Source organism: Oncorhynchus mykiss, chromosome 29, assembly GCF_057628025.1.
Source record: "Oncorhynchus mykiss isolate SJ-2025 chromosome 29, ASM5762802v1, whole genome shotgun sequence".
Taxonomy (NCBI): Eukaryota; Metazoa; Chordata; class Actinopteri; order Salmoniformes; family Salmonidae; genus Oncorhynchus; species Oncorhynchus mykiss.
The window spans coordinates 45,377,574-45,521,752 of record NC_143050.1 but is presented as its reverse complement, the minus strand read 5'-3'; the positions used below and the strand labels follow the sequence as shown (position 1 = coordinate 45,521,752).

Below are 144,179 nucleotides of genomic sequence, written 5' to 3'. Positions count from 1 at the left end.
CATGAGGTAGCCAAAAACGTCATTTTCATTGACAAAAATCCTTTGTGTCATGACAAATAGATCCTTCATTCCGTCCAGCAAACAGCAATCGATTTTGGAAAAGAGAAAAAGGGACATTGTTTTCTTGAGTAGCTGCTATTGAATACAGATCGCCCAGTGATCAATTTGATCGCTTATTAACGTTTACAAATACCTAAAGTTGGGTTACAAAAGTAGGTTGAAGTGTTTTGTCAAAGAATATAGGCAACTTATATAATTTTTAAAAATGACATTGCGTGTTGGAAGAGAGCTTTTTTCCTGAACCAGACAGGCTATACAAATGGATATTTTGGGCATACATGGACGGATTTAATCGGGAAAAAGACCCAATTGTGATGTTTATGGAACATATAGGAGTGCCAACAAAGAATATCATCAAAGGTAATGAATGTTTTATATTTTATTTCTGCGTTTTGTGTAGCGCCGGCTACGCTAATTCTTTTGTTTACGTCCCCTTCAGGTATATTGGGGTGTTGCATGCTATCAGATAATAGCTTCTCATGCTTTCGCCGAAAAGCATTTTAAAAATCTGACTTGTTGGCTAGATTCACAACGAGTGTAGCTTTAATTCAATACCCTGCATGTGTGTTTTAATGAACGTTTGAGTTTTAACGAGTACATTTAGCGTAGCGCATTTGCATTTCCAGGTGCCTAGTTGAGACGTCTGCGTCTCAAGTAGAATCAACAGGTTAATGCCATCTAAAACATCAAATGTTCATGTGTAAATGAGCCAGCAGTGCTAAGAGCTTCCAGCACCTGACGATTTCTGGGCCAATTAATCCCCCTGACTTTTTGTCTGGCTTTTCCAATCAATGAAAACGATGGACATTTTCACTGAACTGTGAAGCTCAAAAGCAGAGAGCGACAAGAATTTTGAATGACAACCTATGACCAATGTCATTATGCATCCCCTGAAACCTTTAACGTTCACACAAACTTACTCCGATATTGACCAATCGTCAGATATTGGCCAATGTACCCAGACTTTCCTTTGTCACCTCTATGTATGAAGCCTACTGAAATGACTTCATCAAATTCTCCCATACCCAGTCATCATAAGGCCCTAGACCCAGACCATAGCCCGTGGGTTGGTGGCCAACAATACTGGTGGTGTTCTGAAGAAGCGGGCTATTCCACACTGTTACAGTGGTTCCACCTTTAAAAGTTGCGAGCTTACACCGCAGGACTGAGAGGTACCCAGCGTCACAGCTTCATTGCTCCAGACCACCACAAGGGGGAGTTAGAGCACTCATTATGCATTTGATCCCAAGGTTTTTATATCACCAATCATATCGAACACTTTCCAGCTACAATAGTCTTGCAGGATTCAATAGTTGGAATTGTAAGAGTTCTTGCCCTGTCCAATTCTCTGCGATTCTGGATTCCATTAGAATGACAGAGAACAAAACCCTGTCCTCAAACGTTTACACCAAAAGCTGCAAAGTTATGGGCAAAGACAAAACCAGCCACGTCTTTTCACAAGTGAGTGGGGTTGCAAAGGGTCGGAAACTTATTTATCTGGAAAGTTAAGCCCAGGAATTCTGGGAATTTTGCTTAAATTCATCAAAAAAAGTTAGCTTATAACAGTGAACTTTTTTGTGGGATACACAAGGTCTTGTGGCATATTTTGGTTAAACTATCACCAATTCAATGGAATTGCAACCCTCTGCATGCACAGTGCATTCTTCCATCACATGTGCAGTGCACTCTTCCATCATATGTACAGCTGATAGGATGCTATTGAGCCCACATTACTACACTGAGCCAAGGACTACATGCTTTCTGGTATGTTTTGATTACAATACTGGGTGGGGGTGAATACATTTTATATGACATATATTTTTTTTGTTAACTAGTAAATAGTAGCCTACAGCAAAGTGTGATTAAATCATTTCTAACTTGTTAACAATTTCTGCTAGTTAGTTTTTGCTACCATGTGGGTTTTAGCTTGCTTGAGCCTACTAACTGAGTGTTGATTCACCTGTTTCCATACATGTTTCATTTTAAAACATGTATCTTATGAAGGAGTTGTTTAATCTAACTGCTTAACTATTTATCTGCACACATATTTGGAGTTTTCTTAACAATTTGTTTTCTAATCTTTACAGGAAAATGCCACAGGCACTATCTGATGTGTGGAGACATTTCACTGCAGCAAATGTAGAAGGAAAATCTGTGTACATTTGCAAATATTGTGCCAAATCATATGTGAAGAATGCAACAAAGATGCAGAATCATCTGGCCAAGTGCATAAAGTTCCCTCAGCGCTCACAACAAGCAACCTCTGACAAAAGCCCCTCTACTTCTATTCGAGGTGAAATTTATGAATCAGACACCTTATCGATAGCAACAGCTCATGGCCCTCCTGGAATCAGAAGTGTTTTTAACTCAATGGAGGAACGTAGTCAGAGAAATGCTGATGAAGGTCTTGCTCGAGCTGTGTATGCAACTGGTTCACCTCTGATGCTCACAGGCAACGTGTATTGGAAGATATTGCTGAATGTTCTTCCCCCAGCATACACCCCTCCAACCGAGTTCAAGTGAAGGTCAAGCAGAGAAAGAGAGAAAGCAATGACCTTGGACCACAGAAGGTATTTGCACTGGTGACAGACAATGATGTGAACATGAAGGCTGCTTGGTCTAAAGTAGAGGAGTCCTTCCCTCACATCACACCCATAGGCTGTGCTGCTCATGCATTGAATCTGCTCCTCAAGGACATAATGGCACTGAAAACAATGGATACACTCTACAAGAGAGCCAAGGAAATGGTTAGGTATGTGAAGGGTTATCAAGTTATATCAGCAATCTACCTCACCAAGCAAAGTGAGAAGAAAAAGAGCACCATATTGAAGCTGCCCAGCAACAAACGTTGGGGTGGTGTTGTCAACATTTTTGACAGTCTCCTGAAGGGGAAGGAATCTCTCCAAGAAATGGCCATATCACAGTCTGCTGATATGGACAGCCCCATCAAGAGGATCCTGTAATGCCCGGGGTGTTGTGGAGGAAGGAGTCAGACGCAGGAGACAGAGAGTTCAGAGTAGCGCTACTTCTTTAATCACCAACCAGGTGAAAACAGACGGCACTCAAAACAAATGCCCCAACAACATAGGGGAACTAAACAGTCCCAAAAACAACTCACGTACATGAACAACCGTGACTTACAGGCGTGTATAATGAGATGTATAATGAGATGGAGATGCAATATGGCAGTCGTGCCAACATATCTCATCAGCCACCTGGTGGAAGGGACTTTGTGGATCTGAGGCTCTTTCCCATGTTGCCTCCATCATACATACAGTACACACACACACACACACACACACACACACACACACACACACACACACACACACACACACACACACACACACACACACACACACACACACACACACACACACAATGCAAAAAACATCTACATTTAAATGTTATTAATATAAATGTTCATATATTTCCGTTAATTTCCATATATTCCCACGGAAAGTTTCCACCTCTGAATATGAACTAAAATGGCCAACCCTACGCGTGAGTTTCAAATATCTCTAACGGTCGTCCCCAGCGTGAGTTTTTTTTATGCGTGTGATGTCAGAAAGCACTCACTGTTCCAAAATGTGATTATTACACCACAGGACAGTTAACCCGCGGTGCCCTCAAACCAAAACATACTGCCTGCTAATTGTCTATAGGCTATATTTCAACTTTCGAACAAGTTGTATGTTTTAACAGTGTGAATTGAGGTGTGTTCCGCCTCCACATTAATTCACATAGAAGTAGCCTCTTCCCCTGTTGCGGACAATTTATGTTTGAGGCTTTACTGAGCCAGACAAACTTCTCTCTTCGAGGAGAGCCCAAGCACTTCCCCGGTGTTTCCGCAGATCAAGTATGCAGACATTGTGCAGTCTTGAACAAACTTTTCCCCCGGCACATTTTCTGGCTGGTGTTCGCATTGCCTTCATTGTTGTTTTCCTTACAAATAACTACTGTGGACATGTGTGCATTCTTATCAAAGTAAGTGCCTTATTTTCTGTATATCGTGTTGTTGTTTTTACTGTAGCACACAGTATGTATGCATGTATGGAGCATAAGGTATTTACTGTTTAATTCACGTTTTCAAGTACTGGTGACAAAACATGCATTCTGATTATTGCATAGATTTTAATGGTGTGTGTAAAATACTTTTTTGAAGGTTGTACTGATTATGATGCGCTTATACTAAGCTATTTGCCAGCTATGTGTGGCACCATGTTTGTTGACATTATACAATGCATTCTGGGTGTCACAAACATCTGTCAGACCAAAGATGTTATAACAAAATGAGGTGAAGGGGATGGTTCACTCTTCTTTCAATGAAAACTTCCAGAAGTGAATGAAGAGAAGTGAATGAGCGTAGACAACACACCCTCTTCAGCATGCAAACAGACCAAACTCATCTTGTCTCCTATTCTCATCTTTGGTTGACTCGAAAAAACAACAACATGGTGGCGTGCACAAGCTACCCATCGTCATTTTACTTTCTATTTTTAGGAAGTATTTACTCAATTATTTCGATCAATGGTGAGATCACCCGTGATGTGGTGAATTGAAAATAGTAATTGCTATTAGCTAATTCATATGTGGTTTCTGTCAGAGGAGAGTTCTTTAAATATGACCGCTTGTGTAATGTCAGTCTTTCTTCAGTTAGCGCTAGGACTAATGTAGCCTACATTTTCCAGTTTGGATGATTGTGTCATGCTTTCCCTACTTCTGTGAATGTCTGAACATTGCATCCAAAAATAAACTGGTCACATTCAGGATATAATGTTGTAAGGACTGTGTTTGTGCAAAATGTTTCTGTGAAAAAACAGTGTGGCCAGCTCAAACGCGGACTTTTGCGTCAATCTAAACTGGATGTTCTAAATAAGTGTTCTAATTTCTAATCACACTGGTTAGAGCGTACGCTGCAGGGACTACTGTAGAATGATCACACCCATTTGTTGGAAGGTGTCAAAGGGTTCAATATTTTTCTTGATCAAATAACATGGAAAACAACCACTTTTGTGCAGTATTAATTGACCATCCTTACAAATCACATAATGTAAATGTACATTACTGTACTGTACATAGGCTGGTCATCTAGGTTTGTACCTGTGGACTTTCCATCACCATGAAGACAAACAATGCACAATACAGTAATTGACTACATTGAAACATCAAGTGGTTTGTGATGATGTGGCTTAGTTGGGAGAGCATAACGCTTGCAATGCTGGAGTTGTGGGTTCGAATCCCATGGGAAAAATGTATGCACGTACAACTGTAAATTGTTCTGGATAAGAGTGCTAAATACATCTAGTAAAAGGAAAAAACTAGTGCACTGGGCCTTTACTAGTTCTGTATTAGAGGACCAATATGGACCTCTTCAGCATGGGCATTTTTTTATTTATTCAATACCCCCCCAATACCAATTAATTGTGTATTACAGCTTGATTAATCAGAGTAAGAGAGACTTACTTTGTTGCCTGTCAGTGGTGAGGATGGGTGGGGGCTGAGAGGTAGGCTTAGAATTTGTCTTTGTTTCAGAAGCCATCGATGTAGAAATTGTCAGAGCAGTTGGTGTTGAAGTTCAAATTATTCCAGTATACATTGTTGACGTTATGTCATTGCTTTATACTGAGGGTTTCTTGGATAGGGTCTCATTTATGGTGGTCTTTTCTGCTCAGCTCAATTTGTTTGTTTGGAAAGATTGAGTGGTTTTACCATTAATTCTGTTTGGTGTCGTGGTAGAAACTGGGTTGAGTGCAGAAATAGTGGACAACCTCACCTTGTCCTCAAGTAAATAGTTGCGCATTTGTAACCGATGTCAAATGGCTAGCTAGTTAGCGGTGGTGCACGCTAATAGCGTTTCAATCAGTGATGTCGCTGGCTCTGAGACCTTGAAGTAGTTGTTCCCCTTGCTCTGCAAGGGCCGTGGCTTTTATGGCGTAACGATGCTTCGTGGATGTCAGTTGTTGATGTGTGCAGAGGGTCCCTTGTTCAAGGCGAGGAGAGGGACGGAAGCAAAACTGTTGTATGTTTTACCAGTTTGAATTGAGGTGTGTTCCGCCTCCTCATTAATTCACATAGAAGTAGCCCCTTCCCTTGTTGCGGACAATTTATGTTTGAGGCTTTACTGAGCCAGACAAACTTCTCTCTTCGAGGAGAGCCCAAGCACTTCCCCGGTGTTTCCGCAGATCAAGTATGCAGACATTTGCACAGTCTTGAACAAACTTTTCCCCCGGCACATTTTCTGGCTGGGGTTCGCATTGCCTTCATTGTTGTTTTCCTTACATTAACAACTGTGGGCATGTGTGCTATGCAAGGGCCGTGGCTTTTATGGCACGATGGTAATGATGCTTCGTGGGTGTCAGTTGTGGATGTGTGCAGAGGGTCCCTGGTTCAAGGCGAGGAGAGGGACAGAAGCAAAACTGTTACATTTTATGCCGTGACCCGGATCACTGGTTGCTGCGGAAAAGGAGGAGGTCGAAAGGGCGTGAGTGTAACCGATGTGAAATGGCTAGCTAGTTAGCAGTGGTGCGCGCTAATAGTGTTTCAATCGGTGACATCACTCGCTCTGAGACCTTGAAGTAGTTGTTCCCCTTGCTCTGCAAGGGCCCCGGCTTTTGTGGAGCGATGGGTAACGATGCTTCGAAGGTGGCTGTTGTCGATGTGTGCACAGGGTCCCTGGTTCGGGGCAAGGAGAGGGACGGAAGCTATACTTTAACACATTGTAGTGATGAGCTGCCTGAGTGTGATTTCGGACACGATAGGTTGCCTTGAGTCAGACAGTTCATTGTTGTAGTAGGCGCACGGTGCAGCACGACATAACCCAGCTGTCAATGAAAACAAAAGTAATTCCAGCAATGTTGATGTTAACATAGTTCTGCCTTCACACTTCATCCTGTTCTTCCACCTCCCCATGTGAAAGTCCAATTTAATTCCAATTAAATAGCGGTTGAGATCAGAGTACATTCAGCACTAATTCAAGCTTCGTTACCAGCTCGGATTCTACTATCGGTTGCACCATGCTTTGGGTAATATAATTGACAAGTAATCCAACCAATGCGGAGAGCCCTATTAAGAGATACTTTTTTAGATTTGTATTTGTAGAGAAATTGCTCATTTATTGCGTACCTAAACAGTTTACACTTTGTGTTTTTTTACTGAGTGGCCTAGAGTAGGGTTTCTCCAACTCTTATCAGGGATCACTAGATATTTCACGTCTTTGTTGTAATCGAGCCCTAAATTGGCACACTTTATTCTACTCGTCACCAAACCCTTGATAGTCCAGCAAGCGGCTAAGCGATTTTTTGGGGGGCTTTTGTGATAGAGGCAACAAATATCACATACAGCTAGGGCATGTCTAAGTATTTTTGGTTATAGTGTCTTTGCAGATTTTGTCCATTACCCCCTTGGCGGCCATATCAATCAACTCCATGGGACAATATTGGTCAGAAGTCGCATGGCCGTATCTCCATAAAAAAAGTAGCCTACATACAGCCCAATGATGGAAAACACAATCAAATTGCCAAAATCTGACATATACTGTATGTATCCTTCAAAATGTTAGTAGTAAAGTGTGAAAAATTCGACCCAAATTACAGATTCTTGAATATGCTTTCATTCTCATTTTCAGTATTTTACTTTTAGACACAACACTGTCATATTGGTGTTCTATTAACTACTGATTGCAATGATATGATATGCTGTATCAGGGACATCACCAGAACCCGGCTTTCAGGGATTTAGCCCAGAATGATTTTGGCAGTGTTGTACGAGACCACATATTGAGTGTCCGGTAGTGATTTTAGCATGTAAATATTCGGGGATGCATGCCAGCAAAGCAACTACACAACACTAAACAATACATTAATTGCACTATAAACGGTGACAAACGGTGCCCACAAAATGTTACGGTCTACATAAAGCTGTCCCAACAGCAGAGCTTTCTTTTTAGCACCATGGAGTGAAATCTTAGCCAGGTGTAGCAGTGGTATCAGAGGAGCATTGTCTGGCAGCGAAAAAGGTAATTCAGCCTCATTTACTGCCTTTAAAAAAACATAGCTGATATGGCTGACTTGCTTAAACAAATGTGGTTTCTACTGATAATTGAGATGTACAAACTATGGCATAAGGGAACGATGAGAGGATGAGGCAATCTGTAATTTTGATGAAGACATTAATGAGCGAGCTAAGATGGACGTAGTTATTAAAACTTATTTTTCAACACTTTTTAAATGTACAGCGACATAATTCAGAACACGGGTTGTTCTAAAAGTATTCTCCCTGTACACTAAGTCAGAACCGTAGGATAAATACAGGGGCCATATAAGCAGACAATGAAAGCTCTTACAATATTTGATCATTACATTTCTTTAAAACAGGCTATAGGTCACATGTGCACCACCAATTCAGAACAGTAGGCTAAGTTATGAGAGGAAAGATACCAAATTATTAGGGTGAGGCACATAGTGGCTTGCGAAAATATTCACCCCCTTGGCATTTTTCCTATTTTTTTGCCTTACAACCTGGAATTAAAGTTTGTATCATTTGATTTACACAACATGCCTACCACTTTGAAGATGCAAAATATGTTTTATTGTGGAACAAACAAGAAATAAGACAAAAACACTAAAAACTTGAGCATGCATAACTATTCACATAGTGAGACCACTGTGTTTTGAGGGACCTTCAATGCTGCAGAAATGTTGTAGTACCCTTCCCCAGATCTGTGCCTTGACACAATCTTGTCTCTACACACAATTCCTTTGGCATCATGGCTTGGTTTTTGCTCTGACTTGCACTGTCTTTATTATCATTATTATTTTAACGTTATTTAACTAGGCAAATCGGTTAAGAGCAAATTGTTATTTACAATGACTGCCTACGAAAAGGCAAAGGGCCTCCTGCGGGGACGGGGGCTGGGATTAAAAATCAAAAATTAAATAAAAATATATTACAAAACACACATCACGACAAGAGAGACAACACCACATAAAGAGAGACATAGACAACATGACAACAAGCATGGCAGCAACACATGAAAACACAACATGGTAGCAACACAATATGGCAGCAAAACAACATGGTAGCAGGCCAAAGCATGGCGCAAAACATTATTGGGCAAAGACAAAAAAAAGGGCAAGAAGGTAGAGACAACAATACATCACGCAAAGCAGCCACAACTGTCAGTAAGAGTGTCCATGATTGAGCATTTGAATGAAGAGATGGAGATAAAACTGTCCAGTTTGAGTGGTTTTGCAGCTCGTTCCAGTTGCTAGCTGCAGCGAACTGAAAAGATGAGCGACCCAGAGATGTGTATGCTTTGGGGACCTTTAACAGAATGTGACTGGCAGAACGGGTGTTGTATGTGGAGGATGAGGGCTACAGTAGGTATCTCAGATAGGGGGAGTGAGGCCTAAGAGGGTTTTATAAATAAGCATCAACCGGGGGTATACAGAGATGACCTGTTTACAGAGTAGTATAGAGTGCAGTGATGTGTGCTATAAGGTGCATTGGTGGGAAATCAGATGGCCGAATGGTAAAGAACATTTAGCCCCTCGAGAGCACCCTTACCTGCCGATCTATAAATGATGTCTCCTTAGTCTAGCATGGGTAGGAAGGTCATCTGAATCAGGATTAGTTTGGCAGCTGGGGTCAAAGAGGAGCAATTACGATCAAGGAAACCAAGTCTAGATGTAACCTTAGTCTGCAGCTTTATATGTGCTGAGAGAAGGAAAATACACCATCTAGCCTCCTGAGGAATTGAATGAGGTGACTAACTCAAGCTCTAAACCCTCAGAGGTAGTAATCACACCGGGGGGAGAGGGGCATTCAGAGAAAGCTTGTTGGAGACTAAGAAAGCATTGTTGGAGACGTTTAACACAAAATCCAGGGAAGGGCCAGCTAAGTATGAGACTGTAACATCTGCATATAAATGGATGAGAGAGCTTCCTACTGCTCAAGCTATGTTGATGTAATTTGAGAAGAGCGTGGGACCTAGGATCGAGCCTTGGAGTACCCCCTTGATGACAGGCAGTGTCTGAGACAGCAGATGTTCTGACTTAATACACTGCACTCTTTGAGAGAGGTAGTTAGCAAACCAGGCCAAAGACCCCTTAGAGACACCAATAATCCTTAGCCGGCCAACAAGAATGAAACGGTCTACCATATCAAAAGCTTTGGCCAAGTCAATAAAAATAGCAGCACAACATTGCTTAGAATCAAGGGCAATGGTGACATCATTTCGGACCTTTTAAGTTTGCAGTGACACATCCATAACCTGAGCGGAAACCAGATTGCGTACCCGGGAGAATACTATAAAAGTCAAGAAAGCCAGTCAGTTCATTTATTGACAAGTTTTTCCAACACTTGATAAACAGGGCAAAATAGAAATAGGCCTATAACAGTTAGGATCATCTTGATCTCCCCCTTTAAAAAAAGCATCCCACCGTAGCTGCCTTCCAAGCAATGGGAACCTCCCCAGAGAGGAGAGACAGGTTAAAAAGGTCAGAGATAACATTGGCGATGATAGGGGCAGGTCTAAACCATCTGACCCAGATGTCGTTTTGGGGTCAAGTTTCAGGAGCTCCTTTAGCACCTCGGAGGGGCGGGGGAAAAAGAGGGAGGAGCATCGGGGATAGTTGCATTACACGGAACCCAAACCGGCTGCGCGAGTGCGCCATCGTGCACCATCGTACATACATTTATTTTGTCCCCCTACATTTTTATGCCAATTTAGATAGTTAGCTTGCACTTGCTAGCTAATTTGTCCTATTTAGCTAGCTTGCTGTTGCTAGCTAATTTGTCCCGGGATATAAACACTGAGTTGTTATTTTACCTGAAATGCACAAGGACCTCTACTCCTACAATTAATCCACACATAAAACGGTCAACCGAATAGATTCTAGTCATCTCTCCTCCTTCCAGGCTTTTTCATCTTTGAACTTATATGGTGATTGGCATCTAAACTTTCATAGTATTACTACACCGATCGGCAAAACAGTTCGTCTTTCAATCACCCACGTGGGTATAACCAATGAGGAGATGGCACGTGGGTACCTGCTTCTATAAACCAATGAGGAGATGGGAGATGCAGGACTTGCAGCGCGATCTGCATCAGAAATAGGATTGAGTTCTATTTTAGCCCTTGGCAACGCAGACGCTTATTGACGCGCGCGAGCAGTGTGGGTGCAATAATTGAATGACATAGATTTCTACATTTATTTTGCTACGCTCGTGCACACGACCCGAGCAGTGTGGTCAGCCTATTAGAAGGGGTGGGAGATGAGGAAATGTTGGAAGGGCAAGGAGGCATGGCAGTGTCAAATAGGAATCCTGACTTAATGAAGTGGTGATTAAAGAGCTCAGTCAGGTGCTTCTTGTCAGTAACAACCACATCATCAACATTAATAAGGGACATGGGGCAGCTGTGAGGAGGGTTTATTCTCCAGGTCTTTAACCGTTTTCCAGAACTTCTTGTGGTTAGACCCACAGAGAGAGAACTGCTCCTTAAAGTAACTAACTTTGGTCTTCCAGATAGCCTGAGTACACTTATTTCTCATTTGCCTGAACGATAGCCAGTCAGCCTTAGTATACGTGTGCCGAGCCTTTCGCCAAATGCAATTCTTGAGGTGGAGTAACTCTGCCAGATCACAGTCGAACCAGGGGCTCAACCTGTTTTTAATTCTCATTTTCTTTATGGGGGCGTGTTTGTTAACAATACCACTGAAAATAAAAATGAAGGTCCAAGCGTCTGACAGAGGGGATCAAGCTGATTCTATACCAATTGACAATTGACAGCAAACCAATTGATTGCTTTAGGTCAGGTATGTCCCAGTTTAGGTCACCTAGCAGGACAAATTCAGACTTGAATTTGTGTAAGGGGCCAGGAGAGTGCTTAGGGCATTTAGGGTACAGGCCGGTGCTGATGATGGCCGACAACACCCAGGAACAATCAAATCTAGACTGTGGGACCTTAAATAGACAGCTGTGTGCCTTTCCAAATCGTGTCCAAACAATTGAATTTACCAGAGGGGGACTCCAATCAAGTTGAAACATCTCAAGGATGATCAATGGAAACAGGATGCACCTGAGCTCAATTTTGAGTCTCATAGCAAAGGGTCTGAATACTTATGTAAAAAGGTATGTTTTTTATGTTTAACACATTTGAAAAAAAGTCTAAACAGTTTTTGTTTTATCATTATGGGCTATTGTTTGTAGATTTGGAAAAAAATATTGAATACATTTTAGAATAACCTAGCAAAATTTGAAAAACATACACAGCATGTTTGATGAAATTGGCCTGATCACGGTGCTGTGCCAAATCAAGGATATATGTAAATCATCTTTGTACCCAAACTCATTATGTGAACATTAGCACCTTGCTCAGGTGTATCCCCTCGAACATGAGGGTACATTTGGCTCCTTTAATATCGGTTCTTGAAGAAATCTTTAAAATGTTCATCCTATTAGTAACAACAACAAAAAATATAGGCTACGGTTGTTTTACTCCACTTCATGCTTTGGTTGTCACTTTAATCTTTCGACTGTCAGTCTGGGTTCTTGCATCCATAGGCATATAGTTCGGTCAATGAGTGCATTTAAGAGAATCCGTTTGGATTGCAAGATGATTTGTAGATCAGTAATTCTGCAGTCAGACTAAAATGGAGTATCAAAACGCAATATATGAATTTGAGTGGTAACTTATGCTACATTTTCCCAACAGCCCCATTACTCAACTTCACAGCCAACCAGAGGAAAAGCATAAATTGAACTAGGGAGGAATAGCGAAGGCCTATAGACAAACACAAAATCAGGGGTGTGTTCAGTTCAACGTTTGCTACGTTGCGTGACAGTTTTTACTGAATTACGTGTTTCCCCGTTTTGGATGCAACAGCTTTTGGGGTACATTTGCTCCCATTTGGTGGGTGTGGCGAGGTGTGACCTGATCAATTTGGATGTGACGATTTGAAATCGCAAAACTCTTGCAGTACTCCAAACACTTTCTCCCTCTGGGCCACCACTGTTTCTGTTAAATTCAACTTTGCACACCGTTCTGTCGTACTGAACACGCCTCAGGGTTGTGCCTTTCATTCCATTAGTTGGCCACAAAAATCGAAATGCATTAAGTTTGATGACTAGAATAATTTAGAATGACAATGGTGTACTACTGTATACTGCACTATCCAGGGTTGGGTAGGTTACTTTCTAAATGTAATCTGCTAAAGTTACTCGTTACCTATCCAAAATTGTAATCAGTAACGTAACTTTGGGAATACAACCTCAGTAACGTTATCTGATTACTTTCCATTACTTTTGGATGACTTTCCCCTTGAGGCATTAGAAGATTACAAAAAGGATCCATGAAACGCTTGTATCATCATAGTGGTCTCTGACTTGTAGTCAGACTTGCTCAGGTGCAACGAATTTAAACTTGTACCTTTTTTCAATGCTGCATTGAAGGTAGTTGAGAAAACAGAGTGGTGTCATTTTTTTTCTTCTCCTTTCTGAATTTAAAAGTAATCCAATAAATAATCCAGTTTGTAAAATAATCTAATCTGATTACAATTAGTTTTTTTGTGATTGGTTTGCATGTAACTGATTAAATGTAATCCGTTACTGTTACTCCCCAGTCATGACAGCAGTACTCTTATTGTGAAGGATTAAAAATATATATTGGACTCGGAAGTGACGACAGGCTTCACCTGAGTGAAAATAATTTAGGCAACACTATTGCGTGTCAAACGAGTTAGCTAGGTACATGGTGGTGAAATAATGTGTGTAACACTGGCAGATAATATTATCTAGACAAATTACAATCAGAACACCGTTAGCGAAGACGGTGGTTGCTAGATAGCAGGAGAACCGATCCAGAGCAAGTACCCTGTACTTGGCTCGCGTTGACGCAACAGCGCTGTGTGTAGGACTAGCTTTAGCTTGCTAGCTACTATTTCTGATGGCGAAAAACACTCTTTCGTCGCGATTCAGGAAACTCGACATAGATGAATTTGATGAGAACAAATTCGTTGATGACCACGATGAGGCTGTCGATAATCAGGGACCGGACGCCACGGAGATAGACAACCTCATCAGGATATATCCTTTACGTTCATGCCCCCATGTTCGTTAGCTAAATGTGCTAGCTAGCTTGCTAACAGCCGATGTGATTTGATAATGGATTTTGTTTTAAACTCAAATCAAAATGCTCATTTAATTTCTGCTCGTGTTGACATGTATCTTGCTAGGTAGTTAGCTGATGTTATGCAACTATATCGGTTTAGGTTGTTAGTTAGCCAATGCCTGGAGGATATCCCTGGCTGAACTATCCTAGCGCTGGTCCAGACCAGGGCGCCCTCCAGAGCTATCGGAACCCGAGTCTCTAGCTACTCGTTAGCTAGGTAACTTAGTTATGTCTAAACATAGTTGTCTATAGCTAGCATGCAAAGCACCAGCAGCTGCTGCACTGTTAATGAGGGAATCACTATGCCGTTTGATTTGGGTGAGACAGGAGTTGCAGGGTGTCAGGAGGTTCTTCATGGCCCTCTTATGAGGGATGTTTATTTCGAGTGAGCCACATTCAGGGCAATGACACCAGTAGAGGATTTGCTTGAGGCTATTGTTAGCTATTGTTCCTCACATTTGAGGTACCACTCTGGTCAGGTGAGCTGGAACCGGCTGTGTATGATCAGACACCTCAGGGAGCTCTTGAAATGGATCTCACATTAGATAGTGGCAATGGCATCAACACCCTCTGTGATGTCGGTCAGCTTCTCACTAGCCGGCTACCACCTGGCTACTCAACCCTGCACCTTTAGAGGCTGCTGCCCTATTTACATGGAATCACTGGCCACTGTTTACATACTGCTTTACTCATCCCATATGTATATACTGTATTCTATTCTACTGTATTTTAGTCAATCCCACTCCGACATTGCTCGTCCCAATATTTTTTTTTACTTTTAGATTTGTGAATTGTTAGATACTACTGCACTGTTGGAGCTAGGAACAGAACCACTTAGCTACTGCTAAAACTACTAAATATGTGTTTGATTAATACAATTTGATTTGGTGAAAAGAATCTCTGAGCATCGTAGCACCATTAGCTGCAAAAACTTGACGTACCCAGTTGCAGCCCACTTTTTAGAAGCAAACCACTCCATTTCGTCCCCTCGGTATATCGGCATTGAACACATAACCTTCCCTAGGAGAGGGGTTGACCTTGACAATTTATTAAAATGAGATGCCACCAGGATCTTTCATTTAAAGACCCTTGCTCCCTTTAGTCTCAATGTAGACTTTTAATCTGAAGCCATTCTTCTTATTATATTTTTGCTATCCATTGTAAATGTTTGTTTCTATGATTATATGGTGGGATGTTTGCTTTTTTTTTCTTCCATTTCAACCAATGAAATCAAGCCACACCCGGCTATGATTGCAGGCACCTGTGTGTCTTTTAAATGTATATCAATTAGTGACCAGCATTAGGTTGTCATTATACCCTGATGAAGACCGCTTGTCTGTCAAAACATTGGTTCTGAAATGATTGCATCTGAGCGCCCAGTGAGGCTCTCCTTTTCTTACTCCGTTAGCCAGCACCTCGCCTAAACAGGTGTGTGTTTCTTTTGCCTCTGGTGGCGGGGCGGGGCGGGGGGGTGTGGAGAAGTACAATGTTCCTGCCTTTCAAACCTATTTAGGATATGGCAATAGACGGTGTTAAGTTCCTTAACCGACTAATGCACAGGAGACACGATGACAGCTTTTCAGCTTGCTCTGCGGAACCCTCCTCTCAACACTAAGAATCCAGCAATAAAGGTGAGGGGCCAAGACTTTCATCTGAAATTCATGTAACTTTGTGGGAAGGTACACGATATATACAAAAGTATGTGGACATCCCTTCAAATGAGTTTATTCGGCTATTTCAGCCACACCCGTTGCTGACAGGTGTATGAAATTAAGCCCACAGCCATGCAATCGACCTTAGAAAACATTGGCATTGGAAAAGCATTACTGAAAAGCTCAATAACTTTCAATGTGGCACCGTCATAGGATGCCACCATTCCAACAAGTCAGTTCGTCAAACTTCTGCCCTGCTGGAGCTGCCCCGGTCAACTGTAAGTGCTGTTATTGTGAAGTGGAAACGTCTAGGAGCAACAACGGCTCAGCCGCGAAGTGGTAGGCCACACAAGCTCACAGAACGGAACTGCTGAGTGCTGTAGTGCGTAGAAATCATCTGACCTCCGTTTCAACACTCACTACAGAGTTCCAAACACAAATCAAATTTTATTAGTCACATGTGCCGAATACAACTGGTATGAAGAGTGAAATGTTTACTTACGAGCCCCCCAACCAACAATGCAGTTTCAATAAATACGGACAAGAGTAAGAGAAAAGTAACAAGTAATTAAAGAGCAGCAGTAAAACAACAATAGCGAGACTATTTACAGGGGGGGGTACCGGTACAGAGTCAATGTGCGGGGGCACCGGTTATTTGAGGTGGTATGTACATGTAGGCAGAGTTATTGAAGTGACTACGCATAGTTGACAATGAGTAGCAGTGGTGTAAAGAGGGGTGGTGGTGCATATAGTCTGGGTAGCCATTTGATTAGATGTTCAGGAGTCTTATGGCTTGGGGATAGAAGCTGTTTAGAAGCCTCTTAGACCTATACTTGGCGCTCCGGTAGCAGAGAGAACAGTCTATGATTAGGGTGGCTGGTGTCTTTGACAATTTTTAGGGCCTTCCTCTGACACAGCCTGGTATAGAGGTCCTGGATGGTAGGAAGCTTGGCCATTCGCACAACCCTCTGTAGTGCCTTGCGGTGGGAGGCCGCGCAGTTGCCATACCAGGCAGTGATGCTCTCGATGGTGCTTCTGGAAGCAACGTCAGCACAATAATTGTTTGTCTGGAGCTTCTTGAAATGGGTTTCCATGGCCGAGCAGCTAAGATCGCCAAGCGTCGGCTGGAGTGATGTAAAGCTCGATCGGACTATGGAGTATGTGGAAACTTTTTTTTCTTTTCCGAAGGACAAATCTGGGTTTGGTGGATGCCAGGAGAACGCTACCTGCCCAAATGCATAGTGCCAACTGTAAAGTTTGGTGGAGGAGGAATAATGGTCTGGGGCTGTTTACCATGGTTTGGCCTTGGCCCCTTGGTTACAGTGAATGCCAATCTTAACATTACAGCATATAATGACATTCTAGACAATTCTGTGCTTCCAACTTTGTGGAAACAGTTTGGGTAAGGTCCTTTCCTGTTTCATCATAATGCCCCAGTGCACAAGCGTAGGTCCATACAGAAATGGTTTGTCGAGTTTGGTGTGAAAGAACTTGACTGGCCTGCACAGAGCCCTGACCTCAACCCCATTGAACACCTTTGGGATGGTAACTGCGAGCCCAATCACATTAATGCTCGTGGCTGAATGGAAGCAAGTCCCTGCAGCAATGTTCCAACATCTCGTGGAGAGCCTTCCCAGAAGAGTGGAGGCTGTTACAGCAGCAAAAGGGGGGGGGGGCAGCTCCATATTAATGCCCATGAGTTTGGAATGAGATGTTTGACGAGCAGGTGTCCACATAGTGTTGGTCATAAAGTGTGCTTGTAGTCTATATTAACATTGGTTTAGAATGCTAGCTCATTGCTGGAGAGGCTTAGCAAGAATCCCAAACACGTTGCCTCTCTTGGGAATCTGCACTGGTGTAAATAACTTTTGTAAACATACTTTCTTGCTGTCTTGTTCTGTCTTTCAGGAAAGGGCTCTGGCAATAGTGCTGAGAGTGTTGACATCATTTAAGTCAAGTGATATTGAGCCAGCCGTCAAGTCTCTTGACAGAAGCGGGGTGGACCTGCTTATGAAGTACATATATAGAGGCTTCGAGAAGCCCTCCGACAATAGCAGTGCCATTCTCCTACAGTGGCACGAAAAGGTGTGAAAGCTATATCTGAACTTGTGCAATCTTTAAACTCTAGTTCATCTAATGTTCATGGAAATATGATGCACAGGAGGCTACTGAGGGGAGTTTGGCTCATAATGGTATCAAACCCAAAACCATGTTCAACCATTACTATGAGCCCGTCCTCCCCAATTAAGGTGCCACCTGTGTTTTATCATTTGTTTCTTCCCCTCTTTCTTCACTCAGGCTTTCGCAGTTGGGGGCTTAGGGTCAATCGTACGAGTTCTGACGGCCCGAAAGACCGTTTGAAGGGAGGGGCTTTATCACGTGGAGTGTCTCGGATGACCACTGGCAAGAGGAGTGACTGCCTTCTGTGGAAGGGAAAGTAGATTATCACAATTTCTTACTGAAAAAACCCTTACACTACATAAGTTAAAGACAAAACACAAAGGGAACATTTATTTTTAGTTTCAAAATGTATGGGATAGCTGTAATTTAGGAAAGGATATGTGTTCATGTATAGGATTATCATTTTTACCCTATCACGAGTTATTTGGTCGTTCTTTGTTGCATTTCTGTTCTAATACCATTGAGAAGCATCAGCATGTTTCTTTGAGGGTGGGGAAAGGAAGGAAAAGAGACATGAACATGGCCGGTCAAAGGAAGGGTGTACATTAAGTGGTACTGTACCTTTATACCAGTGTGTGTGTGTGTGACATTCAGTGTGCTTGCGAGTGTATGTCTGATATGTTAGTGTAGTATTTCATTTTTTTTCTCATTGTCATTTTTGTACAGACAGAAGTACATTTTAATATAAAGAGATTGAGATTCAATTAATTGGTATGCAGGGTGGGGTATATTGAACAATGGGGGATTTTGTTGTGAAGTGCCTGCTGCAATAAAACTGGAAACAAGTGTCCTTGTCATTTGCCCTCTCTATGGGAGCCAAATTTAGTTGTTTTGACCAATCACAATCGGATATTTTCAGAACTGATTAGTGGGGAAAAAACAGTTGGGCTGGCTGTAAAGTGCCGTGTTGTATATTTAGAATAGTGGTAGTGAATTTGGCTGTGGAACCTGTATTCCTGTTCAGATTGAACACAACCAATGCATGTGTGACGAACTGCTCTTTCCACACTAGGGCTAATATTCTTGTGAATCTACAAACTTTAGTTCCAGAGCAAAATCAGTCATCCAAAGAGTATAAATTATTTTTAGTTTGCATATTCTACGAGCAGAGTATTTTCAGGAACCCAGGCTGCCCTATGCACTTGTGGAGAGGTGTGAGGATTACAATATGGTGAAAATTCCATTTAGTCTACCGGAGGGTGAAGTGGAGCTAGATGATAACAAGTGCATAGGGGTCAATTTGGTATTGGGTGTTTGCGTGACAATAGCCCTTAAGTGCAAAATCATGTATATTTGTGAACTGTCAATTTCAGGGTAGGACATCAGGAGGCAAATTTGGTGTAAAAGGTTAAATTTGATTAAATGTGTGAAGTTGTGTTAGCGGTAAACAAGAGGAAACAAATTAATGAAAGCTGCCTCCTATGCTTAACCAGAAACATCAAGCTCCAAATTACATCTCACAGCCACCCAGGGGTGTCTAATTTTAACAGATACATAGACATAACTACCATTGTCACATCAACAACATGTCTACATAAACCCCTTCGAGAAATATATCAGCTAAACTGAATTATGCTGTCAGCATCAACTGGAGGACTTTTATATTTAGTTTTTCTTGAGCAAGAAGAAACTGGTATAAATCATCTCTGTGCCCATCGTTGACTAGTGGCATATAATAAATGCTATGGAACAAGATGTGGTTTACCATGTAGCTGTTTAGCACGAAATATCATGCTAAGTGGGGGACATTGACTTAGGGCTCCATTCAAGCCGTATTGCGTAAGTTCAGCGCTACAGCCTGATTTAAAAGCAATCTACGTTAGCGGAGAGCGCATTCACGGTAAACACTGCATACAGTATGTCGGCTCAATCAAAAATGACCTGTACGTTGCTATTGTGCAATCTAACACTTCAGTGATACAGATCAAATAGAGTTCTCACATTGGTTTTGGTTAGAAAACTTTAACCTTTACACTCCCGGGTTCTGGAACACATTGCAAATTAAAATCAGTTAACATTTCCGTGGTGTTTGTAAATGAATTCATTATCCGAAACAAAATTTCAGTCCAAAAGTATCTTGCCTATGCCTACTGTATTGTTGATTTGATGTATTAAATAAAATGTTTCATTGCTGCTTTGGGACATGTCTCATTTTTAGAAGAGAGTAGTCAAAGCAATAACATTTATTTAATAATCTGTCAGAAGATTATTAAATAAAGACAATACATTTCACACAAACTAAACAAAAGTCAAACTTTACATTTTCTTAAGGATTGGCCCCCTTTTTTAAATTTTTGCCTAAAGTGACATACCCAAATCTAACTGCCTCTTGCAAGGATATGCATATTCTTGGTACCATTTGAAAGGAAACACTTAGAAGTTTGTGGAAATGTGAAAGGAATGTAGGAGAATATAACACAATAGATCTGGTGAAAGATAATACAAAAAAAAAAAAACGTATTTTGTATTTTTTGGTACAATCATCTTTCAAATGCAAGAGAAAGGCCATCATGTATTATTCCAGCCCAGGTGCAATTTAGATTTTGGCCACTAGATCACAGCAGTGCATGTGCAACGTTTTAGACTGATCCAATTAACCATTTTATTTCTGTTCAAAATGTATCAAGACTGCCCAAATGTGAAAATTTGTTTATTAATAACTTTTCATGTTCAAAACTGTGCACTCCTCAGCCAATAGTATTATTTCACTGTAGTAGCTACTGTAAATTGGACAGTGCAGTTAGATTAACAAGAGTTTAAGCTTTCTGCCAATTTCAGATATGTCTATGTCCTGGGAAATGTTGTTGTTACTTACAACCTCATGCTAAATGCATTAGCCTACGTTAGCTCAACTGTCCCGCAGGGGAGCCACCAATCCTGAAGAAGTTTTAAAGAGCATTCAAAAAACCTTGCATGCTTTGGTATTTTAGTCACATAACTAATTTTTCCTTCATACTTAATGACATCAAATATAATTGGCAACAAATGGGACAGAACCATTTAAAGGATAAATACAGAATGTCAAACAATGTTTTAACAAGCATCCCTTGGATTTTTCCACATTTTGTTACGTTACAGACTTATTCTTTTTTTCCCCTCAATCTATGCACAATACCCTATAATGACAAAGCAAAAACAGATTTCTATACATTTTTGCAAATATATATATAAAAAAAAAAGGAAATATCACAATTCCATAAGTATTCAGACCCTTTGCTCAGTACTTTGTTGAAGCACCTTTGGCTGAGACTCACCGTTGGCTGAGACTACAAATTTGGCACACCTGTATTTGGGGAGTTCTCACATTCTTCTCTGCAAATCCTCTCTAGCTCTGTCAGGTTGGGTGGGGAGTGTCGCTGCACAGCTATTCTCAGGTCTTTCCAGAGATGTTCGATCAGGTTCAAGTCCGGGCTCTGGCTGGGCCACTCAAGGACATTCAGAGACTTGTCCCAAAGCCACTCCTACATTGTCTTGGCTGTGTGCTTAGGGTCGTTGTCCTGTTGGAAGGTGAACCGTCACCCCAGTCTGAGGTCCTGAGCGCTCTGGAGCCGGTTGTCATCAAGGATCTCTCTGTACTTTGCTCTGTTCATCTTTGCCTCGATCCTGACGAGTCTCCCAATCCCTGCCGCTGAAAAACATCCCCACAGCATGATACTGTCACTACCATGCTTCACCATAGGGATGATGCCAGGTTTCCTCCAGATGTGAAGCTTGGCATTCATGCAAAATAGTTTAATCTTGTTTTCCTCAGACCAGAGAATCTTGTTTGTCATGGTCTGAGCGTCCTTTAAGTGACTTTTGGCAAACTAAGCAGGCTGTCATGTGCCTTTTACTGAGGAGTGTCTTCCGTCTGGCCTCTCTACCATAAAGGCCTCATTGGTGGAGTGCTGCAGAGATGGTTGTCCTTCTGGAAAGTTCTCCCATGGTCACAGAAGAACTTCTAGAGCTTTGTCAGAGTGACCATCGGGTTCTTGGTCACCTCCCTGACCAATGCCCTTCTCCCCTGATTGCTCAGTTTGGCCGGGCAGCACGCTCTAGGAAGAGTCTTGGTGGTTACAAACTTCTCCCATTTAAGAATGATGGAGGCCACTGTGCTCTTAGGGACCTTCAATGTTGCAGACATTTCTTGGTATCCTTCCCCCAGATCTGTGCCTCGACACAATACTGTCTCGGAGCTCTACGGGCAATTAATTCGACCTCATGTCTTGGTTTTTGCTCTGACATGCACTGTCAACTATGGGACCTTATATAGACAGGTGTGTGCCTTTCGAAATCATGTCCAATAAATGTAATTTACCACAGGTGGAGTACAATCAAGTTGTAGAAACATCAAGGATGACCATTGGAAACAGGATGCACCTGAGCTCAATTTGGAGTCTCATAGCAAAGGGTCGGAATACTTATGTAAATAAGGTATTTCTTAATTTTAATACATTAGCAAACATTTCTAAAAACCTGTTTTCACTTTCTCATTATGGGGTATTGTTTGTAGATTGATAAGAATAAAAAAATGTTGAATAAGGCTGTAACGTACATTTTTTGGGAAAAAGTCTAGGGGTTTGAATGCTTTCCAAATGCACTGTATATCACTTTGAAATCGTTCCCTCCCACAACAGTAGGAACTATTAGAAAGAACACTTAAAGTAACAGGGAGGACAGTCACATCACACGATTTGCAAGTTTACCGGTATTATAACATAAATGGTGTCTAGGGCTTCATCATGATCCATAAATATCATATGTAATTTACATGTACTATCATCACTAGTAAGACCTATTTTGGGATGGAGATACACGGTGAAGGGGTTGCTTCACTTCAAGTTTGCACATGATGCTTTCTGTTCCTCTCTTACTCCTCGTTCCTAACTACAATGCAGAATTACACACTACACGGAGGAGAGGAAAGTCACCACAAGATTAAAACAGGGTGGAAACAAAGGCCGTAAGACGAAGCGGTTTGTCCTGAAACTGCATACAATTCAGTGTTATGCGATGACACAGTCACAATGCTTCAACTCTAATCCTCTTTGCATCAGGTTTAGTTAAGTAGGGATGTTTAGAAATGAGGATTTCGTCATGTTTGTAAATTCATGATTCAGGCATAGTCCAAGAAGACATGGGTAATATTCTCAACTGGACAGTAATTCTTCATGGTCTTCCCTTAGCAGCTTATCAGTCAACTTGTTTTGGCAGTGATAACTCTTATGGGAATTTGATTGTGATGACGCGGTCCATGATGTGCTTGAGGAAGAAAAAAAAAACATGAATAAAACCAAAAGGCAGTTTGAATGAGACAGTCCACAGAGGCTATGAAGATACAGTTGAAGTCAGAAGTTTACATACACTTAGGAGTCATTAAAACTTGTTTTTCAACCACTACACAAATTTCTTGTTAATAAACTATCGTTTTGGCAAGTCGGTTAGGACATCTACTTTGTGCATGACACAAGTCATTTTTCCAACAATTGTTTACAGACAAGATTATTTCACTTATAATTCACTGTATTACAATTCCAGTGTGTCAGAAGTTTACATGCACTAAGTTGACTGTGCCTTTAAACAGCTTGGAAAATTCCAGAAGATGACGTCATGGCTTTAGAAGCTTCTGATAGGCTAATTGACATCATTTGAGTCAATTGTAGGTGTACCTGTGGATGTATTTCAAGGCCTACCTTCAAACTTTGCTTGACATCATGGGAAAATCAAAAGAAACCAGCCAAGACTTCAGAAAAAACATTGTAGACCTCCACAAGTCTAGTTCATCCTTGCGAGCAATTTCCAAACGCCTGAAGATACCACGTTCATCTGTACAAACAATAGTACGCAAGTATAAACACCATGGGACCACACAGCCATCAAACCACTCAGGAAGGAGACGCGTTCTGTCTCGTAGAGATGAACGTACTTTGGTGCGAAAAGTGCAAATCAATCCCAGAACAACAGCAAAGGACCTTGTAAAGATGATGGAGGAAACAGGTACAAAAGTATCTATATCCACAGTAAAACGAGTCCAATATCAACATAATTTGAAAGGCCGCTCAGCAAGGAAGAAGCCACTGCTCCAAAACCACCATAAAAAAAGCCAGACTACGGTTTGCAACTGCACATGGGGACAAAGATCGTACTTTTTGGAGAAATGTCCTCTGGTCTGATGAAACAAAAATATAACCGTTTGGCCATAATGACCATTGTTATGTTTGGAGGAAAAAGGGGGAGGCTTGCAAGCTGAAGAACACCATCCCAACAGTGAAGCACGAGGATTGCAGCATCATGTTGTGGGGGTGCTTTGCTGCAGGAGGGACTGGTGCACTTCACAAAATAGATGGCATCATGAGGTAGGAAAATTATGTGAGTATATTGAAGCAACATCTCCAGACATCAGTCAGGAATTTAAAGCTTGGTCACAAATGGGTCTTCCAAATGGACAATGACCCCAAGCATACTTCCAAAGTTGTGGCAAAATGGCTTAAGGACAACAAAGTCAAGGTATTGGAGTGGCCATCACAAAGCCCTGACCTCAATCCTATAGAACATTTGTGGGCAGAACTGAAAAAGTGTTTACGAGCATGGAGGCCTACAAACCTGACTCAGTTACACCAGCTCTGTCAGAAGGAATGGGCCAAAATTCATCCAACTTATTGTGGGAAGCTTGTGGAAAGCTACCCGAAACGTTTGACCGAAGTTAAACAATTTAAAGGCAATGCTACCAAATACTATTTGAGTGTATGCAAACATCTGACCTGCTGGGAATGTGATGAAAGAAATAAAAGCTGAAATAAATCACTCTCTACTATTATTCTGACATTTCACATTCTTAAAATAAAGTGGTGATCCTAACTGACCTAAGACAGGGCATTTTTACTAGGATTAAATGTCAGAAATGGTGAAAAAAATTGTGAGTTTAAATGTATATGTAAACTTCTGACTTCAACTGTATATATTTATATGAACGTGGGACCTATTGGGGCGGTAAGCAAATTGAAGAGGGTCAAGGGTGACGGGTAAGGTGGAGGTGATATGATCCTTGACTATCCTCTCAAAGCACTTCATGATGACAGAAGTGAGTGCTAGTCATTTAGTTCAGTTACCTTTGCCTTCTTGGGTACAGGAACAATGGTGGCCCTCTTGAAGCATGTGGGGACAGTAGACTGGAATAGGGAGAGATTGAATATGTCCGTAAACACACCAGCCAACTGGTCTGTGCATGCTCTGAGGACACGGCTAGGGATGCCGTCTGGGTCGGCAGCCTTGCGAGGGTTAACACGTTTAAATGTCTTACGTCGGCCACGGAGAAGGAGAGCCCACAGTCTTTGGTAGCGGGCCACGTCGGGGGCACTGTATTATCCTCAAAGCGAGCAAAGAAGGTGTTAAGTTTGTCTGGAAGCAAGTGTCTGGTGTCTGTGACGTGGCTGGTTTTCTTTTTGTAGTCCGAGACCGTTAGACCCTGCCACATACATCTTGTGTCTGAGCTGTTGAATTGTGACTCCACTTTGTCTCTATACTGACATTTCACTTGTTTGATTGTCTTGCAGGGGGAATTATTACACTGTATTTGGCCATATTCTCAGTCACCTTTTCATAGTTAAATGCGGTGGTTCGTGCTTTCAGTTTTGCGCGAATGCCACCATCTATCCACGGTTTCTGGTTACAGTAGGTTTTAATAGTCACAGTGGGTACAACATCTCCTATGCACTTCCTTATAAACTCACTCACCGAATCAGAGTATACGTTGATATTATTCTCTGAGACTACCCGGAACATGTCCCAGTCCGCGTGATCAAATCAATCCTGAAGCGTGGATTCCGATTGGTCAGACCAGCGTTGAATAGTTATTTGCACAGTTACATCCTGTTTGAGTTTCTGCCTATAGGAAGGGAGGAGCAAAATGCAGTCGTGGTCAGATTTGCCAAAAGGAGGGCGGTGGAGGGCGTGATCCAGAGTTTTGCCAGCGCGAGTACTAGAGCGCGAGTACTACAGTCAATACAATGCCTTGCAAAAGTATTCATCCCCTTGCTGTTTTTCCTATTTTGTTGGATTACCCCTGGAGAACGGAACGGGCAACGAGAACAGATTGTGGACTGTGAACTGGTTGCTGAATTCCCCACTTTCCCACAGTGTGCAAATCTCCCTAATAAAATTCCCCATTTGTATTCTAGTTGTGCTTCATGTGCGTGTTTGGTTATTGAACTTGGTAACGTGGAAACCCCACCCCCGTGAGCCTGCTACATTTGTTATCTAGAGACTGGACATTAGCGAGTAATATACTCTGAAGCGGTGGGTGAGCCTCCTAAGTCTGACTAGGCCGCTCCAACACCCTCTTCTTCAGCGCCGTTGTTTTAGGTCTGCCTTTGGAATCAGTTCAAATGCCCTGGGTAGTTCGGACAAAGGATCCGCTTCGGGAAAGTCGTATTCCTGGTCATAGTGCTGGTAAGTTGACGGCGCTCTGATATCTAATAGTTCTTCCCGGCTGTGTGTAATAACGTTTAAGATTTTCTGGGCTAACAATGTAATAAATAATACAAAAAAACTAAGCGAGTCAGCCCTCTCTGTCGGCACCATTTTTATTATGAATCTTCTGCAATACGGATTGAATCTAGTCCTTAAATGCACAACAGGGCTCACAGGGATCCACAGTACTCCATTAATGATCTAGTTTTCAACTCTATGCTTCAAAATAAAATGTACGTATGCACTGTCATTAAGATTTAAAAGGTCAAAATGTGGACTCAAATGTAATTTCCCAGGGCCCGAGACTTGGTTAGTCCTGCCATCTGCTGCAGAAGTCATAGTAAAACTCCTTGTATGCCATTTTTAAATGCAGTCTAAAGTCGGAGTCATGTTCTGATTTTGAAGGGGTCCCTGATGAATTTGCTATCACAAGACCCGGACCAAACAAGTTTGGGAACCCCTGGCATAGGGAACAATGGAATGGATGGTCTGGCATGTATTTTTTACCGACAGCACGGCAAATGAGATTAGATCATCATTCAATACAGTAAAGTGCAAGGATACAATTGATATCATCATAAATGTCAACAAATAAACAAAAATATAATTTCCCATGTTGAAATGATCCACTTTTGCGGTCAATGCTACAATGGGAAGAAATGTCAGTTTTCCCCTGGCTCTCCCCATGTCCTTGGAATGTATGCTGGCTGAACTTGACCAAAACAACTAATGGGGGGCCCGGATTAGAGAATGTGCAGTTCATTCATTAAATTGCTATGCTAACAGGATATCTTTTTCACAGGTAATACAATACACTATATGACATATGTACAAAAGACAAACATCTCTCTATTACATACTGTTATTTTCAATTATACATAAATATACACAGAAATAAATAAAACATCTCAGTGAATACGAAAACAGAATCTGTTTGGCCATCTTTGTTCATCACACGTACTTAAAACTGATTGCCCTGGGGGTCTGTTTCAGCACTAGCCGTTTCCATTGCTTCAAGCCCCCATCAATATAAGGAAACAAGACTATGCTTGATGCCATGCAGGGCACAGACTGCACGGCTAATGCTGGAACTCATCTGCCATCAGGCTAACATGAACTCGACTGAGTAAACTCTATGGACAGTAATACTGAGAAGCCAAAGAGGGGGGAAAAAAGCAGCATGTCTCATCTCTCCAGTAAACCATCATGCTTCAGAAATCCACTTAAAGGAATAATCATTATGGGGGCTTAGGAATGAAGAATGACACAGGGCCTCTGAAAGTCGTACATTTCCCAGAAGCCAACAGATTTTGAATCAGGAGCGGTGAATCTCAATAGAATATCCCCACTTTACTTAATTTCCACTGGTCTGAAAGAACTGGTCAGGAGAGTGCAGTTAAAGGAAAGAATACGTATGACTATTGAGATGCATTTCCCAAAACATATAGGCTACAGCAAAGAGAAAGAGGCCGCTTCCAACCCTACAATGCTCGAGTCTCACAAGATATGCTGCCAACATCTTATGAAATCCAATCAAGGCCAAAGGAAAATCTTTGAAAAGAGCCACCCTGGTTCCTCAAGTGAATTCTTTGAAAAAGCAGATGATTGGGCAAGGTTTTTCTATTTAGCCTGTGTGAGGGTGGGTAGCTGTGTACCTGCAGGGTGCTTAAGCCTATACCCATGTTAAACCCAGTCCGAAAACTTCCTCTGATACAAGGAGTAACAGACAGTGAAAATAGATTAGTGACCACCCGCTTGCCCAGTCACTGCACTACAGGAGCTGACATGTTTGCAGACCCAGAGCCGCTGACTGCCCCACCACCCTATGTTAGTACCTAGAGAGTAAGAGCTAGTGCCTACGCAGTAGGGGCGGTTTCTAGAAAGGGCTAAACTGTTCATTAGGGTCTGCATAGACATCTGTTAGTTGACCCCTCCAGGCCTCAGTTTTACAGAAAGGACTACTGAAACAAAACAAAAAAAACAACTTACAGGCAATTACGTTTGAATTAGATGTTAAAAACAGCAAATCTAGTCCGGTAAAGAAAAACATGCCAGTGGTCTCTCTAAACCCTGCAGCCAGTAAACTTGGCCAACACATCTACCCACACATAGAAGAGGAGACTTCCCTACAGCTTGCATTGAAGTCCATTTGCAGTGAACCAATTGCAGGCAGTGCAGTCGTAAAACTACGTTAATCTATTTTACGTCTTTTTAAGTTTAAAATCCCTTTATATCTTCATGTGTCCTCCTGCTGCCCTCAGACCTCTAAAATAGCTACACCACGTGTTCATTTGAGTTGAGTTTGTTTTTATGAGTAACATGCTCATCTCATGTGTATTTAAGTAGATGGGTGACTTGTTCATGTTTTTTATTATGCATGGTGCACTGTTGACTTCCACAAGTAGCTGTATGACTATTCAAAATAAATATAGCTGATATGCTAAAAAATAGTTTTACATAAGGTGGGGGAAATAAGGGGGTCTTGGGTTCCAAAGAAACAGACACTATAGCAGTGTGTTCAACAAGTAACATGATTACCTCTGAAAGATGATGAGGACTCTCCCCTGTGAGAGTGTGTATAGTGGTGGTCTGTGTGTCTGTAGTTGGTCTGTGTTTGTAAAGTTGTGGTGGTCAGCTAAAAGTCAGTAGTTCACGTCCAGCGCTCTGTCCCAAAAGAGGCGCTGCACATCCAACATAGCGGCCAGCTCCAGGACGTGCTTCCGCAGGAAGCTGCTCTCCACCGTGTCCTGTTTAGGTAGCCGAGGGTACGATTCTGGGAAGCTCCTGGACTCCTGCAAAAGGCAGACAGAGAGAGACGGATATTACATTTACCCCCAAATGATCATAACTTCTGTGAATAACTATGGGAGATGTGAATAACTATGGGAGATGTAACTAAGTACCAAAGGCACAGTAAAACCGATTTACCTGGAAGAGCTTGTGCATTCTCAGTGTAGCCGAGCAGAACACAAAGCGGATCAGTAACAATCGAAGGAACTCGTCACCGTAGAACTGTAAAAATGCTTGGTCTGTGAAGGAGAAATTCCACCGTTATGGTTGTGACATTTGCACTTAAAATGACAAAACGTATCACAGAATTGACTAAACAAGAAGTACCTATAGCTCGTGAGCGTGTAATCATCTGGCCAATGTCACGGAACACCTTGCATAGATCTCCTCAGCCTTCTCCCACAATCCTTGGCGAAGGCTGCTCAGGCCACACACGGACAGGAAAGCCAGAAGGGGGCAGTACAGGAAGAGTGTGAAGAGGCTGCCGCGCTGGGACTGGTCTGCGAGAAGGAGACAGAGGGTGACAGAGATTAGGCATTTATCAGTCTTTCTCAGAACACCTGTCTCATCTCACATGGCTTATTCGGACCACACAGTTCTAAACTAATCAATACAATGTATTCAAATAATTGCAGAATCCAATGGAAAATAAGTAGGCCTAAACAAGGACCAGCCGTTTTAATAGGACAACGGCTGGTTTTAATAGGCCAACACATGGGAGAATCAACTGACGAGCTCTGAGAGCCATTTTCTAGGATAGTTTACACACTAATTGCAGACTTCAACAATGAAAGTAACTGACTGTTGCCTGTAACATGCTAATTAAGAGGAGTACTTGTCACTGTTCTATCCGGCTACCACCCGGTATTCTACCCTGCACCTATGTACATAGTCATTGAACATTGGTCACTTTAATAATGTTTACACACTGTTTTACCAACTTCATATGTACATACTGTATTCTAGTCAAGGCTCATCCTATACAACTACTGCTGTACACACCTTTTCTTTTCATATACTGTCCATTTAGACACCATTATACAATATGTATATACAGTGCCTTCAGAAAGTATTCATACCACTTGACTTATTCCACATTTTGTTGTGTTACAGCCGGAATTCAAAATTGATTAAACATAAAAATTGTTCTCACCCATCTACACACACACACACACACAATACCCCATAATGACAAAGTGAAAACACATTTTTAGACATTTATTGGAAATGAAATACAAAAATATCTCATAAGTATTCCCACCCCTGAGCCAATACATATTAGAATCACCTTTGGCAGCGATTACAGCTGTGAGTCTTTCTGGGTAAATCTAGGTGCTTTGGACAATATCCAAGCTCTGTCAAATATTTCCTTCTTTTTATTTAACCTTTATTTAACTAGGCGAGTCAGTAAAGAACAAATTCTCATTTACAAATCACGGCCTACCCCGGCCAAATCCTAACGACGCCGGGCCATTTGTGCGCCGCTCTATGGGACTCCCATTCACGGCCGGTTGTGATACAGCCTGGAATCGAATATGAAGTCGATCATTGCCAGACAACCATTTTCAAGTCTTGCAAAGATTTTCAAGCAGATTTAATTCAAAACTCTGCCACTCAAGTGTCACGTTCGTTGTATGGATGAGACCAAGGCGCAGCGTGAGATGAATACATCTTCTTATTTAATGAAACGAAGAACACTCAAACAAACTTACAAAACGAACGTGGAGCTATATATGAAAAGTACAGACACAGGCAACTAACACATAGACATAGATAATCACCCACGAAATACTCAAGGAATATGGCTGCCTAAATATGGTTCCCAATCAGAGTCAACGATAAACAGCTGCCTCTAATTGAGAACCAATCTAGGCAACCATAGACATACAAAACCCCTAGACTGGTGCAACCCCATAAACATACAAAACCCCTAGACAGGACAAAAACATATAATCACCCATATCACACCCTGACCTAACCAAAATAATAAAGAAAACAAAGATAACTAAGGTCAGGGCGTGACACTCAGGAACATTCACGGTCTTCTTGGTAGGCAACTCCAGTGTAGGTTTGCTCTTGTGTTTTAGGTTATTGTCCAGCTGAAAGGTGAATTCCTCTCCCAGTGTCTGGTGGAAAGCAGACTGAACCAGATTTTCCTCTAGGATTTTGCCTGTGATTTGCTCCATTCCGTGTATTTTTTATCCTGAAAAACTACCCAGTCCTTAACAATTACAAGCACACCCATAACATGATGCAGCTGCTACTATTCTTGAAATTGTGGAGAGTGGTACTCAGTAATGTGTTGTATTTTCCCCAAACATAACACTTTGTATTCAGGACAAAAAGTGAATTTGCTTTGACACATTTTTTGCAGTATTACTTTAGTGCCTTTAAGCAAACAGGATGCATGTTTTTGAATATTTGTATTCTGTACAGGCTTCCTTTTCACTCTGTCAATTAGGTTAGTATTATGGAGTAACTACAATGTTGTTGATCCATCCTCAGTTTTTTCCTATCACAGCCATTCAACTCTGTAATTGTTTTAAAGTCACCACTGGCCTCATGCTGAAATCGCTGAGTGGTTTCCTTCCTTTCTGGCAACTGAGTTAGGAAGGATGCTTATATCTTTGTAGTGACTGGGTGTACTGATACACCATCCAAAGTGTAATTAATAACTACACTATGCTCAAAGGGATATTTGATGTCTGCTTTACAAAAAAAAAAAGCAGTTATTTACCATTGGAAAACATCCCGGGTCTGTGGTTGTATCATTTTGAATTAATAAGTAAAACATTTGAACAGCATAATTCCACTTTGATATTATGCGGTATTCTGTGTAGGTCAGTGACCAAAAAAAATGATCTAAATTTAGTACATTTCAAATTCAGGCAACAAAATATGGAAAAAGTCAAGGGATGTGAATAGTTTCTGAAGACATTGTACAGTGCCTTGCGAAAGTATTCGGCCCCCTTGAACTTTGCGACCTTTTGCCACATTTCATTCTTCAAACATAAAGATATAAAACTGTATTTTTTTGTGAAGAATCAACAACAAGTGGGACACAATCATGAAGTGGAACGACATTTATTGGATATTTCAAACTTTTTTAACAAATCAAAAACTGAAAAATTGGGCGTGCAATATTATGTCTTTATTTATTTGAATTATTGATAGGTATTACTGCACTGTTGGAGCTAGAAACACAAGCATTTTACTGCACGTGAGACAAGATCTGCAAATTTGTGTATGCGACCAATAAACGTATATTTATTTTGAGTTTGAGTACAAAGCTAAAATAATAGTGACAAACAAACCCTGCATGCTCTGTGGATAGACTGTGGGAGATAGAAGACACACCAGCGGCTGACCAAAGAGATTGGAGAAATTCTACATGGAGATACAAAAAAAGCATTAAATATCAGCATTAGTAAGGATCACACCAAAGTGAATTCCCAAAAGGAATAGCCCACTTTTCCGTAAATGCATCTTAAAATGAGTCAAACAAGTTGTTAACAAAAGGTGATCCCCTAAGTAAGCTCTACATGCCTTGTTCTCCATCTTGACTCTATATCTTGAATACTGGTTGCTCCCCCAGCGTTGTGTTTTGGCACCTTGATTATTTTGTTTTTATACAACTAATAATAATGAGATGAAAATCCAGTGAACTACCATCAACCAATTTAAGTATGCTGATGAAAATCTTAATGAAAACAACTTGTAAAGTGTTTTGGCAACGTCTGAAAAGCGCCTCAAAGTTACCATTACCATCATCTTATCACATTTGTTTTTCATTGTGATGAATGTAATTCTCACCAACCTTATAGGCTGTGCTGTTGGAGGAGTCCACAATGACAAAGAGAGGCTTCCGGGTGAAAGGGAACAAGTCCCCAGGGTGAAGGCTAAGGCATACAGGAGTCAACAGTCATTGCATGTACACACGCACACATTGTACAAACAACAATATCTGGCAAATGTCATAGACTGTGTTTAGAAATAACATGGGCTGTGCGAAAAGTTCAATGTAACTTTTTAAAGGCCAATACTGTATATGCATCTCATGTCTGCCAAACGTTAGAAAACATTGAGGACAGTGGACTGTCAGCGCCTGATCTTTACCAGTGCATCTCTTTTTGGGCTTGGTTCCTTTTCTGCACCGTTTCCCCGTTTACCACATCACGGTTCGTGTTGGTGAGGACTCCTCCAAAGTCATATGGTCCTGATAGAAAGACTAAGTTAAATACAGTTTTGGGAAGAAATGATCAGATTAATTGTGTGTGTGTTTACAAAATGCTGTTGTACCCTCATAATCCAAGCATCCAGTAGGGAAGACTCCAGTAGCTGAAAGATAGACGAGCAGCACACTGTTCACTGGCAACTCCTACAAAACAACACCACCTCAAAATCAGCTTTACCATCCTAAATGTTTTGAGCTTGGTCAAACCTACATGAATGTATTTAAAATATAAGGTAAACTCACCCCATTCCGTACAAATGTGCGCAACTGCAACATTCAAACGAGGCTACATAGAAAACTAATGGGACTGTAGCGACTGTGTTGACTTCAAAACCTGGGGTGTGAACTAGGTTTCTATTCAAGCGTTGATCGACATGCTAATGGCCCGATACTATTGGAGAAAAGTTGAAAAAACTGACCCTTGTTGGGGATGAATCAGAATAGTTGGGTAACATAGATAAGATGTTTTATTTTCATTATATGCTTGTGAGTTACTTCTCATTTAGAATGTATCTTGTTGTACTATAGTGGTGGCCATTTGCAGTTATCCTTGCTCTGTCCTGGGTTCAGTTACTTGTGCCACAGAAAGGGGAGAGGTCAAGCTTGTCTTCATATGTAAACATATCTTTTAAACCATGTGAAGGGGTGATTGAGGGGGAACCAATTATCTCTTGGCTCCACAATGTCTGTGTGCCAGTCACTGTGTCTCTGTGATCTTGTCCAGGAGGGGTGTATTTGATATATGCTAGTGGATGAGGTAATGTCTTGGTACTATGTTGTACCAAGAATGAGAAGTAGAACTTCGTTTAGAAGACCAAACTGAACGATAATTTATAGCTAATGCTGTCTGGCTATGGGATACTCCTCTCTCAAGTAAAGTCTTCCTTTGTAATGTTCATAAGATCTGTTATTCATCATGTGAGTTGAGATGGGTGTGTCTTGGCTATAAATGATACTAAGAACTGTTTTGTAAGCACTCTCAGAGAATTCATTTATAGACACTGAATTAATTTGAGAGTCACAGGGTTGTGATGGAGCTCATATAATTAAAGATGGACTTCATGATAACTCTGACTTGTGTGTGGTTTGCTCTCATGATTTGGTAATACAGGACATTTCCACTACACCCTCCGCTACATCTTGACGTGTCATGTCGTAACGTACAGCACGCATAAAGCAACTATTTCTGTCTTACAATCTCTCTCCACCAGGTGTAGCACTTCTCTCATCGTTTAAAAACAAGACATGGACAGTGACGGGGGTAAGGGGGGATAACTAGTCATTATTTGCGTCATCATTGCATGCGATCATCATTCTCAAAGCCGCTCAAATTCGACACAATAGGTATGTAATGACACATTATATAAACTCTTTATAGTGTTTTATTTACATTTTAGAGGTGATAAGGGGATAAATTGGACAGATCGAGTGAAAAAAAGCAATTTTCCCACACAACATCTCTCCTTCTCAATATCACGCATTAGTTTCGCTTCTCCACCCGCCATTTTTAAAAAGACCCGACGGGGTTCATTGCCTGCTTGAATTATGCAGAAACGGGCAGCGTTTAGGTCATGTAATTGATTCTGTTGGAAAGGGGAGAAATTGTGCTTTACAATGGTATTGACATTACAGTTGATCTGGAAGTATTACGTTTTTGGGGTGCTAAAATAAGGGCAATTGTACGGACCAAGGCGATGTATGAGTTTACGTTACATTTAAAGAAAAAATATATATATTTACAGTGTTCAATAAACACATATGTGAGAACAATATTTTTGGAGAATTCTTTTTTCATTTTGGATTTATAATAAGGTTGGTTTGCAACATGGAAAATAGTTGTGGAAATCTGTTGCACCTTAAGTTGACTAAAAAAATCCACAATGCGATGCACTCTATGGGCTGACTGACTGGCTAGCTAGCTAGCAAACGTAGCTACACATAATAATACCAAAGACAATATTAGCATGTAAATTAGCTAGTTAGTGCAGCTTGTTTAGGTGATTTTACGGCTAACAATTTAGGAGTCTACAATATCACCATGTTCAACCTGCAGATCAATGTTCCTCACAGAGTGGAGTCTGACATTAGCAATGGCAGATATACTTTTGAGGAGATGGGAAATGTTGCCATTGCTACGGCAATGGGCTGTGCGGTGCAATCTGGGCGGTTCTGGGACAAGTACCACTCTTCTTCAAGGAGTGAATGGGAGTCTATTGGGTGCTAGCTCAAAACCCAACATTAGCACAAATTTAGTCAACAACAAGTACAACATTACAAATCTTTTCAGAGATGTGAGATAATTAACTTGCTATCTGTAATATAGTATAGCTTTCGAATCGTGACATTACGGAAAATAGACACGCTCCTCGACATAAACACTGACTTTGAGAAGGGATTGCATGGAGATTAGCTTAACAACCGCGTGACGCAGAATGACAAAATGAACGCGATTGGTCAACAGTCTGCTGGGTGGGGCGTTATACGTTCCTTCATTCATTGGATTCCTATCTCCTTTCTATAATATCTCTGGCAACGACACCATGCAATGCACCCTGGACTAAAGTGCTAGACCTTCTGTTAAATTACACATTTCTCGAGGTAGGAATATCACTCGAATGAGCCATTGCTCATATTTTAGAGAAGACTTATGACATCTGTCAGTATTGAAATCTGACATGTATGATATATGTTTTAGTGATCTAAAATTCATATCCCTGTTAACTTCCAGTGTAGTGAGTGCGAATTTATCACAATGCTACGTCACACCAGATGGATTTCTGCCTGCTTTAACGCCAATAACACATGAAAACATGAAATGGCCCAGGGAATTGATAGAACCTTCCATTTAAATTTGGTTGAATTCTGATAGGATTCCATTGGGTTGTACTCTAAAACAGGATATGTTGTTTCTTCCGTTCAGCGGTTACATTTCCATTGGGTAAGACTTGATTTGATGTAAAATTATCTGAGGTAATCTAGACTGATCATTTTTAGCACAGGACAGTACCACTAAAATGGACTACATAAAAGCTACTGGCAATTTCCAAAAACCACCAGAGCTTAAAAAAGGCAGATACAGGTGGGGGTGATGAAAAATAGATTAAAAGTAGCAACAACTTTGTTCAGACATTTTGGAACATGAAGGCAGAGCAGAGGGGACAACGGGGGAGACAGTCAGATGGAGACTGACCTTAAAGGAGGCAGACAAAAAGGTGAAGAGCTGGCTCAACGTTGGCTTGTACAGCAGGTACTTGTGAGGGTTCTCTCTCTTGGCTGGCTTCTCGCTGGGTTCCTGTGAAGGAAGACATGGGGTAAGGGCCTGTGAAGGAAGAAAGTGAGTAAGCAGCTGTTTAAAGGACAGGTTTCATGCCAGCGCTGCCTTTCACCCGAAATCGCATGAGACTTTTACATTTGCAATATTCTGGATGTGTCGTTGTCCACAAGACATTCATGTAATAAGCATTTTCAGTATTCCCCCTCACCAATGTTCCATATTTAGATGTCGTTGTAGCCAGATTGACTGGTTCCCGCTCCAAAGCTTGGAGAATGCGGAACATATCGATGGTTAGCTCACTGAACTTCACCTGACAAACACAAAATAATATAGTTTAGAATGTGGGTCTACAGTCTAGGGGTTGTTTTAGGGCTGGGCTTTAGACTAGAATGTATGCGTTCAAACACCTGGTTGTTGCAGTTGCCAATGATTAGTGCATCTGCCAGGGTGAGCTGACCAACCACCATGCCCTGTTCCAACGGAGACATGCCCCCCTCCTGCAGCCGATTGGATATGACGACCACAGTATTTTCATTGTTCAGCACCACAACTGGGTCTGCCTGCTCACAGAAACAAACACACTTTACAATTGTATCATGCACAGCTTCCCTTGTACTCCATTGTGCACACCATTCCAGTAGCACGTGTGTGGTACACATTATCTTTCACTCAAATGAAAGACTTACAGAAATGTACAATCATAATCCCCCCCCCCCCCCTCCCTGAATGAAATACAATACTTCATGTTGAATAGGTTAGTCACTGGTGTATGTTCTTTAGTAATGGTCGTTGGGCAACATCCTTCTTTTCAAATGTTTGCTGACCTGTGGAGGCCTCCTTTAAGTGCTGCTATATCCTTCATTCATAAGTTATGATGACATCTCCCCCTTTCATAGTAGGCAACAGGCAGTAGAAACAGAAGGTAAAAGGCATCAGGTGATTCATTATTCTTTGGGATCTGACCTCCACAAAAGCTGCCACTTCCTGTAAGACCAGATTCCACTCTAATTGATATTCTGTGTTGAATCGCTGCGTATAGTCCTCAATTTCCTCTGACAGCTCCTACAGGGGGGTAGACAGATATTATGTACACAAAGATACTAATGCATGTACAGTTTAAAAACTATTGCTGCTTGTAGGATCTTAAAGGAAATATACTTCAATTACAGTCAAAAGGTTTACCAGAATAAACATTTCAGGCTGAAACGTGTGTTCTTTGTTCCTGTGTTTTCTGCATTCCGCTTCATACTAAACCCCAATATAATAAAACAATACAAAAAAAGGCCTAAATAAATACAAATGAGATTGAAGGATTCAGAACTTCCTCTGGTTCTTGTTTGTTTTTCTCAGGTTTCTTACCTTGACCAGCACTTTCACCAGATCCATCTTGTTCAGAAGTAAACAAACTACAATGTAGCGGGCATAATACCGGAGTTTCTTCACTACCAACTCAGGCCTAACATGAGGGGCGGAGACAATAGAAGGAGAGTTGTGTTACAATCTAAGCAAAATACAGTGAGTCATCCCTGGTAAGCACAAAAACACACAAGTAAAATGTTTAATCTAGCTTTTGGAACATTCACACCGTCATCAACAATTTTGTCACTGCAGGAATTCTACCATTACAGTGCATTTGGAAAGTATTCAGATCCCTTCACTTTTTACGCATTTTGTTACAGCCTTATTCTTAAAAATGTTTAAGAATTTCCCCTACACACAGACACACACACACACACACACACACACACACACACACACACACACACACACAAAATCCCATAATGACAAAGTAAAAACAGGTTTTTAGAAATTCTCGCTAATATATTTTTTTGAAGGACTCTGACCATGAGAAACAAGATTCTCTGGTCTGTTGAAACTAAGATTGACCACTTTGCCACTGAATGCCAAGCGTCAAGTCTGGAGGAAACCTGGCATCATCCCCACGGTGAAGCATGGTGGTGGCAGCATCATGCTGTGGGGATGTTTTTCAACTGAAGGGATTGGGAGACTAGCCAGGATCGAGTCAAAGATGAACTGTGCAAAGTACAGAGCGATCCTGGATGAAAACCTGCTCCAGAGCGCTCAGGATCTCCAACTGGGGCGAAGGTTCACCTTCAACAGGACAACAACCCTAAGCACACAGCCAAGTCAACACAGGAGTGGCTTCGGGACAAGTCTCTGAATGTCCTTGAGTGGCCAAGCCAAAGCCCGGACATGAACCCGATCGAACATCTCTGGAGAGACCTGAAAATAGCTGTGCAGCGACGCTTTCCATTCAACATGACAGCGCTTGAGAGGATAGGATCTGCCAAGAAGAATTGGACACACTCCCCAAATACAGGTGTGCCAAGTTTGTAGCGTCATACCCAAGAAGACTCAAGGCTGTAATCGTTGCCAAAGGTGCTTCAACAAAGTACTGAGTAAAGGGTCTGAATACTTACGTAAATGTGAGATGTCCTTTAAGTGCGTTTTGGCAAACTCTAAGCGGGCTGTCATGTGCCTTTTACTGAGGAGTGGCTTCCATCTGGCCACTCTACCATAAAGGCCTGATTGGTGGAGTGCTACAGAGATCGAGTTCAGGGAAAAGGGAGAGAGAGATACAGCTGCATGTAAGCTCTCACATTTTCCAACATGTTTTTTACAAAAATATATATTTGGAGTTAGATAAACTTGAATTTTTTTGGAAGGGACATATACAAGATGTTACCCTCCACAGCATAACCTTCACTCCAGATCAAAACTCCAAACATACAACCTAATTTTGGACTAAATTACCTGGAAGGATTAATACTATCAAGGACACCATCAAACCTGGAACTGAGACAGACCAGACAGACCAGATACAACTTCAATTAGCACTGAGGTGTGAAGTGAGAGGTGTCGAAGCCTTTGAGCCCAACAAATGGCAGGCTACCCCACCCAAATCCGGAGTCCTTGAAACCACATCCCGCTCAGAGACCATCCACTGGCATTTGCTCCAAGAAATCTGCCTCCAGAAATAAAAGCTTCTCCCAAGTGGGTGTGACACCTACTCCTGTAGCCTGCTGCACTGCTGCTTGGATTCCACCTGGCGATCTGTTCACCGTCTGCCCTGTCTCCTCCTGTCTGGTACATGTACCGTCACCACACTCCCCCCTCTCCTCTCGCTCTCCTTCAGCACAAACTCACAGGTGGGGTGAGTGACTCTGAACTTACAATGACTAGCCCCCAAGTCGTTATATTGTATTTCTTGTGCATTTTGCTATTTGCCTCATGACTCCTGCATGCTTTGTTGACTATGAACTTTCTTGTTTATTGACTAGCCCTGATGCTTCTCCCTCTTTTCCCACTGCCCCACTACATAGGTTCTCCCTGCAGGAGGTCACTGAGTCCAAGGTGCTAAAGGAGCTTCTTAAACTTGACCCCAAAATGACATCTGGGTCAGATGGTTTAGACCCTTTATCACCAAGGTTATCTCTGACCTTTTTAACCAGGGGAGACAGCCTCCCATTGCTTGGAAGGCAGCCACAGTTCATCCATTATTTAAAAGGGGGAGATCAAGCTGATCCTAACTGGTATAGGCCTATTTCTATTTTGCTTTATTTATCAAAAGTGTTGAAAAAACTTGTCAATAATCAACTGACTGGCTTACTTGATGTCTGTAGTATTCTCTCTGGTATGCAATCTGGTTTCCGCTCAGGTTATGGATGCGTCACTGCAACCTTAAAGGTCCTCAATGATGTCACCATTGCCCTTGATTCTAAGCAATGTTGTGCTGCTATTTTTATTGACTTGGCCAAAGCTGTTGATACGGTAGACCATTCCAATCTTGTTGGCCGGCTAAGGAGTATTTGTGCCTCGGAGGGGTCTTTGGCCTGGTTTGCTAACTACCTCTCTCAAAGAGTGCAGTGTAAAAAGCAGGGATGCAAACTGGTGAGGGCCCAAAAAGGTGACATATTTTCATTGCATTGAAACACAAAACATCCCTGCTGAGGGGATTTTTTTATTTTAAATCAGCTTTAAAATTCTAATTTCTAGTGACTTTTAGGCTGAATCCCTTCTTGAAATGCAGGTTAACTGTGTACTAATTAAACAACAGAATATTATCTATATGATCAGTTTCTGTTTGTAAAGTGGTTAATGTGAACCTAACTCACAACTAAACATTTTAAGGAAAACAATTCAATGTTATTTCAAATCAAATGTTATTTGTCACATGCACCGAATACAACAGGTCGCGCCCTAACCAACAATGCAATTAAAAAATAAATAATAATAACAATATCAAATAAAAGTAACAAATAATTAAAGAGCAGCAGTAAAATAACAATAGCGAGGCTAGGCTATATACAGGGGGTACCGGTACAGAGTCAATGTAGGGGCATCAGTTAGTCAAGGTAATTGAGGTAATATGTACATGTAGGTAGAGTTAATAAAGTGACTACGCATAGATAATAACAGAGAGTAGCAGCAGTGTAAAGGGGGTGGGGGCAATGCAAATAGTCTGGTTAGTCATTTGATTAGATGTTCAGGCTTGAGGGTAGAAGCTGTTCAGAAGCCTCTTGGACCTAGACTTGGCACTCCGGTACCGCTTGCCATGCGGTAGCAGAGAGAACCGCCTAGGACTAGGGTGGCTAGAGTCTGACCATTTTCAGGGCATTCCTCTGACACCGCCTGGTAAATAGGTCCTGGATGGCAGGAAGCTTAACCCCAGTGATGTACTGGGCCGTATGGACTACCCTCTGTAGTGTCTTGCGGTCGGAGGCCGTAGAACCTTTTGAAGATCTGAGGACCAATGCCAAATATTTTTTGTCTCCTGAGGGGGAATAGGTTTTGTTGTGCCCTCTTCACAACTGTGCTTGGACCATGTTAGTTTGTTGTTGATGTGGACACCAAGGAACTTGAAGCTCTCAACCTGCTCCACTATAGCTCCGTCAATGAGAATGGGATGTGCTCGGTCCTCCTTTTCCTGTAGTCCACAATCATCTCCTTTGTCTTGATCACGTTGAGGTAGAGGTTGTTGTCCTTGCACCACATGGTCAGGTCTCTGACCTCCTCCCCATAGGCTGTTGTGTCATCGACAACCTTAATGATGGTGGTGAAGTTGTGCATGGTCGTGCAGTCACGAGTGAACAGGGAGAACAGGAGGGGAATGAGCATGCACCCCTGAGGGGCCCCCGTGTTGAGGATCAGTGTGGCCGACGTGTTGTTGCCTAACCTTACCACCTGGGGGCAGCCCATCAGGAAGTCCAGGATCCAGTTGCAGAGGGAGGTGTTGAGTCCCAGGGTCCTTAGCTTAGTGATGAGCTTTGAGGGCACTATGGTGTTGAACGCTGACCTGTAGTCAAAGAATAGCATTTTCACATAGGTGTTCCTTTTATCCAGGTGGGAAAAGGCAGTGTGGAGCGCAATAGAGATAGAGATTTCATAATCTGTGGATCTGTTAGGGCGGTATGCAAATTGGAGTGGGTCTAGGGTTTCTGGGATAATGGTGTTGATGTGAGCCATGACCAGTCTTTCAAAGTACTTCATGGCTACAGACTTGAGTGCTACGGGTCGGTAGACATTTAGGCAGGTTACCTTGGTGTTCTTGGGCACATGGACTATGGTGGTCTGCTTGAAAAATGATATTACAGACTCAGACAGGGAGAGGATGAAAATGTCAGTGAAGACATTTGTTAGAAGGTCAGCGCATGCTTGGAGTACACATCCCGGTAATCCGTCTGGCCCTGCGGGCCTATTTAAAGGTCTTACTCACATCGGATGCGGAGAGCGAGATAACACAATCGTCCGGAAACGCTGACGCTCTCATGCATGTTTCAGTGTTATTTGCCTCGAAGCGAGCATAGAAGTAATTTAGCTCATCTGGTAGGCTCATGTCACTGGGCAGCTCTCTGCTGTGCTTCCCTTTGTAATCTGTAATAGTTTGCAATCCCTGCCACATCTGACGAGCGTCGGAGCCAGTGTAGTAGGATTCCATCTTAGCCCTGTATTGATGCTTTGCTTGTTTGATGGTTCGTCGGAGGGCATAGTGGGATTTATTATACATTTCTGGGTTGGAGTCCCGCTCCTTGAAAGCGGCAGCTCTACCCTTTAGCTCAGTGCGGATGTTGCCTGTAATCCATGGCTTCTGGTTGGGGTATGTACGTACAGTCACTGTGGGCTATTGATGAAGCCAGTGACTGACGTGGTGTACTCCTCAATGCCATCGGAAGAATCCCAAAACATATTTCAGTCTGTGCTAGCAAAACAGTCCTGTAGCTTAGCATCTGCTTCATCTGATTACTTTTTTATTGACTGAGTCACTGGGGCTTCCTCCTTTAATTTTTGCTTGTAAGGAGGAATCAGGAGGATAGAATTATGGTCAGATTTGCCGAATGGAGGTCGAGGGAGAGCTTTGTCCGTCTCTGTGGAGTAAAGGCGGTCTAGAGTTTTTTTCCCTCTGGTTGCACATTTAACATGCTGGTGGAAATATGGTAAAAGGATTTAAAGTTTCCCTGCATTAAAGTCCCCGGCCACTAGGAGCGTTTTCCTGTTTGCTTATGACGGTATACAGCTCATTAAGTGTGGTCTTAGTGCCAGCATCGGTCTGTGGTGGTATGTAGACAGCTACGAAAAATACAGATAAAAACTCTAGGTAGATAGTGTGGTCTATAGCTTATCATGACCTCAGGCGATCAAAACCTCAAGACTTCCTTAGATATCGTGCACCAGCATGTTTGCCAATAGAACGTCATGGCAGTGGAGGTTTAGTCACTCGCCTACGAATTCTCAGAAGGCAGCCTGTTCCCGGGAAAGCAGTATATCCTTCACATCGGACTCGTCAAACTCATTAAAGGAAAAAGCTTCTACCAGTCCGTGGTGAGTAATCGCTGTTCTGATGTCCAGAAGTTATTTTCGGTCATAAGAGATGGTAGCAGCAACATTATGTACAAAATACGTTTTATTTTATTTTTTACAAACAGCGCAAAAAAACAAACACAATACACAGTTGGTTAGGAGCACGTAAAACGTCAGCCATCCTCTCCAGCTGTCACTTTCTGACCTTAGTTCCTTTGTTATGTCTTTGTTTTAGTATGGTCAGGGCGTGAGTTGGGTGGGTTGTCTGTGTTCCGTTTTCTATGTTGTGTTTTGCGTTTGGCCTGGTATGGTTCTCAATCAGAGGCAGGTGTCGTTAGTTGTCTCTGATGAGAATCATACTTAGGTAGCCTTTTCCCACTTGTGTTTCGTGGGTGTTTATTTTCTGTTTAGTGTTGTGTTGCACCTTACCTTCTTTTTCTTAGCCCGGACAAGTATTTCAAGTGCCCACTTGCGCTGTTTTGCAGCATGCTTGAGCCTTGACCTCTTCTCCTTTCAGCTGCCGCCCTCTTGCTCTCCTGAGCACTTCCAGATGGCTGACAGCCATACTCGAGATGTCGTCTTCAGTCTTCCAGCAGACTCTGCTGTCACTGTGTCTTGTCTACTGTTCCTGCTGACCTGATGTTTCTGCAGAGCCTTTTGTCCACCTCCCCAAACCTTGCATCCTCCCATTTAAACATCTCCACTGCAGTCTTCTGCTTGGAGTGCAGGGTGTACTTCAGTCTGTCTTGCATTGAATGTTGAGATGTTCATGTTGGGGCTTCGTGTATCAATGATGTCATTCATCCAGCTAAACAAAGACTCAACCCTGGTACCATGAAAGACGGAGAGGGCACCTTTCACCACATTACCCAGGGCTGGATACTTCAGTGTCTGGGCCAAGACATGAGCCCAGCACTCCACCATGTCATGTCACTTCACCATGTGAAGCTGGCCAGGCATGGATTGATGTTGTATCACATGATCAGTGCTGGCTGGTGAGAGGTGGCCCAACATTGCGCTCAGCTTCTTCAACTGGATCGCTGCCTGCGAGTGGCCTATCAAAATCATGTCCAGAGCAGACAGTGACCTGTGTGTGACTTTACAAGGGAAACTTCTTCTGCATGTAAAGTTCAGGGGTGGTGTAGACTTTGGTGACCTGTTCCATGAAAGACTTCAGCAGCTGAAATATAGACACACCACAAAACTGACAATTACTACATGTTTTGAAACAATGACAAAAAATGATATCAACGTATTAAATGCAATTTCAATTGCAGGGTACTAACAGCATGATTAGGATTCCTGGTTCTGAATCCATCTGCTTCCCAGACCACATACATCTCCCTGGCAGACAGCAGCATCTTCTCCTGAAGTACCATCAATCCCATAGCCTTGGGTGACACTTTAGTTATGTATTCAGCTTTGACGAAGCAAGAAAAAAGCTGAAAGCTGTTTGTCGTGGAGCTTATGTACCAACATCTGGCTACCCTGTGAATGTTAAACAAACTGTTGTGAACTACAATATTGTATATACAAGTATAGCCAACAGTCGCAGATAGAAAATACCCACCTGAAAAACCATTACGTACTCCAGTACACCCACGTAAATGCTGAGTTGTAGATCACTTGTAGTTCCCTCATGCCACACCTTCCTGTTCACCCTCTTCCTTCTGACTTTTACCTTCTTTGTTTAAAAACTTTTACTTTTACTTTCATGCCTGTGAAAACAGAATCAGTAAGTTAAGTGTCAATAAGGTACATTTTGCTAGACAACCAGCGATGGGACACAAACCTCTGAGGGTTGGAGGCAGGGATGTTCAGGTACCGGCATATCTCCTTGAGGTACATCACCTGACAAAAAGAGACTATGAAATTAGTTATTTCCATATACTGCCCCTTTATTGTTCTTTATCATTTAAGGTTGGATTGCACAGAAACAAGATAGATTTGGAATAAATTCAGTATTCAGATGAATTAATGAATCAAATGAATAAAGATTTCATTAATTTCAGTGGTAAGTAAATACCAAACATTCAAATATACTTGTTTTTACTTGATCTGGAGACCACTGATGATCAGTGTGCAGATCATTGAAGAGCTGCTGAAGGGATCTGCAAACTTCTTTGCCACATTGTGGATGTGATGACAGGAGTCTCCATCAATGTCGAGCAGGGTTGGACATTGCATCTGACGGACCTTTGTCTCGATGCAGGTCTTGCTACCTCTCAAGATGCTACAGGAATCCATCGTCATGCTCACCAGAATATTCCATGGGATGTTATGGTTGAAGAAGTTCCCTCTCCAAGCTGACAGCATTCACCTTGATGACCTCCAGGGACCCCAAGTGCTCCACCACCACCTTCCTCGTGTCATCATGGTAGTAGCTTACCAGCATGGAGAGGACCTTCAAATCAAACCAAATAAAATCAGGATTTGTCAAATGCACAGGAAAAATATGTTGACTGGACAATGAACTGCTTGTTCCTTGAGCTTTCTCTTCAACAATGTAAGACAAGAGAAGATTAAAACAAGATAAAAGTAGCGCAAATAGAGTAGAGACTATAGAATGGCAAATAGATATAAGAAAGCAATTATTAAATATGAGAACAACCTTCTTGTTGCTGTTAGATGTGCTCTCATCCAAGTTCAAAGAAAAGGGAAACCTGCTCAGGTTTGAGACGGTCCTTTTGGAGAAGGTCCGCACTAGGCCACGGACCATCTTGTAGGATGCCACGGTTGTTCATCCTCTCCAAAGCCACCTTGTCAATGGCAAGACTTTGCGCTAGCTCAACAATTACTGGAGAAAACGAAGGGGAGGGAATGCTCTGCTAGGACACCAAGGACCATAGCCTAGAAGACAAATTATGAAATTAACTAAAAGTAGGAAAACAACATATTTTTTTATCTTGTGTAAATTGCTCAACAGTGTTTATTTACCTATACTAACAGTTTGAGTGACATGTGCTATGCTGACTTCTCAAATAGTGATGCTGCTGACCTAACACACCTACCACTGCATTTGCTATGCGGTCTATAGTGGGCACGGGAAGCTGAGCCTGTTGATCCCTAATCTTCTCTGGCCCCTGGTGGAATGGTGCTGGTGGTGTGGCCCTGGGCAGTATCTGAGCTACACTGCATGTTGTTATTACATTGTACATGTTCTGCCTGTGTACATCTGTTCTACAATGTGCCAGCAGAGCATTAGACTGAGCATGTTGGCAGAATTTATCTCTTTCTGGCAGAGAGTACACCTGGCATACCTGGCCCTTTTTATCCACTGTATTTAAAAAGTGAGAAAGTTCCTTTCACCTCTACAGTTTAAACCAGGCCCAGCTCCAGCTACACTTGATCCCTGAATCCACTTGTTTAACAACGCCTCGTCTTCACCTAACTCTCATTCTGAAAATTAACCACAGAGGGAAAACATTAAGTCGTTAATTCATAGATAGCTAAGTACTAACTATCTAGAAAACATTTCTCACAGATTTCCATCAGGGTCCAGTGAGCAACTAACGTTATAGCTTGAGGAACGTTAAGGAGTCTATCAGTTAATACTTTGGCTTCAAGGAAACTATCGACAGCTTTGTTTGTTGGCCTCAATGGTGTGTGCTACGCTGCTCCTCTGAAAGTAAGTACTATCTTGCTTTTTCATCTGACATTTTGACATCAGTGTTACAGGAAAGTTGCTTGTCATTTTTACATGACAGTAGGTTGTCGTCAGACAAGGCTGCATGAAGTGTGAACTGCAGCTTTCTTGGATCCATAAAACAATGTGCTTTTGGAGAATGCAGGCATCGATCCCACTACCTCACGCATGCAAAGCATTTGAGCTAATTCCCCAGCCGTTTGGAATTTCCGCAAGAAGCAACCAAGAGGGTCCAGTCTTGTCAGGCTATGCTGAGTGTCAAAATTATGAGTCACATGCATGTGAATTGTCAAGGGTGCCACAGAATTAAGTTTAGTGAATTCCCGAAATAGCTCACTTGGGAGAGCGTTAGACTGAAGATCTAAAGGTCCCTGTTTTGATCCTGGGATTTGGCATTTGTATTTGTTCTTTCTTTATGCTCTGGCTTCAAGGAAACTTCACAGAACAGCGCAAACTGGCTCTAACCAGAATAGAAAGAGTGGGAGGCCCCAGTGCACAACTGAGCAAGAGGACAAGTACATTCGAATCAAAAGAGATCTCAGTTTCAAGGTCTCATGCAGGAACCAAATGTTAATGATGAATTAATGGTGAATAATGAAAAGCAAATGAAGATATAACTTGGAGTCCATGGTGGTGAATTTCCATTACAGCATGCCCTCTTCACCCGCTGTCTGGGCAACCTACCTGCTCCATGAGCACTTCAGTAAGGCCTCCACGACGCCAAGAGGGATGGCAAGGAGAGGACAAGGGCCTTAATGACATCCTCACATCCCTCGCCTTCGTCAACAACTTGGGAGAGTGATGTACAACGCTTTGGTGGAGTCGAGTGACCTCTCCCGCCAGTTCCAGCGGCAGGACAACTCTCCCTGTAGCTGACAAGTAGCAAAATCGAGCAATACAGGTGTTCGAGTCAATGGTGAACATTACGGGTCCACATGCTGAGCAGGTGGGCACAGCGATGGAGGGGACAGCCTACAAGGGTGTGGAGCTTCATGAGAACAAATGGGTGATGAGGATAAACGCATCCCAATTCTTCATGAGCAGGCTCATACCAACCACCTCCTCCTATGTCAGCGCAATGGACAATGAGAGCAGTCAAAAAGACAGAGATAATTGAAGATGTGAAGGTCCTCTATGCTTGGGCAGTAATTCCTTACACCAGGGTTTTTGGAATTTATATTTGTAGCTACTTTTTAATTAAATACCTGCAGTCAACTTGAGCAATATGTTAAGAGATAAAGAAAGAACATTGCATTCATATTTCACCTGTCACATTATTATGAAGCTTATGGTAGTCCTCAGTCACGTGGTGTTTGTTTACAAGCACACAACAACGAGAGACTGGAGCTACTGTTGGGCAGCATGGATGGAATTAACAGTATGGAATTAACAACTAGATGTTTGCAAGCTAGATATTTTTTATTTAATTTTTATTTCACCTTTATTTAACCAGGTAGGCCAGTTGAGAACAAGTTCTCATTTACAACTGCGACCTGGCCAAGACAAAGCAAAGCAGTGCGACAAAAACAACAACAGAGAGTTACACATAAACAAACGTACTGTCAATAACACAAAAGAAAAGAAAAATAGAAAACTCTATGTACGGTGTGTGCAAATGTAGAAGAGTAGGGAGGTAGGCAATAAATAGGTCCTAGAGGTGAAAATAATTAAAATGTAGCATTAATACTGGAGTGATAGATGTGCAGATGATGATGTGCAAGTCGAGATACTGGGGTGCAAAAGAGCAAGAGGGTAAGTAATAATACGGGGATGAGGTAGTCGGGTGGGCTATTTACAGATTGGCTGTGTACAGGTACAGTGACCGGGAAGCTGCTCAGACAGCAGATGCTTAAAGTTAGAGAGGGAGATACAAGACTCCAGCTTGTAGCAGAGAACTGTAAGGAAAGGCAGTCAAAGTAAGTGTTGGCTTTGTGGATGACCAGTGCAATATATCTGCTGGAGCATGTGCTACGGGTGGGAGTTGCTATGGTGACCAGTTAGCTGAGATAAGGCGGGGCTTTACCTAGCAAAGACTTATAGATGACCTGAAGCCAGTGGATTTGGCAACGGATATGTAGTGAGGGCCAGCCAACGAGAGCATACAGGTCGCAGTGGTGGGTAGTATACAGGTCGCAGTGGTGGGGCTTTGGCGACAAAACGGATGGCACTGTGAAAGACTGCATCCAATTTGCTGAGTAGAGTGTTGGGGGCTATTTTATAAATGACATTGCCGAAGTCAAGGATCGGTAGGATAGTCAGTTTTACGAGGGTATGTTTGGCGGCATGAGTGAAGGAGGCTTTGTTGCGAAATAGGAAGCCGATTACAGATTTGATTTTGGATTGGAGATGCTTAATGTGAGTCTGGAAGGAGAGTTTACAGTCTAACCAGACACCTAGGTATTTGTAGTTGTCCACATATTATAGGTCAGAACCGTCCAGAGTAGTGATGCTAGTCGGGCGGGAGGGTGCGGGCAGCAATCGGTAGGAATGTTGTATGGCGTTGAAGCTCGTTTGGAGGTTTGTTAGCACAGTGTCCAAAGAAGGGCCAGTATACAGAATGGTGTTGTATGCGTAGAGGTGGATCAGAGAATCACCAGCAGCAAGAGCGACATCTTTGATACAGGTATATACATAAAAAAGAGTCGGTCCGAGAATTGAACCCTGTGGCACGCCCATAGAGACTGCCAGAGGTCCGGACAACAGGCCCTCTGATTTGACACACTGAACTCTATCTGAGAAGTAGTTGGTGAAACAGGCGAGGCAGTCATTTGAGAAGCCAAGGCTATTGAGTCTGCCGATAAGAATGCAGTGATATCATATAACTATTAAGTTGACCGTTTAAAATGTGCTAAATGCTCTTCAGTTGTGTGTTTAGTTTGCTAATATAGTAGCCAGTTAGCTAACTAAGTGGTTAGCTTCTTCCAAAAACAAACATTCACCTATTAGAATTTGTTATTTAACCTTTATTTAACTAGGCAAATCAGTTAAGAACAAATTCTTATTTACAATGATGGCCTACATGGACCAAACCCGACGACGCTGGGCCAATTGTGCGCCACACTATGGGACTCCCAATCATGGCCAGTTGTGATACAGCTGGGATTTGAACCAGGGACTGTAGTGATGCCCCTTGCACTCAGATGCAGTGCCTTAGACCGCGTGGTAAAAGCAGAAAATCCCCTCCTAGATGAAGAGCAATGCTGGCTAATATTTGTTTTGTGTGAGTAGCATTTTTGAGTTACTTGAATACTTCTATAGTGTAGGTCAGAAACTGTACAAAATGTTAGCAATGCGCTTGTTAGCATTTAGTTAGCATTCTCTATGGGATTTTACATGTACTTGTTAGTATTGCTAACCTTCGGATTACAGCCCATCAGTGGGGTTTGTGTTCAGTGCCAGTATTACCGAATATCCCGGTATGGCACAAGGTCAGTATGACAATCTGGATACCGCCCAAGCCTAGAGCTGGACATTCTGTTAGGAGACAATGCAATGAGACACCTGTGCGAGGTGTTCAGAGTAGATGGTACGGAGAGTGTTCGGGGATTCCCTGAGTTCAAGGACTCCAAAGCTACAAAAAAAATGCCAGTCTCCTTGTCACCTCTGATGAAAGCAGTAGAAACCATCGCCATATCCACCAGTGAATGCGAGCGTGCATTCAAGCAGCATGAATGACATCGTGAAACGCGCTCGCAGTGAGCTACCTCTCCAATTTGCTTTTCCTCAAACGCAACGATCAACCACTGCTGCTGTTCCATATGTGAAGACATGGCTGAGTAAAGGAAGGAGACACGCCAACACAACCGACTGCCCTACCAAAGAACACACAGAGCAATGTGGAGCTTGTTTTGATATGATAAGGCGAAAGTGGGAAGATTGTTATTTTTATCTAAGTGATTTGAAAATTATATGCTAATAACAATTGTCTGTTCAACCTACTTTACACACCAGTCCTCCTCCCGCTCTTCACTGCATTTCAGCACCATGGCCAGCTCCTCCAAACAAGCAGTTAAAGTGCTTGGAGCTTCAGCACCTGGACAGTGACTTGTTTAACATCATTAATGTTATGTCAGTCCTGGCACGCAGGGTCCTTCTGTTAACTAGACCTAATCTGTTTATGAAACATGTTTGTAGGCGCTAGTGTACAGTGGTACTGATATGCTTGTGTTTGTAAGCCTATGAAAAAGTTCACAAAGCCTTAATAATAGCAATAAGGGACCTCAGGGGTTTGTGGTATATGGCCAATATACCATGTCTAAAGGCTGTTTCCAGGCACTCCCCGTTGTGTTGCGCTTGAGAACAGCCCTTAGCCGTGGAATAGTAACCCCCGCTGGGCCTTATTGCTTGATTATGTGAAGATGCGTGTATACTTGAATGCTGCCTTTATGAATTACCTCTGCTTATAATGTGCTGATCTGTTCTTGAACCAACTGAACCATTTAAAATCATTCCTTATGAAGACCAGATGTACTACTGTTAAAACTATTATTTGATACTATACCGTATATCTTCTTGATAGCACTGATGCCTTTGCTTTTTAGGAATTATAGCACTCAATACTTAAGTGGCATTTCATGGAGGTATTCCATATGTTTATCAGTGTTTTATTTTGTCCTGGTACAAAGGGTTTTGTTTATTAATGTTTATGAATTTGAGAGCTTATAAAAATGTAATATTGAATTACAATAACAAACTCTTGAAGTCAGTATTGTATAGTACATTTTAAGTGTATATTATTGTTGTCTGATAGGCTACTAGACCTCAATGGAATAAGACGTATTTACAGTGAATAATCAAAAGGTCTCTATAGCATAATGTCATTTGTGAACTTCGGTGAACAAGACAGCTCCTGCAACTCTTCCATCCCAAGTGAATAACTGTATTTGGTTCGATTGTCATCAGCAATGAATTAGGACATGTCAGGATCAAGGGGAAAGTTGATAACACTGACATTGCAATCAGGACACCAAAATGTGACAACTGTGCAAGGGGGTGTATGCCTTCTAGTCAACTAGGTTCCATTCAAATGAATAGCTCCCTCACCAGACTGGAGCTGGAAGTCGAGATTTTTGGGGGGGACAATTTGCTTCATTGTCATTTCTTTTCAGTGGACTTTTTTTTAAAGCACTTTCAACTCAAAATGCTGTAAGAAAGCATCTCAAATCCCCAGAGCAAGAGTGACCTAGGCTACAGAATATGACATGTACTCACCTTAAAGAACAGTCCGGCTTGTGTCAAGTCCGAGTCCACTTGAAAGCAGTTGCCTATATGTCTTAAAATTAGACAAATCGTTTTCACAAAAATGAAGGGGTATTGAGAAAAACGACAATCAGTGCAGTAATTTGTAACAGGACACACGCGAGTCTTTGCAGTGACACAAGCAGGGCACTGCTCGTTGCACTATTACATAACTTAACGATGAGCTAGTGTTACATTCAGCGTGCACGATGTTATGTTGGTGATTTAACGTCCATAGCTAGCCAGCGAAGGGTAATGTCTGGACTCATCACATCAATAATGCATTTAGTAACTAGCAAGCTAGCTAGTTCGCCTAACGTCGTTAGTTGTTAACGTTGTAACGTTAGATTTAGAATCGTTCATGCGAAAATAGCCTCAATCCAATCAATTAGCAGCAATGCATTTAGCTAGGTAGCTATTAACAGTGCATCCATTTAAGCAGCATGATTCAGGCAAAGGTTGAGATACTCTGTGATACAGCAGGTAGCTAACTAACAATATCCAGCTACTGTAGCTAGTATGATGTGCAAGTAATTTAATCTGGTTACTACCGCTAAGTAACGTTAGCTGCGAGAACAGCTGGGCAGTGGGAGACGTAGCAACTAACGGTAACGTTGGCAAGCTAATATACTACCTAGCTAACGTTAACGAACTGACTCGTTCCTACTGTTGTTGTCTCCATCAGTCGTCCTCTTGTCAACCGTATCCAGGTGTAAAATGTATGTAGCTAAATGTATAAACCGTTTTAAATCAGAGCATCCAATGCAGTGCCGCGCCGTCATATACAGCTGTTTCACAGTTAACGGACCGGTGTTGCACGGTTGCCAGCCTCAACTAGCTGGCAACCGAAGGTGAAGGTGTGTGCTCTGGCTGTGGTACAGGAGGGTGGGCCAGAGGAGAAAAACCCTAAACGTTCTGCACGAGGGGATGTATGATCAATCAAGTTCGCGTTTTCAGTCAGTCCTCTTTGCTAACTGGTTAAAGGCACAGTCTGTAAGACTTTCTGTCGTTTCAATAAATATAAACATCTTGATACTGAATAATTAACTTATACTTTCATTAGATACTTTCATTTGTAAAACTGCCTCAACTCATAATAACCCAAAACCTAAGTATATTCCTTTGACACTTGATGAAAGCTTTAAATCATGTAAGTATTAAAGTAAAGTAAAATATTGCTGTGAGCAGCAATTAACGGGGTTCAAAGGATGACAGAATGTACACAAGATCAGTTGGATAACAAACAGAGAATTCTATCAGGTAGGAATTATCCTCCTTCATATGCAATCAGTGAAAGCATTACCATGTTTATCAATACCACAAGGATGACGCAAGTAAAGTTTAGTCTAGCAGTGTAGGTTAGTTACCTTTGAATGCAGCAGGTAATCATTCTTAATGTCATTACTTAATATATTACATTTATACAGTGCATTCAGAAAGTATGCAGAACCCTTGTGTTTTTCCCTAATCAATCTACTCACAATACCCCTTATTACAAATCAAAAACAGGTCTTTAGAAATTGTGAAATATACATTCACATAATTATTCAGACCCTTTACTCAGTACTTTGTTGAAGCACCTTTGGCAACGATTACAGCCTCGAGGCTTCTTGAGTATGACGCTGCAAGCTTGGCATAACAGTATTTGGAGAGTTTCTCACATTATTCTCTGCTGATCCACGCAAGCTCTGTCAGGTTAGATGGGGAGTGTCACTGCACAGCAATTTACAGGTTTTCATCAAGGATCTCTCTGTACTTTGCTCCGTTCATCTTTCCCTCGATCCTGACGAGTCTCCCAGTCCCTGCAGGTGAAAAACATCCCCACAGCATAATGCTGCCACCACAATGCTTCACCTTAGGGATGGTGTCAGGTTTCCTCCAGACATGACGGTTGGCATTCAGGCCAAAGAGTTCAATTTTTGTTTCATCAGACCAGAAATTCTGAGAGTCCTTTAGGTGCCTTTTGGTAATTTGCCTTTTACAATTCAAATCAAATGTTACTAGTAACATGCACCGAATACAGTGAAAACAGTGAAATGCTTACTTACAAGCCCCAACCACCAATGCAGTTTTAAAAAATACAAATAAGGATAAGAAATTAAAGGAACAACTAATTAAAGAGCAGCAGTAAAATAACAATAGCAAGACTATATACAGGAGGTAACGATACAGAGTCAATGTGCGGGGGCACCGGTTAGTCGAAGTAATTGAGGTAATACGTACATGTAGGTAGAGTTACTGTTAAGGGAATTTTTATCTATAATGACTAATTATGTATACATTTCAATCAGGATGTACTAATCAGAATACTATTATGTTACTGTATATGTACTAATCAGAATACTATTATGTTACTGTATATGTACTAATCAGAATACTATTATGTTGCTGTATATGTATGCGTTTTCTTTCTTAATCCTAGTACTGAATATAATGTGTGTAAATGTGGTCAAGTGTTAGAACAATGACTGTCTGTTCCTTGGTAGAAATGAATGAACTAAATCTTCAGACTGGCTAGAATGCTTATCTACACCGGAAGACCTTGGCTCAGCCATAAATTAAATTAAATTGGTAGGGAGACAATGTGGGAAGGCTTGAGATACTGCCTTTGTACCAGGGTGGGAGAAGAGACGGGTTGGTACTGGAACTAATGACGTCATTTTCAGTTTATAACCTGTGGTAAACTGTATCGTGTTCAGTACTCTCGTGAATAAACTCTGCTGATTGACTTTAAGACTGGGCTCTGTCCATTATTATAGAATAAGGGTCTTACAAATCCTTATGAATTGACAGAGTGTTTAATTTTAATTGGGTATTAAAACATAGCGCAATTTAATTCCTGTAACAGTTACTAAAGTGACTATGCATAGATAATAACAGAGAGTAGCAGCGGCGTAAAATAGGGGGTGGGGGGGGGGGGGAAATACAAATTGTCTGGGTAGCCAATTGATTAGATGTTCAGGAGTCTTATGGCTTGGGGGTAGAAGCTGTTGGCCTCTTGGACCTAGACGTGGCACTCCGGTACCGCTTGCCGGAGTGCTATGACTAGTCTATGACTAGGGTGGCTGGAGTCTTTGACAAACTTTAAGGCCTTCCTCTGACACCACCTGGTATAGAGGTCCTGGATGGCAGGAAGCTTGGCCCCAGTGATGTAATGGGCCATACACACTACCCTTTGTCATGACTGTCTTGGTGTGTTTGGACCATGTTAGTTTGCTGGTGATGTGGACACCAAGGAACTTGAAGCTCTCAACCTGCTCCACTGCAGCCCTGTCAATGAGAATGGGGGCATGCTCGGTCCTCATTTTCCTGTAGTCCACAATCATCTCCTTTGCCTTGATCACGTTGAGGGAGAGGTTGTTGTCCTGGCACCACACGGCCAGGTCTCTGACATCCTCCCTATATGCTGTCTCATCGTTGTCGGTGATCAGGCCTACCACCGTTGTGTCATCGGCAAACTTAATGATGGTATTGGAGTCGTGCCTGGCCGTGAAATCATGAATTAACAGGGAGTACAGGACGGGACTGAGACCACGCAAGCTTTAGATTGCATTCTGTTAAGGCACTTGTCTCCCTCTACATCGGTCAGCTACATTGGGGAACGTGGTGGGATCCTTTCGATTCGTCAATGAGGCCTAGGAACACAAATGCTCCTAGTGCGGAGGGGGAATAATTAAGCATGCATTGTTGACAGCTATACAGTATCCATCAGAGGCCCAGGCTTTGGAAATAGATGGTAAAGCTTTCATTTCTAGACTGCAACATTATAAGATTGTGCCCTCGACAGCACTTGATATGCACTGATTGGTAGGTTGCACTATATCAAATCAAATTGTATTGGTCGCATACACATATTTAGCAGATGTTATTGCGGGTGTAGCAAAATGCTTGTGTTCCTAGATCCAACAGTGCAGTAGTATCTAACAATTCACAAAATACACACAAATCTAAAAGTAAAATAATGGAATATATAAATATATAAAAATTAGGACGAACAATGGCAGAGTCCGGAGAATATATATACACAGTACCAGTCAAAAGTTTGGACACATCTACTCATTCATGGGTTTTACAATTTTTTAAAACATTTTCTACATTGTAGAATAATAGTGAAGACATCAAAACTATGAAATAACACACATAATTTTGCACGCCCAATTTTTCAGTTTTTGATTTGTTAAAAAAGTTTGAAATATCCAATAAATGTCGTTCCACTTCATGATTGTGTCCCACTTGTTGTTGATTCTTCACAAAAAATACAGTTTTATATCTTTATGTTTGAAGCCTGAAATGTGGCAAAAGGTCGCAAAGTTCAAGGGGGCCGAATACTTTCGCAAGGCACTGTATATATGTAGTATATACCCACTACCGGCCAAACGCTTTAGAACACCTCATTCAAGGGTTGTTCTGTATTTTGACTATTTTCTACATTGTAGAATAATAGTGAATACATCAAAACTACGAAATAACACATATGGAATCATGTAGTAACCAAAAAAGTGTTAAACAATTCCAAATATATTTTAGATTCTTCAAAGTAGCCACCCTTTGCCTTGATGACAGCTTTGCACACTCTTGGCATTCTCTCAACCAGCTTCACTCTCCTTATTGGTCAAATAGCCCTTACACAGCCTGGAAGTGTGTTGGGTCATTGTCCTGTTGAAAAACAAATGATAGTCCCACTAAGCGCAAACCAGATGGGATGGCGTATCGCTTCAGAATGCTATGGTGGCCATGCTGGTTAAGTGTGCTTTGAATTGTAAATAAATCACTGACAGTGTCACCAGAAAAGCACCCCAACACCATCACACCTCCTCCTACATGCTTCACTGTGGGAACCACACATGCGGAGATCATCCGTTCACCTACTCTGCATCTCACAAAGACACAGTGGTTGGAAACAAAAATCTCTAATTTGGCCCAAAGGACAGATTTCCAACGGCCTAATGTCAATTGCTCGTGTTTCTTGGCCCAAGCAAGTCTTTTTCTTATTGGTATACTTTAGTAGTGGTTTCTTTGCAGCAATTCGATCATGAAGGCCTGATTCACGCAGTCTCCTCTGAACAGTTGATGTTGAGATGGGCCTGTTACTTGAACTCTGTGAAGCATTTATTTGGGCTGCATTTTCTGAGGCTGGTATGTATCCTCTGCAGCAGAGGTAATTCTGGGTCTTCCTTTCCTGTGGCGGTCCGCATGAGAGGCAGTTTCATCATAGCGCTTGATGGTTTTTGTGCAAATTCAAATGCACATTTTCCGCATTGACTGACCTTCATGACTTAAAGTAATGATGGACTGTCATTTCTCTTTGCTTATTTGAGCTGTTCTTGTCATAATATGGACTTGGTCTTTCACCAAATAGGGCTATCTTCTGTATACCACCCCTACCTTGTCACAACACAACTGATTCGCTCAAACGCATTAAGAAGGAAAGAAATTCCACAAATTAACTTTTAACAAGACACACCTGTTAATTGAAATGCATTCCAGGTGACTACCTCATGAAGCTGGTTGAGAGAATGCCAAGAGTGTGCAAAGCTGTCATCAACTCAAAGGGTGGCTACTTTGAAGAATCTCAAATCAAAATTTGTTTAAAACTTTTTTGGTTACTACATGATTCCATATGTGTTATTTCATAGTTTAGACGTCTTCACTATTATTGTATAAAATAGTAATAATAAAGAAAAACCCTTGAATGAGTAGGTGTCTTTTGACTGGTACTGTATACAAAAGTACGTGGGCCCCCATTCAAATTAGTGGATTCGGCTATTTCAGCCACACCCGTTGCTAATAGGTGTATAAAATCGAACACACTGCCATGCAATCTCCATAGACAAACATTGGCAGTAGAATGACCTTACTGAAGAGCTCAATGACTGTCAACGTGGCACCATCATAGGATGCCACGTTTCCAACAAGTCAGTTCGTCTAATTTCTGTTCTGCTAGAGCTGCCCCGGTTAACTGTAAGTTCTGTATTGTGAAGTGGATATGTCTAGGAGCAACAATGGCTCAGCTGCGAAGTGGTAGGCCACAAAAGCTCACAGAACGGGACTGCCGAGTGCTGAAGCGTGTAACACTTCTTTCCTCAGTTGCAACACTCACTACCGAGTTCCAAACTGTCTCTGGAAGCAACGTCAGCACAATAAATGTTTGTCGGGAGCTTCAAAATGGGTTTCCATGGCCGAGCAGCCACACACAAGCCTAAGATCACCATGCGCAATGTCAAGCGTCAGCTGGAGTGGTGTAAAGCTCGCCGCCATTTGACTCTGGAGCAGTGGAAAAGTTCTCTGGAGAGAGGAATCACGTTTCACCAACTGGCAGTCCGACGGACGAATCTGGGTTTGGCGGATGTCAGGAGAACGCTACCTGCCCGAATGCATAGTGTCAACTGTAAAGTTTGGAGAAGGAGGAATAATGGTCTGTGGCTATTTTTCATGGTTTGGGCTAGGACCCTTAATTCCAGTGAAGGGGAATCTTGACTCTACAGCATACAATATGATGTTAATAACATTGATGCGTTTGAAGATGAACTCTTTAGGGACTATTGTGATGAGTCCAAAGACCACATTTCGAATGAATATGACTTTTAGTCCTAATTATTTTAAGAATTAGCATTACATAGTCAAAAAAGTGAATTGTTAATAGTTTTAAAAAATAAGTAAAGATATCAAAGCCAAACAACCTGGTTCATCATGGTAATGTCTTTGATGATCATAAGTTTCAAGTTGGTAGGCCATTGTGGAGGGGATTTACAAAGGATTTAAATAGACACGTAAAATCAGATTTATCAATAACTGGGCCAGCTCTTAACCAATCACTTAGATTTTCACAAACTAGGTTAAGAGATGTACCATGAGCCTACGTACTGAATGGTGTCATTTGGATTTTATGGTTCATGAGAAGTTTTTCCAAAGGTTTTCCAAAATGTCCAAGATGGAGGAAAATCTATCCTGGCAGACCTTATGGGTCCTTGGGGCAAATTTGTTCAGCGTGAGGAAAGAAACCGATACAAAGTGTCAAGTCTCTAGGTCAAACAGGTGATGGATGAGGGTTCAAGTGAGACTGCATATAGGCACCACCTATAGGCCAATCAGTGCCATTCTTTTTGACAAAGTTACTTATGGGCTCTAGTTCAAGTGCGCCAAATTAGAAAGTTTGCTGTGAATCTCTAAATTATGCAACCACTGCAGGGCTGAAACCCTGACTTCAAGCCAAGGCAAGTTTAGAGTTTACACCCTTGCAGGGAGTTGCGCCACCCCACTTCTAACACCAATGCATCAACCACCATTAGAAGAGATTTCTCAGATCTTTTTCAACAAAATACAAACAGGTACTTAAGTTAGTAAAGGCCTTTTATTTTCAATTGGTATATGGGTTGCAATCTACAATAATAAAATACAACAAATCAGAGCAGAAAAAAATAGGAACAATAATCAATACAATTTGAATGTACAAAAGCATCATCACCCACTCAGTCCCCATCGACTGTGATCTGGTTTAAAAAACAACAACGAGATACTTAAATTGCTGTCTTTGGTGGAAATAAGTTTTCTATAGATTACATCTGAGAAAGACCATATTATCAGGTGACATGCTTTTAGCATAATTGCAATATCGACCCAGTTGGAACAATAACACTCAAAACACACCACTGAAACTCCATTCAATAGTTAACATGGAATTCTGTGACACAGTGCAATCAAAGGAATTCACTCCGAGACATCATATGATAACCCTATAAAGAAGCAGAGCAGATGAATGACTTAAATGTGCACAAAGCTGCAGAACATTGAGTATTCATACAATTCAATTTTATTGGAAATGCATGTCCCATTTACTACCATCGAATGGAATTTGAGGGAGTATAAATTAAAGCAGGTGCATTGGCACGTAGTAATGTATGAAGATGGGGCTTCAATTGAAATGAGGGGCCAACAGGACTTTTGACTCAATTCATACAATGCAGCAATGTTATCTGTAAAAAAAAAAAAAAAAAGCAAATAAAAACACATTAGGCAACATCAAATACTTTCAAGGGAAGGTCTGAGAATGTATATTTCAAGACAAAAATCGAGACAAACAGCTTCCCCTTGGGAGAAGCTGGGGGGGGGTCCCAAAACCGTTAACCTAAACCTCTTTGCAGATAACAAGGAACCAGATAGGTATAACAAAATATATAGATAGCTGCCCTAAACCCATTAGAAGATTCAGCCCAGAAGCATCTGCTGTTCCGCCAACTGACATGTACTCGAGGTGCTGACCTGTTGCACCTTCTATAGCCAGACTATTTTTTGACCCTGCGCTGGTCATCTATGACTGTTTAAACATCTTGAAGAACAATCTGGCCAAAATGGACATGTACTCTTATAATATCCACCTGGTACAGCCAGAAGAGGACAGGCCACCCCTCAGAGCCTGGTTCCTCTCTAGGTTCCTGCCTTTCTGGAGTTTTTCCTAGCCACTGTGCATCACGATCTGCATTGCTTGCTTTTTGGGGTTTTAGGCTGGATATCTGTTAAAGCACTTTGCGACAACTGCTGATGTGAATCAATTGACTGATTGAAGCATCTATCACTTTGGTGTTTGTAGATCTGAAAGGATCAGACAGGCGTAAAGTAAACAAACTAGTGACCGCTCCACCTAGCTTTCTAATTAGGTATAGGGGAGCTTCTATCATATTGAAAACACCCATCTCATTCCCTCAGATCTGTAAACATTGAAGGGACAAGAGCTATGGTCGTGGACCAGACCATTGTGAAGCCATTGTGATATTTCTTAGTTACACCAATCCCTTCCCTTAAGACTGCAAACACCAAAAGGGATAGGGGCAAGGGGAAGAGGCTGGGGGTTATTTTGGAACTGAACAAAATGGCTCTTGTAATTAGAGGAAGTAAGGTGTTGTTGTTCGGGGAGGGATGACCCGCTCAGAGTCGGGCACGGCACGGAACAGCTTGGGCTCCCGTGTGTTCACGTCCTTGAAGACCATGATGGAGGCAATGTTTCCACAGCGGTAACAGTAGTTGGGCGCAGACCACACCGTCACCAGCTTCTCATCGAACATGAACTTGTAGCCCTCGTGGACCAGCTGGTGTGCACGGCAGATCAGCTTCAGATTGTTGATGTGAACAAACTGAAATTGGGAAAGAAGGATCATGGATGTAACTCTGTATTCAACATAGGTGAGGTGCGGCCCCAAAGAGTCCGTTCCACTTGGACCTCCATCAAGGCTACAGATGAACTTTTCCCACATGTGCGATCAAAAGTTGCCCCCTTAACCCCCCTAGATCAGGGTTTCCCAAACACGGTCCTGGTGCCCACCCTGGGTGCACGTTGCTTTGCCCTAGCACTAGAGCGGATTCAAATAACCAACCCATCTTTAACCTTTGATTATTTGAATCGGCGGTGTTGTGCTAGGGCATAAACCCCAGGACAGTCACCCCCCTCAGTTTACAATTCAAGCACTGAAGGTGTCGATAGTTAGAATGACCATGTCACTTACTCTCTGCATAGGCAATGACGCCTTGTGATTGACAGGAGGCGAGACAATAAATGCAACCAAAACAGTCAGTCTGGAAGCCCGTCTAGGCCTGCATTTATCATAATCCCCTTTGGTAGTTACCCCTCTCCGCAGGAGAACAATTTGATGCATTTACCTCATTAGTGACCTTGGCGCCAAAGAGCCAGCCTGCACCTCGCGGACTGATGGCCCAGGTGTCCACATCCTCTGGGTCCGACCACACCAGGTCACAGAAGGCCCCCTTGTGGGGAATCTCTTGGTTGCGCTCGATTGTGCGGATCTGGTCCAGGGTCTTGATGTCAGGTGAAAGACCACCATGCACACAAAGGACCTGCTCGTCTATCAACTGTGGTCAGAAACTCCTATTAGTTATAGACTCATAAGTGTGGGAAAATGTAACATAACAAAAGCACCCATTTTTTTAAATAATTGAAATCAATGGCTGGACTTACAGCAGCTACTGTTAGCATGTCAAACACTTTAGTGCAGTATCGCCAGGCGTTTGCATTTCCGTATTTCGTTTGGCACTCATCTGCAAAAAAAAATATATATATTACACTTCACACACAATTCTGGTAGTGCTTCTTTTTATGGTACAACATTAATAGATAATGGAAAAAATAGATAATTACACAGTAATAACCTATAAATTGGTTCCCCAGGTTGGGGGTTGTGCGCAGGGCTAACAACCCTGTTGTGTAAAACAAAATGCTGTTACAGAAATGTAACAATGCAAATGCAAAAGCAGAAAAAAAATGGAGCCCACACCTTCCCGAGGGGACTAATGAAGTAGACTGGTGAAAGCCTTCGGGGAAACCAGCCTGTGGAAAAATCTTCTTACAACCAAGACCTCAATCCAACTTGGGACCTGGAATGTCTGTACAACGAACTAAGCAGGAAAAGCAGCACAAGAAGCCCAAGTTATAAAGGAATACAACAACTAGCTGAAGCTTGCTGGAATGGTGCAGGTTTGACCACACTATCAAAACGGGAAGTGATTGCCTATTCAGGACACAAGAATGAAGACCACACATAATGGGAGGCAGTTTCAACAAGGACCATCACACCAAGGTTTAACTACAAAGCCAGGAAAGTCCCCATTGTCCAATGCTACACACCTATAAACAATGCAGTGGAGGAATCAAAACAACTATAACGAGAATCTACAAGCAGTTTATGATGCAACACCCATAAGAGACATCAAGATCTAACAGGAGACCTAAACGCCAAGATAGGTTCAGACAACACAGGTAAAGACACCATAATGGGGGTTCATGGCCTTGGTCAGACAAAATGGTCCCCTGGTTTTGGAGAGCTATTCACTTCTGTGCCAAAAACAACCTAGTTGTAGGAGAGAGCATCTTTCCCACAAGAGAATCCATAAAGCAACCTGGGACTCGACAATATCACCAGAGGGCAAATGAAGGAGGAGCTTACTTGACATCAGGGTTAGGAGAGGCACTGACATTGCCTCCGACCACCACCTGGCCGTGGGAACCCTCAAAACCAAGCTGAGAGCCTTAAAAAGATGCCAAGCCTCAGAACACAACCGATGTAGGAGACATAAGCTGTCACGCTGCAGAACAGATTCAGCACCATCTCACACTTCACTGAGGAAAAACACACTAGACGAGCAGTGGACCATGTTAACAACACCTGGTCAGAAAGTTGGGCTGTACGTCCACGGGCTGTAAGGAAAACAATCGGAAAGAGTGGCTCTCAGATGCAACCTGGATTCTTATAGAGGAAAGCAGGTAGCTCAAACAGAACCTCTGCAGAGATATCCAAAACGTAATGTTCTAACTATAATTACTGTTCCCTGAAGGAGGGAAATTAGGTACAACATACTAAGAGGAGTCGCAATCTCACGACTTCGGTTGAAGGGTCTAAAAATCACGCTTCCCAAGGCCAATGAAATCCACGCCTCGCTGGAAGCCCAACCTTCCACAGGTGATAAGCATGAGGCTCGGATTTATTCCTTCAATTTAACACCACTCTTCACCAAGCACAGGAACAAGTGGCGCGGGGCCAAACAGGTGTTTCAGTGGTTCATAAATCACACCCCCATTTTAGAATAAGGCTACAACGTAATAAGTTGTGGAAGGAAGGGGTCTGAATCGTGTCCGAATGCACTGTATATAGACAAAAAACAGATTCCATATGGGATCGAATGTTGGGCTTTTGCACAGATGGGGCTCCATCTACCCCGGGACAGCAGCCAGACCTCTGCACTCTAGTTATGAATGAGTCTCTCTCTGCCATATGGACGCATTGTATGATACACCAAGAGCAACTGGTGGCAAATGAGCAGAGCACAGAACTCGGAGATACAGTATACAGCAGCAGGTAACTTCAATAGTGAACTACATCAAACCACAGCCACTTTGTGCACACCTGTTCGCAAAACTATGTGGAGATATAGGTGCAGAGCATGACAATATTCTATTTCGCACAGACACTTGGTGGTTATCGAGGGGGAGAGTTGGAAAGATTTTTCACATTGAGAGAGGAACTGTTGTCATTCACAATGGATGTAAAGAAAATAAATGAATGGAAAAAAGCATCAGTAAGTGTCCCACACGAGTGATGACTGCTCATCTCTAACGCTTGGAAGAGCAGTTTGGGTTGGACCTCTTTCCCAATCCATAAGCTGGAGTCAGTGCTCTCGTCTCCATTAAAACCAAATATCGATCCAGGTTGGCTGTGATAGCAGTGATGAGGTGCGCACTGTCGACCATGCCCACTCACTTTGAGAAGCTCTGACGTGACATGCATCAAAGCACACCCATCTCATTAGTGGTGGTGATATAAGAGACTTCATTTCAGACTAATTTGCAATTGACTGCCAAACATTAAAAAGTATGTGATGGTGAAGACAATCAGAAATACTGTTAGAATGCATTTTAATTGACTGCCATAGCGCCAAATAAAAAAGTTAACATTGGCTGTTAATTACATAATTGTTTTTACATAGGTGGGGCCGCAATAGAATTTTCAGATATGAAAATGGGGGTCGTGGGCCAAAAACATGAGGAACCCCTGGGCTAAGCAGAGCCGGGAACCAAATACCCTCTGCGTGGCTAGAAAAGTGTGATACGTGAGTGAGTCTTGCTCGAGACCCAGAAAAGGAATGCGCTGAGATGGAGTCAGACAGCTTTGAGACTGAATACGGGACAGTAGCATGGATGTGTTTTGCCCCCTCGACTCCGCTGCCACCAGCCAATCAGCTGTAATAGCCAGCAGCTCGTGATCATTCTTAGTTTGTAGACGGAGGTGCTTGTTGAGGGCACGTAGGTCTAAAATAGGGCGCAAAGTCCAGGCCGTTTTCGGAACCAGGAAATACCGGCAGTTCCAGCCGTCCTGGATCTTCGACATAGGAACCACTCGGATTGCCTGCTTCTGGAGACCGGAGAATTTTTCCTCCCTCAAAGGGCGCTGAGGCCTCAGGAACAGTCGATGTCATGATGCTGCAGAAGTGTGGGGGGATGCACAACAAAATTGTAGCCAGTACCCTGACGTCACTGTTCACATGATCTAGGGCGACACTGAGCATGCGGGCCAAATGAAGAGGAGACAAAGAAGGCAGGAACCACCTGGAATGAGGTCAAGAAAACCCCTCCGAACAGAGTCTGCTGGAGATGCACTCGAGGCCCTTCGTGCCACTAGGGGCTTAAAGGAATAAGCCAAGAAAGTCAACTTATAAATGACTTATTTGTTTGTTCATTTAGTCAGAACCAGTAAGTTAGCAGTCACAATAACTAGGGCACGAGACCCTAGAAGTATACATATGGTCTTATGTGTTGTTAGAGTTGATGTGCCCCCAGCAATTAGGCATGTTGCTCACCGTAAAAGCCGTACACCTGTGTGATCTGCCTGCTTTCGTGATTTCCTCGTAGAAGCGTGATGCGGTCCGGCCACTTGGCTTTTAAGGCTAGCAGGTACGTGAACGTCTCCAAGCTGTAGTATCCCCTGTCCACAAAGTCTCCCTGAGGAAACAGAGACCGTCACTGACCAGGGTTCAGATCAATCTCAAGTCATCCAGTTTCTAAACAGAAATCACTAACTCAAAAAGGCTGCTGTCTACATTGAGGCCCAATCACTGGCCACTTTAATAAATGGATCACTAGTCACTTCATACAATGCCACTTTAATAATGTTTACATATCTTACATTATTCATATCACATGTATATACTCTATTTTATTTATAATGTTTACATATCTTACATTTCTCATACACTTTATTTGCCACATGATATGACTACAAGTGTAGACTTTACCGTGAAATGCTTACTGAAAAGCCCTTAACCAACAGTGTAGACTTTACTGTGAAATGCTTACTGAAAAGCCCTTAACCAACAGTGTAGACTTTACCGTGAAATGCTTACTGAAAAGCCCTTAACCAACAGTGTAGACTTTACTGTGAAATGCTTACTGAAAAGCCCTTAACCAACAGTGTAGACTTTACTGTGAAATGCTTACTGAAAAGCCCTTAACCAACAGTGTAGACTTTACTGTGAAATGCTTACTGAAAAGCCCTTAACCAACAGTGTAAACTTTACTGTGAAATGCTTACTGAAAAGCCCTTAACCAACAGTGTAGACTTTACTGTGAAATGCTTACTGAAAAGCCCTTAACCAACAGTGTAGACTTTACCGTGAAATGCTTACTGAAAAGCCCTTAACCAACAGTGTAGACTTTACTGTGAAATGCTTACTGAAAAGCCCTTAACCAACAGTGTAGACTTTACCGTGAAATGCTTACTGAAAAGCCCTTAACCAACAGTGTAAACTTTACTGTGAAATGCTTACTGAAAAGCCCTTAACCAACAGTGTAGACTTTACTGTGAAATGCTTACTGAAAAGCCCTTAACCAACAGTGTAGACTTTACCGTGAAATGCTTACTTACAAGCCCTTAACCAACAGTGTAGACTTTACTGTGAAATGCTTACTGAAAAGCCCTTAACCAACAGTGTAGACTTTACTGTGAAATGCTTACTGAAAAGCCCTTAACCAACAGTGTAGACTTTACCGTGAAATGCTTACTGAAAAGCCCTTAACCAACAGTGTAGACTTTACTGTGAAATGCTTACTGAAAAGCCCTTAACCAACAGTGTAGACTTTACCGTGAAATGCTTACTGAAAAGCCCTTAACCAACAGTGTAGACTTTACTGTGAAATGCTTACTGAAAAGCCCTTAACCAACAGTGTAGACTTTACTGTGAAATGCTGACTGAAAAGCCCTTAACCAACAGTGTAGACTTTACTGTGAAATGCTTACTGAAAAGCCCTTAACCAACAGTGTAGACTTTACCGTGAAATGCTTACTGAAAAGCCCTTAACCAACAGTGTAGACTTTACTGTGAAATGCTTACTGAAAAGCCCTTAACCAACAGTGTAGACTTTACTGTGAAATGCTTACTGAAAAGCCCTTAACCAACAGTGCAGACTTTACCGTGAAATGCTTACTGAAAAGCCCTTAACCAACAGTGTAGACTTTACTGTGAAATGCTTACTGACAAGCCCTTAACCAACAGTGTAGACTTTACTGTGAAATGCTTACTGAAAAGCCCTTAACCAACAGTGTAGACTTTACCTTTACTGTGAAATGCTTACTGAAAAGCCCTTAACCAACAGTGTAGACTTTACTGTGAAATGCTTAATGAAAAGCCCTTAACCAACAGTGTAGACTTTACTGTGAAATGCTGACTGAAAAGCCCTTAACCAACAGTGTAGACTTTACTGTGAAATGCTTAATGAAAAGCCCTTAACCAACAGTGTAGACTTTACCGTGAAATGCTGACTGAAAAGCCCTTAACCAACAGTGTAGACTTTACTGTGAAATGCTGAGTGACAAGCCCTTAACCAACAGTGTAGACTTTACTGTGAAATGCTTACTTACAAGCCCTTAACCAACAGTGTAGACTTTACTGTGAAATGCTTACTGAAAAGCCCTTAACCAACAGTGTAGACTTTACTGTGAAATGCTGAGTGACAAGCCCTTAACCAACAGTGTAGACTTTACTGTGAAATGCTTACTGAAAAGCCCTTAACCAACAGTGTAGACTTTACTGTGAAATGCTTACTGAAAAGCCCTTAACCAACAGTGTAGACTTTACTGTGAAATGCTTTACTGAAAAGCCCTTAACCAACAGTGTAGACTTTACTGTGAAATGCTTACTGAAAAGCCCTTAACCAACAGTGTAGTTCACGAAGAAGAAAATATTTATCAAGTAGACCAAAATAAAAAGTAACAATAACGAGGCGATATACACAGGGGGCACCGGTACCGGGTCAGTGTGCAGGGATACAGGCTAGTTGAGGTAATCCGTACATTTAGGTGGGGGCAAAGTGACTATGCATAGGTATGCATCACATGTATACTGTACTGTATTTTATTTATAATGTTTACATATATTACATTACTCATATCACATGTATATACTGTATTTTATACCATCTATTGCACCTTGCCTATGTCGCTCGGCCATGTGTGTATTAGGTAGTTGTTGGGGATCGCTAGATTACCTGTTAGATATTACTGCACTGTCCAAACTAGAAGCACAAGCATTTCGCTACACTCGCATTAACATCTGCTAACCATGTGTACGTGACAAATAACATTTGATTTCTTACCATACTCAATATTATCCCTACTACAGAACAGTTAAAAAAATAACTTCTTACCATAAAAATGTAGTTTGTGTCTGGAACTTGTCCGCCAGTTCTGAAGAGTTCACATAGGTCATAAAACTGGAGACAGGGATCAGAAAGACAATTTCACATTCACGGCAAGTGGATCATACTACCATAAAAATGGAGATGTTTAAAATGAGCATAGTAAGAGAACAAAGGAATTTGGGAAAGGTATCAAAAAGAGAATGAGATAATACCTGGCCATGAATGTCTCCACAAACAGTGACGGGGGTGGATACTGGTTGAACATTTGATTCCTCGAGCAGCAAATCACATACGTAGTCACATAATCTCTGTAAGGGGTGAAACACATGTCAAAATATCAGTAGGCCCAACGTGCAAGTGTTATTTGGCTGCCTGATAATTTTGTCACAATCATATTTGAATTTGTTAACGTTAGAGGTATCAAAATTGAAATAATGTTGCAGGGCAACGGTATTTAACTCTTACGCCATGAGGCCCGAAGCCTGCTGGTTTTCTGTTCTACCTGGTCTAAAATCAGTCCCTGATTAGAGGGGAACAATAAAAAAAACACAGTGGAACTGGCTTCGAGGTCCAGAGTTGAGTTTGAGGGTTGTAGAGTGTGTTCCCCTCTGCCCAGAGTGGGTGAAAACCCATTTTGGTGATGACTTTTTACTTACTTGTGTCCTAATATACACCAAGACAAATATGATTGTTCATGTTCTGAATCATTCAGTGGGGTCTTTAACATATCGTTATAGCCCAATAGTCAGATTTCGTAGCCTACAACATCAGATAATAAACATTGAGCTCTGTTGTCAGAGCAGTGCAGCTTTCTTTGCGAAACTTTTGAGAAATTCGCATTTTGTGGTCGTCTCGTCTTCTAAGTTGTTTCCGCGGGTCACAAATAGCTACATTAGCATGACATGAGCAGAATTAAATGTAAAAGGCTTTGAAAAATAAAAAGCTTGCAGTACACGCTCACACGGAACCCAAACCGGCTTCGCGCGTGCGCCATCGTGCATAAATGTATTTTGTCCCCCCACACCAAACGCTATCACGACACGCAGGTTAAAATATCAAAACAGACTCTGAACCAATTACATTAATTAGGGGACAGGTCGAAAAGCATTAAACATTTATGGCAATTTAGCTAGCTTGCACTTGCTAGCTAATTTGTCCTGGGATATAAACATTGAGTTGTAATTGTACCTGAAATACACAAGGTCCTCTACGCCACCAATTAATTCACATATAAAAACGGTCAACCGAATAGTTTCTAGTCATCTCTTCTCCTTCCATACTTTTTCTTCTCTTGACTTTATATTGTGACTGGCAACTTTCATAAATTAGGTGCATTACCGCCACCGACCTCGTTCGTCTTTCAGTCACCCACGTGGGTATAACCAATGAGGAGATGGCACGTGGGTACCTGCTTCTATAAACCAATGAGGAGATGGGAGATGCAGGACTTGCAGCGCGATCTGCATCAGAAATAGAACGGGCTTCTATTTTAGCCCTTGGCAACACAGACGCTCGTTTGCATGCGCGAGCAATGTGGGTGCAATAATTGAATAATATAGGTTCCGGAATTTATTTTGCAATGCTCGCGCACGCAACACGAGCGGTGTAATCAGCCCGTCAGGGCGCCGTTGACATTTCACAGCGTTACGCTTGTTTTTGTGAGAAGTCTGAAAAAGAACAGGAACTTCAAATTAAAATTGCAGAATGCAGACATCGCTCCGCCATTTCCTGGTTACTAAAACGAATAGTTAGCCTAATTTTAGTGTTTGACAAAATAAGCTAGTATAGTGTGTAGAGATTCATTGTACCAGCTAAACAGCTGTGAAATATTTTTGATCAGGGGCACAACTTTCATTGGGGACAGGAGTCATGTACCTGAAACGCCACCAATCAATCTGAACAATCTGAAATTGCATTTTTGTCCACCCCCAGATTTATCATTCCAATGTGATACAAATAGCAGCTTTAGGACCATGCAGGCACATCAGAGTGTTCAGCCGGCTGGATTTAGGACAGCAAGGACACCACAGTGAGGGCTGACAGGCTGTGTGAATGCTGAACTGTGTGAACGCTGGCTAAACCAGTACAGGGAGAGTTGAGCATAGTTCAGTGTGTGTGCATGGATGTATGTATGTATGTATGTATGTATGTATGTGTGTATGTGTGTTGCGCTCCTTCGCTGAGTTGTAAAAGTAAGCAGAGCATTAACTGGCTACTCTTTAGTTGACTGATGTCGCTGGCAAGGTGAACTGCTGTTTAACTTCACAGGAAAAAACAAAACTAGTGTGTATTGGCTATTATTGATAGTACTACTAACAGCTGTTGTTTGTATGGAAATGTTTTGTAGCCTTTGTTTTGTTCCGTTTCAGAAGTAAATGAACTTGGCTGGCTTTCACAAGTTGATGTACTGTATGTATCATGACTGGCCTGTAAGGATCCAAATAGATTAGATCAGCTTTGCAATAAATGGATTTAAAAAAAGACCCTCTCACCCACAGAGGGGGGAGGAGGGAACTGGTGTGGGGGGGGGGGGCAGCTTACTCCTTAATGAAAATCAAGGACATAACATTCAGCTGCCACAGGAATGTGCCTTTGTCTACATAGACATTTTTCTGCCAAAACTAACACGTTCTAAAACAAATACTGGAACAGAACTTCAAACATAGAACGTGGGAATGGTCAGAGGCGATCTAAAGAATGTCATTCCGGCTGTTATTTTGTTTTGTCGTTAAAAAATGTTACAACTTCTGTAACTTGAAAAGTATACACACTATACAGTGGGACAAAAAAGTATTTAGTCAGCCACCAATTGTGCAAGTTCTCCCACTTAAAAAGATGAGGCCTGTAATTTTCATCATAGGTACACTTCAACTATGACAGACAATATGAGGAGAAAAAAATCCAAAAATCACATTGTAGGATTTTTTATGAATTTATTTGCAAATTATGGTGGAAAATAAGTATTTGGTCAAGCAAGCAAGCAAAATTTCTGGCACTCACAGACCTGTAACTTCTTCTTTGAGAGGCTCCTCTGTCCTCCACTCGTTACCTGTATTAATGGCACCTGTTTGAACTTGTTACCGCCACCTCAAACAGTCACACTCCAAAACTCCACTATGGCCAAGACCAAAGAGCTGTCAAAGGACACCAGAAACAAAATTGTAGACCTGCACCAGGCTGAGAAGACTGAATCTGCAATAGGTAAGCAGCTTGGTTTGAAGAAATCAACTGTGGGAGCAATTATTAGGAAATGGAAGACATACAAGACCACTGATAATCTCCCTCGATCTGGGGCTCCATGCAAGATCTCACCCCGTGGGGTCAAAATGATCACAAGAACGGTGAGCAAAAATCCCAGAACCACACGGGGGGACCTAGTAAATGACCTGCAGAGAGCTGGGACCAAAGTAACAAAGCCTACCATCAGCAAGGGCATTGAAGATGAAATGTGGCTGGGTCTTTCAGCATGACAACGATCCCAAACACACCGCCCGGGCAACGAAGGAGTGACTTCGTAAGAAGCATTTCAAGGTCCTGGAGTGGCCTAGCCAGTCTCCAGATCTCAACCCCATAGAAAATCTTTGGAGGGAGTTGAAAGTCCGTGTTGCCCAGCAACAGCCCCAAAACATCACTGCTCTAGAGGAGATCTGCATGGAGGAATGGGCCAAAATACCAGCAACAGTGTGTGAAAACCTTGTGAAGACTTACAGAAAACATTTGACCTCTGTCATTGCCAACAAAGGGTATATAACAAAGTATTAAGATAAACTTTTGTTATTGACCAAATACTTACTTTTTTGCACCATCATTTGCAAATAAATTCATTAAAAATCCTACAATGTGATTTTCTGTGAAAAAAAAGTTATCATTTTGTCTGTCATAGTTGAAGAGTACCTATGATGAAAATTATCTTAATAATCATCTTTTTAAGTGGGAGAACTTGCACAATTGGTGGCTGACTAAATACTTTTTTGCCCCACTGTATGTGTGAAGTGTCCATGCGTTGTGTATGGAATATGAAAAATGTGTGTTTTTGTTAATAGAGGGATGTGATTTTAGAAACTCAGAGGAAATGGTTTCTATAACCTTGTACAATTAAGTAGTCACCAACCCCTCCACTGAGGTCAGAGAGCGTTTCAACCTCACAAACCGCCTTTTTGAACAAACTGTATAAAATGGTTTAAGAATTAACATATCAGACCAGAAAGATGGCAACCTGCACGCGTCCAAAGTGGTTCGAACAGATTATGATTTAACGCCAATACCGATTATTGGAGGACCAAAAAAAGCCGTATCCAATTAATCAAATGATTTTCACACACACACTTTTTTTGTAAAAATGACAATTACAACAATACTGAATGAACACTTATTTTAACTTAATATAATACATCAATAAAATCAATTTAGTCTCAAGTAAATCATGTGAAAGTAAAAGTGCAATATGTGCTATGTAAAAAAGCTAACGTTTAAGTTCCTTGCTCAGAACATGAGATCATATGAAAGCTGGTGGTTCCTTTTGACATGGGTCTTCAATATTCCCAGGTAAAAAGTTTTAGGTTGTAGTTATTATAGGACTATTTCTCTCTATACCATTTGTATTTCATATACCTTTGACTATTGGATGTTCTAATAGGTACTGCTTGAAGCATTGCGAAGAGCTGCTGGCAAACGCAGTAAAGTGCTGTTTGAATGAATGCTTACGAGCCTGCTGCTGCCTACCTCCGCTCAGTCAGACTGCTCTATCAAATCATAGACTTAATTATAATATAATAACACACAGGCCGTAGGTCATTAATAATGGCCAAATCCGGAAACGATAATTTTGAAAACAGAATGTTTATTCTTTCAGTATTTTATCTAACGGGTGGCATCCATAAGTTTAAATATCGCTGTTACATTGCGCAACCTTCAATGTTATGTCATAATTACGTAAAATTCTGGCAAATTAGTTCGCAACGAGCCAGGCGGCCCAAACTGTTGCATATGTCATAACTCTGCGTGTAATGAACGCAAGAGAAGTGACACAATTTCCCTAGTTTAATATTGCCTGCTAACTTGAATTTCTTTTAACTAAATATGCAGGTTTAAAACAATATACTTCTGTGTATTAATTTTAAGAAAGGCATTGACATTTATGGTTAGGTACATTCGTGCAACGATTGTGCTTTAATCACAAATGGGCTTTTGTTAAATCATTCCGTTTGGCAAAGTTGGCTATCTTCACACAGTTCGCAACGAGCCTGACTCTGATGCACAGAACGCAAGGCACTGCATCGATTATATGCAACGCAGGACAAGCTAGATAAACTAGTAATATCGTCAACCATGTATAGTTAACTTCTTAACCTTTTAAGGTATAGGGGGCAGCATTTTCTCTTTTGGATAATTAGCGTGCCCAATTTCAACTTCCTGCTACCCATGCCAGGAATATAAGATATGCATATTATTAGTAGATTTGGATAGAAAACACTGAAGTTTCTAAAACTGTTTGAATCATGTCTGTGAGTATAACAGAACTTGTGTAGCAGGCAAAACCCCGAGGACTAACCGTTCAGATTTTATTTTTTTGGTCTCTGTCTGTTCACTGATTTCTCATTAGCAAATTATATTTCTTAGGAACCTGTTTTCAGTTCCTACCGCTTCCACTGGATGTCACCAGTCTTTGGAATTTGGTTGAGGTTATTAATTTGTACAATGAAGAAGTAGGCCATCTAGGAACTGGGTAACACTGTTGAGAGTTGAGCAAGACGTGAAAAGTAGCGTTGGTTTGTTGTCTTCCTGTATTGAACACAGATAGACCAGTCGAAAATTTGATCGATTATTAACGTTTAAAAATACCTAATGTTGTATTACAAAAGTAGTTTGAAATATTTTGGCAAAGTTTATAGGCAACTTTTGAAATTTTTGTAGTGACGTTGCGTTTTTTGGAAGCTGTTTTTTTCTGGATCAAACGCGTCAAATAAATGGACATTTGGATATATATGGACTGAATTAATCGAACAAAAGGACCAATTGTGATGTTTATAGGACATATTGGAGTGCCAACAAAAGAAGCTCGTCAAAGGTAATGCATGTTTTATATTTTATTTCTGCGTTGTGTAGCGCCTGCAGGGTTGAAATATGCTACTCTTTGTTTACTATTGTGCTATCATCAGATAATAGCTTCTTATGCGTTCGCCGAAAAGCCTTTTAAAAATCTGACATGTTGGCTGGATTCACAACGAGTGTAGCTTTAATTGAGTATCTTACATGTGTGATTTAATGAAAGTTAGATTTTTATATAATTTTTTTGAACTTGCCGCGCTGCATTTTCCCTGTTTTTTTGCCCAAGTGGGACGTCCCCTATCCTAAAGAGGTTTTAATCATAGGCCTAGGGATGAAACGGTTACCAGTTTCACGATAAAATTCCCGACGGTTAGTATTAGCGGTTCAAATGTTTAGTATCATTAAAACAGTGTTTGATTACCGCAGTTTGAAAAACTCACGGTGAATACTGTCTAGCATCAACCAAAGTTAGCAACAGTCTGATGCAGCATGCAATGTGGGTTTTGCTTTGTGTGAAAACATGGCGGCAAGCAGTGACAGCTCAAGGGAGATTTTTCAAGCCTTTAAGAGGACCAAATCTGAAGTGTGGTCGTATTTTGGGTTTTACAAGAGTGCTGAGGGAAACTTAAAATTAAAACATGGTCACCCTGCCTGTAGAACATGCACAAAAACATTTATTTAAGGGGGCAACACTTCAAATCTCATGACCATCACCCACTACTTTATAGTGAAGGAAAGGTATGTTAACTTTTAGCTCAAAGAATAATGTGGGGACTTCGGAATGGGGGAACGTGCTAATAGCTTGTCAATAATGTAAACTGAAGCTTTCAGTGTTACCTAGTCTTGTAAAAACATTACACGTTGTTCTGCTGCTGTATGTGTCGTGTGTCTGCAGACTCTATTTGCCCATTGTACACAATAACATGTTATGTAGTTTAGTCACCCAACCAAGATCCTCAAAAGGTTATACAGCAGCAACATTGAGAGCATCCTGACCAGTTGCATCACTGCCTGGTACGGCAATTGCACGGCCTCTGACCGCAAGGCACTAGAGGGTAGTGCGTACGGCCCAGTACATCACTGGGGCTAAGCTGCCTGCCATCCAGGACCTCTACACCAGGCGGTGTCAGAGGAAGGCCCTACAAAGTGTCAAAGACCCCAGCCACCCCAGTCATAGACTGTTCTCTCTACTACCGCATGGCAAGCGGTACCGGAGTGCCAAGTCTAAGACTAAAAGGCTTCTCAACAGTTTTTACCCCCAAGCCATAAGACTCCTGAACAGGTAATCAAATGGCTACCCGGACAATTTGCATTATGTGACCCCCCCCCCAACCCCTCTTTTACACCTCTGCTACTCTCCGTTTGTCATATATGCATAGTCACGAACTATACATTCATGTACATACTACCTCAATTGGGCCGACCAACCAGTGCTCCCGCACATTAGCTAACCGGGCTATCTGCATTGTGTCCCTCCACCCACCAACCCCTCTTTTACTCTACTGCTACTCTCTGTTCATCATATATGCATAGTCACTTTAACCATATCTACATACTACCTCAATCAGCCTGACTAACCGGTGTCTGTCTGTATGCATGTAGCCTCACTACTTTTATAGCCTCGCTACAGTATATAGCCCATCTTTTTACTGTTGTTTTATTTCTTTACTTACCTTAAAACACCTTTTTGCACTATTGGTTAGGGTTAGTAAGTATGTAAGCATTTCACTGTACACCTGTTGTATTTGGCGCATGTGACAAATAAACTTTGATTTGATGCTACTGGTCCCTTCTCATCTACAGTTGTGAAAGACACTCCAGGAAGCATTTAAAAAGGCAGGCTGCTTATGCACCCACATCAAAACATGCTCAAGACCTCACTGCAGCCCTTTCATATTACATTGCAAAGGACATGATGCCATTTCATATTGTTGAGTGGCCTGGCTTTCTGAGGCTGATGAAGGTTGCCGTGACTCACTACAAAGTGAGATCACAAAGATTATTTTCGAAGACTGAAATCCCAAATCTGTACAACCAGGTTAACGCTAATGTTGGAAAAAGTTTGGCTCAAAGGCACATGGTTTGCTGCAACCACTGACCTCTGGACCAGTGAAAGCGTGAGTGGTCAACCCTACATCAGCTTTACTATCCATTACCTCACCCCAGACTGGCAACTGGAATCAAACTGCCTGGAAACACAGTTCTTCCCAGAAGATCACTCCTCTCACAACAGAGAGTTTTTGGAGATTATGCTGGAAGATTTGGGAATCAACAAGAAAGACCTGGTCTGCATAACCACAGACAATGCAACAAACATGATCAAGGCTTTTGAAGAGTTCCCAGTTCTGTGGCTTGGGTGCTTTGGCTATCATTTGAACCTGATCATCTTAAAGGCTCTGAAAATTCAGAGAGTTGACACAGCAGTCAAGGCCTGCCGTCAACTGGTCCAAGGCTTCTCACGGAGCTGGAAGAGAAGGCGAGAGCTGCCCTCAACATGCCACAGAAGGCTCTGATCCATGATGTGGTGACCCGATGGGGAGCTACACACAAGATGCTTGAGCGTTTCCTCAGCCACCAGCAGACTGTTTGTGCGACACTGGCTGGAGAAAGAGGAAGATGGCATCTGATGCCCAAGGATGCTGACATAAGTGTCATGGAACAACTGTGCCAGCTCCTTGAACCTCTGAGCAAGTTTACAGATGCACTTGCCTCCGACACAAGCCTGTCCTGGACCACATCACCTGTGATATTCTGGTGGAAAAGGATACGGAGCCAACTCTGACCAAGGAGATGAAAAGGATACGGAGCCATCCCTGACCAAGGAGATGAAAAGGGTAATGAGAGAAGACCTTAACAACAGATACACAGAGAAGGCAAAGAGAGTCATGCACATGGCTTGTTTCATTGACCCACGCTTCAAAATGAGCATTTTGATGAGCCTGAGGCTGCAAAAGTTGACGCTGACAGCTGCGTCCAGGAGGCCTTGACGCTGACAGCTGCGTCCAGGAGGCCTTGACGCTGACAGCTGCGTCCAGGAGGCCTTGAAAGCTGGTGGTTCCTTTTAACATGAGTCTTCAATATTCCCAGGTAAGAAGTTTTAGGTTGTAGTTATTATAGGAATTATAGGACTATTTCCCTCTATACCATTTGTATTTCATTAACCTTTGACTATTGGATGTTCTTATAGGCACTTTAGTATTGCCAGTGTAACAGTATAGCTTCCGTCCCTCTCCTCCCTGGGCTCGAACCAGCAACACAACCACAACAGCCACCATCGAAGCAGCGTTACCCACGCAGAGCAAGGGGAACAACTACTAGAAGGCTCAGAGCGAGTGACGTTTAAAACACTATTAGCGCGCGCTAACTAGCTAGCCATTTCACTTCGGTTACACCAGCCTCATCTCGGGAGTTGATAGGCTTGAAGTCATAAACAGCGCAATGCTTGACGCAGAACGAAGAGCTGCTGGCAAAACGCACGAAAGTGCTGTTTGAATGAATGTTTATGCGCCTGCTTCTGCCTACCATCGCCCAGTCAGATAATTAGATACTTGTATGCTCAGTCAGATTATATGCAACGCAGGACACGCTAGATAATATCTAGTAATATCATCAACCATGTGTAGTTAACTAGTGATTATGATTGATTTTTTAGAAGATAAGTTTAATGCTAGCTAGCAACTTACCTTGGCTTACTGCATTCGCGTAACAGGCAGCCTCCTTGTGGAGTGCAACGAGAGAGAGGCAGGTCATTATTGCGTTGGACTAGTTAACTGTAATGTTGCAAGATTGGTTGCCCCAGAGCTGACAAGGTGGAAATCTGTTGTTCTGTCCCTGAACAGGCAGTTAACCCACCGTTCCTAGGCCGTCATTGAAAATAAGAATGTGTTCTTAACTGACTTTCCTAGTTAAATAAAAAGGTATAAAAAAGAATAATATTACATTTAAAAAATCAAAAAAATAATAATAATAATAATAATTTTAAAAAAAATGCAAATCTGCGCTAATTAAATCGGCCATTCGACCTCTAGTTTATGCAAAAAGTGCATAGTGCTGCTAATTTTATTTGTTTGTTGGTTTTCAATATAAAACTTGGTGAAATGATTTCAGTGTGTGTATCAGTACTTTTTGAACATTTCAACATTACCGCGATAATACTGAATACCGTGATAATTTTGGTCACTATAATCGTGATATGAAATGTTCATACTGTTTCATCTCTACATAGGCCTATTTAGGAAGTACATTTCATTGGAAAGATAACTGCCCCATGCTTCTCCGCCCATACCTAGGCTATAGCCTACTCTATTTAATAGAGAACACACGCACACACCTGATCTCACAGGTATGGCTACTGAACTTAAAGCAGCAAGAACGATGACAGCAACACTTGCTATGTTTGCATAGGCCTATACGATATAGACTACCTTTTATGAGGACGATTTGCAGGCAGAGACAAAAAAAATGGTTAATCAATACTTATTGAAATTGAAAAGGCGCAATGCTCACTCACTACAGTACTCTAACCTATGTGCGCGCTGTGCCTTTTCAATGATGATTACATAATTTATTAGTGCACTTAGTCTATTTACAGACACTGTAATAAGCTAGTCTAATCGTATTTAAGAATTTCCTACTCAAGTTAACTGCCACATAATTCTCCACCCATGCAAGCAGCTTGCTCTATTTCAATGAGACCACACACACTAGGCGCATTCACGCCCAACTAGGAGAGGTAGGCTACTGAAGTCGAAGCTGTGAATTCTGTGTGTGAATAATGAGGAAAATATGTGCTTTTAACACAATAAATCGGCTGATGCATACAAAGCAGGAAGAGGAACGTTTCCAAATAATCTGTAGGACAAAAATATTTTCAAACCCGGTCCCAGCATGAAAGATGCAGACCGCATTGTTCTCCATGGACCCGCAGGAATGCAGCCCTCTAGTACACAACAGTACGCTCATCATGTCTTTGCAGGATCAGATGGTGACAGGGGTTCCAGCAGGGTCAGACAGCCAGGGAAGACCAGACTACAGAGCTCAGGGGAATTTTGCAGTATATTAACACTACCAGTGAATGATACAAAGTTCCATCTTAAGATAGGTAGAGCTACAGTAGCTACAGGACAGCAGCTTAAAGCTACAGTCTGGGATCTGGGAATGATGGTCATTATGTGGGGAAGACATGGAAGAAGCCATTGAAGATGATGAATGGATACAGATGTGTTTGAATGCCCAGTCATGTGCATATCATCTCAGTCATAGATTACTGCAGTTTAAGACCATCCTTAGAATGTAATATATGCCAGTGAAACTGAATTACATGCACTCAGAAATGTCATTCCTCTGCTGGAGATGTAAACACAAAAGGGGACATATTTGCATATGTTATTGTCTTGTGAAGGCTGGCTGAATTCTGGCAAAGAGAATGATCTTTTATCTCAGCAGGTCTACAGATTCTCCCATCTCCCTGTATTTTATTTTTTTTTGCTTGGAAATGTTGATACTGGAGACTTATCTTAAACTGTGTAACCACGCATTTATAGCAGCTAAGAAATGCATTGCCATTAATTGGAAGGTTGGTTATCCTCGCACAATGTCAAGAAAAGTATCACTAGATTTAATACAAGATTAAGGGTATACTAGGCAACTGTCATAAGGTCTGGGTGGCTTACATGGAATACAGTACGACTAAAGGAGTCTGTATTGAAAACATGTCCATGTCAGTGGAGATACCGATTTAGGCTGTCTCTAGCTGCTGGGCTGCTCAGTCCTGGCCCTGGTGGATCTAACATCCTGTGGGTTGTCCCTCTGGCCTTGGCCTAACACACTCAAAACCAATGAATGATTAATTAAGATCCTAAAGCTGAGTGTGGTGTATTGGATTGGGGTTCTGCAGGGTGGTGGACTCCTAGGGACAGGGCAACCCAGCTATATTGTGTGCAAGTAAAAAGAGCTCTACAGTACTATTAGGCCTATAAACTGGCAAACTCGTTATAATGTACGTGCTGATATCCTTCCCAGATAGTTAACAATGGTTTGTGAACTAGCTCTAGAGTGAACGTCAGTAAGCGCCCTCCACCCCATGAAGCCAGCTAGCTATTTAAGTCAAATGTCACGGAACATTAGCTACACAGTTTACAGCGGGTATAAAAAGTTGTAGCAAAATGCTTGTGTGCTAGCTCACTCAACATTGTAGTACAATAATAACAATAGAAAAAGAGTATAATCAAAAATAAAATAAGAGGTAGTAGTGTGCATAATAGCCTGATACAGTGCATTCGGAAAGTATTCAGAGTCCTTCCCTTTTTCTACATTGTTACGCTACAGCCTTATTATAAAATGGATTTAATAAATAAAAATCCTCAATCTACACACAATACCCATTGATCATCCTTGAGATGTTTCTACAACTTGATTGGAGTCCACCTGTGGTAAATTCAATTGATTGGACATGATTCTGAAAGGCACACACCTGTCTATATAAAGCTCCCACAAACCATGAGGTCAAAGGAATTTTTCGGAGAGCTCCAAGACAGGATTATGCCAAGGCACAGATCTGGGGAAGGGTACCAAAACATTTCTGCAGCATTAGAGGTCCCCAAGAACATAGTGACCTCCATCATTCTTAAGTGGAAGAAGTTTGGAACCAACAAGACTCTTCCTAGAGCTAGCCGCCCGGCCAAACTGAGCAATCGGGGGAGAAGGGCCTTGGTAAGGGAGGTGACCAAGAACCCGATGGTCACTCTGACAGAGCTCCAGAGTTCCTCTGTGAAGATGGGAGAACCTTCCAGAAGGACAACCATCTCTGCAGCACCCCACCAATAAGGCCTTTATGGTAGTGGCCAGACGGAAACCACTCCTCGGTAAAAGGCACATGACAACCTGCTTGGAGCTTGCCAAAAGGCACCTACTTGACCCCGAACAAATATCTGTGGAGACCTGAAAATAGCTGTGCAGCGACGCTCCCCATCCAACCTGACAGAGCTTGATAGGATCTGCAGAGAAGAATGGGCAAAATTCCACAAATGCAGGCGTGCCAAGCCTAAATACTTATGGAAATGTGATTCATTTTATTTGTAATACATTTACAAAAATGTTAACTTTTAGATTCGTCATTAATGTCATCGATGTCATTTACAAAATAGCCTCCAATACCCTACTCAACAAATTGGATGCAGTCTATCACAGTGCAATCCGTTTTGTCACCAAAGCCCCATATACTACCCACCATTGCGACCTGTACGCTCTCGTTGGCTGGCCCTCACTTCATACTCGTCGCCAAACCCACTGGCTCCATGTCATCTACAAGACCCTGCTAGGTAAAGTCCCCCCTTATCTCAGCTCGCTGGTCACCATTGCATCTCCCACCTGTAGCACACGCTCCAGCAGGTATATCTCTCTAGTCACCCCCAAAACCAATTCTTTCTTTGGCCGCCTCTCCTTCCAGTTCTCTGCTGCCAATGACTGGAACAAACTACAAAAATCTCTGAAACTGGAAACATTTATCTCCCTCACTAGCTTTAAGCACCAACTGTCAGAGCAGCTCACAGATTACTGCACCTGTACATAGCCCACCTATAATTTAGCCCAAACAACTACCTCTTTCCCTACTGTATTTAATTTATTTATTTATTTTGCTCCTTTGCACCACCATTATTTTTATTTCTACTTTGCACATTCTCCCATTGCAAATCTACCATTCCAGTGTTTTACTTGCTATATTGTATCTACTTTGCCACCATGGCCTTTTTGCCTTTACCTCCCTTATCTCACCTCATTTGCTCACATCGTATATAGACTTGTTTATACTGTATTATTGACTGTATGTTTGTTTTACTCCATGTGTTGTATGTGTCGAACTGCTTTGCTTTATCTTGGCCAGGTCGCAATTGTAAATGAGAACTTGTTCTCAACTTGCCTACCTGGTTAAATAAAGGTGTTCTCAACTTGCCTACCTGGTTAAATAAAGGTGAAATAAAAAATAAATAAATACAAAAATGGGGTATTGTGTGTAGAATGATGCGGGGGGATCTATTTCAGAATAAGCTGTAACGTAACAAAATGTGGAAAAAGGTCAAAGGGTCCGAATACATTCCGAGTGCACTGTATTATATACATAATAGGATATACTGTATAGATAATGAATGTGCTATAAGTGACTATTTAGAAGTTCTTACAGAATGCCAGCAAAAAAAAGCCTCCATTAACATGTTGGTTAAGAGTGCATTTCAAACTACTTTTGGATTATAATTGGATTTTAAGGCTTGTATAAATGCCCTGCTTAATGTTTGTGTCATCATCGCAAATGAACTGTATTTTATTTTTAAAACACTTCAACCAGTAAAATGTATCTTCGGCTACAGACTGTCAATGAGCGTTAGCATTCTGGCTAACAACTGCTGCATCCAAAATAGTTACTTTGCAAAGATCACAACCAAATGTAATCTTATCGACTGATAAAGCAAGAATCGAATCATTGTAAGCATATGAGAACCCCAAAAAGTTATTTTATTTAGAAGTCATAAAGTAAATCTAGGCTGTTGAATGTGCGCAGATGGCATCCTTACAGCAAACCAAGAGTCGGGCGCATCCGTCAGTGCCGTCAGAATGTCGCGTACTGGAAAGGGGTTTATGTTGTGTAGTAACCGTTGAACAGCAAGGTTGACTGCGTGTGTGTTTATAATACCAGTGGTTGTAAGAGTTGAATGTGTGGAGTACATAACGTTAGTCTCTAAGGTGCATATCCATCACAGGTCTAGCTAGTTAACTACTAGCGAGAATATACAACATCTCTTCTACCTTGATTACCCCCTAGGTTTGTCCCCAACATTTGTGACGTGCACAACTAACAAACAGGCAAGTTAAAGTTACTTGCTAGCTGACGTTACCTAAATTAGCTGCTTCCGTTTCTTTGAATATTGATGTAGCAATAAGATGGCTATTGGCCTGATCGAATGCACTAACATAACGGTATTCGTTAAGTACACGAATAAAACGTAAATTCTTGCTCACCTTTAGGTCGTTTTCTGGTAAATATTTGCACTGTCTTGCAATCTCAACATACTTATCTAAGTCCAACGGCGCCATTTTAAAAATAACAACCGCAGACAAATCGGAAGTAACTGAGTATAACTTCCTGTTCTCAAGCGAAGTGAGTTTCTACAAAGATTATCTACTATATTGATCGTCGACGAACCGCTCTAAAAATGGAAATACAACTCACGAAAGGCAGTTCCGGAGGAGGCGAGATCAGATGGGAACGTTCTAGCAGTCTAGCTAGACAATGCAAACATATCAACAGGGCTGGGCAGGTTGCTTTCTAAATGTAATTAGTTAGTTACTAGTTCTTTGTACAAAATTGTAATCAGTAACGTAATTTTTCGATTACCCAAACTCAGTAACATAATCTGATTACATTCAGTTACTTTTATATGTATTTCCCCTTAAGAGGCATTAGGAGACAAAAATGTATGTTACCAATTGAACGTCATCTATTGCAGGATAAATCATTGTTAAAATTTACATAGCTGGCCATAAATGGATGTTAAATAGCAATTTATTGGTTGGTTATGTAGGCTTCTTCTAACCCATCACGTTCTACCACATATAATAATACGATTAAATTATATCTTTACATTAAAAACACATTCTATCAGAATTCCAGTCATTCCAATAAATGTTATACCCCTTGATCTTCAAGAATAGGACTTGGAAATATGGAAGTATAGATCAGCCAAATTGTTTTACCTGAGCATAACCCCAAAACTAAGGACTTATTAACCAGCCCTACTCTGTTATGATTTTGTTGTCATGGAAGACTGATTGTGCTCATTGATTCGAGTTGGAAATAAATGCTGTGCAAATGGAATGGCATGCTTTGAGCACTACTGTGAAAAATGAATGCCATATGCTGCATTTGCTATAAGCCTATTGTTTACCTTTTTGTTGGTCACACTTTGATATATTGCTAATATGCAGCTGTTTAAAGGGCAAATCCAAACAATAACAAAACAGTCGCCCCGCCTCTGTTTTAGTAAAAAGCTGAGGGATGGCCCTGGAGAAATGTAACCACTCTCAGATGAATAGACAGAGCTACGGATGCAATGACTATCAAAATGATTGTTAAAACCATGTTATGAGGCTACACAGTGTTTGCTTACATTGAATGTTTGCTAACATTGGAGTAAAACAAGCTAATATTTGGGGTTCTCATGGAGTGTGACAGTTGAACTAAGCTCATGAGGCATTTATAAGTTATATTCTTCAAGAATCAATGGATATATATATATATGTATAAGTTTATATACACTTAGGTTGAAGTCATTAAAACTTGTTTTTCAACCACTACAAATTTCTTGTAAACAAACTATAGTTTTGCAAGTCGGTTAGTGCATCTACTTTGTGCATGACACAAGTATTTTTTCCAACAATTGTTTACAGACCAATTATTTCACTTATAATTCACTGTATCATAATTCCAGTGGGTCAGAAGTTTACATACACCAAGTTGACACTGCCTTTAAACAGCTTGGAAAATTCCAGAAAATGATGTCATGGCTTCAGAAGCTTCTGATAGGCTAATTTACATAATTTAGCCTAAGTCAATTGTAGGTGGACCTGTGGATGTATTTCAAGGCCTACATTCAAACGCAGTGCCTCTTTGCTTGACATCATGCGAAAATCAAAAGAAATCGGCCAAGACCTCAGAAAAAAAATTATAGACCTCCACAAGTCTGGATCATCATTGGGAGCAATTTCCAAAGGCCAGAAGGTACCACGTTCATCTATACAAACTATAGTATGCAAGTATAAACACCATGGGACCCCGCAGCAGTCATACCGCTCAGGAAGGAGACGCGTTCCTCCTAGAGATGAACGGTCTTTGGTGCGAAAAGTTCAAATCAATCGCCATAAAAAAGCCAGACTACGGTTTGCAACTGCACATGGTCTGGTCTGATGAAACAAAAATAGAACTGTTTGGCCATAACGATCATTGTTATTTTTGGTGGAGAAAGGGGGAGGCTGTGCAAGCCAAAGAACACCATCCCAACTGTGAAGCACGGGGGTGGCAGCATCATGTTGTGGGGGTGCTTTGCTGCAGGACTGCAGACTGGTGCACTTCACAAAATAGATCATCATGAGGAAAGAAAATTATGTGGATATATTGAAGCAACATCTCAAGACATCAGTCAGGAAGTATAAGTATTCTATAATACATTCTCTTTAATTTCTATAGCGTTTTCTCTAGTCCACGCAGAACTTTCTCTTTTAGGCCTTAATTAACTAGTCCTCACAGGGTCTAGTTATACAACCGGTACACACAGTTTTTGTCATCTGCCCACAGGTTCTAGTTATACATACCGTATACACAGCTTTGGATGTTCACTTCTTAACTAGTTCACACAGATTCTAGATTTCATCACATACACAGATTTGGATATTGACGTTAGATGTTCCCTCTGAACTAAATTTTCAAAAAAATAATAATAGTAATTGTTTTCAAGAAATGTGTTTATGATGTCTTCACTATTATTCTACAATGTAGAAAATAGTTCAAATAAAGAAAAACCCTTGAATGAGTAGGTGTGTCCAAATTTTGACTGGTATTATATATATATATGTCACGGTTTTCTGTATGTGAAGGAGAGTCGGACCAAAATGCTGCGTGTAGATTGCGATCCATGTTTATTAAACTGAAACAACGTGACTCTAAATACAAACACTACAAAACAATAAACGTAACGAAAACCAAAACAGCCTAATACTCGTGCACATAAACACAGAATACGGACACAAAGGACAACCACCCACAAACACACAGTGAAACCCAGGCTACCTAAATATGGTTCCCAATCAGAGACAATGACTAACACCTGCCTCTGATTGAGAACCATATCAGGCCAGACATAGAAATAGACAAACAAGACATCCAACATAGAATGCCCACCCAGCTCACGTCCTGACCAACACTAAAACAAGGAAAACACACACGAACGATGGTCAGAACGTGACAATATATATATATATACACACACACACTGCTCAAAGAAATAAAGGGAACACTAAAAATTACACATCCTAGATCTGAATTAATTAAATATTCTTATTAAATACTTTTTTCTTTACATAGTTGAAAGTGCTGACAACAAAATCACACAAAAATTATCAATGGAAATCAAATGTATCAACCCATGGAGGTCTGGATTTGGAGTCACACTCAAAATTAAAGTGGAAAACCACACTACAGGCTGATCCAACTTTGATGTAATGTCATTAAAACAAGTCAACAATGAGGCTCAGTAGTGTGTGTGGCCTCCACCTGCCTGTATGACCTCCCTACAACGCCTGGGCATGCTCCTGGACATGATGTCCCAGATGTGCTCAATTGGATTCAGGTCTGGGGAACGGGCAGGCCAGTCCATTGCATCAATGCCTTCCTCTTGCAGGAACTGCTGACACACTCCAGCCACATGAGGTCTAGCATTGTCTTGCATTAGGAGGAACCCAGGGCCAACCGCACCAGCATATGGTCTCACAAGGGGTCTGAGGATCTCATCTCGGTACCTAATGGCAGTCAGGCTACCTCTGGCGAGCACATGGAGGGCAGTGTGGCCCCCCAAAGAAATGCCACCCCACACCATGACTGACCCACCGCCAAACCGGTCATGCTGGAGGATGTTGCAAGCAGCAGAACGTTCTCCACGGCGTCTCCAGACGGTCATGTCTGTCACATGTGCTCAGTGTGAACCTGCTTTCATCTGTGAAGAGCACAGGGCACCAGTGGCAAATTTGCCAATCTTGGTGTTCTCTGGCAAATGCCAAATGTCCTGCACGGTGTTGGGCTGCCAGGGCTCTGGCAGTGCTCCTCCTGCTCCTCCTTGCACAAATGCGGAGGTAGCGGTCCTGCTGCTGTGTTTTTGCCCTCCTACGGCCTCCTCCACGTCTCCTGATGTACTGGCCTGTCTCCTGGTAGCGCCTCCATGCTCTGGACACTACGCTGACAGACACAGCAAACCTTCTTGCCACAGCTCGCATTGATGTGCCATCCTGGATGAGCTGCACTACCTGAGCCACTTGTGTGGGTTGTAGACTCCGTCTCATGCTACCAATAGAGTGAAAGCACCGCCAGCATTCAAAAGTGACCAAAACATCAGCCAGGAAGCATAGGAACTGAGAAGTGGTCTGTGGTTATCACCTGCAGAACCACTCCTTTATTGGGGGTGTCTTGCTAATTTCCTATAATTTCCACCTGTTGTCTCTTCCATTTGCCCAATAGCATGTGAAATTTATTGTCAATCAGTGTTGGTTCCTAAGTGGACAGTTTGATTTCACAGAAGTGTGATTGACTTGGAGTTACATTGTTGTTTAAGTGTTCCCTTTATTTTTTTGAGCAGTGTATATACAGTTGAAGTCATATATATATATATATATATATATATATATATATATATATATATATACAGTTGAAGTCAGAAGTGTACTTACACCTTAGCCAAATACATTTAAACTCAGTATTTCACAATTCCTGACATTTAATCCGAGTAAAAATTCCCTAAGGTCCGTTAGAATCACCACTTTATTTTAAGAATGTGAAATATAAGAATAATAGTAGAGAGAATGATTTATTTCAGTGTTTATTTCTTTCATCACATGCTCAGTTGGTCAGAAGTTTACATATACTCAGTTAGTATTTGGTAGCATTGCCTTGAAATTGTTTAACTTGGGTCAAACGTTTTTGGGTAGCCTTCCACAAACTTCCCACAATAAGTTGGGTGAATTTTGGCCCATTCTTCTTGACAGAGCTGGTGTAACTGAGTCAGGTTTGTAGGCCTCCTTGCTTGCACAAGCTTTTTCAGTTCTGCCCACACATTTTCTATAGGATTGAGGTCAGGGATTTGTGATGGCCACTCCAATACCTTGACTTTGTTGTCCTTGCCACAATTTTGGAAGTAAGCTTGGGGTCATTGTCCATTTGAAAGACCCATTTGTGACCAAGCTTTAACTTCCTGACTGATGTCTTGAGATGTTGCTTCACGTAATTTTTCCACCTCATGATGCCATCTATTTTGTGAAGTGCACCAGTACCTTCTGCAGCAAATCACCCCAAAACATGATGCTGCCACCCCCGTGCTTCACGGTTGGGATGGTGTTCTTTGGCTTGCAAGCCTCCCCCTTTTTCCTCCAAACATAACGATGGTCATTATGGCCAAACAGTTCCATTTTTGTTTCATCTGACCAGAGGACATTTCTCCAAAAAGTACGATCTTTGTCCCCATGTGTTGTTGCAAAACGTAGTCTGGCTTTTTTATGGCAGTTTTGGACCAGTGGCTTCTTCCTTGCTGAGTGTCGATAATATTGCTGAAAGATTGTTGCTTCCATCAATGTAATTGTCTGCATAATTTCCAATCCCCCATATATTTTTGGGGTAAATATATATGTCCATATACATACACGCATGCATACATATACACATATATACCTACACCTACCTATATGTTTTTTAGAATATACATTTATTATTCCTCGCAAACCCTACCACCCTTCCCCCATTTGGAGTAAACCAATAATCACTTAGGCTTCTACCTTCAGTTTATATATCTTATACACATGTTACAGACACATATATTGTGCAATAGTTATATATTTTTTGTTTTTAGTCCTTCCTCTATTTCTGTTGTCCGTCCAGTTTAATTTCTATTTGTAACTGAGCTATTTCACAAAAGTTCTGAACATATATACATTTTACAGACCCTGTATGTTCTACATGTTTTATCTTGCTATTAGTCCCACCCTTCAGCTCCATTCAACCCCTCCCATCTGTCTCTCAACATCATCCACTTTGGATTTCTATTTGCCATATATTTTTCAACTGTGCAGTGATGCTTCACAAAAGTATTGAACCTTTCCATTCTCATAGCTTTTATAGATTGTAAATTAAAAATATATATTTTTGCTAAAATAATTATTATATTATTGATTGATTGACTATGGCTTTTCAAATCACCCAGTATTGCTATCTGCAGTGTTAGTTCTAGGCAAATGTTGAAATTCTTCAGCCATTCCTGGACCTGTGACCAAAAACGAGCTACATATGGACAATACCAAAATAAATGATCTAATGACTCTGCCTCCTCACAGCAGAATCTGCAGAGCTGGGAAGATTGTATCCCCCATATATATAACATTCTATTGGTTGCAAGAATTTTGTATAGTCATTTAAATAGAACAATGTGAAGTTCTGAATCCGGCGTTGTTTTGCGTATCAATTCATAATCCATGTATATCTCACTAGGTTAGGGTATTTAAGTCTCCATATATCCACTAATTCCAATATATCCATGACATTCATGATTTCCTGAAGTGCCCGAGGGTGATAGTTTGTAGTGCGATTTCCTTTCCGGTCCATAGAGGTATTTAAGACCGTATTCAAATCTCCCACCATTATAATAGAGTCTAGTGTTGCTTGTAGAGTTGATCAATTCTTATATATATTTTCAAAGAAGCTTGGATCATCATTATTCGGACTGTATAGGTTAATAAGCCATATCTGTTTATTGTCCAATAACATATTTAAATGAATCCATCTACCTTAATGATCTGTTTGTAAAATTTCACATTTGGATCAAAATTACTGTTAATTAAAACCATCACACCTTTTGAATTTCTTTGCCCATGGGAGAAGTATATTCACCCCCCAGTTCTTTTTCCACAAAACTTCATCTAAAATTGTTGAAGGGGGTTCCTGTGAACAATAGATATTATATTCTTTCTCTTTTAGCCAGATAAATACTGATCGACTATTCTTATTATCGGCTATGCCATTACAATTGTAACTGGCTATACTTATTTCACCACTTACCATAATGGAACAACTTTCAATTCTATTTGTCAAAATATATGTTTATACATGTACCATTAAAAAGAAACATGATGATCGAGTGTCTATATAGTTGTACCATGATATTTTCATTGCTACTAAGTAATTCCCCTCTATTCCACCCTCTAAAAGCCCTCCTCATCCCGAGTTGGGTTGTCATCCCAATGCCCGGCAGACCACCCCTGACCCCCCGTATCCCATGACCCTGAAGAGACTGGGATCCATCCTTCGAAAAGAGCACAGAGTGCAATTTACAGAACAGAAGTACATCAACTGCCAAATGCATTTCCATCGCCCTCACCTCGATTTGTATTATATATAGCCATCTAAAAATACATATATATTTTAAGAATCCTGTTTCTTATTTTCCATAATTAGCTATTCATATTTGTAGTAATGTAGGCAATTTATAAAAAGGATTTACCTTTCACCAGTCTCGCCATTATCAAAATGACATTATTACAAGCAATTATTATATTAGCAAACAATTGTTGTGAATCATCCTCTATTGTCCCTAACATCTTTTACTCCTTCGCAACAGTTGTGGGATACACACATACACCCACACACTCATACATACTCAACCCTCTTCTCCCACACAACCATAGGCTCACATTCTCAACAGTTGCACTATCCCAGAGCCCAACTCAAGAAAGGTTTAGATTTACAATTACATATTGTTATATAAATATTCATACACATAGCTCATATAAACAAAGACATTCCGTAGTAAGAACACATACACCCAGCCATAAGACTGACCCCCTCTTCCTTATATAAACACACATCTCATCTCCCTCTAACTGGCCGGTCCCAAGAGCAAAGAACTTTTGCTGTGCACCAATGGGGCCCGCTCTGGCTAGAGCAAGGCCCGCCTCCAACCCTCCGACCAGTCAAGAAGACCGAAACGACAAGACTCCACCTACTTTATTCTATGTATAAAAATGTATGTAACCATTGTATAGGCCTCTTTTTCACCTGGCTCCTTGCCGAGTTATGTGAACTAGGTCCGTGCACGTAAAACTGCGGGACAAGATATCTCTGACTCATTAAAACTGTCTTTTGTTACAACTGAAATCCACTCTGTCCAGCGTCCGTGATTTGGTCTCAACTCTCCAGTATTTGAACACTAACAATATACAGTTGCAGCTGTGTGAGACGGCCTGCAAGATCGTGCGGAAATAGGCAGAAATGGAGAGATTTTATGAACCATTGTCACATCCTAGATGATGGAGGTCAAATGTACACCTTTTCTCTGAAACACCCACAACACGGTATCCCCCGTATTGACCATATTCCCAAGTGTAACAGTTGTTAAAGTACTATGTGAATTTCACCAGGTTCATATATCAATATGTTGTGTTGATTTGTTATGCATGCCTGCATCCTGGGAGAAGGGGAGTGTGTACTTACGTTTTGCCTGGCGTGCTCGTGCTCAAATCATTTTGATGCACTGAGAGAGGTAGGCACGCTTTTTCTGTCTTCAGAAAAGTTTGATTCTTTTAAGTACAAAGTCATACACACAGTGTTTTGTTCATGAATAATGTTGTATATTTAGAGGTTACTAATACGTGGTTTGTCTTGTTAAGATGCACTTGTAACTGTACTTTTTAGGATGATATTAACATTCTGAATTCAACATGTGGTTAATAGGTATTAGCAGGCTATTGTATGTGTGAACGATGGCTAGCTCCTCGAATGATCCCAGTCCCTCCTATTGTGCATCTGTTGTAGAAAGAGGAGACGATTCTCAGAACATATGTGCTCTACAAATGTTGTGTTTCCTTTTGAATGCAGATGCAGGATGCAGAGAGTCAGTTCTGCTTGATTAAAACTACCTGATCTCCAAAGTCCACGTCTATAGTCTCAATCAACCACACACAACGCAGAGTTACAGCGGTGCAGTATAGTGGAGGAGTCAAGCGCAGAGAGCAGGTCATTCCTTACGTGGATATTTTATTCCAAAGACAGTGGAGCCACGGACATGCAAAACACAAGGGCACATGAAACAACCCGTCCAAAATACAAAGGACTAAAACTGTCCGGAAAAAATATAGATCACACTAAAACACCAAATAACAGAATCACCCACCACAATAGGACCAGGCGGCGTGGTGACAGGCAGCGGCAACAGCAGCAGCGAAATCCAGATTTCTGGACATGGGAGGAAATATTGGATGGTAAAGGACCCTGGGCACAGCCAGGAGAATATTGCCGCCCCAAGAAGAGCTGGAGGCGGAGAGGCGCTGGTATGAGGAGGCAGCACGGTGACGCGGATGGAAGCCCGAGAGTTAGCCCCAAAAATGTATTGGGGGGGGAACACAGGGAGTATGGCGAAGCCAGGTAGGAGACCTGCGCCAACTTCCTGTGCTTACCGGGGGGCTAGAGAGACTGGGCAGGCACCGTGTTATGCTGTGGAGCGCACGGTGCGTACATACCAGCTCCTCGTATCGGCCGGGCTAGAGTGGGCATCGAGCCAAGTGTCATGAAGCCGGCTCTACGCATCTGGTCTCCAGTGCGTCTCCTTGGGCCGGCTTACATGGCACCAGCCTTGCGCACGGTGTCCCCGGTTCGCCTGCATAGCCCAGTGCGGGCTATTCCACCTCACAGCACTGGCAGGGCGACCGGGAGCATTCAACCGGGTAAGGTTGGGCAGGCTCGGTGCTCAAGAGCTCCAGTGCGCCTGCACGGTCCGGTCTATCCAGTACCACCTCCACGCACCAGCCCTCCGGTGGCAGCTCCCCGCACCAGGCTTCCTGTGCGTGTCCTCGGCCCAGTACCACCAGTACCAGCACCACGCACCAGGCCTACAGTGCACTTCGCCTGTTCCTGTCTCTGTGTTTGTTTTCCCCAGATATTTCGTTTTTTCACGTCACATTGTTCGTTATCATCTTTATTAAAGATGTTTAATAGTAATCACGCTGCATTTTGGTCCACTTCTCCTTCGACACAAGAAAACCTTAACAGTATAATTCATTATAAAAAGTATATCCATCATCTGAACAACATTGAAAGCTCTCTCACACCCCGGCTCACAGCAACACATTGGTTTTGGGATATGCAACCATTTCCTTTCTCACTCAACGCCACACTTTCCCAAACATAACAAATAAATAAACACACACCACACCAACCATGCCTTCTTCTTACTGAGTTTTTATCTTCACCATGCTGAATTAGTGCTTGTGTGTTCCAATTAGTTATATTTGAACATATATAGAAAAGCTGTTATTTTTTATTGTATTGTTACAATCCACAACAGGGCAAAAATGTTGTTTCATTATTTTCCTCGTCTATGAGAACTTTGTAATTCTTAAAATAACCATGGAGTTGTCTTTGTGTCTCTGAACAACTGGTTATCAATATATAGTTTATCGACGACAAGAGCTACTCAAAAATTGGATACAGAACTTTACGCCATTCTGCAATTTCCTTCGGGAACTGATCGTTCATCCCAATTTTGGTCCCAGCAAGTCTTTTACCCAACCATTATTTTATCTTTAAAGGAAGCAAATTTGGCAATGATTGGGTGTTCATACCTTTGCCCTCTCTGTCCGAAGCGGTGTACACGTAGGAGTTGGATTTTGTCGACAGCTTCGCGTGGAATCTGAAGCGCTGTCAGGAGGAACTCTCTAACTACAGATTCAGGAACTTCTCCTACTTTCTCTTGGATACCTGTAAGTACCAGCATCCCTCTCATGGATCTAGTCTGTATGTCAAGTAAAACTTCTCTCTGGATATAGTAACTTTGTACCTGTTTCTTCCAGCATCTTCACAAGGTCCTTTGTTGTTGTTCTGGGACTGATTTGCACTTTTCGCACCAAAGTACATTCAAATCTAGGAGACAGAACGCGTCTCCTTCCTGAGCAGTATGACGGCTGCATGGTCCCATGGTGTTTATACTTGCGTACTATTGTTTGTACAGATGAATGTGGTACCTTCAGGTATTTGGAAATTGCTCCTAAGGGTGAACCAGACTTGTGGAGGTCTACAATTTTGTTTTTGAGGTCTTGGCTGATTTCTTTTGATTTTCCCATGATGTCAAGCAAAGAGGCACTGAGTTTGAATGTAGGCCTTGAAATACATCCACAGGTACACCTCCAATTGACTCAAATGATGTCAATTAGCCTATCAGAAGCTTCTAAAGCATGACATCATTTTCTGGAATTTTCCAAGCTGTTTAAAGGCAGTGTCAACTTAATGTATGTAAACTTCTGACACACTGGAATTGTGATACATTGAATTATAAGTGAAATAATCTGTCTGTAAACAATTGTTGGAAAAATGACCTGTGTCATGCACAAAGTAATGTCCTAGAAGATTTTTGTTAACAAGACATTTGTGGAGTGGTTGAAAAACGAGTTTTAATGACTCCAACCTAAGTGTATGTAACCTTCCGACTTCAAATCTATATGCTTAGCAATAGTAGGAGATTCTCATAACTATTAATGCCATGCTTCTGTAAAGGGATGGTTCCTCTCTAGCTCCCTGCAGCTGGTCTGTGAGTATAGTCAAGGGGTGGGGGGGGGGGGTGTTCACCACAAGATGAACATAAGGTAGCTCATGATGCCCCGATCTGCATGGGTGGAGTGGAACTAAGCATTTTTAGGTCTGCTATATAGGACCTCTGTTTCTTCTCTCGAGTGTGGGGTCGACCAGCTGCATTATTGCAATTATTTTTAAATAAAGATGATTGTTTGAAGAAATGACAAAGTCTCAATCACTTAGTTACAATTTCCACCACAGTGGGCACCACACATGCGGAGATCACCCATAGCCAGTTTCATCAAAGCGCTTGATGGTTTTTGCGACTGCACTTGAAAAAACATTAAAAGTTCTTGAAATGTTCCGCATTGACTGACCTTCATGACTTAAAGTAATGATGGACTGTCGTTTCTCTTTGCTTATTTGAGCTGTTCTTGCCATAATAGGGACTTGGTCTTTTACCAACAAGGGCTATCTTCTGTATACTAACCCTACATTTTCACAACACAACTGATTGGCTCAAACGCATTAAGAAGGAAAGAAATTCCACAAATTAAGAAGGCAACCTGTTAATTGAAATGCATTCCAGGTGACTACCTCATGAAGCTGGTTGAGAGAATGCCAAGTGTGTGCAAAGCTGTCATCAACTCAAAGGGTGGCTACTTTGAAGAATCTCAAATATAAAATATAGTTTGATTTGTTTTTTTGGGGGGTTACTACCTGATTCCATATGTGTTATTTCATAGTTTAGATTCTACAATGTAGAAAATAGTAACAATAAAGAAAAACCCTTGAATGGGTTGGTGTGTCCAAACTTTTGACTGGTACTGTATACATATTTCATCCGTCCAAAAATGGATGTAGCAACTACAGATTTCCCCTTTAAGTCTATCAAAAATTATGTGAGTTTGAGCATGTGTTCATTTTTTATCAGCATGAATTAGATTGACCAAAAAAAGCCCCACTATTGTTCCAAAGGCTGGGATCCGCACTATGCAGCTGAGCGCATTTTTCACTGGCTGTCCACTGGTTTCAAAAACTTATTGAATTCAACCACTATACACATTTGGATGTGTGAACAGTCATCCGCAACAACCCCAATCCGTAAGGCGCAAAGAGCTAAATGAGAGAGCAGCAGTGTGATTCCCATCAATGCGCTGTGTAGATATCAATAATAAGTCATATCCATATCACCTTAGACTACATCAATGCTGTCATCCTTACCTCCAAGCGTTTATTCAAGTTGGATAATCTTTGGATACCGACAGCAGTCACTTGTGTTATTGACTGTACATTTGTTTATCCCATGTGTAACTCTGTGTTGTTGTTTTTGTCACACTGCTTTGCTTTATCTTGACCAGGTCGCAGTTGTAAATGAGAACTTGTTCTCAACTGGCCTACCTGGTTAAATAAAGGTGAAATTAAAATTAAAACAATTTAAAAAATAGTTTGGACTGTAGCCTACAATAGCATATTTCTGCTCCTTTCCCGCGATCCATCAAACCCATTTGGTGTGTCATCATAGTGGTCTCTCTCAGTAGCTAGCTGGCTAGCTCCCCCTTAATCAGATTAAAACTCATCTGATTTCTTTACTCTCCTTATCCTCTTCTTTTTCTGTGGCGTAATATATATCCATTAGTATCCGTATCGCTTTTGGGTGGAGTCGACCCTCTCGCTTCACCTCTTCCTCTCTGGTTTCTACATTGCGACAATATATCAAATGTAAAACCAAAAAGTAATATTTAGTCCAAGATTAAGTCTTGGACTAAAATACATGTCTAGATTCTTTGACTTTGTCCTGGAACTCAGCCCAAGCACATTTTAAAATAATAATAATTCTTCCAAGGTATCGCCGAGTCCCCTAGAGGGCGTAGTTCTTCCTGATACCTCTAGGTGTCGACGCAGTCCAGCCGGTAACACACTCATGTCCCCCATGGACCGGCTCATATATAAAACATCCTCCATTCAGGATGCAAAGGCGTCGGTTTCTTCCTGAACTTGACTTAATGGCTCTCTCTGGTTGAGAGAATGCCAAGAGTGTGCAAAGCTGTCATCAAGGCAAAGGGTGGCTACTTAGAAGAATCTCCTATAAAATATATTTTGATTTGTTTAACACTTTTTTTGGTTACTACATGATTCCATGTGTTATTTCATAGTTTTGATGTCTTCACCATTATTCTACAATGTAGAAAATAGTAAAAATAAAGAAACTCTGGAATGAGTAGTTGTGTCCATATATTTTGTGCCACCAACTTAGTCTGGTTTTAATTCCAATGTATCTACAAATTAATAATTGAAATTGAAAAAGTGTGCCACAACCTAGTGGTGGTCTCAAAGACGTGCAAATTTAGAATATAGTTACAACTGCCCCAGTGTCCTGGTTAGAAGATGGAAATTACCAATAGGAGACAAGTGTACAGAACACATGTTTATTGCCATGCTCAAGACAGGCAGACAGGGAGTGGACTAGTGAAAGTGTATACTGTTGTATTGGTTTCTGTAATGGAACAGAAGAAACAAGGAATCTATTACACAACTGCAAAGGTTGGAAGGGTCTGGTTAACTAAAAAGGTTAATAACAATGTAGCATGTAGCACAGGCTAACAGTAATTGCACCGCTATTGTAACAGTAATAGCTATAATGTATACAATCTAATGACTAGTATTAAGTATAGGCAATAACTGTAGGCTAGCACAGGCCTCAGGCTTTAAGCCGTTATAGCAAAGTGTATACAGGGTATCAGCAGATAGCGGCTAGAGGTAGCATGCTATGGGCTAACAATGATAATAAGTAAACAAACAGCTATCTTGGTAGAGGCTAGGGACGTATGAGGAAGTGGCATCACCGATTGGTAATTTTAGATGAGTAACAAGAAGGACTAGCTGGTAGCCATCTTGGGTTACATTATGAATAAAATAATAATAATAATTCAACAGTAGAATTCACACATCGTATAATAAAATCTTGGTGCAAATAATGGGCTCTGTTGAGTTATATCAGGTATGAAGGTAAAACCCAGATGCAGACAACATCGAATTAACAAAGGTTAAATAATCCAACAGGGGCAGGCAATAGACAGGTCAATGCAGGCAGGGGTCAGTAAACCAGAGGTGGGTCAACGGTACCAGACGGCTGAGACAAAACCGCTGGTTGACTTTACAAACAAGACGAACTGGCAACAGACAGAGAAGACAGGCATAAGTACAACGGGAATAATGGGGAAGCTGTTACAAATAACATAAACACACCTCAACTGTCTAAATCTCAACGCTTGTATTGAGCAATTCCAATGATTATGTGAAAGTGCATATCACTTTTGAGCTATAGGGCGTCTATTCGGTGTTAGCATTTTCATGTTGTGACGCACCTCTTCAACTCGAGAGATGAGCTTTTCATTGAGAGGCATCCGATTAGACTACAATCACACCATTAAACGGTGGAAAGCATCACATGATTCACATGGTGATATGTGGTACCACGTGTGCCACATATGGGGTATGTGATACCTTTGAATTGTGATTCAGAACCACACATCGGACTGTGATAGGCAACTCTTTCAAAGCTGATTTTTGATGATTTCAAAGAAGTCCATCTGTCACAGCTGTCAGTAAGTTTCCATTTTTTTCTGCTCTAGCAAGCTTTTTTATTATTTTAAATGCTTTTTTGGAAACTATTGTCCAAGTCATTATTACCAGGAGATTGATATCAGTGTAAATCTAACTTCTGCTACCAAAATCATTTAGGTAAAGTTCATTTGTAAGCTAGCATAATCATTTGAAAATGAATAATTCACTTGCTAAGACCTCGCAACTGACATATATCCCATGATTTATTGATTACCCATTTAGATCTGTCTTTTAGTAGAAGCATGACAGAAATGAGGAAATCATTTTCTTGGTTTTTACATTGGCTGCCTTTATGTAAAGCCCTATGGAAAACCATTTAAAATTGCCTGTCCCCACTCCGCAGGCTGCTATTCAGTCCTAGTTAGGCGGGGTGCATACAGTTCTCAGTCATATGTCCAAAAGCCTGTTTATTTGAAACCATACAGGATGGTAGCTCGCGATCATGACACTCTAGACCCAAACTGCTTTAGACCTATATCCATCCTGCCCTGCCTCTCTAAAGTCTTCGAAAGCCAAGTTAATAAACAGATCACTGACCATTTCGAATCCCACCGTACCTTCTACTGCGGGGAATCCGGTTTTCGAGCTGGCCACGGGTGCACCTCAGCCACGCTCAAGGTACTAAACGATATCATAACCGACTTCATAGAACTGGCCAAGGCTTTCGACTCTGTCAATCACCATATTCTTATCGGCAGACTCAGTAGCCTCGGTTTTTCTAATGACTGCCTTGCCTGGTTCACCAACTACTTTGCAGACAGAGTTCAGTGTGTCAAATCGGAGGGCATGTTGTCCGGTCCTCTGGCAGTCTCTATGGGGGTGCCACAGGGTTCAATTCTCGGGCCGACTCTTTTCTCTGTATATATCAATGATGTTGCTCTTGCTGCGGGCGATTCCCTGATCCACCTCTACGCAGACGACACCATTCTGTATACTTCTGGCCCTTCCTTGGACCCTGTGCTATCTAACCTCCAAACGAGCTTCAATGCCATACAACACTCCTTCCATGGCCTCCAACTGCTCTTAAACGCTAGTAAAACCAAATGTATGCTTTTCAACCGTTCGCTGCCTTCACCCGCACGCCCGACTAGCATCACCACCCTGGATGGTTCCGACCTAGAATATGTGGACATCTATAAGTGCCTAGGTGTCTGGCTAGACTGTAAATTCTCCTTCCAGACTCATATCAAACATCTCCAATCTAAAATCAAATCTAGAGTCGGCTTTCTATTCCGCAACAAAGCCTCCTTCACTCACGCCGCCAAACTTACCCTAGTAAAACTGACTATCCTACCGATCCTCGACTTCGGCGATGTCATCTACAAAATAGCTTCCAATACTCTACTCAGCAAACTGGATGCAGTTTATCACAGTGCCATCCGTTTTGTTACTAAAGCACCTTATACCACCCACCACTGCGACCTGTATGCTCCAGGTCATCTTGTCACGCCCTGGTCTTAGTATTTTGTGTTTTCTTTATTTATTTGGTCAGGCCAGGGTGTGACATGGGTTTTTTATGTGGTGTGTTTTGTCTTGGGGTTTTTCGTAGGTATTGGGATTGTGGCTCAGTGGGGTTTTCTAGCATAGTCTATGGCTGTCTGGAGTGGTTCTCAATCAGAGGCAGGTGTTTATCGTTGTCTCTAATTGGGAACCATATTTAGGCAGCCATATTCTTTGAGTGTTTCGTGGGTGATTGTTCCTGTCTCTGTTTTGCACCAGTATAGGCTGTTAGGTTTTCATGTTACGTTTCTTGTTTTTGTATTGTTTGTTTTTTCATCATTATTAAACATGTATGAAAATTACCACGCTGCATTTTGGTCCGACTCTCCTTCGATGGAAGAAAACCCTAACGCATCTACAAGTCCATGCTAGGTAAAGCTACGCCTTATCTCAGTTCACTGGTCACGATGGCAACACCCATCCGTAGCACGCGTTCCAGCAGGTGTATCTCACTGATCATCCCTAAAGCCAACACCTCACTTGGCCGCCTTTCCTTCCAGTTCTCTGCTGCCTGTGACTGGAACGAATTGTAAAAATCGTTGAAGTTGGAGACTTTCATCTCCCTCACCAACTTCAAACATCTGCTATCTGAGCAGCTAACCGATTGCTGCAGCTGTACATAGTCCATCGGTAAATAGCCCACCCAATTTACCTACCTCATCCCCATACTGTTAATATTTATTTACTTTATTTACTTTTCTGCTCTTTTGCACACCAGTATCTCTACCTGCACATGACCATCTGATCATTTATCACTCCAGTGTTAATCTGCAAAATTGTAATTATCCGCCTACCTCCTCATGCCTTTTGCACACAATGTATATAGACTCTTTTTTTTCTTTCCACTGTGTTATTGACTTGTTTATTGTTTACTCCATGTGTAACTCAGTGTTGTCTGTTCACACTGCTATGCTTTATCTTGGCCAGGTCGCAGTTGTAAATGAGAACTTGTTCTCAACTAGCTTACCTGGTTAAATAAAGGTAAAATTAAAATAAAACATTTGCAAGTTTGTTTACTAATGACCATCAGCAGCATCAGAGCTTGGAGAAGCCTAATTACCGTGACTAAACGGTCAATCCCTGTCTCAATTGTCTCAAAGCTTAAAAATCCTTCTTTAACCTGCTTCCTCCCCTTCATCTACACTGATTGAAGTGGATTTAGCCAGTGACATCAATAAGGGATCATAGACTGATCAGGTGGATCCAGGTGAAAGATGTCATGGAAAGAGCTGATGTTCCTAATGTTTTTTTCACTCAGTGTACATCAATCATTGCAACAAAACATTAAGTTGTCTAGTGTGGTCAGGCACTTTATTTCTCTGCAACACATTCCATTGTTGAATATATGAAAAAAGTTACCAGATTTAACATACAAAATGCATGGTTAGATTTTTCAGCCCACATAAAATCCTGGCTTTACTGTAGTCTTCCTATTGAGATGCACTGTGCTAGAACCCTAACATAACTATTTTGTCTTCAATGCAGACATTCAGTTTTGGGAAGACAAATTAGTCAGAAAATTAAGAGGAAGAAACTTAGCATCCCGCTTGCCTCGTGCCAGTGACTATATTCATGTCTATCAGCACCACTGATCCTAACTACAGTTTCTCTGTCACACGTCATAAACAAGCCAGCAGTGACCTATTGACAGCTCATGATAAGAGCACAGGTTTTAAAAATGTTTTGCTTGCCAGTGAAATGTAAAGGTAATTTCCCATTGAGCCGACATATGCAGTGTTTACCGTGAATGCAGTCTCTACGAACGTGGGAACATTGCCTTTAAATTTAAATCATGTTGTAAAGGCTGTCATGTCTGGACTATCATTAAATGTGAGGACTGTATATTATAAAATCAATTCTCTGTGTAATTTAATTACGCAATTAAACGAATCATGTAACTTTAATTAACTAGGAAGTTGGGGCACCATGGGAAAATGTTAGTGTTAATTTCTCGACTATAACTCATCAGATGTTTTTATATCTTATCAAAACAGTCGCTTATTAATGAATTATTACCTCATCAGTTCTCATTACTGAATGTTGCAAACCCTTGCACGAACCCTAGCATAAATTATGAATCAGCGATATACAAATTGGTTTAATTATTTATTTACTAACTAACTAATCAAGTCACAGAAATACATGAAAACACACACAATTAGTTCATACAAACTCATGGCTGATAAATACACTCATAGAAATTGCTAATATCTGACATGAACGACCGCTCATTTGAAAAGACATTTCAATTTACAAACGTATGAGTGTATGTCTTGTTGTCTCTCTCTGTGGTCGCCGGTCTGTCTGCTGGAGAGAGTCGACAGAAAGTCTCTGATTGTGTTCATAAGAGATCAAAGTCGTAGGTTGTTAGAATGGGTACTTCAGAATGCCATTCGGAAATCTTAGAATCAGATATGTTTACCAGACTAAAGTATTCACAGTTGAAGTCTGAAGTTTACATACACTTAGGTTGTAGTCATTAAAACTTGTTTTTCAACCACTCCACAAATGTCTTGTTAACAAACTATAGTTTTGGCAAGTTAGGGCATCTACTTTGTGCATGACACAAGTAATTTTTCCAACAATTGTTTACAGACAGATTATTTCACTTATAATTCACGGTACCACAATTCCAGTGGGTCAGAAGTTTACATACACTAAGTTAAAAATTATGTCATGGCTTTAGAAGCTTCTGATAGGCTAATGCTACCAAATACTAATTGAGTGTATGTAAACTTCTGACCCACTCGGAATGTGATGAAAGAAATAAAAGCTGAAATAGGTCATTCTCTCTACTATTATTCTGACATTTCACATTCTTAAAATAAAGTGGTGATCCTAACTGACCTAGGACAGGGACATTTTAGTAGGATTACATGTCAGGAATTGTGAAAAACTGAGTTTAAATGTATTTGTCTAAGGCGTATGTAAACTTACGACTTCAACTCTATGCACCAACTCTTCCTAACTGTTTCAGCTGGGAAGCATTCGGTCACCTTTACACTGATATTCAGCTTAGAGATTGAATCTAGGCCTGTCTTTGGTCGTGGTGACGTACTTGTTTCTTTCATTGTTAAGTGTGGGCATTTGATTGGCATACAGACAGTGATTCCAAAGCTAGTAGACCTTGGCCCACACGCCAGCCCAGTTTGGCTAGTCAGAGCATCTAATGATGGTGATGTAGGTGGAGACTGGTCTCCTCTCATAATCAATCAGGGCCCTGTGGCTTGCCAGGACAGACAGTCTATTCTCCGGCCCCACCCGCACAAGGACAGAGAAACTCAGAGTGGCGTCTTGCTCCTCTTCCAGCAACTGCCGTTTGTCGAAGGCACTGGCAATCTGGTCCGTCTGTTCCGAATAGGTGAAATCCAGCCTTAGCATTAGGTCTCTGGTCTCCTTCCCTGCTGGCAGCTTGAAGGTGACTTGGACAAAGACCAGGTACCAGCCTGACTCAGTCACCTGGATGTGGGTCCTACTCTTGGTCAGGAACATACTGTCCATCTCCTTCCTCTCTTCCTCCCACTCCAGCTCACCTAGCTCAGCAAAGCTCTGTTTGATGGGGAGAGCTGCGGCAGAGAAAACCAAAAAATAGGTCAACTTAGGGAGTAAGTAACTTTTAATATTCAAATTAGTTTTTTGTTTCACAAAGTACACACTGAGTATACCAAACATTAGAAACACCTTATTAATATTGAGTTCAGCCCTTCACTTTTGCCCCCAGAACAGTCTCAATTCATTGGGGCATGGACTCTACAAGGTGTTGAAAGCATTTCACAATATGGGATGCTGACCCATATTGACTCCAATGCTTCCCACAGTTGTGTCAAGTTGGCTGGATTCTTGAAGCACACAGGAAACTGTTGAGCGTGAAAAACCCAGCAGCGTTGCAGTTCTTGACGCAAACCGATACGCCTGGCACCTACTACCATACCCCGTTGAAAGGCACTTAAATCTTTTGTCTTGCCCATTCACCCTCAGAGTGGTCAGACAGGCAGGCTCAGAGTCCAGACAGGCAAGGGTCAAAACCAGGAGAGTGAGAATAAGAGAGACTGGGGAAAAGCAGGAGCTGAGACAAAACGCTGGTTGACTTGACAAACAAGATGAACTGGCAACAGACAAACAGAGAAAACAGGTATAAATACAAAGGGGATAATGGGGAAGATGGGTGACACCTGGGGGGGAAGGTAAGGGCAGGTGAACAGATCAGGGCGTGACAGGATAATAGCTTTCACCTGGTCAGTCTACATCATGGAATGGCCAGGTGTTCTTACTGTTTTGCATACTCAGTGTACATTTTGCTGTCCTGAGAAAGATATACAGGTATGGTATACAGGAGGCTTTGGAGTTACTTAGTGGATATTATTCTGTTTTCCTGTTTTCCTGAGAGCATGCTAGATGAGTCATGTCATGCTGCTATGATTTTTATTATCTGACAAGGCAAATGCCAATTGACCCAAATACAGTGCCTTGCGAAAGTATTCGGCCCCCTTGAACTTTGCGACCTTTTGCCACATTTCAGGCTTCAAACATAAAGATATAAAACTGTATTTTTTTGTGAAGAATCAACAACAAGTGGGACACAATCATGAAGTGGAACAACATTTATTGGATATTTCAAATTAACAAATCAAAAACTGAAAAATTGGGCGTGCAAAATTATTCAGCCCCTTTACTTTCAGTGCAGCAAACTCTCTCCAGAAGTTCAGTGAGGATCTCTGAATGATCCAATGTTGACCTAAATGACTAATGATGATAAATACAATCCACCTGTGTGTAATCAAGTCTCCGTATAAATGCACCTGCACTGTGATAGTCTCAGAGGTCCGTTAAAAGCGCAGAGAGCATCAAGAAGAACAAGGAACACACCAGGCAGGTCCGAGATACTGTTGTGAAGAAGTTTAAAGCCGGATTTGGATACAAAAAGATTTCCCAAGCTTTAAACATCCCAAGGAGCACTGTGCAAGCGATAATAAGCTAAATGGAAGGAGTATCAGACCACTGCAAATCTACCAAGACCTGGCCGTCCCTCTAAACTTTCAGCTCATACAAGGAGAAGACTGATCAGAGATACAGCTAAGAGGCCCATGATCACTCTGGGTGAACTGCAGAGATCTACAGCTGAGGTGGGAGACTCTGTCCATAGGACAACAATCAGTTGTATATTGCACAAATCTGGCCTTTATGGAAGAGTGGCAAGAAGAAAGCCATTTCTTAAAGATATCCATAAAAAGTGTTGTTTAAAGCTTGCCACAAGCCACCTGGGAGACACACCAAACATGTGGAAGAAGGTGCTCTGGTCAGATGAAACCAAAATTGAACTTTTTGGCAACAATGCAAAACGTTATGTTTGGCGTAAAAGCAACACAGCTCATCACACCATCCCCACTGTCAAATATGGTGGTGGCAGCATCATGGTTTGGGCCTGCTTTTCTTCAGCAAGGACAGGGAAGATGGTTACAATTGATGGGAAGATGGATGGAGCCAAATACAGGACCATTCTGGAAGAGAACCTGATGGAGTCTGCAAAAGACCTGAGACTGGGACGGAGATTTGTCTTCCAACAAGACAATGATCCAAAACATAAAGCAAAATCTACAATGGAATGGTTCAAAAATAAACATATCCAGGTGTTAGAATGGCCAAGTCAAAGTCCAGACCTGAATCCAATCGAGAATCTGTGGAAAGAACTGAAAACTGCTGTTCACAAATGCTCTCCATCCAACCTCACTGAGCTCGAGCTGTTTTGCAAGGAGGAATGGGAAAAAATTTCAGTCTCTCGATGTGCAAAACTGATAGAGACATACCCCAAGCGACTTACAGCTGTAATCGCAGCAAAAGGTGGCGCTACAAAGTATTAACTTAAGGGGGCTGAACAATTTTGCACGCCCAATTTTTCCGTTTTTGATTTGTTAAAAAAGTTTGAAATATCCAATAAATGTCGTTGTACTTCATGATTGTGTCCCACTTGTTGTTGATTCTTCACAAAAAAATACAGTTTTATATCTTTATGTTTGAAGCCTGAAATGTGGCAAAAGGTCGCAAAGTTCAAGGGGGCCGAATACTTTCGCAAGGCACTGTAAACGGTCTGGGTCAAATAACAACAGCCAAAGTAAGTTCAAAAAAGTAAAGAATGTTTGTGTTTGTATTTTTGGTGAACTATCCATTTTGAGTTACTTACACTACTGTTCAAAAGTTTGGGGTCACTTAGAATTGTCCTTGTTTTTTTACTTTTGAACAGTAGGGATTATTTAAGGAATAAACAGACACAGTATCAACAATGCAAAGTCATGACTGGGTCACCAACCTTTAAAGAACACACTAGAATTGGAGGAGGGACTTCTGAGGAATTTGGCCAAGTCTGTGGGACAAAGAAGACACTTTTGCTTTTTATTTTCAAAAATGCATAATAAAACTGCAAACACGCTCACTAAAAAGTTATCATTCTTCTTATGCAATTAAGGCTTCTTCAGTTATATACTGTACGATCCGTAGAGGTGCTGTCTTCATTATAAAAGTATCATAAAAGCTGATAGTATTTCAAACACATAATTATGCATCAAAGCTGAACTGAAATCTTAACAGAAACACATTGTGTCGTTTTCACAGCTTTCTTTTTCAGGTCAAACTGATGTCATTTGGACAATCAATTACATTATTCTGTTGAGCAAGGGTTTATTTAGTCTTCTAGGGCAACATATAATGACAGAAGAGAAGCTACACGTATCTAATTATAGAGAAGTTGACTAACAAATAGCCTACCAAAATGTTGGAAACTATAAGCAGAAACACATCTAAGCAAAACAAAATCCTGCACCCCCTGTCAAAAAATTATTCTGCTGTCTTTGACTGCAGCCTATAGTGCATTTTCTGTATTTGAGGGTTAGGGTTTGGTGCCGGCCTCAGATTTTCACTTTATCACATATAGTGGGACGGTCACGGATGGGTTATTAGCAATTGCCAAACAGCTGACACACGCACCGCTAGTTTACATGTCCATGTACATGTCCATTTCCATACATGTCCATACATGTCCATCATTTGAAAGATTGCTCAGAAACCAGGTCCTTTAATCAACGTATGCTTACTTCAATTGTGACCTTACACCAATTAAGATAAGCAGAGTAAGGTGTTTACTTGACTATTGTATAATCAGTTTAATATCTAATTATTACTGTGTATGTAAATATACTTTGATTTATACGCTAGATGACTGGTAGGGGGCGCTGTGTTAAAGCCACCGTGACTCCATCTTGGCACTTCCTTACCATTCGTTTTTGCCTCATTACAGACACCATAATGCATTCTTTTAAATTATATTATGTGAGCTTAACATAAAAAGTGTATATATATTTTTGTTAACATATCATTTTTAGAGATTACTAATGTTACTGGCCTTGAAACATTTAATTGAAATACTGTAGAATTCCATGAATTCTAGATATACTAGAGAGTGCCAATATTACCAACAGGTGGCTTTAAAGCCTTTCAATGGCCAATACATAGCATCAGCAATTAAGGGTTTATATACAGTGCATTCTGAAAGTTTTCAGACCCCTTGATTTTACCCACATTTTGTCAAGTTACAGACCCTTTGCTTAGTACTTTGTTGAAGCACCTTTGGCAACGATTACAGCCTCAAGTCTTCTTGCGTATGATGCTACAAGCTTGGCACACCTGTATTTGGGGAGTTTCTCCAATTCTTCTCTGTCAGGTTGGATGGGGAGCGTCGCTGCACAGATATTTTCAGGTCTCTCCAGAGATGTTCGATCGGGTTCAAGTCCGGGTTCTGGCTGGGCCACTCAAGGACATTCAGAGACTTGTCCCAAAGCCACTCCTGTATTATCTTGGCTGTGTGCTTAGGGTCGTTGTCCTGTTGGAAGGTGAACCTTCACCCCAGTCTGAGGTCCTGAGAACTCTGGAGCAGGTTATCATCAAGGATCTCTCTGTACTTTGCTCCATTCATCTTTCCCTTGATTCTGACTATTCTCTCAGTCCCTGCCTCTGAAAAACATCCCCACAGCATGATGCTGCCACCACCATGCATCGCCGTAGGGATGGTGCCAGGTTTCCTCCAGACGTGACGCTTGGCATTTAGGCCAAAGAGTTCAATCTTGGTTTCATCAGACCAGAGAATTTTGTTTCTCATGGACTGAGAATCCTTTAGGTGCCTTTTGTCAAATTCCAAGTGAGCTGTCATGTGCCTTTTACTGAGGAGTGTCTTCTGTCTGGCCACTCTACCATAAAGGCCTGATTGGTGGAGTGCTGCAGAGATGGTTGTCCTTCTGGAAGGTTCTTCCAACTCCACAGAGGAACTCTGGAGCTCTGTCAGGGTGACCATTAGGTTTTTCTGGTCTCCCTGAGAAAGGCCCTTCTCCCCCGATTGCTCAGTTTGATGGAAGGCCAGCTCTAGAAACTTCCTCCATTTAATGATGGAGGTGACTGTGTTCTTGGGGACCTTCAATGCTGCAGAAATGTGTTGGAACCCTTCCCCAGATCTGTGCCTCAACACGATCCTGTCTCGGAGCTCTACGGACAATTCCTTCAACCACATGGCATAGTTTTTGCTCTGACATGAACTGTCAACTGTGGGACCTTATATAATCAGGTGTGTGCCTTTCCAAATCATGTCCAATCATTTGAATTTACCACATTTGGACTCAATTTGTAGAAGCATCTTAAGGATGGAAGCAGGATGCACCTGAGCTGAATTTTGAGTCTCATTGCAAAGAGTCTGAATACTTATGTAAATAATATGTTTCTGTTTTTATTTTTAATAAATGTGCAAAAATATCTAAACCTGTTTTCACTTTGTCATTATGGGAGATTGTGAGATGAGGAATGAGGAATTTGTATCCATTTAGAATAAGGCTGTAACGTAACAAAATGTGGAAAAAGGGAAGGGGTATGAATACTTTCCGAATGTGCTGTAAATCATTGAGGAAAAACACTTTCCGTAGACCAAAGCGTCACGAAATGTCACCATTATATATACACAAACTGTTCCGAACTGTTTTCAGGTGGGCGCCAGTGTGGGGGTGCAGTTTCCTGTAACTTTATAGGGGCCCAGGTGCCAGGCTCAGTAATTCATTTGTCAATAAGTGTCAGTGAGACAAATAAATGTTTTAGCATAGTTTTAACAGACAAGAACATATTTCACTGCCTTCAAACAAAATGATGGTTATGTCTGTTAAATTGCCAAATACATGTATAACTTCCCCTTCCCCCCACAGAATGACGCTTACCATGACCTGGAAACACTCCAGCTCCTGACGACCATTCACCATGCTAAAATAAAAAACAGGAGAACCAATTAACCAATCCTCTCCAGCGCTGTTACACCTCAAAGAATAGAACAATCATATCACATCAAAAATAGGAAAACATGTTGATGGAATATATTGCACAGACAATTCTAAATGTTATAATGTATTTCTTTTTAGAGAAACATTTAGGAGCCTGGATCGAATGAATCTATCGATTTTGCCGTGATTTGGCAAATAGGCCTTATAGAACCCTAACAGATCTGTGACCAAATACAGCCTTGTATGTCTTGAGTTTAACTCTGGGCTTGGTGATGTTTATAGTATGTTTTGCCCTGGTGCACCAGGTCTCTTGTAACCTTATATAAGATATAGAAATCATCTCATCTCAAAGCCCAAGAATCAGACTCATGCAGTAACAAAGCAATTTTATTTTGAGATTGAACAAAAATGGTCCACTTTGCAGCGCTAGAGAAGCATAGACCACATAGAGTAAATACCTTAAGATGTATAGCCCAATGACCTCGAACAGCGAACTCATTTAAGTAACGGTTCACGACAACTTCCTAATATTGAGTTGTACCCCCCCCCCCACTTTTGCCCTCAGAACAGCCTCAGTTCGTCGGGACCTGGGCTCTCCAAGATGTCAAAAGCATTCACAGGATGCTGGTCCATGTTGACTCCAATGCTTCCCACATTTGTGTCAAGTTGACTGGATGTCCTTTGGGTGGTGGACCATTCTTGGTACATACAGGAAACTGTTGAGTGTGAAAAACCCATACGCGTTGCAGTTCTTGACACAAACCGATGCGCCTGGCACCTGGTCCATTCACCCTCTGAATGGCACACACACAATCCATGTCTCAATTGTCTAAATGCTTAAAATCCTTCTTGAACCTGTCACCTCCCCTTAAACTACATTGATTGAAGTGGCATCAATAAAGGATAATAGCTTTCACCTGGATAGTCTATGTCATGGAAACAGCAAGTGTCCTTAATGTTTTGTGCATTTAATGTAGTCTATACAGCATTAATCAGCATAGCATTTGCATTTTAGTCATTTAGCAAACACTCTTATCCAAATCAACTTACAGGAACAATTAGGGTTAAGTGCCTTGCTCAAGGACACAGACAGATTTTGGTTACTGACCCAACGCTCGTAACCGCTAGACTACCTTACCTTAACAGAACAAATCCAGATCAAACACACTGCATTGACAGTCAATGCTGCAAGGACCAACCCAACAAGTCGAAAGCGAGAAGAAGTGAGAGAAGTGTCATGTGCCATCCCCTTGGCATTCAGGCTCTTGCAGAACTGTTGACGTGACTAGAAATGAACTGTAGATCTCTGACTTTCTGCTACTATAGGATTTCCTATTCTGTGTTAAGGAGTTCCAGTAAGACTGATGCATGAGAAGGGGGCGTGTTGCAAGTGTGATCATGTCAATAAATGCAGACATTTACTGACTCATGTATTTGGGAGCATCCTCTGAGAAATTCCTCTCACTTTTTACCATTCAGCTGACTCATTAAGTTCATAAATTTTGCTGCATTCCTGAGCCGAACTCAAGAAATAGTGCCGAGAACGACTTTCCTAGCTTTGAAATAGATTATAAAGATTTTTTTTTGTGTGAACTAATTATGAGGTTATGTTTATATTTGATACAAAAGTGTAGATATTGCGATGCTGACTTCCGGCGCCGACAGAGATGGCCGCCTCGCTTCGCGTTCCTAGGAAACTATGCAGTTTTTTGTTTTTTTACGTGTTATTTCTTACATTGGTACCCCAGGTCATCTTAGGTTTCATTACATACAGTCGAGAAGAACTACTGAACATAAGAGCAGCGTCAACTCACCATCAGTACGACCAATGGAATGGATCCCAGCCGGCGACCCAAAAAAACGACTTCGTAAAAGGGGGAAACGAAGCGGTCTTCTGGTCAGACTCCGGAGACGGGCACATCGTGCACCACTCCCTAGCATTCTTCTCGCCAATGTCCAGTCTCTTGACACCAAAGTTGATGAAATCCGAGCAAGGGTAGCATTCCAGAGGGACATCAGAGACTGTAACGTTCTTTGCTTCACGGAAACATGGCTCACTGGAGAGACGCTATCGGAGTCGGTGCAGCCAGCTGGTTTCTCCACGCATCGCGCCGACAGAAACAAACATCTTTCTGGTAAGAAGAGGGGCGGGGGCGTATGCTTTATGGTTAACGTGACGTGGTGTGGCCGCAACAACATAGAGGAACTCAAGTCCTTCTGTTCACCTGATTTAGAATTCCTCACAATCACATGTCGACCGCATTATCTACCAAGGGAATTATCTTCGATTATAATCACAGCCGTATATATTCCCCCCAAAGCAGATACATCGATGGCTCTGAACAAACTTTATTTGACTCTTTGCAAACTGGAATCCATATATCCGGAGGCTGCATTCATTGTAGCTGGGGATTTTAACAAGGCTAATCTGAAAACAAGACTCCCTAAATTGTATCAGCATATCGATTGCGCAACCAGGGCTGGAAAAACCTTGAATCATTGCTATTCTAACTTCCGCGACGCATATAAGGCCCTGCCCCGCTCTCCTTTCGGAAAAACTGACCACGACTCCATTTTGTTGATCCCTGCCTACAGACAGAAACTAAAACAAGATGCTCCCGCGCTGAGGTCTGTTCAACGCTGGTCCGACCAATCTGATTCCACACTCCAAGACTGCTTCCATCACGTGGACTGAGATATGTTTCGTATTGCATCAAACAACAACATTGACGAATACGCTGATTCGGTGAGCGAGTTCATTAGAACGTGCGTTGAAGATGTTGTTCCCATAGCAACGATTAAAACATTCCCAAACCAGAAACCGTGGATTGAAGGCAGCATTCGCGTGAAACTGAAAGCGCAAACCACTGCTTTTAATCAGGGCAAGGTGACCGGAAACATGACCGAATACAAACAGTGTAACTATTCCCTCCGCAAGGCAATCAAACAAGCTAAGCGTCAGTATAGAGACAAAGTAGAATCTCAATTCAACGGCTCAGACACAAGAGGTATGTGGAAGGGTCTTCAGTCAATCACGGATTACAAAAAGAAAACCAGCCCCGTCACGGACCAGGATGTCTTGCTCCCAGGCAGACTAAATAACTTTTTTGCCCGCTTTGAGGACAATACAGTGCCACTGACACGGCCCGCAACTAAAACATGCGGACTCTCCTTGACTGCAGCCGACATGAGGAAAACATTTAAACGTGTCAACCCTCGCAAGGCTGCAGGCCCAGACGGCATCCCCAGCCGCGCCCTCAGAGCATGCGCAGACCAGCTGGCTGGTGTGTTTACGGACATATTCAATCAATCCCTATCCCAGTCTGTTGTTCCCACATGCTTCAAGAGGGCCACCATTGTTCCTGTTCCCAAGAAAGCTAAGGTAACTGAGCTAAATGACTACCGCCCCATAGCACTCACATCCGTCATCATGAAGTGCTTTGAGAGACTAGTCAAGGACCATATCACCTCCACCCTACCTGACACCCTAGACCCACTCCAATTTGCTTACCGCCCAAATAGGTCCACAGACGATGCAATCTCAACCACAATGCACACTGCCCTAACCCATCTGGACAAGAGGAATAACTATGTGAGACTGCTGTTCATCGACTACAGCTCGGAATTTAACACCATAGTGCCCTCCAAGCTCGTCATCAAGCTCGAGACCCTGGGTCTCGACCCCGCCCTGTGCAACTGGGTACTGGACTTCCTGACGGGCCGCCCCCAGGTGGTGAGGGTAGGCAACAACATCTCCACCCCGCTGATCCTCAACACTGGGGCCCCACAAGGGTGCGTTCTGAGCCCTCTCCTGTACTCCCTGTTCACCCACGCACAGGGTAGTAAGTTTTAAGTTCCTCGGCGTACACATCACAGACAAACTGAATTGGTCCACCCACACAGACAGCATCGTGAAGAAGGCACAGCAGTGCATCTCTTCAACCTCAGGAGGCTGAAGAAATTTGACTTGTCACCAAAAGCACTCACAAACTTCTACAGATGCACAATCGAGAGCATCCTGTCGGGCTGTATCACAGCCTGGTACGGCAACTGCTCCGCCCACAACCGTAAGGCACTCCAGAGGGTAGTGAGGTCTGCACAACGCATCACCGGGGGCAAACTACCTGCCCTCCAGGACACCTACACCACCCGATGTCACAGGAAGGCCATAAAGATCATCAAGGACAACAACCACCCGAGCCACTGCCTGTTCACCCCGCTATCATCCAGAAGGCGAGGTCAGTACAGGTGCATCAAAGCTGGGACCGAGAGACTGAAAAACAGCTTCTATCTCAAGGCCATCAGACTGTTAAACAGCCACCACTAACATTGAGTGGCTGCTGCCAACACACTGACTCAACTCCAGCCACTTTAATAATGGGAATTGATGGGAAATGATGTAAAATATATCACTAGCCACTTTAAACAATGCTACCTAATATAATGTTTACATACCCTACATTATTCATCTCATATGTACTCATACTGTACTCTATATCATCTACTGCATATTTATGTAATACATGTATCACTAGCCACTTTAACTATGCCACTTTGTTTACATACTCATCTCATATGTATATACTGTACTCAATACCATCTACTGTATCTTGCCTATGCCGCTCTGTACCATCACTCATTCATATATCTTTATGTACATATTCTTTATCCCCTTACACTTGTGTCTATAAAGTAGTAGTTTTGGAATTGTTAGCTAGATTATTTGTTGGTTATTACTGCATTGTCGGAACTAGAAGCACAAGCATTTCGCTACACTCGCATTAACATCTGCTAACCATGTGTATGTGACAAATAAAATTGTATTTTATTTTTTTTATTTTTTATTTGATGTTATCATTACTCAAGCTGAAGAAAACTATAGACTTGTGGAAGTTTATGGTAAAAATTATCTGATGAACTGATTTACTGAAGTTGCTCACCCCATCAAGAGAATGAGGTCATGACATATCAGTGTCTTATCACTGTAGGTGTGTGGGTGTAAGCAAACGCACACATGTAATTGGAAGCTGTTTTTTAGGCTGAAAGACACTACATTGGCATTTCCTTTTCTGGGGGGGAACTCATACAGTGACTCATACTGATCACATGAACAAACCTGTCAACTTTCCCCTCTGGAGGGGATTTATAAGAAATAACCCACCACTGTTCCCACCACATGACCTTTCCAAGGTCTCTAAATTTGTGTTTTCTCCCCGCAAGTGCTGTACAATGTTAGAGAAGTCAATAAGTCACTTCCGTAATAGTTTGCTGACATTAGTAAACTACCATCAACTCATAACATCCAGATGAAGTTGCTAGGTGCAGATGAGGCCCTAACCATAAGATACAGGAAATAGGTGAGCTTCGCCAGGAAAGAGGACATTGGGGTTAGATGCATCTACCCATACTGTATAATGCATAAACATTCATGGCCTATGAGCATACTCCATACCAACACAGAGACAAGAGTTGATGCAAAATTGCCGATGTTTATTGAAGTACACTACCAGTCAAAAGTTTTAGAACACCTACTCATTCGAGGGTTTTTCTTAATTTTTTACTATTTTCTACATTGTAGAATAATAGTGAAGACATCAAAACTATGAAATAACACATATGGAATCTTATCGTAACCAAAAAGGTGTTAACAAAAATACATGCATATATTTGAGATTCTTCAAATCGCCTACCCTTTGCCTTGATGACAGCTTTGCACACTCTTAGCATTCTCTCAACCAGCTTCACGAGGTCTCAAAACCTGTCTCAAAATACAGCACTGCCCTTTAAGACCAAAAAAAGCTCTTTTTCTGACTGGCTTTCAAAAATGTCTAGAAATGTGCATGTTTTGTGCTCTTGTAGGAAACAATCACTCCCCTATTGCTGACTACAAATGATCTATAACTGGGCTAATAACTCACTAACTAGCAAAGGATATGAACAAAATGTGCACATGTGGCTAAATGCAGCTATTGTTTTGATATCAAAACAAGCAAATCTACTCATGACCACAGCCAGTAGCGGGCTGGCCACCGGGAGCACCGGGAGAATTCCTCTGGGCCAGTGACCCACCTGTGTTATACATTTTTTTACTAATAATAAAAAAGTTAACAGAAGGTTGAGCGACACTTTCCCCCAGGCCCGTTGGTCTATTCCAAACGAACGTGGACGCAACCCTTAGCCCCACCCCCTTTGTCTCGCTCACACACACACACATTGACAGTGACAGCTCGAAAACAAGCTACAATAAAAAAATGGAAGAGCAGAGTAAAAAATGTAAGGGTGGGGCTGAAAAGTTAAGAGACAAAAGAGTCAAAAGTCTTCACTCAAATGCAAGTAAATGTAAAAAATTAACCAACTTTATTCAGCAGTAGTAGTAATACCAGTAATACCAATAAACTAAAATAATTGATAACAAGCAGTCAAAACTCGTACAAAGTGACATCAAATTGCCTTCTCTTGCCCCACACTGTTAGTCTCATTCATTAAAAGGCTAACATCGAAGTGCTAGACCGGCAAGTGGAAGATGCCACAACCCAGTTCGCAGGGTAAAAGAGTAAACGGAGAGGACAGCGAAGCCAAAGATAGTGCAGCCGAAGCTGTAGATATGTGCCTAAATGTGTTACAAATACAACATGTTATATCAGACTTTATGAGTGAAATGCAAATACTATTGGTCAGCTACTGCTCTGTAAATCTACCAGAAAGAAAGATTTGAGGTAAAGACGTACAGTAACTGGGTGTTCAAACCAGATAGCGGAAAAACTACAATTTGATGCCTAGCAAAGCTCTGAATGCCTAGATTTTGCCATTCTGTGGGGATTTTGTTGGAAATGGCAATCACTTGAGTATCAGTGATTTACTGCAGTATAATTTACTTAGCTAAAATAAGCATTTTAATTTGATTCTGATTGCTTCTGCCTTGCGTTCTAAACGCTAAATAGCATTTGACATATCCAAACGTTAATTAGCTAATTTTATTTCATGTCTATACAGCCATTGGTTGCAAATAGTATACATATTGTAAAACCAGTCAAGTCCTTTCCCTCTCAAATTCATATTACGTGCGGGAGAAAATGGCTACAGTGATTTGCTAGCTATGATCCTCATCGCCATGGTTCCTACCACTTCACCTCTTACTAGACAATGCATTGAAACTCATCACCGTGCCAACAGTCCGTTGTGAACGGCAAGAAAAGCCACACAAAAAAACGTGTTGTGTCGTCATTCATTCACTTGATATGAAATAGTGGGGCTGCTGCTGTGTTTCTGTAGTTTTTCAAAATTGGGCCTTTATTAGTTCATTTATATATTATTTTATTCATATCCAGGATGATGACAGGCCCAGTCCAGTTTCAGTGGAAGTGAGCATTGATGTTGATGACAGGCCCAGTCCAGTTTCAGTGGAAGTGAGCATTGATGTTGATGACAGGCCCAGTCCAGTTTCAGTGGAAGAGAGCATTGATGTTGACAGGCCCAGTCCAGTTTCAGTGGAAGTGAGCATTGATGTTGACAGGCCCAGTCCAGTTTCAGTGGAAGAGAGCATTGATGTTGACAGGCCCAGTCCAGTTTCAGTGGAAGTGAGCATTGATGTTGATGATAGGCCCAGTCCAGTTTCAGTGGAAGAGAGCATTGATGTTGATGACAGGCCCTGTCCAGTTTCAGTGGAAGAGAGGATCTTTGGGTTTGATGACAGGCCCAGGTTTCAGTGGAAGAAAGAGTCAGGGAAGGCCAGGATGCTAGACCAACTTTTGATTATTTCAAGAGACCCAAGTTATTTTTATGTTTCCACCCAATGCAGGAATCAAAACAAAACTGTTTTAAAGACGGCACCAATCGGAAATGGCTGTCATGCAGTGAAGAAAGCCATGCGTTATGCTGTTCAATTTGTATGGCATTTGCGAAGCCTACTGACAACAATATTTTTATGAGTGGAATGACGGATTGGAAACATTTTCACCAAAGTGTAGAAGAGAGTGAGATGAGCAACATGCACAGAAGTAGTGCTGAGGAAAACTTTTGAAGGTCTTCCAAAGCAGACATTCAAAGTCTGCTCAGTGGCAGTCAGGTGTTCTTGCATGCGTTTAACTGAATGAGAGTGTGTGTATATGCATGTGTACAAACACCTGCACAGCATCCGCCTCAGGCAAACCGGCATTAGTTGTAAAAACACTGCCCCTCAGAGTCATTCAAACATACTTTTTATTATGCTTTATTTAGACTTTTTAATAACTTTTATCTTTGACCATCATTCTATCTCCCGCACAGCAAATCCACCCCCACTTGTCTCCAATTCCACATCCCAACCCTCAGCTTCCCTCAGCCCATCCCATCTATCTCTGCTGGCCACCCACTTCGGGTTTCTATGCAACACATATCTTTCAACTATGCTGTGATGTTTAACGTGCAATTTCATCTATCTAATCGAACAAAATCCACAGATTGCGTGTTGAAGATAAATACTTTTACTAAGAGTATTAGTATATTCGTAATTGACTGTCTCTACAGATCTTCTAACAGTACAATTTCTAGGGTCAATTTTTAGATCAATGCTATGCATTTTCAGCCATTCCTGAACCTGAGACCAGAAACAGGCTATCTGAGGGCAATACCAAAATAAATGGTCTATTGATTCTGTATCCTCACAACAAAATCTGCAGAGCTTCGTTGATTTTATGCCCCAAATATTCAACGTTTTGCTGGTGGCAAGAATTCTACATAATAATTTTAGGTGAAAAGCACAAAGTCTTGAATTAAACTGGTATACTTTTATATTTATGCAATTTTTTATTCCTCCGCCAGTTTTGATCCTTTATATTGGGCATACAGACCAGTTCCCCACCTCCTCCCACTGCCACCTGCCTCCTCTATTTTTGGGGTAATGCTGTAATCAATTGGTTGTACTCTTGGATTGAGCAGACCCTCCCGTACAATTCTGATAACTCCATCAAGGACATAAATCTACCATTCCAATTTACAATATAATTTAAGAACAAATGACCCTTTCAAACATCTTTCCCATAAATACAGGTATTTTATCAACCAGAACATTTAAGTTCAGCCATAATATTTGTTGTAATATTTGTTCTATCCCTTCAGGGGGATGAAATTGAAATTGTAGCCAGCTCTGCAATGCTTGTTTGAAAAAGACAGATACTTTGAAAAAAAGTATAATTTTAAATTAATCCAAAATGAGACATGGCGATCTGCACAAAGGCAAAAAGGCCATTTTTAAACAATGGATGAGCTTTTCTTAGCAATCTACTTGAGAACCATTTAGGGTTCAAATAAAACTTTTGAATTAGTGAAGCTTTAGAGAGATGTTTAGTGCTTTTATATTTAATAATCTCAACCCACCCAATTCATATTCATTATATAGATAGGCACAATTTATTTTGTCTGGTTTAGCGTCCCAGATAAAGCTAAATATTTTTTGCTCATATGATTTGAAAAATGAATCATCAGGTGTAGGCAGCGTTATAAGTAAGTGAGGAAACTGAGATATGACTATGGTGTAAATCAGGGCAATTTTTCCATAAATAGACAGGTAGTCCTCTCCATGGTTGCAGGATCTTGTCTATTTTTACAAGTTTTCTATTGAAATTCATTGTGGAGAGCTTATTTATATCTTTTGGGATATGAATACCGAGTATGTCTACTTCACCATCAGCCCATTTTATAGGTAAACTGCAGGATAATGTAAAAGTTTACATTTTTAAAGATCCAACACGTAATATTGTACACTTATCATAATTTTGTTTTAGTCCAGAGAGTACATAAAAGTTATCTAGATTTTCAATGAGACATTGCAGGGATCTAGCTTGCGGACTTAATATAAAACTTGAGTCTAATCCTCTAATGTTATTGGATCTGATTTTAATAGCTAGCAATTCGATGGCCATAACAAATAGATATGGTGACAGCGGACACCCTTGTTTAATAACTCCTTTTTACAATTCAAAACTCTCCGAGAAGTAGCCCTTATTTACTATTTTACACCTGGGGTTGCTATACATTATATTTTACCCATTTTATAAGAGAATTACCAAAATTGAAAAAATCCAGGCATTTATGAATAAAGTCCAGTCTTACTTTATGAAATGCCTTTTCAAAATCTGCTATAAATACCAGACCTGCTTCTTAGATGTTTCATGATGTTCTATTATTTCTAGTAGTTGTCGTATATTATCTTCAATGTATCGTCCATGTAAAAAACCTATACCTCGTAAAACCCTTTTAATTCTGAGTGCTATGCATTTTGCTAGTATTTTTGCATCACAACATTGAAGTGTAAGGGGCCTCCAGTTTTTTTTAGATAGACTGGGTCTTTATATTTGCCATCTGGGTCTTGTTTTAATAATAGAGAAATCAGACCTTCCTGCTGAGTACCTGCCAGACTACCATTTCTATCGGAGTAGTTAACCTGTCTACGATACTGGTTCCCAATTGGGAATCAACCCTCCCACGTTCAGCTGAAACGGTGGCGCATGGAACGCAAAAATATTCTTAAAAATATTTAACCTCCACACATTAACAAGTCCAATAGCTCAAATGAAAGATAAACACCTTGTTCATCTAGCCAGCAAGTCAGATTTCTAAAATGTTTTACGGCGAAAACATAGCACATATATATGTAAAACCACCACCAGACACAGCTCATTTGAATAGCCAAAACATGCAATCAACAAACGCAGGATTAAAAAATAAATCGCTCACTAACCTTTTAAAAATCTTCATCAGATGACAGTAATATGACATGTTACACAGTACATATTTTTTTTTTCAATAATATGCCATTTATATCCATAAATGTCCATTTACAGTGAGTTCACGTTCAGAAATTACTCAAAAATGCCCGCAGGAAATCTATGTAGCGCGGCAAGATAACGTAAATAGACATCATAAACTTTGACTAAATATACATGTTCTACATATAGTTAGAAAGATACACTGCTTCTTTATGCAACCGCTGTGTTAGATTTATTTTTAACGTTACAGAAATCGCACACTATTCCATATGCTGAGACAGCGCTCAGATATAAGCTACATTTCCACGTAATGTTGGAGTCAACAGAAACACAGATTTAAGCATAAATATTCCCTTACCTTCGATGGTCTTCGTTCAGAATGTTCTGGAAGGCTTCATACTTACCCAATACATCGTTTGGTTTCAAGTCTTGCGTCTTTGTATTAGCTACTGCTAATAACATCAGCTGAAATGCACCCAAAACGTCCTCTGGTCCGGAAAAGTTGCGCATCAAAACTTCAAAATTACATATTATATGTCGACTAAACAGGTCAAACTAAGTGCAGAAGCAAGCTTTATGATGTTTTAGACACGCAAAACAAACTTCAATTCAATCGGCCATCGTCTGCTCTTCTCTTGAGTGCTGGAACAAAGGAATGGCTGGGACCAATTCGCGCCCATACGCACAGCCTATTCTCTCGTGGCACGCACTAATTTCACTCCCATAGGGTCAATTCTCGCGGGATTTGAACGATTCAAAGCTCTAATGAAAGAGGACATCTAGCGGAAGAGATGTGTCCCCAGAATCATAACTGGTTGGGAAGGGTGGGGGCCATGACGTCAAAGTTGCTCCAACTTTCATGGCCACAAAAACTAGTTTGGAAGAATGCCTGCCCTGTGAGTTCTGCTATACTTACAGACATAATTCCAACTGTTTTAGAATCTTTAGAGTGTTTTCTATCCAATAATAATTGCATATATTAGCAATTTTTGACAGATTTTTTTTCCAGTTTACTAGGGGTACCCAATCTCTCCAAAGGGTGTGTATGTCTGCCATATCCTTATTAAAACAATCTAACTATGGAGCTTTTAGTATATCAAAAAATACTTGATATACCTCTACCAATATGCCATCAAACCCCGGGTTTTTCCAGACTGAAAGGATTTAATAGCCTCAAAAAGTTATTCCTCTGTAATTTGGCATTCGCACTAATCTTTACATTTGTTAATTTTTTTATTTTTAATATTATTTGGAAAGAATTCCTTACGGTAATCTTCATTTAGTGGGAGGATGAGACTAAAAATAATAAAAATAATTAGCTTCCTCTTTTAAAATAAAATTCGGAGAATCATAGATGACTCCGTCTTCAGTAACGAGTTTCTGCAAATTATTTTTGTTAGCGTTGCTGTATTGGAGATTCAGGAAGAATTTTGTGCAAATCTCTCTATATTCCATCCAGTTTGTTTTATTTTTGTAATAGATTACAAACCGTTCTTGAATAAGTTCCTCGAGTTCTTTTTGTTTTTCATCTTATTTTGTATCTCTGTAGTATCATTTGTATTGCTATCTACCTGTACAATTAGTTCATGGATTTCCCTTGTCAGACTTGTCTCTTTAGCCAGAAACGTTTTTTTTTTTATTATTGATGAATATTGAATTGAATGACTTCTGAAGGTACATTTTTAAAGGTATCCCAAACAATAAGGGGATTTGCTGAACCTATATTATGCTGGAAAAATTCAGTTATAAACTATTTTGTCGTAGTTAAAAAATAATAAGTTTTCCTCCAGTAAACTTGGATTAAATTTCCAATATCCCCGTCCACGTGGAAAATCTCTAAGAGTTATGTGAATGCCAATTTGACGATGATCCGATCGCATTCTGTCTCCTATTAAAACTTTTTAACCTTTGATGCAAGAGAGAAAGAGACAAGAAAGTAGTCAAGACGACTAGCTTGATTAAGTCTCCTCCATGTATATCTCACTAGGTCGGGGTTTTTTAGTCTCCAAGTATCCACTATTTCTAATGTCTATAATATTTGTGATTTCCTTAAGGGCACGGTGATGATAGTTTGTAGAGTGATTACCTTTACGGTCCATTGAGGTACTTAACACTATATTATAGTCTCCTACCATAATGATTTGATCATTTGTTGCCTGTAAGTTCAATAAATTGGTATAAATGTTTTCGAAGAAGTATGGATCATCCTGATTTGGACCATATAGATTAATGAGCCAAATCTCTTTTTTGTCCACTTTCATATTCAGAACCACACGGGGGGACCTAGTGAATGACCTGCAGAGAGCTGGGACCAAAGTAACAAAGCCTACCATCAGTAACACACTACGCCGCCAGGGACTCAAATCCTGCAGTGCCAGACGTGTCCCCCTGCTTAAGCCAGTACATGTCCAGGCCCGTCTGAAGTTTGCTAGAGAGCATTTGGATGATCCAGAAGAAGATTGGTAGAATGTCATATGGTCAGATGAAACCAAAATATAACTTTTTGGTAAAGACTCAACTTGTCGTGTTTGGAGGACAAAAAATGCTGAGTTGCATCCAAAGAACACCATACCTACTGTGAAGCATGGGGGTGGAAACATCATGCTTTGGGGCTGTTTTTCTGCAAAGGAACCAGGACGACTAATCCGTGTAAAGGAAAGAATGAATGGGGCCATGTATCGTGAGATTTTGAGTGAAAACCTCCTTCCATCAGCAAGGGCATTGAAGATGAAACGTGGCTGGGTCTTTCAGCATGACAATGATCCCAAACACACCGCCCGGGCAACGAAGGAGTGGCGTCGTAAGAAGCATTTCAAGGTCCTGGCCAGTCTCCAGATCTCAACCCCATAGAAAATCTTTGGAGGGTGTTGAAAGTCCGTGTTGCCCAGCAACAGACCCAAAACATCACTGCTCTAGAGGAATGGGCCAAAATACCAGCAACAGTGTGTGAAAACCTTGTGAAGACTTACAGAAAACATTTGACCTCTGTCATTGCCAACAAAGGGTATATAACAAAGTATTGAGATAAACTTTTGTTATTGACCAAATACTTATTTTCCACCATAATTTGCAAATAAATTCCTAAAAAATCCTACAATGTGATTTTCTAGATTTGTTTTCATTTTTTCTGTCATAGTTGAAGTGTACCTATGATGAACATTTACAGGCCTCTCTCATCTTTTTAAGTGGAAGAACTTGCACAATTGGTGGCTGACTAAATACTTTGTTGCCCCACTGTATATAAACTTGTAGACAAATACATTAAAAAGATAGACAAACAATAAACACATTAAATTCTAAAACAGTTCTCGACAATAGAGAGAGAGGGAGAGAAGAGAAAAGAGAGAAATAGTGAGAGAAGAGAGCGAGATCAGGTATGTGTAAGCGAGCATGTAATTGAGATGTGTGTGTTCATATCCACTTCATAATGTTCAGATATTTTTTACAGTTCCCATGCTTTCTTTTTTTTCGTAACCGGAATTCCCTGCAGAATTTAGTACAGCCATGGTGTCATGCTGTCCATCTATAAAGAGTTTGTCCACATTGAGAAAGGCACGCTTACCCTTCTCCCTTTGTAGCCTTTGTACCGGATAGTCTCTTACGACGTTCGTTTTCTCCGTTGGAAATTGGTCATAGAGACCGAATTTGGTTCCTTTAACTTGTTATGGAGGTGGTCCCTGCACAGGGATAGGTCAGCGGAAATTTCAGAGCGCCACCTATAGTACTCGAGTATAGTACTCGATAAATCTCAAACTTTCATAAAAATACACATGCAAGGTACTGAATTAAAGCTACACTCGTTGTGAATCTAGCCACCAAGTCAGATTTGTAAAATGATTTTCGGCGAAAGCATGAGAAGCTATTATCTGATAGCATGCACCCCCCCAAAATACCAGCACGACACGTAAACAACAGATTTTGCGGTAGTCGGCGCTACCCAAAACGCAGAAATAAAATATAAAACATTCATTACCTTGGACGAGCTTCTTTGTTGGCACTCCTATATGTCCCATAAACATCACAATTGGGTCTTTTTCCCGATTAAATCCGTCATTGTATACCCAAAATGTCATTTGCTGAAGGCCAGTCTGATGCTGCAAAAAGCCCATTTACAAGACGCAACGTCACTTTTTAAAATTACAAAAGTCGCCTATAAACTTTTACAAATCACTTCAAACGACTTTTCTAAACCAACTTTAGGTATTAATAAACGTTAATGATGTATCAAATTGATCACGGGGCGATCTGTATTCGATAGCAGCAAGTCTGGAAATCATCGTCCATTTTTTCAGTTTCACAACATACTGTGGTGCGCCTCAAGAAAGGAGGGGCTTATTCGTGTTGTAACCAAGGATAAATAAATCTGAAAATGACAGCAATGGCGACATCGTGTGGAAGCTGTAGGCGTTTACAGGCGTCCTCATTTATTTTAGGTCGCCTTTAACACTACATTGAATGGCGGACGAATATTTTTGTTTTGTTTTTGGTAAACAGTTTTACCAGGGATTTTTACTCCTAAACACGTTCTGTTATAGCCACATACCCGATTTAACCAGTTTTAGAAACTTCAGAGTGTTTTCTATCCACACATACTTATATGCATATACTATATTCCTGGCATGAGTAGCAGGACTTTGAAATGTTGCGCGATTTTTAACAAAAAGCTGCGAAAATTCGCATCATCCATAACAGGTGCTCCCTTCCCCTGCTTTTGATCAGCTCCTTTTGTTGGTAGTGTTCAAATTTTGCGGTGCTTGATCGGGGACCCTTGTTCTTGTCGCTCCAAGCTCCAAGTCTGTGTACTCATGTTGGAGGAAATTATAGTTGAAATGATTAATTATGCATACATTTAAATTAGAACCAGTTATTTTAATACTATTATGTTATGGTATGAAATGTATGGGTTCTTGGTTAAGCTGTTACTGAAAATGTAAGTAAAACAAATGAATTATCTGTACCTTGTGGGAAAGGGAGAAGGAGGGCATATATCTTTTCTGACAGATAAGAATGGTCTTTGATGTTCCAGTAGTGGAGGAGAAGATGTCTTTTAGACAGATTGGAATGTTTTGTTTAATGAGGGGAGTAAAAGAAGATCTCCAGAACTGAAGACACTGAGCTATTTTGTGGATCGGAGAGGGGGTGGGAAACTGATGATGTAATTTTATGTTGTCTCTTTAAAATGTAAGGTTCTTTGTATTTTTGGGCAGTACTCTCTTGAATTAAACGCTATAACCTGACCTTTAAGACTGGTCTCGATCTATTTCATGCATAATTAATGAATTTACAACTCATTAATGAAATAGAGAGAGTGTGAATTTGGTTTTGGCTACAAAACATATAGGAATTTAGAATTCCACTAACAACTCAGTGGAAAGCCACCTTGTTTACAGTCTCTATAGGAAGTTTCAAGGCGGATTGCATGAATTTTCTGATCGAGCCCTCTGGATTATTGGATGTGTCCTCAGGAATCACAGAAAAAAAAATATTTTCACGCATGCTACGACTTTGTATGTCTAGTAGAGACTCCTTCATCACCCTGTTTTCACTGAGTAGACAATGCATGTTGGAATCATGGATTTTTACCTTGGCTGTGTGTGCCTTGTTTTCTCCTTGGAGCGTGAGAATTTCACTCTGGCTAAACTCTAAACTCCCCTTCAGCCCTGATACCTCATCACACAACTTTTCCAGTGTTGCATGGATTCCAGCCAGAGCACTAGCCTCTACTTCAATGGTAAATAAATCGTCTGTGTCTGTAGATTAATCTGTTTTTCTCTTTTTTGTCGGGTCAAAGTTATTTTGTGAGATGGTCGGATCTTTCCACTAAGGAGTATGTTGTTCCTCCATAGTGTAAAGCTGTTGGTACTCGTTGATTTTTAATTTAAACAACAAACCGAGTGTAGACAGTACAATGTTCTGTTGCGTGCTCTGATGACGTATCTGATGATGTATGGGCAGTTTTGTTATAAACTTTCTTTATCCAACCGTGGGACAGACTACGTTTGTTCCCACACTCGGGACTTTCTATTGGTTACACAGACTTTTGGCCTCCCATCTTATTCTAACCACCTCTCGCCGGCTTTGTATTTATGTTACCTGATGAAATTGCTGTACAATATGATCTTGTTGCCATCTGATGAACATTCAGATGTCATATATCAGCACTGCAGAGCTCTCCCTGTCCTCTGCCGTGCCTTGATTGTATTACTGCTGATGATATCTGGAAATGTGCATGTTCACCCTGGCCAATCTACAGTTGCAAGGCCCAAATTCTGAATTGTGCTCTGATATCTGCTTCACTGATTTCTGCTCTCGTAAAAGCCGGGGTTTTCTGCTTGTTAACACTAGAAGCTTATTACCTAAAATGGATCAATTGAAAGTGTGGGTTCACAGCTCCAATCCAGATGTGTTGGTCATTACTGAGACGTGGTTAAGGAAGAGTGCTTTAAATACTGATGTTAACCTTTCTGGTTATAACCTTTTTCAGCAACACAGATCTTCCAAAGGTGGGGGAGTGGCAATCTTTACCAAGGATCACCTTCATTGCTCGGTTGTCTCCACCTAGTATGTCCCCAAACAATTTGATTAGCTGGTTTCAAGCATTAAACTTTCAAATAGGTATTTGTTGACTGTAGCTGGGTGCTATCATCCTCCATCAGCACTGGCCTGTACATTAGCTGCCCTAAGCTCTCTCCTGGCCCCTTACACCAAGTCTGAATTTGTCCTGCTTGGTGACCTAAACTGGGACATGCTTAAGCCACCTGACCAAGTCCTAAAGCAATAAGACTCACTAAATCTTTCTCAAATTATTACCAATCCCACAAGGTATGACTCCAAACACCCAGAAAAGGCTAGTCTCCTCGATGTTATCCTCACAAATAATCCTGATAGGTATCAGCCTGGTGTTTTCTGTAATGACCTTAGTGATCACTGTTTTACAGCCTATGTTCGTGATGGCAGCTCAGTGAAACAACCTGTCCTGATTGTCATAGACGCTTGCTAAAAAACTTTAATGAGCAAGCCTTCCTTTACGAACTGGCCTCTGTGAAATTGTACAGAATCAGCTTGATCCCCTCTGTCGAAGACGCTTGAACCTTCATTTTTATTTTCAGTGGTATTGTTAACAAACACGCCCCAATAAAGAAAATGAGAATTAATAACAAGATCATGATCTTGCAGAGTTACTTGACCTCAAAAATTGCATTTGACGAAAGGCTCGGCACACGTACACTCAAGCTGGCTGGCTATCGTTCAGGCAAATGAGAAATAAGTGTACTCAGGTTATCTGGAAGGCCAAAGTTAGTTAATTTAAGGAGCAGTTCTCTCTCTGTGGGTCTAACCCTAAGAAGTTCTGGAAAACAGTTAAAGACCAGGAGAATAAACCCTCCTCCTCACAGCTGCCCATGTCCCTTAATGTTGATGATGTGGTTGTTACCGACAAGAAGCAGATGGCTGAGCTCTTGAATCACCAATTCATTAAGTCAGGATTCCTATTTGGCTCAGCCATGCCTCCTTGCCCATCCAACATTTCCTCATCTCCCACCCCTTCTAATGCTATGGTCACCGGATGCTTCTCCCTATTTTCCCCCTGCCCTGCTACAAAGTTTCTCCCTGCAGGCAGTCACTGAATCCAAGGGGCTGGGGGTGGCAGCGTAGCCTAGCAGTTAGAGTGTTGGACTAGTAACTGAAAGGTTGCAAGATCGAATCCCCAAGCTGACAAGGTCGTTCTTCCCCTGAACAAGGCAGTTAACCCACCGTTCCTAGGCCGTCATTGAAAATAAGAATTTCTTGTTAACTGACTTGCCTAGTTAAATAAAATAAAAAAGGAGCTCCCTAAACCTGACCCCAAAAACATCTGGGTCAGATGGTTTAGACCCTTTCTTCTTTAACTTCTCTATGGTAGGGGGCAGCATTTGGAATTTTGGATGAAAAGCATGCACAAATTAAACTGCCTTCTATTCAGGCCCAGAAGATACGATATGCATATAATTCACAGATTTGGATAGAAAATAGTCTAAAGTTTCCAAAACTGTTAAAGTAATGTCTGTGAGTATAACAAAACTGATTTGGCAGGCAAAAACCTGAGAAAAATCCATTCAGGAAGTTTGTTTTGTTCGTTGTCGTTTTCTATTCAATGCCATTACAGTATTCATTGACTTAGGACTCAAATTGCAGTTTCTATGCCTTCCACTAGATGTCAACAGTCTTTAGAAATTGTTTCAGGCTTGTATTCTGAAAAATGAGGGAGAAAGAGCAGTCTGAATGAGTGGACCCTGCTGTGTCACAGAGATTTTTCATGCGAGCGACCGAGAGAGTGCCTTTCTTGTTTACCTTTTATATTGACAACGTTATTGTCCAGTTGAAATATTATTGATTATTTAGACTAAAGAGAACCTGAGTATTGAATATAAACATCGTTTGACATGTTTCTATGAACTTTACAGATACAATTTAGATTTTTTTTTCTGCCTGTTGTGACCGCGTTTGAGCCTGTGGATTACTGAAGAAAACGCGTGAACAAAACGGAGGTTTTTGGATATAAAGAGAGACTTTATCAAATAAAAGGAACATTTATTGAATAAATTAATGTCTTCTGAGTGCAAACATATGAAGATAAGTGATTCATTTTATCTCAATTTCTGACTTATGTAACTCTTCTACTTGGCTGGTTACTGTTTGTAATGATTTGTCTGCTGGGCTCTGTTCTCAAATAATTGTAAGGTATGCTTTCGCCGTAAAGCATTTTTTAAATCTGAAGTTCATCATTAAACCTATGTAAAATAGTTGTATATTTTCTGAATTTTTATAATGAGTATATTTGTATTTGAATTTGGCACTCTGCAATCTCACTGGATGTTGGCCAGGTGGGACGCTAGAGTACCCTAGAGAGGTTATGGTTGCTGCCCTTATCATTGCCAAGCCTATCTCCAACCTTTTGAACTTGTCTCTCCTGTCTGGGGAGGTTCCCATTGCTTGGAAGGCAGCCACAGTTCATCCTTTATTTAAAGGGGGTGATTAAGCTGATCCTAACTGTTGTAGGCCTATTTCTATTTTGCCCTGTTTATCAAAAGTGTTGGAAAAACTTGTCAGTAATCAACTGACTGGCTTACTTGACGTCTATAATATTCTCTCAGGTATACTAATCTGGTTTCCGCTCAGGTTATGGATTTGTCACTGCAACCTTAAAGGTCCTCAATGATGTCACCATTGCCCTTGATTCTAAGCAATATTGTGCTGCTATTTTTATTGACTTGGCCAAAGCATTTGATACGGTAGACCATTCCATTCTTGTGGGCCAGCTAAGGAGTATTGGTGATTCTGAGGGGTCTTTGGCCTGGTTTGCTAACTACCTCTCTCAAAGAGTGCAGTGTATAAAGTCAGAAAATCTGCTGTCTCAGCTACTACCTGTCACTAGGCTCAATCCTAGGCCCCACGCTCAGCTCAATTTACATCAACACCATAGATCAGGCAGTAGGAAGCTCTCTCATCCATTTATATGCAGATGATACAGTCTTATACTCAGCTGGCCCCTCCCCAGATGTTGTGTTAAATGCTCTACAACAAATCTTTCTTGGTGTCCAACAAGCTTTCTCTACCCTTTACCTTGTTCTGAACACCTCCAAAACAAAGGTCATGTGGTTTGGTAAGAAGAATGTCCCTCTTCCCACAGGTGTTATTACTACCTCTGAGGGTTTATAGCTTGAGGTAGTCACCTCATTAAAGTACTTGGGCGTATGGCTAGATGGTACACTGTCCTTCTCTCAGCACATATCAAAGCTGCAGGCTGAAGTTAAATCTAGACTTGGTTTCCTCTATCGTAATTGCTCCTCTTTCACCCCAGCTGCCATACTAACCCTGATTCAGATGACCATCCTACCCATGCTAGATTACGGAGATATAAGGGTGCTCTCGAGTGACTAGATGTGCTTTACCATTCGGCCATCAGATTTGTCACCAATGCTCCTTATAGGACACATCACTGCACTCTATACTCCACTGTAAGCTGGTCATCACTGTATACCCGTCGCAAGACCCACTGGTTGATGCTTATTTATAAAACCCTATCTGATATATCTACTTCAGCCCTCGTCCTCCTCATCGTCCTCCCCAAATCCCATTCTGCCAGTCACATTCTGTTAAAGGTTCCCAAGGCACACACATCCCTGGGTCATTCCTCTTTTCAGTTCGCTGCAGCTAGCGACTGGAACGAGCTTCAACAAACGGCACAGTTTTTTATCTAAATCTCTTTTTTTAAACTCAATCATGGACACTCTTACTGACAGTTGTGGGTGTGTTGTGTGATATATTTTTGTCTCTACCTTCTTGACATTGGTGCTGTTGACTGTGCCAAATTATGTTTGTACTATTTTGTGCTGTTACAATGTTGTGTTGCTGCCTTGCTATGTTGTTGTTTTAGGTCTCTCTTTATGTAGTGTTGTGTTGTCTCTCTTGTTGTGATGTGTGTTTTGTCCTGTATCTATATTGTATTTATATATTTATTTTAATCCCAGGCCCCCGTCCCCGCAGGAGGCCTTTTGGTAGGCCATCATTGTAAATAAGAATTTGTTCTTAACTGACTTGCCTAGTTAAATAAAGGTTAAATAAATAACAAATATAAAAACTATTGGGGGAAGCAGTGGGGAGGACGGGTTTCTCTGGGGCCTGTTACTGTGTTTTGTTTTTGTTTTCTGCTGTCAGACAAGTTTTATTTTAATTTGTACATGTTTAAGATGTTTTATTTTAAATGCCCTTGGATGTAAATGCCAGGAAACGATCATGGGAATCAGTCAGATGTTAAAGTTGCTGACATAATTTTCCTGCAAGAAACACATATAAAAGCCACAAACCAACGGCAATCTGAGATCCAACTGGACTTCTCAAGTTTGTCAATTATCCTTCTCTTCCAAGGCTAGAGGTGTTGCTATTCTCTTTCGTAAAAACACCCCTTTTCAACTCTCGTCCATGTCTACAGTACATACCCACACGGTAGGTATATCATAGTATCAGGGCACATTAACTCTTTCCCTGTCCCCCTATTGATTCATTAGTCCAACAGCTACAAACAAGAGTTTCTATTGGACAAATTCAAGTATGTTTATCACCGTTTCGCACTGTTGTGAAATACTTTAAAGTACTACTGAAGTAGTTTTTTGGGGTATCAGTACTTTACTATTTATAATTTTGACTACTTTTACTTCACTACATTCCTAAAGAGAATTATGTATTTTTTTCCTTTTTTTTCCCCCTTGACACTGAAAAGTACTAGTTACAATTTGAATGCTTAGCAGTACAGGAAAAATATTAAATTCACACATCCCTGGTCATCCCTACTGCCTCTGATCTGGTGGACTCACTAAACATAAATGCTTCCTTTGTAAATTATTTCTGAGTGTTGGAGTGTTCCCCTGGCTGTCTGTAAATGATGTCTGAGTGTTGGAGTGTTCCCCTGGCTATCTGTAAATGATGTCTGAGTGTTGGAGTGTTCCCCTGGCTATCTGTAAATTATTTCTGAGTGTTGGAGTGTTCCCCTGGCTGTCAAAAAAAGTAATAAAAAAGGAAATTGTGCCGTCTGGTTTGTTAAATATAAGTAATTTGATATTTAGCATTTTCTTTTACTTTGTACTTTTTACACCACTGTACTTAAGTACATTTAAAACCAGATACTTTTAGACTTTTACTCAAGTAGTATTTTACTGGGTTACTTTCACTTGAGTCACTTGAGTCATATTTTATTTATGTTTTTATTTAACCTTTCAGAGAAGAACAAATTCTTACTTACAATGATGACCTATCCCGGCCAAACCCTAACCCAGGCGACTCTGGGCCAATTGTGTGCCGCCCTATGGGACTCCCAATCACGGCTGGTTGTGACACAGCCTGGAATCAAACCAGGATCTGTAGTGATGCTTCTAGCACTGAGATGCAATGCCTTAGACCACTGCGCCACTCGGGAGCCCAAGTATCTTTACAAGTATGACAATTGAGTACTTTTCCCACCTCTGCCGTTTCGTTGGCTTCCGTTTAAGGAAAGTTGTTCAACAGAATTGGCAGAATGAATACACCCCCTGACCACACTCAAACACAGAACTAGCAGCCACATATAAACCACATGAACGCTTTGCTCGTTGTATATTTAATTTGTGTTGGAAATTCTATTCAAGTGATTGAGACATTGTCATTTCTTCAAACAATCATCTTTATTCAATATTGATTAATTTTTGCAATAATGAAACCGTCGACTCAACAGCCTTGACTGTTGAGCCGAGAACCTAAAATTATACCACCCTGGGTTCATCCTGTCGTTTATCTGCCCGGGGGGGTATTAATTTACTCCTCCAGGCTAAGTTTCCCAGATGCAAGAATGAGAACAAACACTGAAATGTTTGTTATATTCCTTCAGGCTGTCTCATCTATAGAATGCAGCCCCAGTTAGACCGGAGACGTGTTTCACATGCACCACTAACGATAGAATGTGGCTGCTTGAAATGTTTATCACCGAGACATCAATCAATTGTCAGCTTCAAGCTATCCCCAGTAAAACCTATGTCCTCGACACCCAGAATAGCTGCAGGAAGCTAGAGTGAGAACATAAAAAACACATTAAACACATTAATAGGACTTTAATAGGACTCTTCAAGTATATGTCGTTAACTATTAGTCTCAAACAAATAAAGTGAATACATAATTTTTCCCTCACAAATTCCTTCTCGCATCTACGCTCTCTCCACTTCTCACCTTTTGTCTTCGCTTGTGGACTTCAGTGCCCAACAAATCGGCTGTCTGTGACCAGGCGAAAAAATCTTTCCAAGCCAAACTTTCAAACCAACCGCTACACACAGCCTACATCTGTGTCACCATATTAACTTTATAGTCAACATACAGTGAATTCAGGAAGTATTCAGACCCCTTGACCTTTTCCAAATTTTGTTAAGATAAGCCTTATTCTGAAATAGATTAAATGTTTTTTTCCCTCATCAATCTACAAACAATACCCCATAATGACAAAGCAAAAAAAGGTCAATATAAAAAACTGAAATATCACATTTACATAAGTATTCAGACCCTTTACTCAGTACTTTGTTGAAGCACCTTTGGCAGCAATTACAGCCTCGAGTCTTCTTGGGTATGACGCAACATGCTTGGCACACCTGTAATTGGGGAGTTCCTCTCATTCTTCTCTGCAGATCCTCTCAAGCTCTGTCAGTTTAGATGGGGAGCGACACTGCACAGCTATTTTCAGGTCTCTCCAGAGATGTTTGATTGGTTTCAAGTCCGGGCTCTGTCTGGGTCACACAAGGACATTCAGAGACTTGTCCCGAAGCCACTCCTGCATTGTCTAGGCTGTGTGCTTAGGGTCGTTGTCCTGTTGGAAAGTGAACCTTCGCGCCAGTCTGAGGTCCTGAGCGCTCAGGAGCAGGTTTCATGAAGGATCTCTCTGTACTTTGCTCTGATCATATTTCTCTCATCATATTTCTCTCATTCCTGTCTACTCTCCCACTCCCTGCCACTGAGAAACATACCCACAGCAATGCTGCCATCACCATGCTTAACTGTAGGGATGATGCCAGATTTCCTCCAGTGACGCTGGAGGAAACCTGGCATTCAGGTGAAAGAGTTCAATCTTGGTTTCATCAGACCAGAGAATCTTGTTTCTTATGGTCTGAGAGACCTTCAGGTGCCTTTTGGCAAACTCTAAGCGAGTTATTATGTGCCTTTTACTGAGGAGTGGCTTCCGTCTGTCCACTCTACCATGAAGGCCTGATTGGTGGAGTGCTGCAGAGATCTGTGTCCTTCTGGAAGGTCCTCCCATCTCCACAGAGGAACTCTGGAGCTCTGTCAGAGGGATCATCGGGTTCTTGGTCACCTCCCTGACCAAGGCCCTTCTCCCCCGATCGCTCAGTTTGGCCGGGCGGCTAGCTCTTGGAAGAGTCTTGGTGGATCCAAACTTCTTCCATTTAAGAATGATGGAGGCCACTGTGTTCTTGGGGACCTTCAATGCTGCAGAAATGTTTGCGTACGCTTCCCCAGATCTGTGCCTCTTTGCCCTCGTAAGCTTCACGTTTGTTTCTTGTTTTGTTGGCATACGCGCACCACGCTGCACTTTGGTCTACTTCCAACGACGGCCGTGACAGTATGTTTGGCATGAGTGAAGGATACTTTGTTTGCGAAATTGGAAGCCAATTGTAGATTTAATTTTGGATTGGAGATGCTTAATGTGAGTCTGGAAGGAGAGTTTACAGTCTAGCCAGACACCTAGGTATTTGTAATTGTCCATATAGTCTAAGTCAGAACCGTCCAGAGTAGTGAGGCTGGACAGGCAGGCAGGTGGGGGCAGCGATTGGTTGAAGAGCATGCATTTAGTTTTACTTGCATTTAAGAGCAGTTGGAGGCCACAGAAGGAGAGTTGTATGGCATTGAAGCTCGTCTGGAGGTTAGTTAAAAATGTTGCACAATCCAGGTGTGGAAAGCTATTAGAGACTTGTCCAGAAAGAGTCACAGCTGTAATCACTACCAAAGGTGCTTCTACAAAGTATTGATTCTGGGTATGAATACTTATGTAAATTAGATCTTTCTGTATTTCTTTTTCAATAAATTAGCAAAGAAATGTAAACACATTTTTTTACTTTGTCATTATGGGGTATTGTGTGTAGATTGGTGAGAACAAAAATATATTTAATCCATTTTAAATTCAGGCTGTTAAAAAATGTGGAATATGTCAAAAACCTGCATCCCTTAGCGCATCAACCACGGCCTGTAACTTACACTGTAACTTACCTGTAACTTACACAGATGTGACTCCCAATTTTAGCACAATTATGTAGATAATTAGATTATCTAGATAAGCCGCTGCGTACTGTGTGGCCGCAGGACTCAGTCGCTGAAATGTTGCTGGTGTCCCGTGGAGCCCGAAAGGCATAACCCGGTAGTGGTATAGCCTTTTGTCTCCCCATTATACTACTTGATACAATCAATTATGCTTAATTGCGAAGTGGAGGTAGCGCCAATCACTTACCCCAGGTAACAGTACGCCATCCACCGCCATCACCTGGGCCCTAGCTTTCTGGAGATTTGGGTCTAATTGGGCCGTTCCGAACTGACCCGTGAGGATTCCCGTGTCGGGAGGTCCGTCTAGGGTCTCCACCTCCATAAAGGGGAGCCTGAGGTCTTCCTCGCACGGTGGCTCGCTAGCCAGTGCGGGGTCATCTCCCTCCTCCGGGTCCGACTCTAGCCCAGTGGACACCTCGTGGCGGGGGTCGGGCCACCGTCCTTTTTGCTTTTCTTCCTACCTCCCGTGCTCACCGCCCCAGGTCCCTCCTCCACAGTGCCTGAAAGAGAGGGCAGTCTTGACCAAGGATAATGGACACAGGTACGTTAGGCACAGCTCCCACGTGCATCTGGCACTCCCCCATTGGGGTGGTTATCCTCATGGGCACTGTTGGGAGTCCAGCAGGGCGCTGGTGTCAATGCCATCGATTCGTACCAGAACCATCGGAGGGGCCGTCTCGGTGTGCGCCCAACAGGATGTGACGTAACTCACCATCCGGGTTATCCCCGAGCTGGGGGGTGTGGAGGGCATGGCCTCCCCCTGGCCGGGACAGCTTCCGTGAGTTTCCCCGGGTCACCGTACTCATAGCAGCGTCTCTGATTGGGGTCCAGCAGCCACCGGCGTCGTCGGTTTGGGTCACCCTCCTGCTTCACAGCCTCGGCTGGTTCCGTCTGGGCCCCCTTCATCTCCTCGTCTCTCTTTGTGTTGGTCACCCCTCTCGCCATGTCTCCTCTCTCCGCTCGGGCCCCTCTCAGCAGGCCCTGGGTGTTCTGGTGAATTTCCACCGTTGTCAGCAATTCCTCCAGGCTCTGAAGGTTCTGCATGCTGTCATGGAAATTGCAAGATTATGTCATAATGAATTATAATGGTTGTTTTATGCTACAGAATAGAGTATGCTGTTAAAACCTGTTGATGCCAGGCAGATTTACGCCCCCTTTGGAGAAATTGGGTACCCCTAGTAAACTGAAAAAAAATAATATTAAAAATTGCTAATATATGCATATAATAATTATTATTGGATAGAAAACACTCTAAAGCTTCTAAAACCGTTGGAATTATGTCTGTAAGTATAGCAGAACTCACAGGGCATGCATTCTTCCAAACTAGTTTTTGTGGCCATGAAAGTTGGAGCAACTTTGACGTCATGCCCCCACCCTTCCCGACCACTTATGGATCTGGGGACACTTTCCATCTCTTCCACTAGATGTCCTCTTTCTTTGGAGCGTTCAATCGTTCAAATCGCGCGAGAATTGGCCCTATAGGAGTGGTTGGAGTAAGTGTCGCGATAAAAAAACCTGTGCGTCAGGGCGCGAATTGGTCACAGCCATTCCTTTGTTCCAGCACTCCTGGGAAGAGCAAACGATGCCCGGTTGAATTGAAGTTTGTTTTGCACGTCTAAAACATCATAAAGCTTGCTTCTGCACTTAGTTTGACCTGTTTAGTCGACATATAATGTGTAATTTTGAAGTTTTGATGCGCAACTTATCCGGACCGGAGGACGTTTTGGGTGCATTTCAGCTGATGTTATTAGCAGTAGCTAATACAAAGACGCAAGACTTGAAACCAAACGATGTATTGGGTAAGTATGAACCCTTCCAGAACATTCTGAACGAAGACCATCGAAGGTAAGGGAATATTTATGCTTAAATCTGTGTTTCTGTTGACTCCAACATTACGTGGAAATGTAGCTTGGAACTGAGCGCTGCCTCAGCATATGAAATAGTGTGCGATTTCTGTAACGTTAAAAATAAATCTAACACAGCGGTTGCATAAAGAAGCAGTGTATCTTTCTAACTATATGTAGAACATGTATATTTAGCCAAAGTTTATGATGTCTATTTACGTTATCTTGCCGAGCTACCTAGGTTTCCTGCGGGCATTTTTGAGTAATTTCTGAACATGAGTACACTGTAAATGGACATTTATGGATATATATGGCATATTATTGAAAAAAAAAAATGTACTGTGTAACATGTCCTATCACTGTCATCTGATGAAGATTTTCAAAAGGTTAGTGAGCGATTTATTTTTTAATCCTGCTTTTATAATTTTATATTTTCTGGGACAAAATGGCTGCCGCTTGTCTTTGTTTCGGTGGTGGTCTAATATAAATGTGTGGTGTGTTTTCGCCGTAAAACATTTTAAAAATCTGACATGCTGGGTAGATGAACAAGGTGTTTATCTTTCATTTGAGCTATTGGACTTAATAATGTGTGGAGGTTAAATATTTTTAAGAATATTTTTGCGTTCCATGCGCCACCGTTTGAGCTGAACGGGGGGGAGGGTGTTCCTCCAGAGGAACTCCTGGCATCAACAGGTTTTAACTATTGTGTATGTGTTCTACTGAGGATGGGCCTCTATGAGATAACACTGACAGAGGAGATTTACGATGTCTTTGGGTGATTAAACCTAAAGAGCAAAATGTAATGTTTATGCTATACCGTACCAGGAACGAGATTAGAACCTCGTCTTAGGGGCCAAACTGAACGATAATTTATAGTGAATGCTATCTGGCTACGGGATACTCCTCTCTCATTTATAAAGTCTTCCTTTGGGAACTGTTCCTAATATCTGTGGTTTGTCATGTCGACTAGGGGGTTGATCTTTGCTATAAAATATCTCAGTAGCCATTGTGTTGTCACTCTCAGTGGTTCATTAAAAATAGGGAATAGGTGAAAGCCATTGCTATTGCAAAGCTCTTATTATTAAAGATGTAGTTTAAATATAACTCTGACTTGTGTGAAAGGTTTGTCTCTCCTCATTTAATAAGACAGAAATTAACCACCACAATGCTCAGTCTTCTTCATCTCGTAAGGCAGGGCCCGAAGGTATTTATCCAGGACAAGTTTGTCAAGCATAGGGAGGGACGGTACTTCCGTCAGTAGCCAGCCCTTGGTCAGCCGCACCAGGTCGCTCATCTGCGCACGGGGGGACAGGGTGGGGTCAAAGGCCCAGTTGTGGACCAGTTGTGCACGGCGATTGAACCCATAAAGGCTTAGTATCTCCCGTTTGAGTCCCTCACAATTTACGGCCTGGTCAGTGTTCAAATCAAAGTAGGCCTTCTGGGCCTTCTCAGACAGGTAGGGTGCCAACAGGCTGGCCCACTGGGGCTTGGGCCATCCTTCCCGCTGTGCCGTCCTCTCGAAGGTGCACAGATACGACTTCACGTCATCGTCCTCCCTTAACTGAACCAATAACTGATTCGGGCCAGACTCCTGAGCCCTCCCAACCTTCAACTGGGCTACCTGCACTACCAGTCTGCGGTTTTGTTGGCGCTGCTCCTCCAGCACTTGCTCCTGGAAGGCCTGTAGCTTCTGCTGGCTGAGGATGAACTGAGCCACCAGCTCCTCCATGGTAATCTCTGCACACTCGACTCCACGGCACCCAAATCTATTGAAGTGCCTGCATTCTCCACCATATGTGGTAAACCGTGGGGTGTTGGGTTGAGCGTGCAGAGATTGACACAGAGACAGGGAGGCTTTAGTCAGAAAAACAACTTAAGACAGAAAATAAATATTTCAAAGAAATAACTTTTTTTTGCTCGGCCTTCCTGGAAAAATGAGGAAAATTGCAAGTTTATGTTATAGTGCTTGTAAGATTATTTTATAATCTTTGTATTGCATTTGTCATGTTCTGATCTTAGTTATTTTATTATGTCTTAGTTTTAGTATGGTCAGGGTGTGAGTTGGGTGGGTTGTCTAGGTTCGTCAGGACCTCCAACAGCCGACGCTAAGTAGTAACATTAACATGATGCCTTCTAATTAAAGTCGCTGTACTCATAATATACAGGAGAACAATCGCCTTACGGCGAGGATAGCTGTGCTGCAAGCCCAGCTTCAGACGCAATCGTTAGGCAAGGGTCATTTCAGTGTAGGAAAGGATGAAACAGTCTGTGCCACCAGTAAGTACAGATAGTAACGTTAGTATAAATCCCCTGGCACGGTCCCCGCAGCCGGACAACTATCTCATGGTTTCTGGAGGGAAATGCTGTAGGAATGCTCAACCGGTGTAGCTCATTCAGCCGACAGAAACTTTCAACCGGTTTTCCCCATTAAGCAGAAAGTCGGAGTCTGAGGCCGAGCCTTCTCTTGTCTCTACTCCTCCCGTTACGGGGTCTGAGATGCCGAAGCTTCCCACCATTAGCTCTGACAAATTGAAAACCCTAGTCATTGGCGACTCCATTACCCGCAGTATTAGACTTAAAACGAATCATCCAGCAATCATACACTGTTTACCAGGGGGCAGGGCTACCGACATGAAGGCTAATCTGAAGATGGTGCTGGCTAAAGCTAAAACTTGCGAGTGTAGAGAGTATAGAGATATTGTTATCTACGTCGGCACCAACGATGTTAGGATGAAACAGTCAGAGGTCACCAAGCGCAACATAGCTTCAGCGTGTAAATCAGCTAGAAAGATGTGTCGGCATCGAGTAATTGTCTCTGGCCCCCTCCCAGTTAGGGGGAGTGATGAGCTCTACAGCATCTGAGTCTCACAACTCAATCGCTGGTTGAAAACTGTTTTCTGCCGCTCCCAAAAGCTAGAATTTGTAGATAATTGGCCCTCTTTCTGGGACTCACCCACAAACAGGACCAAGCCTGACCTGCTGAGGAGTGACGGACTCCATCCTACCTGGAGAGGTGCTCTCATCTTATCTACCAACATAGACAGGGCTCTAACTCTAGCTCCACAATGAAACAGGGTACAGGCCAGGCAGCAGGCTGTTAGCCAGCCTGCCAGCTTAGTGGAGTCTGCCAATAGCACAGCCAGTGTAATCAGCTCAGCTATCCATATTGAGACCGTGTCTGTGCCTCGACCTGGGTTGGGCAAAACTAAACATGGCGGTGTTCGCCTAAGCAATCTCACTAGGATAAAGAACTCCTCCATTCCTGTCATTATTGAAAGAGATCGTGATACCTCGCATCTCAAAATAGGGCTACTTAATGTTAGATCCCTTACCTCAAAGGCAATTATAGTCAATTAACTAATCACTGATCATAATCTTGATGTGATTGGCCTGACTGAAACATGGCTTAAGCCTGATGAATTTACTGTGTTAAATGAGGCCTCACCTCCTGGTTACACTAGTGACCATATCCCCCGTGCATCCCACAAAGGCGGAGGTGTTGCTAACATTTACGATAGCAAATTCCAATTTACAAAAAAGAAAAGACGTTTTTGTCTTTTGAGCTTCTAGTCATGAAATCTATGCAGCCTACTCAATCACTTTTTATAGCTACTGTTTACAGGCCTCCTGGGCCATATACAGCGGTCCTCACTGAGTTCCCTGAATTCCTATCGGACCTTGTAGTCATAGCAGATAATATTCTCATTTTTGGTGACTTTAATATTCACATGAAAAAGTCCACAGACCCACTCCAAAAGGCTTTCGGAGCCATCGTCGACTCAGTGGGTTTTGTCCAACATGTCTCTGGACCTACTCACTGTCACAGTCATACTCTGGATCTAGTTTTGTCCCATGGAATAAATGTTGTGGATCTTAATGTTTTTCCTCATAATCCTGGACTATCGGACCACCAATTTATTACGTTTGCAATTGCAACAAATAATCTGCTCAGACCCCAACCAAGGAGCATCAATGTATTTTTGATACTGTCGCAAAGCTAACTAAAAAGCAGCATTCCCCAAGTGAGGATGGCTTTCACTTCAGCAGTAATAAATTCATGAATTTCTTTGAGGAAAAGATGATTATTAGAAAGCAAATTACGAACTCCTCTTTAAATCTGCGTATTCCTTCAAAGCTCAGTTGTCCTGAGTCTGGACAACTCTGCCAGGACCTAGGATCAAGAGAGACACTCAAGTGTTTTAGTACTATATCTCTTGACACAATGATGAAAATAATCATGGCCTCTAAATCTTCAAGCTGCATACTGGACCCTATTCCAACTAAACTACTGAAAGAGCTGCTTCCTGTAATTGGCCCTCCTATAACATAATAAATGGCTCTCTATCCACCAGATGTGTACCAAACTCACTAAAAGTGGCAGTAATAAAGCCTCTCTTGAAAAAGCCAAACCTTGACCCAGAAAATATAAAAAAAACTATCGGCCTATATCGAATCTTCCATTCCTCTCAACATTTTTAGAAAAGGCTGTTGCGCAGCAACTCACTGCCTTCCTGAAGACAAACAATGTATACAAAATGCTTCAGTCTGGTTTTAGACCCCATCATAGCACTGAGACTGCACTTGTGAATGTGGCAAATTACCTTTTAATGGCATCAGACCAAGGCTTTGCACCTGTCCTCGTGCTCCTAGACCTTAGTGCTGCTTTTGATACCATCGATCACCACATTCTTTTGGAGAGATTGGAAACCCAAATTGGTCTACACGGACAAGTTCTGGCCTGGTTTAGATCTTATCTGTCGGAAAGATATCAGTTTGTCTCTGTGAATGGTTTGTCCTCTGACAAATCAACTGTAAATTTCGGTGTTCCTCAAGGTTCTGTTTTAGGACCACTATTGTTTTCACTATATATTTTACCTCTTGGGGATGTCATTCGAAAACATAATGTTAACTTTCACTGCTATGCGGATGACACACATCTGTACATTTCAATGAAACATGGTGAAGCCCCAAAATTGCCCTCGCTAGAAGCCTGTGTTTCAGACATAAGGAAGTGGATGGCTGCAAATGTTCTACTTTTAAACTCAGACAAAACAGAGACGCTTGTTCTAGGTCCCGAGAAACAAAGAGATCTTCTGTTGAATCTGACAATTAATCTTAATGGTTGTACAGTCGTCTCAAATAAAACTGTGAAGGACCTCGGCGTTACTCTGGACCCTGATCTCTCTTTTGACAAACATATCAAAACTGTTTCAAGGACAACTTTTTTCCATCTACGTAACATTGCAAAAATCAGAGACTTTCTGCCCAAAAATGATGCAGAAAAATGTATCCATGCTTTTGTTACTTCTAGTTTAGACTACTGCAATGCTCTACTTTCCGGCTACCCGGATAAAGCACTAAATACATTTCAGTTAGTGCTAAATACTGCTGCTAGAATCCTGACTAGAACCAAAATATTTGATCATATTACTCCAGTGCTAGCCTCCCTACACTGGCTTCCTGTCAAGGCAAGGGCTGATTTCAAGGTTTTACTGCTAACCTAGAAGGTATTACATGGGTTTGCTCCTACCTATCTCTCTGATTTGATCCTGCCGTACATACCTACACATACGCTACGGTCACAAGACGCAGGCCTCCTAATTGTCCCTAGAATTTCTAAGCAAACAGCTGGAGGCAGGGCTTTCTCCTATAGAGCTCCATTTTTATGGAATGGTCTGCCTACCCATGTGAGAGACGCAAACTTGGTCTCAACCGATAGGTCTTTACTGAAGACTCATCTCTTCAGTGGGTCATATGATTGAGTGTAGTCTGGCCCAGGAGTGTAAAGGTGAACGGAAAGGCTCTGGAGCAACGAACCGCCCTTGCTGTCTCTGTCTGGCCGGTTCCCATCTTTCCACTGGGATTCTCTGCATCTAACCCTGTTACAGCAGCTGAGTCACTGGCTTACTGGTGCTCTTTCATGCCCTCCCTAGGAGGGGTACGTCACTTGAGTGGGTTGAGTCACTGATGTGATCTTCCTGTCTGGGTTGGCGCCCCCCTTTGGGTTGTGCTGTGGTGGAGGTCTTTGTGGGCTAATACTTGGCCTTGTCTCAGGATGGTAAGTTGGTGGTTGAAGACTGTTCCACCCTCTAGTGGTGTGGGGGCTGTGATTTGGCAAAGTGGGTGGGGTTATATCCTTCCTGTTTGGCCCTGTCCAGGGGTATCATCGGATGGGGCCACAGTGTCTCCTGACCCCTCCTGTCTCAGCCTCCAGTATTTATGCTGCAGTAGTTTGTGTCGGGGGTCCACCTGGCCGTGCTGCTGCTCCAGTTTCAACTGTTCTGCCTATGATTATTATTATTTGACCATGCTGGTCATTTCTGAACATTTGAACATCTTGGCCATGTTCTGTTATAATCTCCACCCGGCACAGCCAGAAGAGTACTGGCCACCCCTCATAGCCTGGTTTCTCTCTAGGTTTCTTCCTAGGTTTTGGCCTTTCTAGGGAGTTTTTCCTAGCCACCGTGCTTCTACACCTGCATTGCTGTTTGGGGTTTTAGGCTGGGTTTCTGTACAGCACTTTGAGATATCAGCTGATGTACGAAGGGCTATATAAATACATTTTATTTGATTGTAGCGGCTCAGTTTTATTTCCCAATAATGAAACTGGCTTCTTTGAGCAGACACAATGTTTCATATGGCATACCATCTAGCATGGCAAATGTCACAGTGCTGTAAAAGTCTGACTCAAAGAATAACAGGTCCGTCAAAGATTTGGTATAGGCAATAACCAATTTGGTTTGGACAAACTGTGGGTGGTGGTAGGTGAGTAGGCTTACTGCATACCAATCTGTTACATACAAATTACAATTTACTGAATTACATCTGTCTAGTTAGTAGACATACAATGTGCATGGTTGCTACATCACATTATGCCAGGCTCTTAGAATCAAATAATATTTTTTTTTCAGAATGGACACAAGGCGCTTTTCAGATATAAGGGGAAAGTGTACCACCTCTACCAAGATATCTGAACCTTATGGTACATGATGAGCACCCATAAGTGGAATTTGCAAGGTCAAGCCCCACTCAAGTTACTCCACCTCAACTGCAACACTGGTGGTAGCGGTGGGATAATCCCCCCAGTCTAAGGCTGGCTTTTGCATGGGGAATTTATTGAAAGAAAGGGAATAGCCTTGGGTTCATGTCCCGGGTCAGAAGTATAGTGTCAGTGACAAAACTCATGTGCTATACCAAGACATACCAAGAAATATTGAC

At 41.7% G+C, this 144,179-nt stretch overlaps 4 protein-coding genes and 1 pseudogene across 6 annotated transcripts; 1 reads left to right on the top strand and 4 right to left on the bottom strand.

The window, feature by feature from the left end:
• Positions 1-13,750: 13,750 nt before the first annotated feature.
• Positions 13,751-20,200, top strand: LOC110509525 (actin-related protein 2/3 complex subunit 5-like protein). Its single transcript, XM_090227340.1, has 4 exons — positions 13,751-14,149; positions 15,793-15,864; positions 17,794-17,970; positions 18,184-20,200. The coding sequence occupies exons 1-4, from the start codon at positions 14,009-14,011 to the stop codon at positions 18,244-18,246; spliced, it is 453 nt and encodes a 150-aa protein (XP_090083466.1). The 5' UTR covers positions 13,751-14,008; the 3' UTR covers positions 18,247-20,200.
• A 6,415-nt stretch (positions 20,201-26,615) lies between these two features.
• On the bottom strand, positions 26,616-41,903 carry LOC110509524 (protein SCAI). The gene is given in 14 exon segments (XM_090226267.1): positions 26,616-29,306; positions 29,443-29,543; positions 29,632-29,688; positions 29,691-29,804; positions 32,619-32,691; positions 33,122-33,203; positions 33,421-33,520; positions 33,604-33,682; positions 36,729-36,830; positions 37,021-37,122; positions 37,220-37,372; positions 37,776-37,874; positions 38,172-38,306; positions 41,844-41,903. Coding segments are annotated over 14 exon segments (1,407 nt in total). The 3' UTR covers positions 26,616-29,156.
• A 3,777-nt stretch (positions 41,904-45,680) lies between these two features.
• LOC149970615 (uncharacterized) lies at positions 45,681-51,263 on the bottom strand (annotated as a pseudogene).
• Positions 51,264-59,847: 8,584 nt separating this feature from the next.
• On the bottom strand, positions 59,848-121,001 carry LOC110509523 (serine/threonine-protein phosphatase 6 catalytic subunit). Of its 2 annotated transcripts, none has more exons than XM_090227338.1 (7): positions 120,699-121,001; positions 68,923-69,018; positions 68,717-68,782; positions 65,875-66,016; positions 62,483-62,562; positions 62,167-62,376; positions 59,848-61,643 (listed from the first exon to the last, which is right to left on the bottom strand). In XM_090227338.1, exons 1-7 carry the CDS (start codon positions 120,705-120,707, stop codon positions 61,395-61,397), a joined length of 852 nt encoding a protein of 283 aa, XP_090083464.1. In that variant the 5' UTR covers positions 120,708-121,001; the 3' UTR covers positions 59,848-61,394. The 2 variants fall into 2 exon arrangements, with proteins under 2 accessions (XP_090083464.1, XP_021446115.1); XM_021590440.3 differs by lacking the exon at positions 120,699-121,001 and adding an exon at positions 83,771-84,055.
• LOC149970614 (uncharacterized) lies at positions 101,532-120,789 on the bottom strand. Of its 2 annotated transcripts, none has more exons than XM_090227339.1 (4): positions 110,688-120,646; positions 109,490-109,532; positions 106,552-106,605; positions 101,532-103,813 (listed from the first exon to the last, which is right to left on the bottom strand). In XM_090227339.1, the coding sequence occupies exons 1-4, from the start codon at positions 110,793-110,795 to the stop codon at positions 103,401-103,403; spliced, it is 618 nt and encodes a 205-aa protein (XP_090083465.1). In that variant the 5' UTR covers positions 110,796-120,646; the 3' UTR covers positions 101,532-103,400. The 2 variants fall into 2 exon arrangements, 1 of the variants encoding a protein (XP_090083465.1); XR_016493441.1 differs by lacking the exon at positions 110,688-120,646 and adding an exon at positions 120,653-120,789 and having other exon boundaries at positions 103,775-103,813.
• Positions 121,002-144,179: the final 23,178 nt, after the last annotated feature.

What these genes read in the sequence shown, in the direction of transcription:
- LOC110509525 (XM_090227340.1), top strand. Translation starts at nt 14,009, where the DNA reads ATGGCGAAAAACACTCTTTCGTCGCGATTCAGGAAACTCGACATAGAT. An exon ending in TAGACAACCTCATCAGGATA is followed by an intron (nt 14,150 to 15,792) that starts TATCCTTTACGT and finishes GACTAATGCACA; the next exon opens with GGAGACACGATGACAGCTTT. An exon ending in TCCTACAGTGGCACGAAAAG is followed by an intron (nt 17,971 to 18,183) that starts GTGTGAAAGCTA and finishes TTCTTCACTCAG; the next exon opens with GCTTTCGCAGTTGGGGGCTT.
- LOC110509523 (XM_021590440.3), bottom strand. Translation starts at nt 83,845, where the DNA reads ATGGCGCCGTTGGACTTAGATAAGTATGTTGAGATTGCAAGACAGTGC. An exon ending in GTGGAGACATTCATGGCCAG is followed by an intron (nt 68,783 to 68,922) that starts GTATTATCTCAT and finishes CCCTGTCTCCAG; the next exon opens with TTTTATGACCTATGTGAACT. An exon ending in ACAGGTGTACGGCTTTTACG is followed by an intron (nt 62,563 to 65,874) that starts GTGAGCAACATG and finishes TTTTTTTTGCAG; the next exon opens with ATGAGTGCCAAACGAAATAC.
- LOC149970614 (XM_090227339.1), bottom strand. Translation starts at nt 110,795, where the DNA reads ATGGCACATGACACTTCTCTCACTTCTTCTCGCTTTCGACTTGTTGGG. An exon ending in TCTGGATTTGTTCTGTTAAG is followed by an intron (nt 109,533 to 110,687) that starts GTAAGGTAGTCT and finishes TTTTTATTTTAG; the next exon opens with CATGGTGAATGGTCGTCAGG. An exon ending in TTCTAGTGTGTTCTTTAAAG is followed by an intron (nt 103,814 to 106,551) that starts GTTGGTGACCCA and finishes TCTCTGCCGCAG; the next exon opens with CTCTCCCCATCAAACAGAGC.